General features: G+C 48.3%; 3 protein-coding genes, 1 non-coding gene and 1 pseudogene across 5 annotated transcripts in view; 3 read left to right on the top strand and 2 right to left on the bottom strand.

The window, feature by feature from the left end:
- Rlbp1 (retinaldehyde binding protein 1) overlaps positions 1 to 9598 on the bottom strand; it is a 10424-nt gene extending 826 nt beyond the window's left edge. Inside the window, exons 1-8 of the mRNA XM_059253306.1 lie at positions 9480 to 9598; positions 8761 to 8789; positions 8403 to 8531; positions 6968 to 7172; positions 5162 to 5340; positions 1601 to 1759; positions 233 to 343; positions 1 to 40 (exon numbers count right to left, since the gene is read on the bottom strand). The exon at positions 1 to 40 is cut by the window's left edge and continues 826 nt beyond it. Of these exons, the coding sequence (XP_059109289.1) occupies positions 1 to 40; positions 233 to 343; positions 1601 to 1759; positions 5162 to 5340; positions 6968 to 7172; positions 8403 to 8531; positions 8761 to 8772 (835 nt within the window). The 5' untranslated portion in view covers positions 8773 to 8789; positions 9480 to 9598. The remainder of the gene's footprint in view (positions 41 to 232; positions 344 to 1600; positions 1760 to 5161; positions 5341 to 6967; positions 7173 to 8402; positions 8532 to 8760; positions 8790 to 9479) is intronic.
- Positions 9599 to 23698: 14100 nt separating this feature from the next.
- Positions 23699 to 82488, top strand: Fanci (FA complementation group I). The gene is made up of 38 exons (XM_059272758.1): positions 23699 to 23759; positions 27491 to 27593; positions 31186 to 31258; positions 32600 to 32730; positions 33095 to 33251; positions 33331 to 33388; positions 35698 to 35739; positions 37029 to 37152; positions 38079 to 38164; positions 40496 to 40622; positions 43289 to 43381; positions 44306 to 44442; positions 48133 to 48313; positions 50906 to 50993; positions 53994 to 54121; positions 54695 to 54765; positions 55931 to 56045; positions 57241 to 57363; positions 61372 to 61440; positions 63912 to 64013; positions 64734 to 64910; positions 64984 to 65105; positions 65701 to 65865; positions 66575 to 66754; positions 69091 to 69257; positions 70857 to 70939; positions 71679 to 71795; positions 75159 to 75210; positions 75360 to 75487; positions 75574 to 75642; positions 75819 to 75960; positions 76060 to 76247; positions 76875 to 76928; positions 77008 to 77067; positions 80199 to 80261; positions 81048 to 81143; positions 81296 to 81403; positions 81878 to 82488. The coding sequence occupies exons 2-38, from the start codon at positions 27510 to 27512 to the stop codon at positions 81947 to 81949; spliced, it is 4032 nt and encodes a 1343-aa protein (XP_059128741.1). The 5' UTR covers positions 23699 to 23759; positions 27491 to 27509; the 3' UTR covers positions 81950 to 82488.
- Positions 81821 to 99591, bottom strand: Polg (DNA polymerase gamma, catalytic subunit). 2 transcript variants are annotated; one of them, XM_059272735.1, is made up of 23 exons: positions 99443 to 99591; positions 97893 to 98687; positions 95235 to 95430; positions 94107 to 94271; positions 93859 to 94005; positions 93626 to 93705; positions 92739 to 92921; positions 92496 to 92644; positions 92232 to 92358; positions 91274 to 91510; positions 89865 to 89985; positions 89594 to 89671; positions 89186 to 89293; positions 88605 to 88765; positions 87794 to 87847; positions 87582 to 87699; positions 86998 to 87160; positions 86672 to 86918; positions 84500 to 84622; positions 84204 to 84372; positions 83878 to 84086; positions 82711 to 82871; positions 81821 to 82282 (listed from the first exon to the last, which is right to left on the bottom strand). In XM_059272735.1, exons 2-23 carry the CDS (start codon positions 98513 to 98515, stop codon positions 82206 to 82208), a joined length of 3696 nt encoding a protein of 1231 aa, XP_059128718.1. In that variant the 5' UTR covers positions 98516 to 98687; positions 99443 to 99591; the 3' UTR covers positions 81821 to 82205. The 2 variants fall into 2 exon arrangements, with proteins under 2 accessions (XP_059128718.1, XP_059128727.1); XM_059272744.1 differs by having other exon boundaries at positions 86998 to 87133.
- A 209-nt stretch (positions 99592 to 99800) lies between these two features.
- Trnar-ucg (transfer RNA arginine (anticodon UCG)) lies at positions 99801 to 99873 on the top strand. The gene has a single exon. It is a non-coding gene; the product is annotated as a tRNA-Arg (tRNA).
- Positions 99874 to 106273: 6400 nt separating this feature from the next.
- On the top strand, positions 106274 to 106932 carry LOC131916558 (large ribosomal subunit protein eL15-like; annotated as a pseudogene).
- The last annotated feature ends 34262 nt before the right edge of the window (positions 106933 to 141194 follow it).

Here is a 141194-nt window from a genome sequence, read left to right as displayed (position 1 = left end):
CCTGGAAGAAGTCATCCAGGTCATCTCCGTGAACAAAGACCTGCAGGAAAGTGAGCAGGACAACTGTGTGGGAGGAAGAGGCAGGAGGGAAGGACAGAGTTGCTGTGTGACGTCTTTGCTTGGAGATGTCTTTCTCGACAGTCCTCCATGTGGGGTTGTCAGGGTTGTCCACCTCAACTTGGGACCAGTGTGCAGTGTCTGAGGAAGGCTCAGGAGGCAGCTGTGAACTCACCCTCTGTAGCAACTTGTTCTTCAAGAAGGGCTTGACCACGTTGTAGGTGGTGGTGAAGTACCATGGCTGGTGGATGAAGTGGATAGCTTTGAACCTGGCTGGGAATGAGTCCTGTAGTGACAGAGAGAGATCCCCCCACCCCATTGCCCCGGTGGTCTCAGAGGCTCCTACTTACCAACACACACACACATGCTCTCTCACACACATGCACAGACAGACACAGACAGCCTCTCCCCGTGGAGTGAGGACTGACTTGTCCAACATCAATCATGTGTTGCCCTGGAGGATAGCCCATCCCGGGGCCAGCCGCTGGAGAACCTTGACTTCACTTTGGCTCCAAGGTGTAGGGAGGAAACTCTGCAAGTTACACAACCTAAAGCCATCCCATAATGCAAAACAGAGACAGAAATGAAACCCTAGAAATAATTAAAAAAAAAAAAAAGGATGAAGTGGTATGTTTGCTTGGTTATTTGGTGATTGTGTGTTGGGGGGGGGGGGTGTTCCATGTTTGTGTGTTGGTATTTGGTGTGTGTGTGTGTGTGTGTGTGTGTGTGTGTGTGTGTGTGTGTTGGTATTATTTGTTGGTTTTGTGAGACAGGGTCTCATGTGTCCAAAGCAGACCTTATGACATAGTTGAGTTATGACCTTGACCTTCCAATCTTCCCACCTCTTCCTTCCGAGCACTAGAAGTACAGACGTGTGCCACAGTAGCCAGTGCTGGGGATAGAACAGTATCCTCAGCCGGGGCGATTGAGGTTTTTTCAAACCACTTGTCCACTGGGTGGACCACAAACCATTATAGACCATAAGGACATCCTTGTCATGCCTCTGTCCTTCAGCAACTGCCATACCCATATCCAACCTCCTCTTTTCCAATGTATGTAAGGCAAATATAAGGTAGCTCAAAGAAGAGACTGGGGGGCTATCTGTCTATAAAGGAATCAGAAGGGGGCTAGAAATATCCTTTCCTCAGGATAAACTCACAAGCAAAAAGAGGCAGCAGGATATACATGGCCAGACAGCCTAAGGTTCCAGGATCACTCATACAGAGTCAAATCCAGCCTCTGCCACTTTATCTGTGTGTGACCTTGCAAAGTCACTTAACCTCTGAGCCTCAGTTTCCAGGTTTGTGAGACGAAGCCCAAGATGTGGATGAGAACCCTCTCAAGGAGTCAATGAAATCATTCCCATGTACTTAACACACTCAATCACCACGCAAGTGTTTGTGGTTGAGATTACAGCTGTCATGCTCTATATGACACTAGATTGCCAACCCCTCAGGTCCCTTCCGGCACCGGGAAACTGGGAAACCAGGCCAAGCCTCCCCACCTGTGAAAGGTTCCTACGGGACCGGTTCCAAGGTCTCACCTGGAGCATGTCCACCATCTTCTTGAGATCCGAGGGGCGGAGCCCCGCTGCCTGCTGCATGGTGAAACCCTTAAAGTTCTCGACAATACAGAAGCCATTGATTTGCGTTTCCTCGTTCTCCAGCAGTTTCTCCAAAATGAAACAGTATGCCTGCAAGATCTAGAAGCACAGAGGCTAGGTATGGGGCTCAGTCAGGAGGCCCCAGAGTCGATCTCCAGCATCAGAATGCCTAAAGCACAGGGAGCAGGGTTTAAGATCCAACCCACAGAGGTGATTAAATCTTGGGGTCCTGAGTGGGGAGCCACCGGCACATGCCTCACTGGAGGAATTTGCCGCAGATGTCCATCTAGGACCCTCCCCCTCGCAGAAGACACGCCAATAAAATAACATTAAATGTCATGTTCGTGATTAGAAGCCACAGAGTTTATCCCAGCACTCTTATGATGTTGGAAACCACTAGAAACAGCCTGAGTGTCCAGTAAGAGAGGAGGGAAATGAAGGGAAATTTAAGCCATGGAACATTGCGGAGCGGTGAAAATGATGTAAAACATTAACAACATGGGGAACTCGTCACGACATTGCACAGAAGAATCTCTTGTTGATTTTGTTATGCTTTGGTTTGTCTGTTGGTGCCAGAAATCAATGGTAGAGTCTTGGATGGGCTAGACAAGCACTCTGCCACTGAGCTCTATCTCCAGCCCTTGGTTCTTTTTGTTTTTTTAAGAGGGTCTCACTTTGTAGCTCAGGCTGGCCTTGGAAACTGTTTAGTCCAGGCTAGCTTTGAACAACAGCTCCTCCTACCACCAACTCCTGAGTGCTGGAATTGCAGTTCCGACCACCATTACCCTGCCTGTTGTTGTGATATCTGCCTTTCCCTGATCCTTCCTTCCTCCTTCCCTCCCTCTCTCTCTCCCTGTCTCTTCCCTCCCTTCCTTCCTTCCTTCCTTCCTTCCTTCCTTCCTTCCTTCCTTCCCCCTTCTCTTTTTCAGTACTGGGGATTGAACCCGGGGTATTGCAAACTACTAAACTATATCACCAGCCCTCTTTTCACTTTGAATTTTTAGGCAGTGTCTTACTGACTTAGGCTGGCCTTGAACTCACTCTACAGCCCAGGCAAGCCTTAAACTTGTAATCAGTCCTCTTTCTTCAGCCTCCCTAGTAGATAGGTTTACAGGCCTGTGCCACCAAGAATGACTGATGATCCCACAGTTATAAGAAAAGTGTGTGTGTGTGTGTGTGTGTGTGTGTGTGTGTGTGTGTGTGTGTAAAATAAATTGGAAGGATATAGTGGTAAAAAAAACTAGGTAGCAGAATTATAGATGATTTTGTTCGCAATTTTTTGTATATTCTAAAAAGAATAGATACTATTAACATAATAAGAAAAATTCATGTTTCTACATTTTTTTTCTTTAAAAAAACATACCTTCGGCCGGGCGGTGGTGGCGCACGCCTTTAATCCCAGCACTCGGGAGGCAGAGCCAGGCGGATCTCTGTGAGTTCGAGGCCAGCCTGGGCTACCAAGTGAGTTCCAGGAAAGGCGCAAAGCTACACAGAGAAACCTTGTCTCGAAAAACCAAAAAAAAAAAAAAAAACATACCTTCAGTTGGAGCTAGAGAGATAGCTTTGTGATTAAGAAACCTTGCTGTCCTTACAGAGGACCTGAGTTGGATCTCAGTATCCACATCAGGTAGCTGGCTCATAACTGCCTGGAACTGTAACTCCAGCTCCAGGGGACCTGATGCCCCTGGCTTTCCCAGGAACTAGCACTCACTCACACACACACACACACACACACACACACACACACACATACACACATAATTAAAAATAATATAAGAGCCAGGTGGCAGTGGCACATGCCTTTAATCTCAGCACTCAGGAAGCAGAGTCAGGAGGATCTCTGTGAGTTCGAGGCCAGCCTGGTCTACAGAGCAAGATCCAGGACAGGCACCAAAACTACACAGAGAAACCCTGTCTCAAAAAACAAAAACAAACAATTAATTAATTAATTAATATAAATCTTTCAGGTTGTGGTGGCACACCTCTAATCCTAGTTAGCACTCTGGAGGCAGAGCCAATTGGATCTTTGTGAGTTCAAGGCCAACCTGTTCTACATAGTGAGTTCCAGGACAGCCAGGACTATGTAGAGAGGCCTAATTATATATATATATATATATCTTGTTTTGTTTGTTTGTTTGTTTGTTTATTATGTGACAGGGTTTCTCTGTGTAGCTGGGATTAAAGGTGCACAACTCCACTACTGCCTGGCTCATTTTTACTCTTATTATCATTCATTTATGATGAAGATGTTGGTTCCACTGAAGCTGGAGTGACAGGAGACTGAGCTGCCGGACACGGGTGCTGAGAACAGGACTCAGGTCCTCTCTGCAAGAGCAGCAAGTCCTCTAAACTGCTGAGCCATCTCTCCAACCCTCCTCCCCCAAATGATATGTCTTTCTTTTTTTAAAGTTTTAATTCTAAAGCTAGTATCTTGCTCACCGAGAAGGCCTAGTAACATCCTTAATAAGAGCAGGCGTAAGGTAGGGATGCTGGCTATTTCCATCACCATTGAACTAGAGCAAAGGGCTGGCCAGTGCAATCTAATTTCTTCTTAAAGTCTGGGGTCTAAAAAGTAGAAGAGGTGGGGGCTGGAGAGATGGCTCAGCGGCTAAGAGCATTAGCAGCTCTTCCAGAGGTCCTGAGTTCAGTTCCCAGCAAGCACATGGTGGCTCACAACCATCTGTAATGAGATCTTGTGCCCTCTTCTGGCCTGCAGGCATACATGCAGGCAGAACACTGTATACATAATAAATAAATTAATTTTAAAAAGTAGAAAAGGTGAAGAAAACAGTCTCCTCTATTCACATACACTAGTGTACTTAGGAACACAGGAGAAGGCCAGGACTTAGCTCACTTGGTAGAGGACTTGGCTAGCATGTGTGCAGTTCTGGGTTCGGTCCCCAGCACTGCATAAAACCAGGCATGTCGGCACATGCCTGTAACCCCTGCACGGCAAGAGAGCAGAAGTTTGAAGGCTATCCTTAACTACATAGTGAGTTCAAGGCCAGCCTGGGATGCCTGAGACTCTGTTTCAAAACAAAACAAACAAGAAAGGAGGAAAAATGAAAGAAAGAAAAAAGAATTAAAAAAATCCTTTGTTTTTTTTTCCCTTTAATCAGACTTCTCAAGGGCTTAAACCTATGAACGTACAGAAAGCAGATGGTTAAGGAGGACAGAACCTGTACCTTCCAGAACCTTCCAGCCCACAGCCCTCTGGTCCCCATCTCTCTGATGCTCTCAGCTTTCAGTGTTTGGCAAGGTTTCCGTCGGCTCACAGCCCACAGCTGCTGCCTCCACTTGGCATTGCTGGGCATAACCAGGCCAGTGGGCTCCACTTGCCGAGCTGCTGCTTCCCAGCTGCCCTGGAACATCCTAGGAATTCTCTCCCTGTTTGGAAAAGGCCTGGAGGCAGGTGACCGCCTGCCCTCGCCCCTCCACAGACCTTGCCTCCTGGGGAACCCAACACTAAAGACAAGGGCTAGGACAGAGAGCCCAGCTGACCTCATCAAAGGTGACTTCTTCACAGTGCCAGTTTTCAATATTGAAGAGCATAACCACTCGGCCGTACTTGTCCCGGCTGGATAGGACACCAGGGTAACCCGCCTCGATAGTGCAGCGGACGGCCTCCAGGGAGAGGCTATCGAAAAGTTCAGGGTACTGGAGCCGGAAGTTCACATAGCCTGGAAGAGGAAGAGTCACGCAGCCATGTAGGGAGCCTTTCCAGCCATGCTCACCCACCTTCTCAGGTGGCACATGGTGAGAATCAGGGGCCTGGCTGCTGTCTGTCCGTAACAGGACATCCAACTGTCTGCGTCTCATGGTTCCCTTCCGCAAGATTGGCCTGTCTCCCCCAAATGTTGTGGCAATTACACATGGTTCACAGTGTCCCCGTTGTGAGCTGTGCAGATATGACGTGCAGTCCTACTTAAGAAGATAATCGTATGTGTTACATTCCTTCCCTTGGGGACAAGGCACAGACTGTCAGCTGGGCACAGGGTCAACTGAGTGGGTGGGTGAGCAGTGCTGAGGAAACCCAAGGCCCTAGCTAGACTCGGGGGCCCTTCCTAATTCTAGCAGCACCTACTTCTCCCACAAATGCCATTCTTACTTACCCTGAACAGGTCCCTGCCTTCATGTGGCCATCTGTACCCCCAACCTGGGGCCCAGGGGATGGGTTTAGGGGGCAATTGCCAAGAAACTGCCAACAACTTCTCTGCTGTTCTAGAACACTCCAGTCTTATCCTACCTCACATTTGCCTTGTTATTCCCTCTGCCCCGTTACTCAGATGTCTGACTTCCTTGGGGTTTACTTTCAGGTGTCCCTTTATTTCAGGTGTCACTCATTCAGAAATGAGTGGGAGCATTTCTAGACACTTCCCTTACAGCTTCAGTCTTCTGTCTTTTACCCCCGTCACTCACACTCTACCTGTGTATTCTCTCTGTCAGGTTTATTATTTCCACCAATAGAACGTAGTAAGTTCCACAACAGCACCGGATGCTTGTGCTCCTTGACCTAAAACAGTGGTGGGCCCTGGCACTGACTTGACATTTGGGGACAGAGGAGAAAAGTAAAAAAGGTAAAGCCAGTAGGCCACAGATCACCTGCTTCAACCCTCTATAGACACCAAAGACGATTTCTTCAGGAAATGTTTTCTCCACCCAGCAGGGCCATGGCAGTTCTGTCCCAGCTCCCCATTCCCAAGGCAAGCACCATCTTTGGTTCCCCGGGGTTGAGGTTTAGTGTCAGGGAAGTGCATGGAGGAGGCACAGCTTCACCATCTGGAACATTCCAGAGCCAAAGGTGGAGCTACAAAGGAAACACCTTCCTTTGTTGTCTAAATGTGGTACGTGAATTCTACTCACTGAGTTCCAAGACTGACAGAGAAGAGAGTCTTCTAGAAATCTTGTCTCGACTATCTAATTTTGTCCATCCATCCATCCATCCATCCATCCATCCATCCATGCATCCACTAACAGAGAGAGCCCCAGTGATCCTCAGGACTGCTCAATATGAAGACAGTGACTACTTCATGGCATAAGGGAGTTTTCTTAGTGTGGAAAGGGTTGACACCCTCCTCAAAACTTCCTCCCAGGGCTGGAGAGATGACTCAGAGGTTAAGAGCACTGACTGTTCTTCCAGAGGTCCTGAGTTCAATTCCTAGCAACCACATGGTGGCTCACAACCATCTGTATAGAGATCTGGCGCCCTCTTCTGTATACATAATGAATAAATAAATCTTTAAAAAAAAAAAAAAAAAAAACCCTTCCTCCCACCTTGCATGGCCAGTCCTCCAATGAAGGCCTTACCTTTGAGCAGCTCATAAGCGCGGCCCACGTCGAACTTGCGAGCACGGATGAAGCGCAGGAGGAAGGCACTGTCCCTTGCCTGTACCCTCTCAGCCACCGCCAGGGCCAGCTCCTCCCCGGAAGCTGCCTGTGCCTGCACCAGCTCCTTTAGCTCCCTCACCGCCTCCTCCCGGGTCTCCTCCTTCTCATTCAGCTCATCCTTGGCCTGGAATGGGGGGCGGGGAGGGGGGCAGAAGTTACTGATAGGTGCTGGTGAGGAGCAGGGCATGTGTGAAAAGGCTCACATCTAAGTGGGCCTGCTGGGAGTACCCAGGGTGCTGCAGTTTGGGCCTTACTGCTTTGCAGCTCTGCCCTCAAGGGCCAAGGAGTGGCATCCTGCTCCCCATAGGCATTTGGAGAGAGTCAAAGGGCTTAGCGTGGATTTGTTTGCAAGACACTGACAACAACAAGTGTTTCTAACAAATGCCCGTGTGTTCTGTGCTCTTACCCAACACGACGCTCAGTGTTTTAACTGATTGAATTCATTCATTGTATATGTGAGTGTTTTGCCTGCACGTATGTCTGTGCACCATATGTGTGCTTGGTGCCTGAGAAGGTCAGAAGAGGGCATCAGGTCCCCTGGAACTGGAGTTATGAATAGTGTGAGCCACCACTGGGTGCTAGGCATCCAGTCAGGGTTCTCCGCAAGAGTAAAAAAAAACGCTCTTAATCACTGAGCCATCTTTCCATCCCTAAACTGTGTTTTTAATTTTTGCCACAACTCATTGTGGGGATTTGTTTTGTTTTTTAGTTATTATTTTGTTTTGTGTTTTTAATTGCCTTTTGCATTTATTTATTCTTGCATGTGTACTTAGGGGGGCACACGTGTGTGTGTGTGTGTGTGTGTGTGTGTGTGTGTGTGTGTGTGTATGTGTGTGTGTTGTGACATTCATGTGGAAGTCAGAGGACAACTTGCGGGAGTTGGTTCTCTCCTTTTACTATGTGGGTCCATGGGATCAAAATCATTTGGTCAGGTTTGATGGCAAATGCCTTTTAGCCAGTGAGCTACCTCACATAAGCCCTTATTTTTGTGTCTGGTCCTAGGACTTGAGCCTCGTGCTTTTCCTCTGGGCACAGCCATTTTACCCTCGTTCACCAGGGCCGCTTTCCTGAAGCAGTGTTCCTTACACCTGAGTTGAGGTTGGCCCCTAGGCTCCAGGCTGGAGTCTCAGATTAAGGTGGTCTGAATACTGATTAACCTAGCTGTTGCAATAGCTCTGACCTTTAGGATAGTCTCTAGAATAGGCCAGTCTCTCATGTCCAGGATGACCTAGAGAGTGGGAATGGGCCTTCTCTAAAAAAGAGAGGATTCCGTCATGTCCACCCCACCCCTACTGTGCCCCTTACCAGGTTGTCCCAGCCCGCTCCTCCACCCCCTCCGACCCCAGCACCTCACCTTCTGCAAAGTGTGGCGGGGCAGCTGGCTGCATGGACCAAAGACAGGACCATGGTCCTTGGTTGTGAGCTGCTCCAGCTGTGCCCGGAGCTCCTGCTCCTCTTCAGGGACCATTCGGAATGTGCCCACCTGGGCAGAAAGGAGTCATGTAGAAGGAAGGACAACTCTGCCTGCCCCCACTCCCCCACTTCCCCTCAGCAGCCAGAACCACTGGCATATGGGCCTGCTGAGATCTTGCATAGTACCTTTGGCCAAGATCTTTGCTAAGCCTCCTCCCTTTGATGGATCAGAACCCCAGAGAGATTGCCAAAGGTGTAGGGAGGAAGGGGACCAGGGAAGAAGAGCCCAGGCTACTCACCCCCTCTGACATATTGCCTCTCGATGACACTGAGGAAGAAGGAAGAAGGGTTTGCTCTGCCCTGGCCTCACCAGGTGGCCTGTCCCCAGCAGCCAAGAAGTCAGGACTGCAGTGGTGTTGGAGAAACCTTCTGTGTTTGTCCTAGAACCTCAGGCACTCGTGACCCTCACAACAGCTAGGTGACTGGCAGAAATTCAGATGCATGGGTCCTGGCCCCTATGATTCTAACTAGAGGGCTAAAATTAGAGGCCCCCCCCCTTTCCCCACCCAGCTCTGAAGGGCAACGTTCCTGGGCTACACTTTGGGAACACTGCATTTGGAAGGGGCACACCACTAATACCCTACTCTTCAGCTGTGGCTAGCCAGAATTGGGCCCCATTCTCGGCTACAGGGTCAGGTCACTACAGTGTAAGGCAGTCTCTCTTCCTTTCTGTAGCCTTCCTTGCCCAGTACAAATGGGCACCCCAGAAACCTCTCAGCCCAGGGGATGGCTCTATCCCCAATGCATTCATTCTTAGGAGCCATGGTGAGCCGTTAGACCATCAGTCCTGAGTGTGTGTTCAGAGCCACGTGACACACTAAGAACTTTCAAGTGCATTATCTCAGAGACAGGCATGGTAGCACCATTCCTGTTTTATCTAAGGGAAAACAGGGCTGGGGGAGTAAATGACTTGTCCGAGGTAATATAACCCAAGGAAGCTGGGGATTAGGAGATATACCTGAGCTGTGACTCCTGTAAGCAGCAAGGAGCAGCTTGGGGCAGCTGGATCTGGGACCCGGGTTCCAACCCTGTCCCTCACAGTTGCAGGTTGTGTGATTTCACTCGAGTCTTGATGGTCCCCTGTTGGGATGGGAGGGTTATGAGATGTAATTAAATGATGTACACACACAGGCAGCCCCGGGCCACCAGAGCAGGTTTCAGTCATGGCTCACATGCTCCCAGGTTTTCCCCTCCTGGGCCTACGTGTCCCCAGTGACTGTGAGGATCTCTAATCACTCTGTTTCTTCCTGCCACCAGGTTCCATTGGTCAGCTCAGTCCCTCATAGTTGGTGAGTAGCTGGGACTTGAGCCTGTGTCTCCCTGACACTGAGTCTGTTGGATGCTTCCAGCTATGTTCTCTCTGTGCAGACTCCCCGGGGGAGCTGGTGACAGAAACCTTGTGGGTTGGAGAGATCTGGATTTGAAGCTGGCTTTTCCCACCTGTGTGACCGTTGGCGAGTTATTTAATTTCGTCGGAGACCGAGAAGCACATTGAAGACGACAGTAGCCACCAAAGGTGACTGTCACAAAGACCACAGGGTTTCTATGACACAGCCTAGAGTGGAACCTTGCTCTGCAACAGAGTCCCCTCCCTTTCTTAGCATCACACTGAAACTTGAGGGTCCCAGAGAATATCTGAGGGTCTCCCACATTTTGAATTTGTCCCTACCACAGCCCTGCAAGGACAGGGGATTCTGGGGGCTGGAATCTGCCCATAGGAACCAAGCACAAGCCAACTTTTTGGAAAGCAGACAGACATCCAAATACGTGAGCATCAGGACCAAGAGCCGAGTCTGGTGGCACACACAGATAATCCCAGCACTTGGGAGAGATAGAGGCTAAGGTTATTCTTGGCTATATAGTGAGTTCAAAGCCAGCCTGTATTACATGAGACTCTATCGCAAAAAACTAAAAGTGAGCCGGGCAGCGGTGACACGCGCCTTTAATCCCAGCACTTGGAAGGCAGAGCCAGGCGGATCTCTGGGAGTTCGAGGCCAGCCTGGGCTATAGAGCGAGATCCAGGACAGGTACCAAAACTACACAGAGAAATCTTGTCTGGAAAAACAAAACAACAACAACATGAAATGAAAGCTGGGCATGGCGGTGCATGTCTTTAATCCCAGTACTTGGATCTCTGAGTCTGAAGCCAGCCTGATCTACATAGAGTTCCAGGACAGCCAGGGCTACACAGGGAAACCATGTCTCAAACAAACAAACAAACAAAACAAAACAAAACAAAGCAAAGCAAGACGGTCTGAAGAACTCAAGAATTAGTGGATACCCCCAGCCAGAGAAGCAGATCTCCAGCACAAGACCCAGACCTTAGAAATATAAGGTTAAAGTCAGCACAGGGAAGCACTTATCTCTTATTTTTAAAAAGCACTTATCTATGAGCTATAAGCATGTATGTAATGAAAACATGCCCCCCCCCCCGACACTGCCAGCTCCACATCGATGTTCTCTGCCATTTAGAATTGGCAAATAAAAATACAGTTAATTACAAATACAGGACGTAGAAAGTATCTGATCATCTGCAGTCCTGATTGAATTAGGCATTCCACATTTATATGTGCTGAGTCCCCCTGTAGATCCGTCTGGCTCACAGCACTTTACAGATAGGTCTGGCTCACACCACTTTACAGGCAATCGGAGCAATCTGAGAATGATGAACCCCACCCCACCTCTCACTACTCACACACACACACACACACACACACACACACACACACACACACACTGTCTTATGCTCCCTGGCCAGGCTGTGTTACTAACTCACCTGACAGCTCTTCCTTGGGGCTAGGGTGCCTGAATTGTTCTGGCGCTCTGGAGGCTGCCTCCTTTGGAGGTGTGGTCGGGTCAGCAAGCTCGGATTAGTGTGTCACAAGGAACTTCTCAGGCCCACTGTTTCCCATTAAATCAGGCTCACAGGAGGCCCGGAGTGAAACAAGCGAAGTGTCCTGAGGGAGAGGGGAGAGACCCAGGCTGTGGACAACCATCAAAGCCCTGCTTTGTGAGCTTCTGCTTGGAGCTCTGTTCAGCCATGTGGAAGCCGCTTCTCTGGGATCTGAGCCAGCCCCATCCCATTCCCCTGCCCTCTCTCTTCTCAAACTGGGAGGCAGGGAAGCCTGGGAGAGCACTCCCTCCCCACAGAGGGGAGGACATATAGAGAAATAAGAGAAATTGTAAGTGTGAGCACCAGTGCAATCCAGCCCTATGGTCCACTTCCCACATGCAGAGGAAAGCTGAGCAGGGGAGGACTTGCTGTATCCTAAGCTGGCCCCAAACTATACCTCCCCCTCTTTTGTATGTGTTCGTGGGTCGCTGAGGATTGAACCAGGGCCTGACACATGTAAGAACTCTATTTCTAAGCCACACCCTCAGACCCCGCCTCCTTTTGTTTTATGTAGCCCAGGTAGGTTTTGAACTTCTGATCCTCCAACCTCTGCCTCTCAAAGGGGAGTGCTGTGCTGCCCCAGCAGGTCCCCCTGGCCCACTCTGCAATCCTTGCTCCATCACCTTTCTTGAGGTTACTTCTCCACGCTGTGACTCCGCCTCCTCTGAGAAGTGGGATGACTAGAGAACTAGGCTGGGGCTATGGGGAAGATCAAAGAGGGCCACACAGCACCTCCTTCAGATGCCTGATCCCTGGGAAGTGTTCCGGAGAGCTGGCAGTTGTGCCCAGTGCAGAATCAGTGGGCACCTCGGTGAAGGGAACACATCCGACCCCCAGGGCAGCGAGGAACTCTTGAGCATCCCTCAGCAGGGGATACCCAGCCTCTGCCTTAATATTGCACAGTGGTATGAGGGATGCAAGTCCTTTAGATCATTCTCTGCAGGGGATTCCAAAGCCAGGGAGCTCCCTACTTCCACCACTGGGAAGTTCTCTTTAATTACTCACCTGAGTCTGAGCCCAAGCAGCCCACCTTTAGTCCTCTCTCTTAGAGGTGCTCAGGGCAGGGTTGAGCACCTGGGCCCAGGTCATTCTCTGGAATCTAGCCACAGAAGGCGTTTTGATCTCACCACAGTTTGGGGCTTGCACAAGAAGAACCATGTGAAGACACAGAAAGAAGACAAAGCTACCCACACGCCAAGGAGGTGACATCACAGGATATCACCTTGGGCTCAGACCTCCAGCTTCCCAGATTCTAGAGAATAAATTTCTGTTGGCTGTGGCATTTTGTGATCCCCAAGGAACTTCACTGGATGTGAGGCTCACCGGGGATGATAAGAATAAGGGGCCAGGCTGCCCCCTAAACTGCTAAGAGGCTCTGTCAGGACCAAATAAAGGGTATTACAAAACATCCCTGTGTACCAAGAGCGCTGTGAAGTCCATGACATGGCCTAGTAGAAGAAGGCTGTCTAGAACATCAGTTCTCAACGTATGGGTCATGATCCCTTGGGGAGGGGGGGTCACATATCAGATATTCACATTACAATTCACAACAGTAGCAAAATTACAGTTATGAAGTCACAATGAAATAATTTTATGGGTGGGGGTCACCACAGTATGAAACTGGATTAAAGGGTCGCAGCAATAGGAAGGCTGAGAACCACTGGCCTGGAACATCTCAGGACACCAGCAGGCACGAAGCCCGTCTGGGGAGGAAGAACCACAGCACAGATTTCTGCTCGCAGCCCTTCTCCTGCCCCCTCCTGCCCTCCTCCCATCCCAAGAGTCTTGTTTACCTCCAGCTCCTCTGGCTAGAACAATGGTGGCCCTGTCCTCATTGGCCCACAAACCTATGCTGGCTGTACTGGCACACACCCTTGGGCTCCCTGGCCTGCCTGGCCCCAGCTGACTGAAGACAGGGAGGGAAGGGGGCTTGCATTTATAGGGTCAGTGTATCAGTGTGAACGTCTTTCGATACGTTTCTGTCAGGAGCAGAAACAGATGGACATGCTTGTGTCTAAATGTATTGAGTAAAAATAAAATCACAGCTTTGCTGGCTGCAATTTCCCAGGTAATTTCAATTTTGCTTGAAAAGTTGGCCATAGACAATCATCAGAATTTTATTCCAATCTTAGTTACCAATATTAACTCTTAGATCTTACACATACATGTATGTGTATATATACATAGATATGTATGTATATATACATGTTTATGGTGGTATTTTATTTGTACTGAAATGTGATTTTAATTGTATGTTAATAAATAAAGTTGCCCGGGGGTCAGAGCTATTAGAGCCATAGCAAGAGCGTGGCGGTGATGGCGCACGCCTTTAATCCCAGCACTTGGTACACAGAGCTAGGTAGATCTCTGTGTGTAAAAGGATATAGCCAGCATTGGAGACACACGCCTTTAATCTCAATCCCAACCATAGAAGACCTGGAAGTCTCTATAGACAGGCAGTGACGAGGCAGTCATGTGTTTGGGTTTACAACCAATGAGAAGGCAGAACCGAAAGTCTTTATAAAGACAAACACACAGGAAGTAGGCCCTTTTTTGGAGAGCTCTCTTGGCTGAAGCAGGAAGGGTAAGGCTCTTAGTTCTGACCTCTTGGCTTTCTTCTCTGAATCGGCTCTGTGTTTCTTATTTAATAAGACGTTGGTTACATCTACACATATTATAACAGAATAGCCATGAAAGGGTTAAAGAGGCTGCAATATTCAGAAAGGTGTTCAATAAGTCTTAGGAACCCAAGGGCAGAGTTGTTCTGATGCACAGGTGTCAGACCCAAGTTCAGGAAGCTATTTAAGGGTCAGTTTGAAGTGAGATCTCATGGACACAAGAGACAGTGAGCTGGACCTGAGGGGCAAGGTCAGGAGACAGTCACTGGGGCAGTTTTATTGGGTAAGGATTGTAATGAGTAGTTGAGTGACATGTTGGCCACATGATGATCTTGGGGTGCTCTTCTTTTATAGTCCCAAGTGAGGGGGTTCCATCTGATGTGGTGATGTGCTCACATGGCTGGTGTGTCTGGTATGATTTGCTCTATTTTCCAGGTGTCATTATTGATTGGCACCAATAAATGATCAGTTTGTGTTTCTGGTGCACCAACAGATGGAGGCAGTCTTTCAACCAACATTTATTGAGTGGCTACTATGTTTGACACTGGGAATCCAGAGAAGAATGAAACACTATCCCTGAAGTTTAATAGATCAAGATCATACACAAAATAATTATACAACAATACGGTACTGGCTTCAGATGCCTCCACCACCAAAGGAATAGCACGTGACGTGACAAGACACGCTCCAAAATGAGTAATGTGATAGTATCCTCAAGTGTTCCAGAACACACACAACTACAAAAACTCCACAAAAAAAATGAATGTGCGGCTGGGGGGAATCTTTGGATTACTAGGTCTGAAATACGTTATAAACAAAGTTTTCTTCTAAGAAACTACCAATGAATGTAAACAATGTAAAGGTTCTGAAAAGTCCCAAAGTGAAGAACTCCTTTTCAAAACCTCTACAGTCCTTAAAGTGCTTTCCACCCAAGCCTGAGGACCTGGGGTTATCCCCAGAGCACATGTAAAAGCCACTGTGAGGACTTGCAATCCCAGTAACGGAGAGGAAGAGAGAGGAGGGGGGCTGGAGCTCGCAGATGGAGCAGCCTAGCCTTACTGGCAAGCCCTAGGTCTTGATGCAAGACTGCCTCAAAACAGTATGGAGAGCTGTGCTGAGGAGCAACAGCTGAGGTTGACCTTTGGTCTCCACAGGCACATACATGTGAATATACACGAACAGGCTGTAGGGAACAGAGGTCCACAAGGGCCAGCTTATGTTTAGACAACATGGTGAGGATACGGATATCCTGCATGGACCAAGATGTAACAGAGACCTTAGCACAACTGACTTCATGGTGGACGTGCCATTCAGGCTGTAAAACTCAGCACTTAGACAGCATCACCTGCCAAAAACGAACACAAAGACCCAACCATCCAAGTCCACAGTTCCGGGAAAGTCTCTAAATGTTCTAACCTTGCTTTTTGGCTTCTGTAGTTCCACTTCTGGCTAACTGTTCTTGTTACCTGAAGTGTATCAACCCAGAACATGGTTTTTTATGCTTAAAAGCTCACTCTGAGAAAGGCTCAGGACTACATTGGGATCCTGAACACATAGTGTAGTCAATAATAAAGACTTTCTATTGGCTTAAACCCATGTCCGAGCAGTCTTCTCTGGTGAATACCCCACAACAAAGATGGCTAACATTGCATATGTGTGTGGTGGGGGAGCTCTGAGTCAGCACAAAATAGCTGATCCCAGATGTCTAAGGGTGTGTGTGCCCGCATGCCACATGACACCTGTAGATACAAAGGACAAATTTCCACAATCAGTTCTCTCTCCTTCTACATGCTACAACATGGATGAACCTTGACATGATATTCCTGAATTTTCATTCTGTCCTTCTCCATTAATTAATTCATCAAAACTGCTTTGGCCAAGAACACAGCAGCTTTCATGTTCTAAATCTGGCTTCTTTGCCCACTGAGCCATTTTGCCAGCCCAATAATTTGATTTCTTTTTTAACATTAAAATTTTGTTTAATTTTATGTGTATGTAAGGAGGAGGTATGTGCATGGATGAGCACAAGTATCCAAGGAGTCCAGTGAGGGTGTAGGATGCCCTGGAGCTGGAGTTACAGGCAGGTATTAGCAGTCTGAAACAAGTGTGGGGAACCGAACTTATATGCTCTGCAGGAACAGCAAGTGCTCTTAACAGTTGAGCCATCCCTCCAGCTCCCACTTTTAATGTACAGAATACTGGGTGCCAGGCCTGATCCAGGAAGACTGTTGTGGTGGTTTGAAAGAAAATGGTCCCCAAAGGGAGTGGCACTATTAGGAGGTGTGGCTTTGTTGGAGTAGGGGTGGCTTTGTTGGAGAAAATGTGTCACTGTGGGAGTAGGCTTTCAGGTCTCCTATGCTCAAGCTACTCCAAGTGAGTCAGATCACTTCCTGTTGTCTGTAAGATGTAGGACTCTCAGCTACTTCTCCAGCATCATGTCTGCCTGCACGCCGCCATGCTCCACCATGATGATAATGGGCTGAACCTCTGACACTGTAAGCCACCACCTCAATTTAATGTTTTCCTTTATAAGCGTTGCTGTGGCCATGGTGTCCCTTCACAGCAGCAGAAACCCTAAGACAGCTGTTTTATGACAACCTGCTCTTACTAGCCTGAATCTAGCACAAAACATACAGAGAGGAACCCTAGAAACCCTAGTGGTGTGCGGGTGTGCCCAGCCCCAAAGAGAAGTCCACAGAGGATTAAACTTACCCACTTCAAGTTTACAGTGTAACCGATGTTACAGGTTTGTAGAGATGGAGCTAGGATGAAGTCATCCCTCAGATGAGCCTCATTAGAAGAATTACAGCATCAGGCATGAAGTGGGAAAGCAAACCTTCAGGTCTAAGAAGAGCGGCATTAGGAGAAACAGCCAAGATGTGGGTCCTGAAAGGACCTTCAAATCCCTTCACATTCCAGAATGGTAGAAGGGTTATAGCATTACAACATAGGCAGCTGAAAGAGAGAGAGAGAGAGAGAGAGAGAGAGAGAGAGAGAGAGAGAGAGAGAGAGAGAGAGTTCAATTCCAGAAAACAAAGGGAATTTCTACCTCTTATAGGTAGAAATTTTTCAGAGGGGTAAGGTAAGTTCCACATCACCTGACGTAGCTTACACGCCATGAGTCAAGAAGGAGTCGAACACTTGACAAGAGTTACAGACAAGGTTATCTAGGGTCTGGGCACCAGGGTGCAGCTGCAGAGCGGAGGGAGAGAAATCGACTCTTGCTGAGAGCTGCAAGGTCATAGCATGTGCTGCTTATCAACTCCCCAGGGAGAGCTGCAGCAGGCCGGGGCCTGACTTCGAGGACAGAGAGCAGCTAGAGGACCCCGTGATGATCTGACACCCACCAGATTCACAACATGAAAGCTGCCATGTTCTTGGCCACAGCAGTTTTGTGGATTAATGGGGAAGAGCAGAAGAATGGCAACTCAGGAACATCATGTCCTCAAGGTTCACCCATGTCGTAGCACGTGTCAGAATTTTCTTCCTTTATAAGACTGAATAATAGTCCCTTGAGGGGAGGAGATAAACTATATTTTAGTCATCTACGCACTGGGTGGCAGACTTCTGGTTGGTTTCTACTCTGGTTGGTATTGTGAAAACCCTGGTCTGAAAATTATTTGAATGTGGGTATGTTGATATGTCTCATAACTGTCTTTTTTTTTTTAAAGACAGGATATGTAGGACAGGATCTCCCATAGGACAGGATTTGTGACTGAGGTGACTTTGAACTTGTGGTCCTCCCCCCAACCCCGTCTCCACCTCCAGAGTGCTGGGATTACAAGTGTGTGACACCACACCCAGTGCTTCACACCAGGAAAACAATGGACTAAACTTCTGAACTATAAGGCAGCCCCAAAGAAATGTTTTCCTTATAAGAGTTCCCATGATCATGGTGTCTCTGCACAGCAATAGAAACTCTAACTAAAACAGTTGGTACCAGGGACTGGGATATTGCTGTGATAGGCCTGACCATGTTTTTTTTTTTTTTTTTTTTTTTTTTGGAGGACTGTGGACTTTGGGACTTTGGGTTAGGAAAGCAGTAGAATGCTTTAAGTGCTTCTTAATGGGCCATATTGGTAGGAACATGGAAGGCAGTGGTACTGAGGGTGATTTGAACTGTGGGGGCCTGGCTCAAGAGATTCCAGAGGGGAAGGATTATAGTATGTGAGCTAGAGATAGTTTTCATGATATTTTGGTAAAGAATGTGGCTGCTTTTTGCCCTTGTCTGAAAAGTCTGCCTGAGGCTAAAGTGAAGAGCTTTGGATTAATTCCATTAGCAGAGGAAATCTCAAAAGAGTCTGGCATGGACTCTGTTGTGTGGTTATTAATGTTCACTCTTATGCAGATTTATAATGAAAAGGAGCAAGATGAGCAAGGAAAAATACAAAATGTACAGTTTAAGGAGAAAAGGGGCACCTGGAAATGGAATGGAGCTAAGTCCTGTGTTCAAGGAGATAAACAGATTGAAGAAAAGTCTGATGGTAAATGGAAAAAAAAAAGGATCTCTCAGGGCAAGCTCCCACCCAGTTAAGCTTCCAACTTGTGAAAAGGAGTTAAAGAAAAGCTTAGAGCCAAATATGGTATGCATGCCTTTAATCTCAGCACTCCAGAGGCAGAAGCAGTCAATCTCTGGAGTTTGAGGTCAGCCTGGTCTACAGAGCAAGTTTCAGGACAGCCAAGCTTAGGAAGTGAAGGAAACCATTGAAATTAGAAAGCTGGTGAAGATGTAATTGACCAAGGGGGCTGTATTCCAGCCCCAGCAAGCAGCAGAACTTGGCAGCTTCAGCCATGTGGTGCTGTGAAATAATCTTCCCCTGTACACTGTAAAGATTTGTCACTTAAATTGGTTTAATAAAACACTGATTGACCAGTAGCCAGGCAGGAAGTAGAGGCAGGGTGACCAAACTAAGAATGCTAGGAAGAGGAAGGGCAGAGTCAGGAGTCACCAGCCAGATGCAGAGGAAGCAAGATGAGAATGTCGTACTGAGAAAAAGGTACCAAGCCATGTGGCTAAACATAGATAAGAATTATAAGTTAATTTAAGTGTAAGAGCTAGTTAGTAATAAGCCTGAGCTACTGGCCGAGCACTTATAAATAATATAAACCTCCATGTGGTAATTTGGGAAGTGGCTGCTGGGTATTTGGGAGTTGCTGGTGGGACAGAAACTTCCAATTACAATGTGGTTCTGGTTTTAGAGTCAATGATAGAAGAAAGGGGCTATAGAATTTGCCTCCTTGACTAAGAGAAGCTGCCGAGACCAGGCATGTGTCAGGGTTGTCCCTGTATGGAAGCCTAGAAAGGCCATTGTGTGAAGCTGTGAAAGTGAAACATGGATTGCCTTGGAGACCCCAAGATGTTGGAGATGCCAGGGAATATCTGCTGAGGAAAACTGCTATCAGGAAGTGGAATTACCCCAAGAGAAAGAAGTGTGTTGGGGTCAACAAAGCTGAACAGAGTTGGAGATCTGAAGAGAGTTTTCACATCAAACATGGAGCTGCAGAATTTGGAGTTTGCCCAGCTGGTTTTTGGTCTTGCTTTTGTCCAGTATTTCCTCGATATACTCCCTTTCCTCCTGAAATGGTAATGTATATCCTGTGCCATTATATGTTGGAAGTATGTGATCAACTTTTTCATTTGATTTTACAAGGAATTACAGTTAGGAGATTGCACAAATCTCAAAAGAGCTTTGAACTTTGGACTTTTAAACAAGTTTGAGACTGTTCTGGACTAGGGGAACTTCTGAAGTTGGACTGAATGCATTATGTTATGGCTATAAGCCTATGGGGGTCAGGGAGTGGAATGTGGTGGTTTGAATAGGAATGATCCCCATAGACTCATGTGTTTGAACACTTGGTCCATAGGGAGTGGCACTATTAGGAGGTATAGCCTTGTAGTAGGTGTGGCTTTGTTGGAGGAAATGTGTCATTGGGAGGTGGGCTTTGAGGTCTCAGAAGCTCAAGCCAGCTCACTTCCTGCTGCCTGCAGATCCAGATGTAGACCTCTCAGCTCCTTCTCCAGCACCATGTCTGCCTGCACACCACCATGTCCCACCATGATGACAATGGACTGAACCTTTGAATTGTAGGTCAGCCCCAATTGAAATGGTTTCTTTTATAAGAGTTGCTGTGGTCCAGCTAAGCACTGGGCCAGGAGGCTCCTGGAGTCCAGCTGAAGAGAGGGAGGAGGCATTGTATGAGCAAGGGGGGGTCAAGAGCATGATGGGGAAACCCATGGGGACAGCTGACCAGAGGTAGGCCCTCTGAATGTGGGCGACAGTGGTGTGGCTTGATCTATTTGTGGGCCCCTGGCAGTGGGACTAGGGTTTGTCCCTGGAGCATGAACTGGCTTTTTGGGGCCCATTCCCTATGGTGGGATGCCTTACTTGGCCTTGTGTAGGGTGTGGGGGGGTTGGTCCTGCCTCAGCTTGGTATGCTGGGTTTTGTTGATTCCCCGGGGAAGGTCTTATCCTCTCTGGGGAGTGGGTGGGGGGGTGAGGGGGTGGGGGTAAGAGAGGGGGAGGGGTGGGAACTGTGGTTGGTGTGTGGAGTGAAGGAAGAATTAAAAAAAAAAGAGTTGCTATGGTCATGGAATCTCTTCACAGCAACAGAAACCCTAAGACAGAAGTGCTGGGGATGGAACCTGGGTTTTCATGCTTACTGGGCAAGAACTCTACCAATGGAGCCACGCCCCCCTCCCCATTGCATTTCTTTTACATTTGAGATTGCTGCAAGGCAACGCTGTTAAGTGTGGGCTCTTTACGTTTCCGTGCTGATCCTCTCAAGTGGTGCTGCTCTTCAGCCCAGGTTACTGAAGATTCTGGGCTTCCAGTAAATGCCCCATTGGCCCTTCTCTGGTCATGCTCTTCCCAGAGTTCAGGGAACTGGAAAAAGTGCCCACCAGTGCCCACACGTCCTCTTTAGAATATGTTTTCGGTACCTCCTTAGACACCCTCCAGTTTGCCGCCAACCCACACAGGCCATCCTCTGAGGTCCATCCTCTGCAGAGCGGGCACACCAGTGTGTGAGGCGCTATGGGTGGCTGAGAAGTGGCTTTGTGGAGAAGACAGATGGCAAATCTTCAGGGTGGGTGTCCACCGTAGGTGCACCCAGTCCCTTCCATAGCAGGAACATCGGCAGTGCTCCATTCAGACTGTTTCTCTGGGCCCTCACCGTGCTCATTCCTGCTAGGCTCTCCTGCACGCTGGCTAAATGAAAGCACTTGTAGTTCCGCTATTGTAAACCTGCTCTCAACTGGCTCTCTTTCTTTTTTTTAATTTAATTTAATTAATTTATTTATTTCAGTTTTTCCAGGCAGGGTTTCTCTGTGTAACATCACTGGCTGGCCTCAAACTCACAGCAATGCGCCTGATTCTGCCTCCTACTCAGGATTAAAGGTGCGCACCCCCCCCCCAGCTCTTTTTTTTTTTTTTTAATTTTTAATTTTTGGTTTTGAGACAGGATGTCACTATGTCACACTCCATCTTTCTGCATCAGCCTCATCCCAGCTGGGATGATAGCTGGCTATATTTTCTAGTGTTGGGCACATCACTGGTTCTCCTTGTACGCGTAACCAAGCTGCCTTTTGGTGAGCGCAAAGTCACTGTGCACAACCAGGAGAGAGAGGAACACGGAGATTCATATTTGCAGCAAGTAAGGAGCCCATTGAGGGGAAGCACAGGAGCACGCACTGGGCAAACTCATACATATTCGTACAGGAAAGACATCATACAGGCCAGAGGACAACCTCCAGCTCCATTCCTCAGGTTCTATCCACTTTTCTTTTCTCCACCCCACTCCACCCCGCCCCCTTTTTTTTTGAGACAAGGTCTCTCACGGGTCTGGAACTTGCCAGCTCAGCTACACTAGTTGGCCAGTGAGCCCCAGAGACCTGCTTGTCTCTGTCTCCCCAGCACTGGGACCACAGATGAGCTAGCCCCCAGTAAGTAAGTACCCACACAGGGACTCTAACTGGTGAGCTGAATGGGAAAAGATTAGCTGCTTAGTTAAGGAAGTCTGCATCAGAGTGGAAACCGCAGGTACTAACCCGAATCTATTCTTTACCTTACTAGCACCGTTAATGCTGGCCACGTGTGGTGGCACATTTGCAATCCCAGGTGTTTGGAAAGTAGCAGCAGGAAGATTAGGAGTTCAAGGCCAGCCACAGTTAGATAGCAAGTTAGAAGCCAGCCTGGGCTATGTAAGATCCTGTCTCAAAAAAACAAAACAAAGGGTTAATGTTAATGAAAAACATAGATACTATTATTCACGTTACTAGGTAGACATTCATGCAAACAATTCAGTAGGTGTTCTGGGATGCACAAATGGAAACTCAGGGGGTGCTAATGAATTTATTTAAGCTACACAGACTGCCGACAGATTTACAGTTGAATGGTCCAGTCCTAGAAGGGGTTTGGAAAGAGGGTTTTGTGTGAAGGTGGACGAAGTCATCTGTTTCTTTAGCAAAGTAAAGGCTTCCTCTCAGGAACCAGCCTCAACCTCAGCTGCTGGGTTTTAGCTACATCTCACAGCTCAAAGCTGAGACAGAAATGTAGGAGAGGAGTCCCAGAAGGAGCATAGGAAGACAGCTGAGACACATCCCTTTCTTCCAGTAGCTGTTTCTTCCAGAGCTGGCCAAGAGGACCCATTACACTCCTGACGTCTACCAAATCTGAAGCCTTTACATCACCCACTCCTTCCATCCTCACTGCCACAGTCTAGACCACTACCACAGACAACTTATAACTTCTTTTTTTTTTTTTTTTTTTTTTTTTTTTTTTTTTTTTTCGAGACAGGGTTTCTCTGTGTAGCTTTGCGCCTTTCCTGGGACTCACTTGGTAGCCCAGGCTGGCCTTGAACTCACAGAGATCCGCCTGCCTCTGCCTCCCGAGTGCTGGGATTAAAGGCGTGCGCCACCACCGCCCGGCAACTTACAACTTCTTAAGGCGTCCTACTTTGGGCCTCTGCACTCAGCTCATCATCTCTTTTGAACTCTCTGGGGGCACTCATCTGAAAAGGACATGATTAGGCAATATGAATACATTCATGCCCTGCCCACCCACTCCCCACCCCCTGCTAATATTAAGGAAATGTACACGCCTCTGCTTCCCCTCTACCACCCTAAGCACCTTCACATGCTTAACTAGCCAGGAGCTTGTTGACTCTGGGCACTTTGCACAAGCTGCACCCTCAATCTAAAGTAGAACCTCGGTCCACTGCTCCATTGATCTTGACTCTACAGTCAGGTGCTTATTAACAACTATGTATTGAACATTCACTGTTTCTGGGAAAGTACCAGCTAAACGTTGCGGTTATGTAAGAGAGTAGAGGTTGGTGCTGCCTCGCCTCCCCAAGGACAGGGTGAAATCTGAGGGCTCCCTCTGCCTTTCAGGTGCTTCCAACGCAAAGACCTGCAAAGCCATCTATTAATCCCTTGCACACTGTCTTCAACTACAGAGCTCAAGCAAAGCTTGGCTTGGTCAGACCATAACGCTCATGCTCACTCTGGGGTCCTCAAAGCGAGTAAGCAGGTCGCACCTCCCCTGCCCGCGAACTTAGACCATGAACTCCGCAATGATCCCCCCCCCAGGTCATCTAGATGGTACGCCCCACCACGCTAGGGAGTCGGAAATGAACCGCGGGGGCGGGACCTGTTGCTCTGGGCGACGGAAGTGCGTCTGCGTGGAGTTGAGCGGGAAGTTTGGAAGGAGGCTGCGGCGAGGTTAAGGTGACTGTCCAGGGTCTGCGCACCCAGGGCGGGGGCTCGTGGGCTCGTGAGGTCAGGCGGGTCTCCCTGCGACGTGGCGTGCCGCCGTGCCTGGTGCCCGCGCTGGGGTCGGGTGTCTCAGCTTCGGCGGGTTTCTCCCGGGCGCGCCCCGCTTAGCCCTCCCTAGTTGGTCCTGCCCTTCTGGGACGTCCCCGAGCCCGCTGTCGCGCGTGGAGCCCAGTGCCAGTGGGAAGACAGGCCAGTGGCACTGCGTAGGGTAGATAGGCAGGCTGCTCAGCGGCGCACGCGTGAGTAGGATGGAGCTCCAGAAGCTAACAACCCCCACCAGATGTCTTGTTTTTGTTTTTGTTTCCGTTTATATAGTGTTTATTATAACACACAAAACAAACACACAATCTTCACTAAGTGCTTAGTATATTTTCGGCACTGTATTTAGCAGTTGGGATAGAAAAATATGCATTAGCTGCCTCGTTTTATAGTTTGTTTCTTTTTCCCTTTCGTTCTGTTTTTGAGCCAGGGTCTTATGTAGCCAAGGTTGACTTTGAACTTCTGATCTTATCTCCACCTCCTGAGTGCTTGGATTCCAGGCGTGCATTACCATGTCAGGTTTACACAGTCTTGCGGGGGCGTTGTTGTCAAACCCTGCTAGGCAAGCCCTCTACGAACTGAGCGACATCCTTTAGCTCACATCAGATATTTGTTAGGTCCTTAATATAAGCTTATTACAAGCTGGGCGGTGGTGATGCACACGCCTTTAATCCCAGCACTAGCGAGGCAGAGCCAGATCTCTGTGAGTTAGAGGCAAGCCTGGTCTACAGAGCAAGATCCAGGACAGGCACCAAAGCTACATAGAGAAACCCTGTCTCGGGAAAACATATATATGCTTGTTACTGTGCTCAAGATAACAATGATAAACAAAACTGGATACACATGGAATTGTAAACCGGTGGGAGACCTAGCCATTAATTTAAACTGTAGTACTAAAAGTTGGTACAGGTGGTAGTGGTGCAGGCCTTTAATACCAGCACCGGGGAGGCAGAGGCAGACGGATTTCTGAGGCCAGCCTAAGTTTAACCTTGTGGAAGGAATTTTACTGGTGCTTTTGGAGGATGTAATGGAAAACGTTTAACCCCAGCATCTAAGAGTGTGGGTTGAGCTGAGTGAGGTCTGAAGGTTTTGAGCAGTTAGAGAGGAAGGATGGAAGGGTGGGTATTTATTTTGTTTCAGATGAGAAATCATTTATAAGGGCCAATAACAGGAGGGCCTTGGGGCTTTGAAGGACAGAAAACAATTCATTGTGTTTAAAATACAGTGGTAAAACTTTTTCATGACTCAAGTGTCTGTTACCTGCAGTCAGCCCTTTCTTGTCACCTAGTTTAAACTCTAATATATGGTTTTCTGGTTTTGGTGGAGGGTAAGTGCATAAAAACATTTGATAGAGAAGGTGCAAAATCCAGTGTGAAGTTCCACAGCTTTAGAATGATTCTTCTAATTGTATAGAAGTTCATTGTGATGTATAGACTTTGAGTGTGGTTAATTTCTTTCTGTGATTTTTTTTTCTTATTTGCTAGTTCTTTATAATGAAGGGTTTTGTTTCTCTTTTTCGAGACAGGGTTTCTCCGTGTAGTTTTGGTGCTTGTCCTGGATCTCACTGTGTAGACCAGACTGGCCTCGAACTCCCAAGAGATCTGCCTGGCTCTGCCTCCCGAGTGCTAGGATTAAAGGCGTGTGCTAGCACTGCCCGGCTATAAAAAAGTTTTAACATAGGTGTGTGTGTGTGTGTGTGTGTGTGTGTGTGTGTGTGTTTGAGTTTGAGATAGTGTCTCATTTATGTAGCCCTTGGCTGTCCTGGAACTCACTCTGTAAAACAGGCTGGCCTTGAACTCACTGAGGTCTGCCTGCCTCTGCCTACCAAGTGATGGGATTAGAGGCTTGTGCCACCACTGCCTGGCTGGAAAACCACTTTTAAGATAAGGATAGATTGGAAGGAAAATGTATAATTTGTGGTTTTTTTGTTTTGTTTTGTTTTTGTTCGTTTTAAAAGTATCTCTCATTGCTATGTAGAGGGGGACAGGTTAAAATATCTTTGGAATGGTTCAGTGGGAGATGCTGGTGGCTTTGAAGTAAGGTTAGTTAGAACAGAGGTGGAGAGATGCTGCCAGGTTTGAGAGATGTTCAGGGGATGACATTGATAGGACTTGGTAGTGGATATGGAGGATGAAAGCAGAGTTCCTAAGAATATGCCCAGGTTTTTGGGCTGAGTGACTGATGGTACTATGTATTTGAGGATGAGAAACAGGAGGGAGAGGAGAAACAGGAGGGTTATTTTCCCCCCTGCAGCCTGCATTTACCTCTTCACTTCCGTGTTACTCAGGACTGTGTCCAATGTTCCTGCATTCATCTCTTCCACTGCACAGTTCACACTCTACACAGGCCTTTTATCTTTAGCACTAAAACAGTGTCTAGGTCCCCTATTGGTTTCTTCTTTCTCCATATTCCCTTCCTAGTTTGATTTGCACAATAATTTGATGTTCAGTTGCCCCAAAGACTGTTTCCAGTCTCGTCAGACTCTGTCACTCAGGGACTTTTGGTAGTTGTCAGTAAAATCTAAGTTCCTTAACTGAAGCTTGAGATCATGTTTCTTCTCAGCCTCTCTCTCAAGCCTTCTTGCTGCTCTCTGTGGCCGGCCAGTCTACTTAGTTCCCAAATCCACCTTTCAGCTCAGACATGCACGCCTGCCTTTGTTTATGGTATCTTCCTTCCCAGTATTGTAGACTGTCTGGCCATCTTGGCTACCTACATTTTGTTTCTTAATTTCCAGTTCTGACTTTTCTTCTGAAAACACTTTTTAGTGTTATTAGCTTCTCACTTGTTTTTGTTCTGTGGTTTGTTGAGACAGAGTCTCTCTCTTGTAGCCAGGGTTGGCCTCAAACTCCCTATATATCTGAGGGCTGGTCTTGAATTCCTAATCCTGCCTCTCCCTCTCCAGGTGTGAGCTAACCAGCTAGTGCATGTGATCTTTAACACACACACACACACACACACACACACACACACACACCCTTCTCTGCTCTCATTCTCTTTCTCTCTCTCTTTTTTTTCCATTTTTATGGCATGGGAATTGAACCCAGGGCCTTGTGCATGCAAGACAAGCACTGTACCACTGAGCCACATCTTCAGCCTTACTTGTTTTTTTTTTATATACCATTTAATTGGTACTTATCAGTTATGATGCTGTTAGTTTATTCATTTGTCCAACAGTATTTTATTGTATGTTTATATAGTTATAATATATCTGATATATAGCTAAGTGCTATTTTGGTTTTAAGCATTATGTTGAATAGATGGTGAAAATGTATGCAGAAGCTCTGAAACCATGTACAGAATTATAGGGAATTCTTAAGACTTGATTAGGATAAGCATCATCTTTTTTTAAAAATAATTTATTTAAATTTATTTTATGGGCATGGATGTAAAGACATCAGATTCCCTGGAACTGGAATTACAGACAGTTGTGAGCTGCCATGTGGGTGCTGGGAATTGAACTCATGTCCTCTGGAAAAGCAGCCAGTGCTCTTAACCACTGAGCCACCTCTCCAGCCCCAGGCATCATCATCTTACCTGAGGTTTCCATCTGCTGAACACTACAGTGTTGTCTATAACCGGTATGAATTACTTCTAGAAGCTTCCAACTGTGACCCACCCCCCGCCCTCTTTTTTTTTTCTTACAGTTCTCTGATGTGAGCAACAATGGACCTGAAAATTTTATCTCTAGCAACAGATAAAACAGCAGATAAGCTGCAGGAATTTCTTCAAACCCTGAAAACTGATGATGTGAGTACTGCTAAAAGCAAAGGCCACGCTTGACAGATTCAAAGGATGTGTGAGCGGGGAGGAGAGCAGCCAGTGCAGAGCCACAGGGGTACGCTGAGGCCCCTCTCCCCAGTGTCCTCAGGAGAGGGGTGTACTTGATGGACACAGACAGACACTGAGCTGTGAGCTGCTGCAATCCTGCTATCGGGGAAACTGGAAGATTGCAAGTTCGTGTCCGGCCTGGACTAAGTAAAAAGTAGAAAGAGGGCTGGGAGCTGGGTGGTGGTAGAAGACTCGCTCCGTATGCACAGGCCCTGGGTTCAGTCCCCAACACTACAAACAAATCAAGAAATCAAGTGCTGAGAATAAAAAGGACAACGAAAGCCATTTATAATCAGTTTTAAATTTGAAATAACCTTAGATTGCCTTTGCAGCTGAGCATATACAAGTCAGTATACTTTTTTATTTTTAATTTTTTTATTCTGTGTGTGAGTATTTTGTGTGTATGTATGTATGTGGACTGTGTGCATGCCTGGTGCCCATGGAAGGCAGGAAGCTGTCAGATCTCCTAGAACTGGAGTGATAAATGGTTATGAGCAACCATGTCGGTGCTGGGAATCAAACCTGGGACCTCTGGAAGAATAGTAAGCAGTGTTAACCACTGAGCCGTCCCTCCAGCCCCCAAATCAATATATGTTTGTAGTCCGCCGAACAGTCGTGTTTGAAGCTACAGTGAGGCTATAGTTATGGACAAGAAGCATTAGTTTACTTGTTGATATGTCTCCATTTATGTTTTTCTTTGAAGAAAATAAGTTAGTAGACAGAAAAGTATTTTTTAAAAAATAATATTTATTTATTATGTAGTCATGTATGCATGACAGAAGAGGATACTAGATCTCACTGTAGATGTTTGCGAGCCACCATGTGGTTGCTGGGAATTGAACTCAGGACCTCTGGAAGAGCAGTCAGTGCTCTTAACCTCTGAGCCATCTCTCTAGCCCCAGAAAAACTCTTTTAAATTATTGGTAAAAGAAAACCAATGTCTGAATCTTCACTGTAAATCCATGAGTATAAAAATGAAACAAATAATGACCTAGTTGTCTACTTGGCATTTGGCCCTTATATGGCCCTCAGAGTAGAAGTTCTAAGCTCTGTAAGAGATCACCTGCCAGCCGGGCGGTGGTGGCACATGCCTTTAATCCCAGCACTCGGGAGGCAGAGGCAGGCGGATCTCTGTGAGTTCGAGGCCAGGCTGGTCTACTGAGCGAGATCCAGGAAAGGCGCAAAGCTACACAGAGAAACCCTGTGTTGGAAAAAAAAACAAAAAAACAAAAAAACAAAAAAAAAAAAAAAAAAAAAAAGAGATCACCTGCCTCAGAAACTGGGTGGAGCTCAGCAGAGTGCTTTAGTAGCCCTCTGGGTTACTTAGGTGCTTACTCAAACCCAGATTTCACTGTTTTCATTAGACGCCACCTTAACCTTCCAGTTAGTTGCTGAAGTCTGAAAGTAAGGCTTCTTCATTGACTTATTTTTCTGCATCACTCTGCCTCGCCTTTACCTCCAAACTATATTTATGTGTATATATATATTTCTGTTTTTAGTTCTCAGCTATGTCTTGAATCTATCTCCTTTTTCCTATTTCCTATATATTAGTGTACTAAGGCTGCTGCTATAAAGGACCTCAGGCTGGATGGCTTAAGTAATAACAGTTTATTTCCTGATTCTGGATACTAGAAGTCCAGGTCAGGGCTCTGGCATGGGTGGCTCCTTCCAGGGCTGTGGTGATCTGTTCTGGGCCCTGTCCCTTAATTTCTCATCATTTTGCCATGACCTGCATGGCTTGCTTCTGAAACCCTGACTAGGGGTGGCGAGGGATTGAAGAAAGAACAGACTTACTACAGAAACCACAGACATAAACACAGAAAAGCTGGTGGGCTGTGCACGCGCTAATGGAGTGGTACCCACTCCTGCAGCAGCCTGGAACCTCACTGTGTTCACTGTGCACAGCATAGAGGGTTGGAACTAGCTTGTCTCACAGGAGGCGTCTGTAAGCGAGCAGTCTCAGGCGGTAAACATTGAAGCTGCAGTTGCTAGTTTTTGCACACACTGGTCAATCATTCGTAAACACTTGTACTTAGACCAGAGGAATGCTCTGCCTTTCTGAGCCGAATGTAGCGGAAAGGCTTTGCCAGTTTCCCACAGGTCCACGGCCTTGGTCCTTAACATGGCTGGGCCATGTCAACAATATACATTCACTCAGGACTTCATCTGCTCTTTACACAGTCACTCGGTCTCCTAGCAGGTCCCTCTCTTCGAGCTTCAGTCCCCACAACCTAAGAAGTTCTTCCTAAGAAGTATTACCTGATTTACTTCAGGAACTTCTCTGGCACTGAGATGAAACCTAAGCTTCCTACGGTGGCCTATGGGAGTCTTCTTACTCTGGTCCTTGCCCATTGCTCCAGTGTTACTTTCTGCTCTTTTCCTTCCTTACCACTCAGCCGATACATTGGTCTTTTCCCAGGTCCTCAAGCATACCGAATGCTTGCTCTGTTGGGACCTTTGTACGATGACGCCTCTGTCTCTGTGTATAGCCAGCTCCTTCTTACCTGCCCACTGTCGGCTTGAATGTTCCCGACCTCAGAAGGTGTGGCTGCCCCACCTGCTGGTGCCTTCCTTCCCTCGAGGTGTTCTCTGTCCCAGCTACTTGTTCGTCGTCGTGACAATTTTTTTTCTGTTTTTTTCTTCTGTCATTCTTTCCCTTCCTCATAAACTCTGAGGCAACTGACCATGTCCGTTTGTCCAGCCTTACATTGTTCTCTGAAAAAGTGCATACATCAGAAATATTTGTTGATGGATGGATGTCTCTAAATCATGCCAAAGTACCCAGTGCTAATGAAGGAGTTAATAAATATTTGTAGAATGACTGGTACCCACTTTGGGATTTTGAGACAAAGTCTTACTCTGTAATGGAGATAGACCTCGAGCTCCTGCCTCAGCTCCAAATGCTGGGACTGTAGATATGAACTGGTACCATATTGGCTCTAAATTTCTGAATAGCTATTAGTCTGTTTGTTTGTTTAAACAGGGTCTCTAGCCCAAGCTGATCCTGAACGCCTGCGTAGCGAGGATAACCTTGCACTTCTGATCCTCCTGCCTCCGTCTCAAGAGCACTGGGATTATAGGTGTGCGCCTCTACACCCAGTTTCTGGAGTACAAGAGTTTGAACCCAGAGTCTTATGCATACTAAGCAGGTGTTTTACCAACTGGGCTACATCCCCCAGCCCTAGTCTTTATTATCTTTTAGAAGTTTTACTCTGTGGCTCTTGCTGGCCTTGCAGTTGCTCTGTATCCTAGGCTGGCCCAGAACTCACGAATGTCCTCCTGCTTCAATCCGAAGTCCTGGGATTTCAGGCGTCACTCTGCCTGGCTAGCTTCGTCTTGGCGGTCCAGGATTCTTGGAGCTCTTCCTGTCGTATCAGAATAAGAAGGGAGTGCTCGCGTGCGTTAGCGTCTGACCAGAACCTGGCGGCGCCAGTCTTCCTCTGCACACTGAGGTCAAGTGGGTGGAGGAGCCGGTCCGGAGATTGTAATGGTTTTCTCCCTTCGGTTGCAGTTGACTCGTCTCCTTCAGAGTCGAGCAGTGAAAGGAAGAGCCGTGGGAGCGTTCCTGAGAGCCATCTTCAAAGGTGATTCCTGCTCCGTGTACTCCTCGGTAGACGCTTTACTCTGGGTGCCATTGCTGGTTTTCTTACTGTCTGAAGGCCCGGGAGATCCTACAGAATCCGCTAGGGTGGGGCTCTCCTCGGTGTGATGCTAGGATTCCTTACTGAGGGGAATCGGAAGGGCAACCTGAGATTGTGTTGCTGACTGGGGGCCTGTAAAGAGTGCCCTCTGCTGTGTTTACTCAGTCTTTCAGGATTGTGGAGACGAGAATGAGATGTGTCTAGCACGCTCGGAGGGCTAGGGAGCTCTGGGTGTGAATAGAGTGGAGTACCTTGCGTCCCTCACACACAGCCTTCATTCCCAGTGTATATGTTTGTGTCACTTTCTTGGAGCAAGGGCTCTATGTTCATTTTGACACAGAGTGGTTTTATAAATTGTGGTACTTGAAAGAAAAAAAAATATTTATGTACTTATTTTGAGGCAGTATCTTATTATGTAGCTCCAACTAGTCTGGAACTTGCTGTGTAGACCAGGCTGGCCTGGAACTCACAGAGATCCACCTGCCTCTTCTGAGTGCTGGGATTAAAAGTGTGCCCCAGCATGCCCAGCCCAGCCTCAAACGCCTACTCCTGCTTCAGCCTCCAGAGTACTGGCATTCCAGTGTGCGCCACTCTACCAGGCTTGGCTTTGCTCTTAGAGTCAGCTTCGATTGTCTCGAACTGACTTTCATGTATGTTGTGAGGTCGTGATCTGACTTTACCCCTTGCCCCGATTTGACACCTTTATAGAAATCGACTGCCTGGAATTACCCTTCTTTGTTTTAATTTTTGAGACATAGTCTCATTTAGCCCAGGCTGACCTTAAACTGATGTAGTCCAGGATGACCTTGAGCTCCAGTCTCCTGCCTCCACTTCCCAAACACTGGCCTAAGGGAGTGTTCCGCTATGTCAGGTTGTATTTTTTTACATAGAGCCTCCTTTGGTCTAGTCTTTGGCTCATTTCTTGATTGAATTTAGCTGCTTTTGTTGGTACTCTTGTACCTTACTTATGGAAGAGATGGATTTCCACTGTCCTTAGCACTCTGGTGACATAACCTAGCGACATAAAGCATTAAACTTGGATAAGTGAATCCCTCTTCCCAAATTGCTGTACTGTGTAATAAAATAAATCAGTGGAGCAGAAGGTGACACTTTAGTCCTTTTGCTTCGGCTAAACTGAGTTCTTCTCCCACACCCCTCACGTTGCTGTTGAAAACACCATTATTCCGCTTCAGTATTGCGTTGCAGGCTTGTTTGATTTTTCCTGCTCACCCTGGTGCTTTGTGTCTTCCTCCTTTGTTCTGGACACCTGTTTAAAACACCAAGGCTCCCCCTGCTCGGACGAAGATGGCGCCCTCAGGAGATCCAAGATATATTGTTGCTGTATCCAGTTGGTTGAATCAGGAGATTTGCAGCAGGAGGTAGCCTCTGAGATCATAGGATTGCTAATGCTGGAGGTAAGATGGAGGGGGTAACGCTCAGTGCCAAACTTAGCATAGGTCCTACGCAGGGAGGAGACCTGTGGCTTACACATGGGCCGGGAAGGTATAAACCACGTACGTAGATTGTGCTCACCTTCTGGTACCGGGATGCAGGTCTCCTTGTAGGTCTTGAAAGCCGTGAGGGGTTGATGGAGGACCTAACCTTCGAAGTCCCTTACAGTTACAAGTGTGGAACAGAACAGCGTGGTGCCGTGAATCCCTGATAGCACCTGTTGTGGGAGGCCATGTCTGTTCAGTATTTCAGCGACACACTTATTCCACAGAAAGGTTTCGGACACCGGATCCCTGCTCAAGATTTTCTTTGTTCTTGAACTTTCAGGTTCGCCATTTTCCAGGCCCGTTTCTTGTTGAGTTAGCCAGTGAGTTTGTTGGCGCCATCAGAGAGGACAGCCTAGTGAATGGAAAATCTTTGGAGTTGTTGCCCATCATTCTCACTGCCTTGGCTACCAAAAAGGAAGTGCTGACTTGTGGGAAAGGTAATGTCCTTCCGACTCTAGTGACTTTTTCTTTTTTCACATTATGCAATCAGTCTCTCCATCCGTTTTGTGTTTTTAGGTGATTTGAATGGAGAAGAACATAAGAGGCAGTTGATTGACAGCCTGTGTTCTGTCAGGTGAGTCTCTAAAAGTGTGGGAGTCTGTCAGGACTCACGTGGCCAAAAGCCTGCCGATGATTCATTTCAGGAATTGACATTTGTAAAGTTTCTTTGTTGTTGCTGTTGAGGAATTTTGTTTTGTTTTTAACATTTTTTGGGTTAATTATACAGATTAATAGGTTTCTTTTTTTTTAACTAGTTTTTAAAAATTAGGATATAAAGTAATGAGTTTTATTATGGCATTTTCATGCATGTCATTATCCTTTAGTTAGCTCTATATTAATACCCTTCTCCACTGTACTACTCTACACTTTGCTGCCTTGCTCCATTCCTCAGATAGTCCCTTCTGGGTTTTTGTCTCTCATATACATGCACACACATACATTCACACACACAGGCACACACATCTAGGTGATTTTGTTATTTTGAGCCTGGTTTCACTGTGTAGCTTAGGCTGTCTTTGAACTTATGATCTTCATGCCTCTGCCTTCTGAGAACTGGCATTGTAGAGTGCTGTGATCCCTGGCTGTGTTTGTAGACTTTCTTGTCTGTTTTGTTGACTGTTGTTTATAATATACCACCAAAAGAGCCGGGCATGGTGGCATGTGCCTCTAATCCCAGCATGTAGGAGGTGGAGGCAGGAGGATCGGGAACACAAAGTCATCTCGGCTGTGTAGCAAGTTTAAGAGCAACCCTGTCTCAGAAAATGGAATAAGCAGTCCCTTGTCTGGTTTCTCCTATTAGTGCTGCTGTTGCTTACTAGCTTTTCAGAGAGAGAGAGAGCGCACTACTGCCAAGGCCTGGCCTTGCTTTCCCAGACACTGGGCTTTCTCGCTCCCTAAAGCTCCCAACGGTACTGTTCACCGTGTGTTGCCTGCTGACGGCCATGCTTAGCTCAAAAGGCCTGGCTTTCTCTTCCTCTATAGCTTCCAAACCAAATAAAAATTTAATTATTTAATATCATTTCCAAACCAAATAATAATAATGATATAAGAATATTATATATTTTATAGTATATATAATTTTATATATAGTTACATATAAATATTATGTCAAAATATAATATATTAATATAATTATGGTAAGTATAGTAATTTATGTATTTTTCCAAACCAAGTAATAATAATAACAATATCATAAAACCATTTGGTTTGCAGTAAATGTTTAAGAAAGATACTAAAACTGCACATGCTTCCAGTTTATTTGACTCTTTGTTTTAATGCAGCTGCATAGTATTCTAAATATAATTTAGAGAGTCCTGATATCCTTAAGGCAGAGGAATGTCTAATTCGTTTGTGTTTTATTTTTTATTTGTTTTTGAAACACTTTGATTTTTGTTTTTGATTTTTTCAAGACAGGGTTTCTCTGTGTTGCTTTGGAGCCTGTCCTGGAACTCACTCTGTAGACCAGGCTGGCCTTGAACTCACAGAGATCCGCCTGGCTCTGCCTCCTGAGTGCTGGGATTAAAGGCGTGCACCACCACCGCCCGGCTGTTTTGTTTTTGAGACAAGGTCTCACTGTGTAGCTCAGGCTAACTTCAAATTTGTGCTATTCTTTCTGTCTCAGCCTCTGAAGTGCTGGGATTACAGGTGTACACCATCAGGCCTAGCTATCTTATTTATTTTATTAAAGATAGGCTTTCAGTATACAGCCCTCAAACTCATGACCCCGCTGCCTGAGCCTCCGAAGTCCTGGCATTATAAGTCTGTCAACAGTCCTGGTTCAAATATTTTCTCTGTTTAAAAACAAAAATAAAAGAATGTTTGTAGTAACCTGTTTATATGCCTAGGTGACATCTTGTAAGTTTGTATGTAAACTACTTTTCAAGTAGTAAATTGGGTGATTTGTGAGTGTGTGCTTTTTTAAAGTTATAACTTGGACACTCTGTAAATGTATATAAAGTGTGTCTGCTTCCCATAATTTTATCAGTATTGGGTGTTATCAGAGTGGTTTATTTTTGGTGCTAGGGAGTCAACCTCATCATCTGTTTTGATTTTCTAGTCTGATAAGTTAAAGGTTAGTTATTGGTTCTTTTTATTCATTTTTTTTTTTTTTTTTAAAAAGGTAGAGTCTCGTGTAGCCCTTGAACTTGATCTGTGGGGGAGGATGACCTTGAACTTTGGGTCTTCATGCTGCTTCTGAAGTGCCAGGATCCAGGGCCACCACACCCAGCCATTGTTTCAAATTGTATTTGTTTTGTCTTGCTTCCTAGTATTGAAAATCAAACTTGAAATGCCCCCATTCTTCCTCTTCTTCATCAGTTTTATAAAATTATATGTAAAGGAGTAAAATGAAATAAACTCACTCTTCCTCGTGTCTTTAACCAGATGGGCTCAGCGGCACGTGATCCAGCTCACGTCTATGTTCAAGTAAGCATTGTTTTTGTCTGTTGTCTTCACATCAAGCTTTGCCAACATACCTATAAGAAATTGAAACACTGCCAGGCAGTGGTGGCGCACGCCTTTAATCCCAGCACTCGGGAGGCAGAGGCAGGCGAATCTCTGTGAGTTCCAGGCCAGCCTGGGCTACAGAGTGAGTTCCAGGACAGGCTCCAAAGCTACACAGAGAAACCCTGTCTCGAAAAACCAAAAAGAAATTGAAACACAGTGAGCTCAAACCTTACTTTTTCTGAGTAATAGCAATGGTACCTCTGTTTTCTGTTATGATATTCTTTCCCCTCCCTCTGTTTGGGCTTAGTTTATTAAATATATGATTTTCTTTTCGAGATGCTTAGATAAATTTATTGGTTCTCTTAAAAGATTATTCATAAGAGAAAACTCAAAGAGGACAGCTGTAGTAAATAGCTACTTTATTCTTTAATTCCCAATTTCATTTAAAGACTTGTTTATTATTTCTCTATGTGTGCATGTGTGTGAGGGCCTGCAGAGGCCAGATGTGGGTGTCAGAGCCCCTGGAGCTGGAGTTACAGGTGGTTGTGAGCTGCTCCTTGTGGGTGCTGGGAACCAAACTTCAGTCCCCTGGAAGAGCAGCAACTGTTCTTAACCATCGAGCCATCTTGTCAGCGCCTTATTTGTGTATTTGTGTGTTTGTTTGTTTATTGTGGTGTGCGTATGTGTACATGCCTTTGTTACTATGAAGGTACTTATGTCGTGAGTGTGGTGTATGTGGGGCCAGAGGTTGATGTTGGGTGCCCTCCTTGGTCATCTCCTTAGGTATTCAGACACATCTCTCACTTATCCCATAGCTCACTGATTCAGCTATTCTAATTAGGCAGCTTGTCCAGAGATCCTGTCTTGGATGAAATTATGTATAGGTGACGGGTCCTGGGGATCCAAGCCCTGGTCCTCACTCTTGCACAGTAAATGTTTTACCCTACTGAGACATCTCCCTAGTCTCTACATTTTTTTGTTTGTTTGTTTGTTTTTTGTTTTTTGATACAGGGTTTCTCTGTGTAGCTTTGCGCCTCTCCTGGAACTCACTTGGTAGCCCAGGCTGGCCTCGAACTCACAGAGATCCGCCTGGCTCTGCCTCCCGAGTGCTGGGATTAAAGGCGTGCGCCACCACCGCCCGGCTTAGTCCCTACATTTTATTTCTTAAAAATGTTGGATAGAATTTTGATTGTTATAAAGCCCTGAACTTAATTTCTAAAAACAAAGCAGTCCGGCTCTGGCTAGACCTTCCGATCTCTGCTCCACAGGGATGTCCATCTAACAGCAGAAGAGATGGAGCTTGTAGTGGCGAAAGTGTTGGCGATGTTTTCAAAGTTGAATCTCCAAGAAATACCACCATTGGTCTATCAGCTTCTGGTTCTCTCCTCCAAGGTACAAATAAAACAGTTATTTCTCCTTAATTCTGTGGCATAAGCAGCTGTACCAGTTCAGCTTTTTCAGGTTGCTTTCATACTAAGACGTATATGTTTTTATTTCATCTGTGGTGATTGGATCATGCTTTTCAGCCAAGGGGAAAATGATTTTTTTGTGTGTGAAAGTAAAAGAAATAGACACCAGAAAGCGTGTTCACTAAGAGCACAGAAACTCCATTATTTGTTGTGTGACACTATTCCTGGAGAGTTGTGAGCAGACACACCAGATAGAGAACCAACAACTGACCCTCGGAGGATACCGCCAAAGCCCCCGTGGGGAAACAACAAGCTTTATTTAGTGGTGTTGCTTTCAGGAGTGTGGGGGAGAGCTACCTGCAGGAGCAGGAATGACTCAGACCACATCACCAACGGCCCACCCCAGCAGGGGTGACAGCTCACAGGAACTGGATTCCTGGAGTGTCCTGCACACTTGGAGGCAGTGCAGCAGCTCAGAGAGCCTCTTCCGGGCAGCTCAGCTGGTCTGACGGTGTCTCTCACCGGTCCTTGCTGCTTATGTGTGTTTGAGGAGGGTGGGGCCTATTGTATCTCTTCAGTTTCAGGGACTTCCTGAAGCTTTGCCCGTCGTTATTACCTGAGCTTAAGGAGCTTCCCTGCAGAATGAAATGTTTTATCTAGGAGGAAGTCACAGCACAACAGTATTTCAGTTAGGGCTGGCCACCCGAGGCACACATTCTACCGCCAAGCTGTTTCCCTGGCACTGTGAAGTATTTCAAATTCTGTTGCAACGTGAAAGTATTCTGTACATTGTTACCATGACACTAGGTTGTAACTTATTTAAATTTATACTAGAAAACCGTTGGTTATTTTACCTTGAGTTAGGTAAACATTCTTTTATTACAATAATAATTGCTATTTTATTTCTAGGGGAGCAGAAGAAGTGTTCTGGATGGAATAATAGCCTTCTTCAGTGAGCTGGATAAGCAGCACAGTGAGGAGCAGGGCGATGATGAGTGAGTACTGCAGTTTAGAAGTGCAGTGCGTCTTCACAAATCCACCTTCTCACTGTGTGTTTCAGTCCTTAGTGTGGTCGTTAGCCTGGCTTTCACCCCTTCCTTCCCTTCCTCCAGCTTCTCAGTTACGAAGGTAGGAGAATAATTCAGTCTCTTCTGCTCTTATTCACACCCTTCCAGGAAAATAACTTGTAAGATGCAGGTTTAACATCTATTTATTAGAAGAAAATTAACAAACAGCTTAGTGTCTGCTCTGAGGGTAGCACTGGCCTTGGGATTATAGTGATGAACTGTTGTGGAATATTATTTTAAGATGTGTTACATTTGTTTATGCTGTGGGACATTTGTTTTAATGATGCCAAGATGTGTTGCATTCTTTTATGTTGCATTTGTTTAACTCTGAAGCTGTGTTACTGTGCCTGTCTAGAACACCTAATGGTCTAATAAAGAGATGAACGGCCAATGGCAAGGCAGGAGAAAAGATAGGCAGGGCTGGCAGGCAGAAAGAATAAATGGAAGGAAAACTCTGGGAAGAAGAAAGAGCAAGAGAACAAAGAGAGGAGGATTCCTCGGGCCAGCCACCCAGCTACACAGCAAGCCACAGAGTAAGAAATAAAAAAAGGTATACAGAAATAGAGAAAGGCAAAAGCCCAGAGGCAAAAGATAGACAGGGTTAATTTAAGTTAAGAAAAGCTGGCAAGAAACAAGCCAAGCTAAAGCCAGGCATTTATAATTAGAATATGCCTCCATGTGTGATTTATTTGGGAGCTGGGTGGCAGGCCCCCCCAAAAGAGTAAAAAACAACCAACAACCATGGACCAGTCAGGCAAGACTCTTGCTGTTATGGAGCTTAAATTTTGGTGAGAAGAAAATCTTAGTGTTCGTCATGTGTGAAGATAAATAGAAAGGATCATATGTCAGTAACAGCATAGCTACTTTAGATTGGGTCTGGGAAACATCTCTGGGAAGGTTTTGTTTTAACCAGAGCCTGACTGATAAGAACCACCATATGTTGATGAGGAGGGCATTTTCAGGTAGGGGATATACAAAGGGTGAGCACAGTGTGGCATATCTTAGAAAATTGGTGGATTTTTTTAAATGTTTATTTTATTTTATGTATATATGTGTGTGTGCCTGAGTGTATGTATATGCACCAAGTTCATGCAGTACCTGGAGAGGCCAGAGAGGGCATCAGATTCCCCCTGAACTCGAGTTATGGATGATTTGTGAGCTGCTATGTAGATGCTGGAAACTGAACCCAGCTCCCCTGCAAGATCAGCCAGTGTCCCTAACCACTGAGAAATCTCTCCAGTCCCAGATGTTTTCTTTTTAAAACAAGTACACAGAGTGCTTATTTTGTACCAGTACATATACTATAAACCTTGCGTGCTTTTTTGTGGATATGGAAACCAGAAACAAACAAACTCAGGTATTATCCTGTGTTGTATAGCCAGAAAATAACAGCAAAGATTTGAATCCAGGCGGCCTGGCTAAGGAGTTCATGCTGTTGGGTATAGTACGATCAGCTGCTCCCAGTGTGTAATAACTTTTGTTACTTGGCTTGCACAGTTGTTGAGAAGGTGGTTCTCTATGTTGACTTAGGAAAGGTTGACAGCAGGTTTCACAGATGGTAAGGAGGTCAGTTCTGATCACATTAGACTTGCAATGCATATTAGCAGCCCATTTGGAGCATTGAGCAGGTGAAAGTCTGAACCGATACATAAGTTGATACACATTTAAAAATCATTGAAAATAAGTATACATATGCATATTAAATGGGAGGGGACTAAAGCCAAGGGACAGGATGGAATTATCTAGGGAAGATATGAAGAGGAAGAAGCCTACCAGCTCTGAGATACTCAGCATTTAAAGATCAAGTGGTGGGGAGGGTGAGCTAGCCAGGGGGATAACATTGAGATCAATCAGTGTCCCGGAGCACAAGGAGACCAGCTGTTAGGCACATGCTTATAATCCCTGCACTCTGGGGGCCGAGGCAGATAGATCATGAGTTCAAATTCAAGGCCAGTGTAGGCTGCGGAGCCAGGTGAGACTGTAGGTTTGGGCCATGTGGGTGTCCTCTGTGACCCTTACAAGAATGGTGAGATGGCACTGGTGGGCAAGGAGAGGTCGGAGCCTGATTGAATGTGGTTGGACTTGGGAAGAGAGTGTGAGATAAAGAAGTGGAAATCTGGCTGACTGTAGACAGTTCTTTGTGTAAGTGTCCTCGCCACTTCTGCCTCCACGGTTCTGCGGCTTCGGTTGGATGCTTGTTCTTCCCAGCACTCTTTCATTCTATAACCCTGACTCAGACCTTGTTATTGAATCTTCTAGGTTGTCGGAGCTCGTTACCGCCCCAGCAGACGAACTTTATCATGTGGAAGGCACCGTCATTCTACACATTGTGTTTGCCATCAAACTGGACTGTGAATTAGGCAGAGAACTTCTGAAACACTTGAAGGTAGCAGCCGCCTCTTACGATGGTTTCAGGTCTCCATGAGACAGGGCACTTGTACTGAAGCCTCTTTCCTATCAGTCCGTGACCAGAAGCACAAATACAGGACATCCATGGGTCTGGAGGATCTTTTTGTCTTTGAAAGCAGAAGATATGTGTGCTTTTTCCCCAACCCTAAGCCAAAAAGCTCCATTTAAAAACTTTCCTTACACTGGTCAGAACCTAAGCTAAGCTGCTATTCTGGTGCCTTGGTCTTCCATACTCTCTCTAAAGCCTTCCTCTCCACCATATGGCTTTTGGCTGTTTGTCCTCAATGTGTTAGACATCTGTGCCATTTGCCTCTTATTTATTTATTTATATTGTTTATTTATTTTATTTATTGTTTTTCAAGACAAGGTTTCTCTATGTATCCCTGACTGTCCTAGAACTCATTCTGTAGACCAGGCTGGCCTCAAACTCAGAGATATGCCTGCCTCTGCCTCCCCAGTGCTGGGATTAAAGGTGTACACACCACATCCAGCAGGAAACTCAGTTTAATTCTAACTTTATATCTTAAGTAATTTTTATCTTTGGCTTCAGCTTTCCCATTTATGAATTGGGATTTTTCTTATTTCTAGTATATCATAGAATTTTATGATGCTAGAAATCATTTATCATTAAATATCTGTGAGGTAGAAAAATAAGTTGTTTTATTTTTATTTTTTTTTTCTTTTGAGATAGGGTTTGTGTATGCTAGGCTGGCCTCAAGCTCCTTTTATAGCTGAGGTTGGCCTTGAACTCCTGATCTTCCCGCCTCTATCTTCCAAGTGCTGAGATTACAGGCCTATGCCACCACCATGCTTACCTTCCTCTAACTTTTCATTCTGAAAACAAAACAAAACAAAACAAACCCCAACCCAAAGCAAAGCTAAAAGTCTAACAAGAAACATACCTGTTCCCGTCACCTAGATTCACTTATTACTAAGTACGTTTATAAGTCTCACATACACCTTCTTCAGCTGTGAAACATTTCACAGGAAATTGCAGAAACCATAGCCCTTCTTGTCTGAATCATTTAGTATGTGTCTCCTGAGAATATGGACGTGTTACCACAGTGACATCCTCTCACCTACAAATTTAATTTTAACTAACTCCTTTAATACGATTTAATCTGTAATCCTAATTTAGATTTTCATAGCTGCTATATAACTGTTTTTCCTTCTACCCCATGATCTATTCAGGTTTAATACATTATTACATTGGTTTATTTATTATGCCTAATATAATTCCTTGAATATTTTTTATTTTGGTTGCAAATACATCTTTGTAATGTGTTCTTTAATTTTTTTTATATTATTCTGTGTTTGTGAGTGTTTTGTGTGCATGTATGTCTGTGCACCACATGTGTGCCCAGTGCCAGAGGAGGTCAGAAAAAGGCATCAGATCCCCTGGAAATGGAGTTAACTGATGTTTGTGAGCCTCCACGTAGGTACTGGGAACTGAACCTGTGTCCTCTGCAAGAACAGCAAGTGCTCTTAACCACGGCGTTACCTCTCCATCTCCATTACATAATTTTTTAAAAGCATCCAGCCCCGTTTGTCTTGGGTTCCACTTTGTAAGATTTACCTGATTATTTTCTTGGAACTGGATTGTGTTTTTAGCAAGGACCCTGCAGAATCCTTGGCCCTTGTCTTGCAGAGGCCAGCAGATCTGTGTACAGATACTGACTGGTTTAGGTTTGCAGGCTTCACGGCCTATCACAGCTGCTCAGCATTAGCGTGGTAGCAAGAACTCAGCCCTGGACAAGACACACACAACTAGGTACGGCTGTGTCCAAATTAAACTCTGTAGACACTAAGACTTGATTTTCCATGTGTTAATGATTCGTAAAGAATTCAAGGGAGAATTTTTAAAATTTTGAGTGCTAGGTTTTGCTTTGTAGCCCTAGCTGACCTAGAACTTGTTTTGTATCCTAGGTTTGCCTCAAACCTTGGGCAGTCCTCCCTCAGGAAAATTGAGAAGTTTTCTGTTGTAGCATTTATTCTATTAATGCAGTATTAGTTGGCCTTCTGTAAACATTTCTCCTATTGTGTTGTGTGTCGTCAGTGTCAGAAAAGCCTTTAAACTGGCTCTGCTATTATCCATGGCAGTCATTATCTATTTTGAGTGCAGATCTACCTAAGTTTGTGTTTGGATTCCTCGAGTTGGGTTATGTGTCCTTTTGATGTGGCGGCATCGGTCTTGGAGCGTTTTTGTGGTGCAGGGTATTCAAGGTTTACTGTGCTTTCCTTGACAAATCAGAATACCAGCCACTTCCTCTGGGAGCCCTGAGTCCATTGTGTGGGAAAGGTACTTAAGGACCTTGACGTCAGTTAGGTTTTAAAGCTCTTCCATCATCTGACAGTTCATTGTTCTCTTTTTATGTGTTCAAAGTCATCATTTTGTTGCTATTTTCTTTCTCTTTTTTTTTTTTTTTTTTTTTTTTGGTTTTTCAAGATAGAGTTTCACTGTGTAGCTCTGGCTGTCCTGGAACTCACTCTGTAGCCCAGGCTGGCCTAGAACTCAGAGAGATCCGCCTGCCTCTGCCTCCCTACTGCGGGATTAAAGGCGTGTGCCACCGCCGCCCAGTTCATTGAACTTGTTTTGGGGCGGGTGTTGCTTGTGAAGTGTAGTGACCGTTTGGTTTATTCCAGGCCGGACAGCAAGGGGACTCCAGGAAGAACCTGTGCCCTTTCAGTGTCGCGCTCCTTCTCTCCCTGACGAGAGTGCAGAGATTTGAGGAACAGGTATTTATAACGGCACTGCAGTTCCTTCTGAGCTGACGGGAAAGCAGGCAGGAGCCCGTTTCTGTCAGTGTCCTTCCCTGTCCTGCCAGCAGCAGAGACCACTGTTCCAGGCTGCCGGAAACCTCAGGTTCCTGGTGTACACCTCCATTTCCCGTTGAGAAAGCCAGACGGTAGAGTGGAGTAGGGGAAGCACATTAACACGCTCAGTCAAGAAAGCCAGCCCAGCGGGCCGTGGAGCAGCAGCCTCGTCTCATGGTAGCCCTCCCAGAACTGTCCCTGCCAGTCAGCGAGGAAGCATGAAGTTCTTGTCCTCTTTTTCTCATGCGTTCCAGCATTAGGAGTAACGTTTTCTGTCTTTGTCTTGCTGTTTTGTCTGTGGTGGGGACACTGAGTTACACACCTGTCTCTGCTGACTTTATTAATTACTTGGAGACAAGGGAGCTGGTGAGATGGCTCAGCAGCTGAAAATACCTGGTACTCAGCCTGGTGACGTAAGTTCAGTCCCTGGGAACCACACGGAAGGCGGGGAGAACCAACTCCCCAGAGTGGTTCTCTGGCTTCTGCATGTGCACTGCGGCATGCGCTCCCCCAGACACATGATTATTAAATGTTCAAAAAAAGTGTTAGGCGTGAGCTAGGGTCCGGAGTGTAGGTTGTCCTCAAACTCACTGAGTGTCAGATTATAGACTTGCACCACCAGACCTGGCACGGGAAATGTTGATAATGTATTGATGTTTAGCACTGTTCCCATGAAGAAAAGCCTGTCACGTTCCCAGTGAAGCTCACAGCTTCTGTGTCCTCTGAATCTATTTAAATAATCGCCATGGGGCTGTGTGTGAGTGGCAGCTTGGGGCTACTCACAGGTTTAGCTCAGATCAGAAACTGTAATTTTGGCTTATTTTCTTATTTCTTCAATTATATCAGGTGTTTGATCTTTTAAAGACTTCAGTTATAAAAAGCTTTAAGGATCTCCAGCTCCTCCAAGGCTCAAAATTTCTCCAGACTCTCGTCCCTCAGAGAACTTGTGTTTCAACCATGATCTTAGAAGTGGTAAAGAATAGGTGAGTTGAGGAACCGTATTCTAAAATTGTTTGAGGGTCTGGGTTAGAAAATGCAGTGTGGGGCTGGAGAGATGGCTCAGTGGTTAAGAGCACTGGCTGCTCTTCCAGAGGTCCTGAGTTCAGTTCCCAGCAACCACATAGTGGCTTACAACCATCTGTAATGAAATCTGGTGCCCTCTTCTGGCCTGCAGGTGTATATGCAGACAGAACACTGTATACATAATAAATAAATAAATCTTAAAAAAAAAAAAAAAAGAAAGAAAAAAAGAAAATGCATTGTGGCCCCATGCTTATGGCCACTCAAAGAAAACTGACGACTAGCTAATGACTTTGTAAGATTAAAGTTCCAGCCCTTAAAATTGGTAAAAGAAGATGTTTCTATGTGGAAGAAAAAGGCTTTCATCTCAGGGCCTCACTCCTTAGACACCTGCTCTGTAACAGGAACATAAAGCATTGTCTTGTTCTTTCCTTGATGCTGCAACTCCGAGCCTGAGTCTTGATTGGTGTCTTCTTTTTTTTTTTTTTTTTTTTTTTTTTTGGTTTTTCGAGACAGGGTTTCTCTGTGTAGCTTTGCGCCTCTCCTGGAACTCACTTGGTAGCCCAGGCTGGCCTCGAACTCACAGAGATCCGCCTGGCTCTGCCTCCCGAGTGCTGGGATTAAAGGCGTGCGCCACCACCGCCCGGCCGATTGGTGTCTTCTTAAGTGAGTGAAAAATGCTGAGTTCTCTTGACCGTGACCATTGAAGTCTGGGTCAGGGCAGTCAGCAGTAAGTCATTGACTTAGCAATTTTATACAAATGGGCTTGAAACTGTAAGGAAATCATCAGTGGCCACAGTAGGATGTTTGTCTGTTTTGTTTTTTAATTTCAGGGTAAATATTAGTCGTTGTAACAGTCTTTATTATGTCATTCTTTTCTCTGTCTGTGGGTTAAATATAAAGTTTTACATTTTAAGCCATAACTTACGGTCTTTTGCATATGTTAGAATAATTCTGATTTAGATGCAGATGAGCGCTCGGGACATCAGGCAGATTAGACTGGGTTCTCTTTCAGAGTGTTCCACTCGCTAACCAGACTCTGACACGTCTCTATCTGTTCTCTATCTGGATAGTGTTCGCTTGCTTGTAGTGTTTGAGACAGTGTCTCACTGTGTAGTCCTGGCTGGCTTCGAACTTCTGACAATCCTGCCTCTGCTTTTTGAGTGCAGGCATATGCCACCATATCCAGCTGTGTCCAGTTTTCCTTTTTCCTAAAGATAATGGTGTCTCTCCAGTATTTTCCCAACTGAATCTCTCCAAGTTAGGTCAGAGAATCAGACAGTGCATAACCAGGAAATGGGACTCTGCCCGTCTTCTGGAACTCTCTACCAGCATGGGATCTAAAAGCATCTTCGTCTATATCTAGCGGAACAGGCTCTTGCTACCACATGGGGCCAGACTTCAGCAGGGAGAGATGTGGGTGACATCATCATAATCTCCCAGGGCTGTGTGAATGCTCAGAAAGTGCTGTACCTCCCCCCCCCTCTCTCTCTCTCTCTCTCTCTCTCTCTCTCTCTCTCTCTCTCTCTCTCTCTCACACACACACACACACACACACACACACACACGCACACACACTGTCTTCCTGTCGCCTCCTGGTTAAAGTTAACAGTACTTGGTTGGACTTCATAATAAGTTTTACTGAGCTCTTCGCTCACCTCTGTTTTTTGAACCACATTCCTTTCTCCTGGAAAAAATGCCATAAATATGTAATTTTTGCAGGATTTCTTTCTGATACAGTTTGTGGATGATAAACTTTGAGTCTTTTGATATCTGAAATTTTTAATTTGCTCTGCTAGTTGAATTGTTTCACCAGGTGTAAAGGTCTTTGTTCATTATCATTTTTCATTTTCTCTTTCATCTAGAATTGCTGGTGGAAAGTCTGATGATTATCTGATTTTTGTGTTATCGTAGATAACTATGTTTTTCTTCATAGAAATTTTTACAACTTTGTCTAATCTTTGCTGTTCTGAAATTTAACAGTTTATGTTTATGTAACTTCTTTTTCCATGCTACCTGATACTTGGGTTTGTACTCTTTATGTCTTTCCTGAACACTGTGATATTCTTGTTTTGTGTGATTGGGGGGATGGCTCAGTTGGTAAAGTGTTTGCCATGGAAGCGTGAGGACCTGAGTTCAGATCTGGAGCACCCATGGAGAAAGGCGGGCATTGCAATGCGCCCGTAATCCCAAGGCTGGGAGGGAGAGGTGGGGAGATCTCTGAGGCTTGCCCGCCAGCCAGTCTAGCTGAATCCAAGAGCCCCGGATTGAGTGAGTGACTGTCCCAGAGAGTAAAGTGGTACAAAAAAGTTTTAAAATAATAAAACTAATAAAGGGAGGAGTTGGGGGTTAGTCGGATAAAAAACATTATTTGAAATTCTCAAAGAGTTCATAAACAAAAATCCACTCTGTCAAATGTTCATATATGTACAGTCTATAAACTACAGGAAAATGAGTTTTTTTTATTGACCAGAAAACCAGCCTCTTATTTCTCTATAGTTTATAGAGTTGTGTGTGTGTGTGTGTGTGTGTGTGTGTACCATTTATGTACTTATATATGTATACATGCCATTTATATGTATAGACTATACTGTCTATATCTATATACGTACATACACACCTTACACATAGTGTATATGCATCTGTGTGCACACACATGTGCATTCATCTTTTGAGACAGGGTCTGATGTATCCCAGCCTGGCTTTGGAACTTACTAGATAGCCAAAGATGACCTTGAATGTCCAGCTGGAGTTACAGGTGTATGTCACCATGCCCAGTTTTATGCAGTGCTGGAGATTGAACCCAGGATTCCTTGCATGCTAGACAAGCTATCAACTGAGCTACATCCCCAGCCCCATGCTATATTGTATCTTGCTATATTTTAAGTACTAGGGTGGGTGGGAAGAATGGAACGTATACTTTATTTCTCTTGATCCTTCCTCTCCAGAGTGAGTATGTTAAATCTGTCAAGATGCACAGCTTTCTTATCTGTTTAGTGCTGTGTTATACTTTGCCTGTGTCTTAACAGGTAGATATAATGATATAAAGACCAATTTAAGCTTATCCCTTCCACTATAAAGGGTGACATCAAGTGGGAATCACCAAGGTTCTGTTGCTTACAGTGGTTATTTGTAGTTTAGCTCATGCTGTTAAAACCACATCATTCATCCATCTATGCCATAAATATTTACTGTGTGCTTTGTGCCTAGACTATATGGGTAAAAATGTGACTACACTTTGGTCTTAACCCTAGAGAATCTCAGTCTTGAGAAGGGGCAACTTTGTAAGTGTGCACATTGTGCTGCAGAGAAGGGAGAACTGAAAAAACTATTGGTTATGAAATCTTGGTTTCTATTTTTAAAAGTATTTTAGATACTTTTATTTTGACTGAGGATTGAATCCAGGGCCTTGTATGTGTTAGATAAGCATTCTACCACTGAGCTACACCTCTAGCCATAATTTCTGCATTCCCCCAGTGAGTGTTCTGTCTGCCCTTGGAAGCCTCTTGCCTACATTTTCATGACCGAATTAAGAGTTTCGTCAAATAACAGTACATGCAGCGAAAGAATGTCCGAGTTAAATGAGCAAATGCATTGAGCATGAACACGGGGATTTACTGAGATTCTCTTCACTACACTTTGTTTTCTTGTAGTGTTCATAGTTGGGATCATGTAACTCAAGGTCTGATAGAACTTGGTTTCATCTTAATGGATTCATATGGGCCAAAGAAGGTTCTTGATGGAAAAGCTGTTGAAATTGGCTCCAGTCTTTCTAAAATGACAAACCAGCATGCATGTAAGCTGGGGGCTAATATCTTGCTGGAAACCTTTAAGGTAAGTGAACTGGCTAGTTTTATGTAATCTTGACACAACCTAGAGTCATCAGCGAGGAGGGAGCCCCAGTTGAGAAAATACCTTCATAAGATCTGGCTATAGACGAGCCTGTAATTCATTTTCTTATTAGTAGTGAAGGGCACAGTCCATTGTGGATGGTGTCATCCCTGGGCCAGTGGTCCTGGGTTTTTTGTTTTTGTTTTTGTTTTATTTTTTTGAGACAGGGTTTCTCTGTGTAGCTTTGTGCCTTTCCTGGAACTCACTCTGTAGCCCAGGCTGACCTCGAACTCACAGAGATCTGCCTGGCTCTGCCTCCTGAGTGCTGGGATTAAAGGCTTGCGCCACCACCGCCCAGCCTGGATTCTTAGTGTTCTGCCTGCATGTATGCCTGCCGGCCAGAAGAGAGCACCAGATCTCATTACAGATGATTGTGAGCCACCACATAGTTGCTGGGAACTGAACTCAGGACCTCTGGAAAGAGCAGCCAATGCTCTTAACTGGTGAGCCATCTCTTTAGCTCCCTGGTCCTGGGTTCTTTAGGAAATCAGGCTGAGCAAGCCATAAAGCACAAGCCAGTAAGCAGTACTCCTCCATGGGCTCTGCATCAGCTCCTGCCTCCGGGTTCCTGCCCTGCTTGAGTTTCTGTCCTGACTTCCCTGTGATGATGAACTGTGATGTGGAAGTGGAAGCAGAATAAACCCTCTCCTCCCTAACTTGCTTTGGTCATGGTGTTTCATCACAGTGGTGATAACCCTAACTCAGACAGTCAGAGTCTCATTTGATTACCTTTCCATCACAGCGGTGATAACCCTAAGACAGTCAGAGTCTCATTTGACTACCATTTTCTAATTGTATCTAAATAATATAAATAGAGCAAGATGCTGCCTGGGAGTTTGGCAGATGAGGAAGTTTGACAGTTGGCAGAGTGTATGTGACAGCTTGGGATGCTATTGAAACATTACAGATCCAGGTTGATGAATACACTCTCATTTTTCTTTTTATTTGTGTTGAGAGAGGGAAAGGTATATGCATGTGAGTGTGTTAGTACACTTGACCTGTGTGCACATGCGTGTAGAAGACCAGAGCGTAACATTGGATATCTTCCTCTGTAGTTCTTCACTTTATTGCCTTGAGACAGGATTTTTCACTAAAACCTTAAGTTTGAATGGAAGGTAGATTTCTCTCCCTCCAGCAAACAGGACGTTAACTTTTTGTCTCTGACAAGGACCTGGGAGAAACAGATTTAAAAAAGAGTTATTTTGACTCATAACTTTGATGTTGCAGTCTGTGTTTGACTGGCTCAATGCCTTTGGACCTAGATGGGTCAGAATATCATCCTTGGCAGCAGGAGCAGGCGGAGGAGGCTTCTCACCCTATAGTGGCTGGGAAGTGGAGAGACAGACACACAGACGCAGAGTGCACAAGAGTCAAAGAGACAAACAGAAGGAGAGACAGAGGCTAGGTCTAGCCTGTAGTAGCCTCTGGCTGGCTTGTTCCTCCTTTATCTCTTCCATCTGGCTCATAGCCTACTGCATACTTCTGTCCGCATTTAGGATGGTCTGCCTGTCCTCAGGTGCTATCCCACATGCTAGCAGTAGACGTGTTCCATACTAATCTAACAATCAGGTTGACAACCACGTCTTTAATCCCAGGACTTAAGAGGCAGAGGCAGGCAGATCTCTCTGAGTTCTTGGGGAGTTCAAGGACAGCTGGGGCTACACAGAGAAACCCTGTCTCAAAATAAAACCAAATCAAGGTGACAATCAAGAAGAACCACCATGGTCCTGGAGAGATGCTCAGCATGTGACCATTTGCTGCTCTTGCAGAAGACTGGTTTCTGTTCCCAACATCCCATGGGGGCTGCAACCCACTGTAATTCCAGTTCTGGGGTGTCTGGTGCCCTCTTGAGGCCTCCTTGGTAGCTAGGTATGCACATGGTGTACATTCATACATGCAGGCAAAACACTCATACACATCAAAATAAATGAATCTTAAAAAGAAATATGGTTAACAACATCTTAGTTTTTGTTTTAAATCTATATTTATCTGTAGAGCGTATAATTGCTATTAAATTACTATCGAGTCTAAAAAATTAGACAGAGTAATCACATTCAAGTAAGAGTTTTGATAAAATGCAAGTTAAATTTCGTAAGTTTTTTTGATACACCTGTTCTGCTTCTTGGATCCGAGAAGACATGGAGTAAGATTTTATTGTTACTGTTTCTAAAACTTTCCATGGGTGTTTAAATTTTACGTTTTGGAATAAAAGTTACTGATTCTATCAGAAATGTGGCTGTTGATTGTACCAGACACCAAAGTAGTAATCGTCCTTGATGCCCGGCCTTGGCGTTTGTGAGAATTGTACTTTTAGGTTCATACAATAAGCATTCTCCTTGCCTAACAAATCATCTGTGTGAAGAATGAGGAGAGAGCTGTAATTCTGTTTTCCACATGATTCGTACTGTATCCTGATTTGTCTGTAAAATTGAGTTTCACACATACCCAAATTATTCTTGTTCTGCCTAACGTGTATTGATGCAGCTAGCAAGCTGAAAGTCACTCAGGCACGCTTTATTGATTCTGTCCTTTCAGATCCATGAGATGATCAGACAGGAAATTCTGGAGCAAGTCCTCAATAGAGTCGTTACTCGGACATCCTCTCCCATCAATCATTTCTTAGGTACTGAACTTCAAAAAGATAGAGTTCTTAAGAATATTTCCTTTTAAATGTCATGATTCAGTCCTAGGGAGAAAAACAAAAAAACAAAAACCACCTACAGTGTGTGAGAGATGGCTCAGTGGTTAAGTCACTCACCATGTCGGACTGGAGTTTGAGCTCAGGTCCTCAGAACCTACATAAATGCCAGGTGGGCAGGGTGGCCTGCTTGTAATTACAGCCTCAAAAAATGGAGACGGAATCCCCAGAACAAACTGGCAAAAGTAGCCCAATTGATGGGCTGTGGATTTGACTAGGAGACCTTGCCTTGATGAATCAGGTGGAAGGGGACGGAGGATGATTCCCAGTTTCAACCTCCAATCTCCACATGCATGCACAACATACACACACACACACAAGTACACACGTACACACATGTGCAGCATATGCATATACATGCACACACACCACATACACCATACACACACAGACAGGAGAAATGGAAGAAAAAAGCAAAACTTAATAATGATATAATAGAGGTAAATGTATTGTCTTTGACTGTGATGCCAGTAAGATAGATTAATCCACTTGTCTGTGGTGTCAGTAAGTAAGGGAACATTAACCAGTGAGTTGGATGTCCATTGTGCATCAGCATTAACACTTGTTAACACTTCTCCCATGAGGCCTGTTATACCACTGTGACAGATGCTGGCCTTGAAGGCCTGGGGCTCAGGGCTTGAGGTTCCCACACTGGTGCTGTCCTTCTCCATGCATTGACCTCTACCTGGCTGTTTTTATTAGGTCTCTCCTAGTGTCTACATCCATTCCCTTTTTCTTACCCACCAATTTCGCCAAATGCTCTGTTGTCTGACCTGTTACGGCTTTTCTGAGACTTCAAGAAGGTCCTCAGAACTGTAATGTTTGTTTCTTATCATGCCTATGGCCAATCCCCCACACACACACCTTTTTTTTTTATTGGTAACTTTTCTTTAACCCTTAAATTTTGGAGTTCAATGAAGTTCAGTAATTAATATTTTATTATATCTTACAACTTTATGATGTCTAATTAACATAATCTCCACATTTAAAGTATGACAATTTAATAACTTTTAATATGTGTATATGGTGGGAAGCTATTACTGTAGTCAGTTTAGGCACTGGGAAAATGAAATTGAACAGTGTAACTAGATACCGTAGTACACCTGATAGGTATTAGAATGCATAAGCTTAAAAAGAATGGCCATGGCCAGGTGTTATGGCGCATGCCTTTAATCCCAGCACTCAGGAGGCTGAGGCGGGAGGATCTCTGAGTTCAAGCACCAGTCTAACTAAGGCTACATAGTCAGACCCTGTCTCCAAAATGAAATCAAAAGAATGACTTCATCGAGTACTAGTGACAGTGTGAATAACTAGGTACTTTTGGAGGAAGGTAGACGGTTTATTTAAAAAAAAAATAGTATGTAAAATAGGAAATGTAAAAAAAAAATCAACGAATTAGACTTCATCAAATTATAAAATTTCCTTTCTGTATAACATTACTACCAAATGTGAAGTCAAACCTCAGATTGGATGGAAATGTGTAGGAAGCATACCATTGGACCTGACCGAGGGCTCTGCATCTGTTAGTGGCTCCTTTCTCATTCCCGAGTCATCGTTTCCGGCGTCTCTCTTCCTGATCAAATGAAATTCTAAGCAGCTTTCTGTTTTTAATGTATTGCTTTGTGTCCTCACTTTGATTTTTGCTTTCGTTTTCTTCCCCATACTTGTTTTGCATGTAGTCTGTTCCTCCTTTGGTTGGATGCTCAGCTTATTAATTTCACACCTTTCTGTCTTTTCTGTTGAAAAATATTAAGCTATAAGTTTTCCCCTAAATGTCATGTTAGATGTACCACATTTCTAGAATTTCCATTTAGTCTGAATCTTTTTAAATTTCCCTGTGATTTGTTCTTTAGAAGTGAGTCTTTTGTGTCCCAGTATCTGAGGATGTTCTTCTTTTTTCTTTAAAGTATCATCTTGTTACTGGTTTCTAACTTGTGACCAGAGAACATACTTTGTATGAGATTAATTCTTACAAGTTTTTGAGTCACAATTTCCCGGTTGGTTTCTGAGGTGACTTTTTCTCCCTGTAGCAATTCCTGCCCATCCCTGCATATTGCCACTAAATTAATATTCTTAAAATACCAGTAACTATCACTCTGAAATCAGTATGCTTTTTTCTAAATTATCGCCTCTCACCAGACATGATAGTGATGCACATCTGTAATTCCAGTACCCTGCAAGTTTGAAGGCAGCCTGGTCTCAGGTTTTTATCCTGACCTCTCAAGTGCCTGGCACTTCAGTCCTAACCTACCTTTCCCACACTAACTTGACTATCTGGATCCTTCACACCATCCACTGACCTCCCATCCCCCTCTGTGTCCTTCTTAGACTTTTGTGCACAGTCAGCCGTTCTGGGGTTTGTGTTCCTTCAGAACCTTGAATAGTTCTCTCTCTCTTGATCTTCTAAAATACCGCAGTGACCTCTTCTTGTTCACTTCCTGTTTAAATTCTGTCTACTGTTTGTTAGGTAATACATGTTTGGAATTACTCGGTACTTGATACTCTATTATTTTTCTCTTTTGAGATGTTTTTGCTTGTGTTCTGTCTAAACTACTAAAAGTCTTAAAAGAAGAATATGCCTTATATATTCCTGATAGGACCATGTGTTTGCCAAATAAATAAATAAATATTTATTTATTGACTTACTTTTGCTTAGTGACATGAGTACAGTTGACACTTGTGCAGTCAGTGTAAATGGGTTGCGTCCTTTCTTCTAGACATTTTAATTTTGCTATTTTTATATTATCACAAAAAATGATAAAATATCTTGGTAACACTGGGAAAATTTACGCACAGCCAATAGAAATTTATATTTTAACCACGAGACAAAACACTCAACATTTCTTTCCTTGTATAGATTTTAGATGCTTCCTTATCTTTATTTTATAGCAATGTGAAGCAACTAATTACAGATTCTGTTTTCAGACTTGCTTTCGGATATCATCATGTACGCACCTTTAATTCTTCAGAGCTGCTGTAAAGTCACAGAGACTTTTGACTATTTGTCCTTCCTGCCTCTTCAGACGGTGCAGGGGCTGCTCAAGGCCGTGCAGGTAAGTCAGCTGACATGCTGGCTGCCTTCCCAGGCCCAAGCTTTAACCGTCTAGTCGGGAAAGTCTGGCACACCCCTTTTCCTGAGTCTCACAGAGTTTCGCATTGAACCACTAAATGCACAGAGAAGGGCTGCTTCCCAAGCCCATCCCCTATGGGGGTCTGTTTCCCTGCAGCTCATTTTCAGTAGTACTGTACGGAAAGAACCTTCCTTAGGAATTAGTGAGCACAGTGGGTTCATGAAGGCATTCAGACTACTTTTGTTTGTTTGATCGATTGATATTTGAAGCAGGATCTCACTCTATAGCCCAAGCTAGCCTGGACCCCTCTGGGTAGTCAAGGCTGGCCTCAAATTGATGCAGTCCCCCTGTCTTCGTCTCCTGAGATGCTGGCATTAGAGGCCTGTATCACCATGCCTGACAGTAGCAACTTCCAGTTACTGTTTCACAGTGCACCGTTGTCTTCACTATAACCAGCATGGACCATATATACAAACAGATCCAAAGCACCAAAATCCTAATGGCAGTCACCAAAAGGGGCTAAGCTAATGTGGGGTGATCTGCTCTGTTCTTCAGCCGCTCCTCAAAGTCAGCATGTCGATGAGAGACTCCCTGATCCTTGTCTTGCGGAAAGCCATGTTCGCCAGGTATGTCGCATTCCTTGAGACCACAGGGGCTGCGCCTTCTAATGTAAGTGATCTGCTGTCTCCTGCCTGCCCCTGCTCACAGCGGTCATGCGGATCACTAACCCGCACAGCACTCTCAGCAGGGGGAGCATTGTGCCAAGGGTTCTGTGTGCTTTTCATCTGGTCTTCAGGCAACCTCAGGAAGTGCAGATTATTACAATTCTCATTTTACACAAGGACAGTTAGGCTTAGGCATGACAAGTCATTAAAGGTTAGACAGCATGTGGTCTTGGGAATAGTCTACCATTGGTGATCTCCAGTACCCTGCTCTCCCACCCCTACAGTAACCTTCATGAAAAGGCTTGGAAATTTGAGCTAACCACCATGCCAAGGGAAAGGGAATCAAGAAGAATATACTCACGTATCTCACTTGAGTAGGCAGCAGAATTATGGCCCAGTCACTAGTGGACCTGGTGATTATTGAGGGGCCTGTGTCCTCCTTGGAGCTCATCCAGTGCCTCCTGACCCCCTCTTCCTTTATTGTTGAGTGTATAAATGTAATACAGTGATGTGTGGAAGGCATTTGATACTTTGTAATGCACTCGTACATGTCCAGAGGAATAACTAGCAAGTAGCTATTATCTCTGTTCTAGAACTGACAACTTTTTATTACTCCTCTCCCAAAAGCATGCCTGCTTGATAGGGTTACATGCTCTAATGTCTGTAGCATGCATTGATCACTGAGCTGCAGCCGGAAGCTGTCATTTATCTGGATGGAAGGTTTACATGGCATCAGGTACTGTGCTCCTGTGTAAACAGGAAGCTTGAAGAAGAATACACTCATTCAGACATAGCAAAACCCAGTCATTTCCATTGCTGTTCAGTATGTAGGTTCAAGTTCAGCTCGGTTTATAGCCTCAGGATTCTTCCGATTGCCGTGGAGTCTTGCAAACAGGATAAAAAGTTATCCAGATTGTCATCAGGTTAAATAGATAATGGAAACAATCCGCTGCATTCCTGTGCTGATAGTTGCTCTGAACACCTGCTGCCTTTTTTTGAGCTTGTAAATTCAGTTAGGCTTGGCTTGTGCTTGGTTGTCCGTACGTAGTCTTCATATTCCTTCTGTGTGGTTTTTTTTGCACTGAACCTCCCGTGCTGCTGACTTCTCTGTGTGTTCCTGAGCTAGCCAGCTGGATGCCCGGAAGTCCGCAGTTGCTGGGTTTCTGCTGCTCCTGAAGAACTTCAGAGTCTTAGGCAGCCTGTCGTCTTCCCAGTGCAGCCAGTCTATCGGTGTCACTCAGGTAAGGCTGGCTTCAAGACCAGTGACATGGACGCAGGGTCTCAGTAGCTCAGGCTGCCCCTGAACCTGCAGTGATCCTCATGCCTCTGGCTCCTGAGTGCTGGGAGTGTAAGTGTGAGGACTGTCTTCATCCCATACTTACTAACAGCGGGTTTGCTCTGTGTCAGACTGCTGTCTGATGTGGTAGAGAATAGCCTTCATGTCGCTGCTGAACTAGACACTTGATGAAATGTGTGTGTGTATACACAGACACACACACACACACACACACACACACACACACACATTTCATGCTTATTTAAAGATTTAGAGGGAAATCAAACAAACAAAAACTATTTCAATCATTCTATTGCTGTGAAGAGACACCATGAGCACAGCAACTCTTACAAAGGAAAGCATTTAATTGGGGCTGGTTTACAGTTCAGAGTGTTAGTCCCTTATCATCATGGCGGGACATGGAGGCATGTAGCGGACATGGTGCTAGAGAGGTGATGATAACAGTCTTCTTGTCTGGGGCAGGGAGCTGATTCAGCAGCAGCCCCAAGACTCCTGAGTGGACAAGCACGGTCAACTGGCCCCGTGAGGCCCCTGTTGAAAAGTTAACCGTGGTCCACACAGCTTTCTAGACTCCGAATTCTGCAGTCTTTAGTAGGGCTACCAACAGAGGCATTTGCCTATGTTGGCTTAAGTAAGATACCGACACTTCATCTGCTCCATTTTGCTTTTTTAAAAATTTACTTTTTAAAGATTTTATTTATATGTAAGACTGTTTTTTCTGCCTGTTTGTATGTGTACAACCAAACAAGACTGTCTCTAAAGTTCCCTGGTGTTTGTGGATGTAAGGAGGTAAGCTTTTTTTTTTTTTTAATGGAAGTCATAAGGTTTTTAATGAAATCATGAATATCGAGACTGCTGGGTTGTCATGATGTAATCAGCCACTTTCCTGAGTGGCTGACATTGTTCAACTAAACCCTAAGGGGCAGAAGAGGTAATCTTGTTAGAATGGTTTAAACATAGCTCATTTCAAACCAGAATGAGTGGCATGGAAAGCGTGGCGACGATGACCACATCTGCACGTGTCCTGTGTTTTTAGGACAGGGAGAGCTAGGCCTAGTATGCTTCCCTGACCAAGAGCACATCCACCATCTTGGAAACCACTTAGAAGGCTGGACACAAGCTGCTCCTCTCCCTTCCAGGTGCACGTGGACGTTCACAGCCGCTACAATTCTGTTGCCAATGAAACCTTTTGCCTTGAGATCATAGACAGTTTGAGAAGATGCTTGGGACAGCAGGCTGATGTTCGACTCATGCTTTATGAGGTAAGTCAGGAAAGTAGAAGAAATGTGTCGACCCTATCCAGAGAATAATCCTTCTTATGTCCATCTTTTTCTGGTTCAAGAAGAACAGTAGATGTGTGCCCTTATGCAGTTAGAGTCAGTGGATAGTAATAGTAAGTTGTAAAATTGTAAATAACTGATATATCGTAACCATTCTATTTTAATCTGAAATATTTAGATATACTGCTAATTTACCAGTCTGAATTTAACCAAATTTGTCATTTGTAAGTTCTCTGTCATACACAACATACCCTTACTTTATTGCTTCAGATTTCAAACTTTTGTGTTCATACACTAAGCATAAAAACTTCCCAGAGCTGGGTATGGTGGCACATGCCTCCACCCCTGGTACTGGCCAGGTAGAGTATCTTAGTTACTTTTCTGTTGCACACTAATACCATGGCTAAGACAACAAGGAAGAAGTGTTTAGTTGAGGCTTACAGCTCCGAAGGAACTCCTCACCTTCATAGTGGGGAGCTGGGCAGCAGGCAGGCATGGTACTGGAGCAGCAGACTCCTCACATCAAAATCCATAGGCAAGCCGGGCGGTGGTGGTGCACGCCTTTAATCCCAGCACTCAGGAGGCAGAGGCAGGCGGAGCTCTGTGAGTTCAAGGCCAGCCTGGTCTACAAAGTGAGTTCCAGGACAGCCAGGCCTGTTTAATAGAGAAACCCTGTCTCGAAAAACAAAACAAAACAAATCCACAGGCAAGAGGCGGAACACTTTGAGAAGGTAGGAGGCTTTTGAAACCTCAAAGCCCACCTCTAGACACACCTAATCCTTCCCAACAGCCCCACCGACTAGGGTCCAAGTACTCAAACATAAGCCTTTGTGGGTCATTCTCAGAGCACCACACAGAGGCAGACAGAGCTACATTAAAAAAAGAAAGAAACATTTAAGCTACCCGATAGACTTAGTGTAGACACTACCTAGAGGATCCAGGTTCTGCTTTCCCCTTTGTGATGGTCTTACCTCGGCTTCATCAGAGATTAAGTTTAAAATTGCCTTTCTTAAATCTCTAATATACTTAGCTTAGTTTAGTAAGAAGACAGTCCGTCCTTCCTTCCTTCCTTCCTCTCTCCCTCCTTCTCTCCCTTCTTCCTTCCCTCCCTCCTTCCCTCCTTCCTTCCCTCCTTCCCTCCTTCCTTCCCTCCTTCCTTCCCTCCCTCCTTCCCTCCTTCCCTCCCTCCCTCCCTCCTTCCTTCCCTCCTTCCTTCCCTCCCCCCCTCCCTCCCTCCCTCTCTCCTTCCCTCCCTCCTTCCTTCCTTCCTTCCTTCCTTCCTTCCTTCCTTCCTTCCTTCCTTCCTTCCTTATTTTCCTTTTAGGTACAGATCTGATGCAGTCACATAACATAAAATGACAGAATAGTTAGCGGAAAAGCAGAAAACAAAATCATAGCTCAGCCGCTAGGAACAGGACCCAGTGTCTGTGAAAGATACACTGCTGTTTCTAGTATTTGAGGTATTCAGGATGTCATGTACTTCAGCATAGGTGTTGTGTGGAAGGAATGGAGAATATCAGAAACTTTCAACAGGGAGGGTGGGGGGTGGAGTGGACAGGTTGGTGGGGGCTGGGGGGGAGTGAAGGGACGGGAAGCCCATCGGGATGTAACATATGATGGAAGAATAAATACAATTAAATTAAAAAAACAAATGAGGATAGATCAAAGTTATTTCAGAGAACAGCTTTTTTTTTTTTTTTTTTGGTCCTCCCCCAGTAGGATCTCATGTAGCCCAAGCTGGCCCCGAATTCTCTGTGCAGTTGGTGACCTTTAATTCTTGATGTTTCTCGTCTCTACCTCCCCGAGTGCTGGAATTACAAGGGAGTTCTGTCACACCTGCACTCATTTGTCACCTTAACAATATTTGTTGAGTTGGTAGATCCTGGAATTTTCAGGTTTATTGTAGAAAATAGGGAGAATTTTTAAAATTGTTTTAGGTAGGAAGGTGGCTGAGAGAGTAAAGTGTTTGTTGCTGAGAAGTGAAAACAGGATTCTGGGGCTGACCGGCCCCCCAGCTGCAAAGTCCAGGTTCCCTGAACCATTCTGCCTCCATAACTAAGGCAGAGCGTGATTATGGAAGACACCCAATTCTAACCTTTAGCCTCCATGTGTACATAGGCACACATTTGTTTAGGAGTATTACCAATTCTACTGTTCTTATACACATATGTATGTAAAATTTATCATCTGACTTTATGTTGTAATCATTTTCTCATTTCATTAAATTTTCTCTGGCAACATGATTTTTAAAGCCAAATGAAATACTTTGGGTGCATTGTATTTTGGGTGTATAGTCATCTATACAGTTCTTGGCATGCCTTTGCAAATACTGAAATTATCTGCTCTGTCTCTCCCCCTCTCTCCTGCACGCTACCAGTGAGCCACACCTCTAGCCCCTAATTTTTTTAAGGTTTATTTTTGTCATTTTTAATTGTGTATGTGTGTGTTGGTTTTGGTGTATGAGTTCAGGTGCCTGTGAAGGCCAAGGGTGTTGGATCCCCTTAGAGCTGGACTTCCAGGCAGTTGTGAGCCCCTGATGTTGCTACTGGGAATGGAACTTAGATCCTCTGCAAGAGTAGCAAGTGCTCTTACCACTGAGCTATTAACTGGAGGGAGCGAGGCATAATGACCACATCTATAACCCTAGCACGAGGGTAACTGAGGAAAGACGGGTCATAAAAATTCATGAAAAGCCTGGGCTGCATAGGCTTTGTCATGCATGTCACGATTGCTATGCATAGACACATGCTTGCTCAACCAACATTCGTAGTTGAGACGCTAGCTGATAGGACAGAACAAGAAAAAAGAAATAAAGGCACATGCGTTGAAAAGGGGAGACTGAAGCTGTGCTGGTTCACACCGTATCACCAACACCAGATAATCTCCTAGATACGTGTCGATGTCAGCTGTGATGAGATCAACAACCATGTGAAGGCTTCTTATAGTTACACAGCCTAGCACTGAACAGCTAGAAATGGAAGTATTTAAAACAAAATGAAAGGGAACACGTAAGCCTCCAAGTGTTATGGGAGAAGTTAAAGAGTAAATAAGAGAAAGATGACATGCTTACAGCTTACTCAATATTTATTGGTAGTATTTTAAATCGCAAGTCTGGCTGCAGTGCAACCCTAATGGAGACTCAGAATGCTGGTGTTTTGTTTGTTTGTTTGTTTTTTGGTTTGGGGTTTTTTCGTTTTTTTATTATTTTGTTTTGTTTTTTCTGAGACAAGGTTTCTCTGTATAACTATTGTTCAAATCTTAGATCGTCTTTTTAAAAAATCCCAGAGCTAGATATCAGGGTGAAAGCTGAAAGATCAGAGAAGCAGAACAGCCAGTCACTAGTTCTTACCTCTACAAAATCCTCAGTCGAAAGAGGGTGAGTTCCTGTTTCCTCACGCCTTATATACCTTTCTCTGCCCTGCCATGTTACTTTCTGGGATTAAAGGCATGTGTCTTTCCCAAGCAAAGGCATGAGATCTCAAGTGCTGGGATTAAAGGTGTGTGCCACCACTGCCTGACCTCTATGTCTAATCTAGTGGCTGCCTTTGTCCTCTGATCCTCAGGCAAATTTATTGGGGTACACAATATATCACCACATATAACAGCTCTAGTTGTCCTGGATCTCACTCTGTAGCCCAGGCTGGCCTGGAACTCACAGAGATCCGCCTGCCTCTGCCTCCTGAGTGCTGGGATTAAAGGCATGTGCCACCACCACCCGGCTTAGAATGCTGTTTTTAGCTGTGAGTGTGTAAGTAAGAAGATTGTATGGACTGGAGTGTAGGCACAGCAGTTGAAGAACACTTAGCTCTTCGGAGGACCTGAGGTTCCCGGCCCTATTTTAGGTGGCTTATAACTGCCTATTATTTCAGCTCCAGGGAGTCCAATGCCTTCTTCTGGCCTCCACAGGCACACACACGGGGCACATCCGCCACCCCCACCCCACACAATCAATTTGAAGAATAATCTTGTCTCTCTCTGTGTTGCTCCTAGGGTTTCTATGATGTTCTTCGACGGAACTCTCAGCTGGCTAATTCAATCATGCAGACTCTCTTCTCACAGGTAAAACAGGTTTTTATGGCTCACATAGGGGAATCAGATGAGGTTGTTAAGATGTGACAGTACTTTTTAGACTTTTGTAAATACAAAACTGTTGTACCTAGAGTCCCCCAAAGACCGCCAAGAGACTGAATCCACTGGGCCAAGGTGGCACATGCCTTTAATCCCAGCACTCGGGAGGCAGAGCCAGGCAGATCTCTGTGAGTTCGAGGCCAGCCTGGGCTACCAAGTGAGTTCCAGGAAAGGTTCAAAGCTACACAGAGAAACTCTGTCTTGAAAAAACGAAAGAAAGAAAGAAAGAAAGAAAGAAAGAAAGAAAGAAAGAAAGAAAGAAAGAAAGAAAGAAAGAAAGAAAGAGACTGAATCCTATGCAAAAGCAAAGAGTCTTTTTACTATTACGAGTTAACTCAGAACTCTCGGTCCATCGGTCTGGCATAGCAGCAGAGCAGGAGAGACCCCCGAGTAGCAATGGGGCAGACTTTTTAAAGAGGTCTTGGGGTCTATGACTTCATAGGAACAGACTCAGGATTGGTTTATTCGAGTGGCAATCATGTTAGTAACTTTTAATTGGCTAGCGTTAGTTGGGGGTTACAATTATCCATTTTTGGGCAGACCTGGACAAGTCCTAGGCTCTGTCCTTGAGCTGCCATGGGGGCTGGCTGGCCTAGCATGTACTGACTGTGGGGGCTGCTCAGTGGCCCAGGCTCTGTCCTTGACTCATGCACATTGCTCTAAGTTGGTGAGGGGTCCCAGACCAACAACTGACTGAACTTTGAGTGGTCAGAGTACATGCAGAAAGGGAGCTACTGCAAGGACTATGTCTTTTGTTCATGGCCCTCCCAGAAACTGCTTGCAAAAGTCTCAGGAAACTGAAATTGAGGCCTGATCTCTGAGAGAAGACTGAGCAGCCTGCTATGGTGTGTGCTTGGTCCTTTCAAAAACAACTCACAACTGGAATACTACTACTAAGTTGTAGGCATGCTCTGTTTGAATGTCACTCACCTGCTGCTCTGTTGCTGTCTCCTAAATCTTCCTTGGATTCTCAGTTTTCCCCTTCATTCAGAAGGACTCTTTTTGGAACCATTCAATTTTATTTTATTTTATATATTTTGAGACATGGGTGTAGTCCTCGCTGCGCTCAAATGCATTTTGTAGTTGAAGCTGTCTTGAATTTCTGATTTTTAACTCTACTTTCCAAGTGCTGGGGTTTCAGTTATATACCACCACTTCAGGCTTGGATTTTTTAGTTTCAAAAAAATTGTGTGGTTGGTTCTTTTGAAGTAGAGTCTACTATATATCCCTGGCTATCCCGGAACTTACTATGTGGACCAGACTGGCCTTGAACTTTCAGACATCCTTCTGCCTCTGCCTCCCAAGTACTGGGATTAAAAGTGTTTGCCATCACACCTGTCTTAGTGTTTTACTGCTGTGAAGAACCACTGGCAGCTCTTATAAAGGAAACATTTAACTGGGGCTGGCTTATAGTTCAGACGTTCAGTCCATTATCGTCATGGCGGGAAGCATGGCGGCACTCAGGCAGACATGGTGCTGGAGAAGGAGCTGAGAGTCCTACATCTGGATCCGCAGGCAGCAGGAGAGAACTAGCTTGAGTTTCTGAGACTTCAAAGCCCATCCCCTAGTGACACACTTCCTCCAACAAGGCCACACCATAAGTTCTCAAGATTCATTCATTGAGCATTATCACAATCTTTTTTTTTTTTTTTTAATTTAACCAGCTATATAACATTTATTCTCTGGGAATATTCACTGGGAGAGCTTGGGTAGGTCCATAATCCATCCTTTTCCTGCAATTAGATGTGAGCTGATACAGGTCCATCCCCCATTGCTTTATGGTAATTCTGGGGGGAAAAAACCCAAAAAACATTTGAAATTAAGGTCTTAGATATGTGTAAGTTTGGGAGGCCTTTGCTTTCTGAAAACTTCTCACTGGGTCTTGGCATGAGCTCCTCTGTAAAATGTGTGCCCTGGTAGCTAAATTGTATCTTTCGAGCATCATCACACTGTTAACAAGAATTAAAAATGTGTTTGAGGCATAGAGCAATGCTTTCCAACATGGGTTAATACAGGGACTAGTAAAATTCTGCAGACTTCAGGAGTGAAAAGACAGGAGTAAATAACAGCCAGGATTTGTTTTAAAGCCTTGTTGTGTGCAAGTAGTGTTTGAAGTTCTTTGTGTGTGTTGTAATAGTTAACCCTTATATAGCTTCAGTTTTACCAGTACACTCAGTTTTCAAGCGAGGAAGTAAAAAAGTAAGGTAAAAAACGTTGCCTTGATCAGTGCTGTGCCTCCAGCACTTTGAAAGGATGCAGGCAGGGCAAACAATTAAATTTGTTACATCATTCTTTGGACAGTTGGGAAATGTGTCTTAGAAGGCGAAGGTGCCGTCAGCTGGAACCGTTAAATCCTCAGGAGGTGTTCATGGGTCATGGTTTCTCTCTTTCACGGTACACAGTTAAAGCTGTCCTATGAGCCGGAGCCTGACCTGCTACCGCCCCTGAAACTAGGAGCTTGCGTTCTGACCCAGGGAGGTCAGATCTTTCTACAAGAGCCGCTGGTAAGACCTGCCGTCCCTGCGGCCACTCTCTCGCCATGGGGGCGGGGGGGGGGGGGGGGGGGGGGGGGGGGCTGGTCTGCAGTGGGTCCCGTTCTCCCTGGACCTTTTCTAGTTCTTTCCATGTCCATTGTTTGTGACCCGTTTTAAGATTTATTTATTGGATTTTATGTATATGAGCATTTGCCTGCCTGGGTGTATGTGCACCATGTGTGTGCCTGGTGCGTGGAGGCCAGAAGAGGGCATTGGATCCCCTGGAACTGGATTGGAGCCAGGTGTGAACCACAGTGTGGCTGCTGAAGCCCAAACCCAGATCCTGGACAAGAGCAGCAAGTGCCAGTGCTGAGTCACCTCCCTACTTGGGTCTCTTGGTCAAAATCTCCCTTCACTAATCGTGACTTCACTAATCGTGACAACCACCTCTTCCTAAGAGTGTCGTGTCTGTCCCTTACAGACCTTTGGTTACACACTGGTGGAAGTAGAGATGCGTGCAGGAGTCTGGAGGGGGCTGGCTTCACTTGAGTTGCAGTGTGCACTCTGGTGAACTCTGGAGTGTCGGCTCCTTGTGGGCCTGTTCTTGGGAAAGGCTTAGGAGACACCTCTGTTAGTTCAGTCCCACTTTTCCAGCTTTGTTAATTCAGATGGGCCTGCTGTATGGTGCCAGCGAATAACATGCGCTTCGGAACAGCGTCATGGGTGCTTATGGTTTGTTTTCTTCTCCAGGATCATCTGCTGTCCTGCATTCAGCATTGCTTGGCCTGGTATAAGAGCAAAGTGATTCCCCTGCAGCAGGGAGAGGAAAGAGAAGAAGAAGAAGAGGGATTGTACCATGAGCTGGATGATATGTTGGAGTCTATTACTATCAGAATGATTAAGAGTGAGCTAGAAGACTTTGAGCTGGTAATTACTGAGTCCTCAGCTGCGTGGACCAATGGAGGCTTTCGTAGCGTGTTAATTTGTGTTTGTCTTTTAGGATAAATCAGCAGATTTTTCTCAGAGCACTAGTGTCGGCATCAAGAATAATATCTGTGCAGGTCTCATAATGGGAGTGTGTGAAGTTCTAATAGAATATAATTTCTCCATAAGTAATTTCAGGTAAGGATTGCTATGACCCTTGATGCAGTTTTATCATTTGTTCATTTACTCAATCATTACATTAGACATGAAAAGAACAAAAACTGTAATATTATGTCTTTCCCTTTCTTCGGTTTTTTTGAGACAGGGTCTCATTACATAGCCCTGGCTGGCTTAGAACTCTATAGACCAGGCTGGCCTTGAACTCACAGAGATCAGCCTACCTCTGCCTCCCAAGTGCTGGGGTTAAAGGCTTGTGCCACCACGCCTTATGTTCTTTCCACCAGGCCTGTGAGTTCTGTCTTCCTGCAAGTTTTCATTTATTCACAGTTCCCAGATCCTGAATTCAAGTACTACTGACTCTAATACAAAAATTTTATGAGTGGTGGTACTGGGCTTCCATGGTCGTCTTTGACTGGAACAAATCAGAGGAAAGAGAAAAGGGCTCACCGAGATTGCTGTGATGTGGGGGTACCAGTGATAATGAGGGCCCATCACCTCACAATGCCGTGTCTAAGATCGGACATTTAAAGACGCCTGGTAATCGTATTCTCCAGGAAACCAGACCACAGGTGCTGACGCTGCTCATGTCTGCTCTCGCTTTCCTTTTACGCAGCAAGAGTAAGTTTGAGGAGATTCTGAGCCTGTTTACGTGTTACAAGAGGTTCTCTGACATCCTTAACGAAAAAGCTGGTAAAGGCAAAACCAAAATGACCAGTAAGACACATGACAGCCTTTTGTCCATGAAATTCGTGTCTGATCTTCTCAGTGCTCTCTTCAGGTAAGATTCTCCTTGTGTCGAGAGGCAGTCCCACAGAGAGAGAACATGGGCCCCATTTCCCGGGTTGCCCAGTTTGGGGTCATAGTTGGTGCCATGTTATATACAGTAGGAAATAAGTTAGGAGATTTTAATTTGCTGAACATGAAAATTGCATCACCCAAGGGAGGCATTCAGTGAGAAGCTGTGGACTCATGAATGAGAAGGACAGGTTCTAGCGGTGTTGTAAGAAGATCTCAAGAACTCCATACGCAACAGCAGATCAAAGGGGGAGAAAGGAGAAACTGAACTGAATAACAGCAGGACAGTCCAGAGTCTGAGAGACTAAGACCGATGCTTTGGTTTCATTCAAGTGGGGGGGATCAGTGGGGGAGCAGCCGTGGCGGTGACTTATGCTATCCATCCGAGCTTGCCGAGTGCTGCTGTTCTCAAGTCTCTAGAAAGCCTAATCCCAGACCACAGCAACAGGAGAGAAACCTTTTTTTCCCCTTGTATCTAGTACTGGGGATTAAACACAAGCCTTGAGTGTGTAAGGCACGCACCACTCGGCTGTACTCCACCCCCTTTTCTCTTTTTCTTTTGGACAGGATCATGTTCCATTGCCCAGTCTGGCCTGGAATTTGCAATCCTCCTGTCTCACCCTCCCAGTTGCTGAGATTACAGGTTCCACCACCAGGCTCAGCTCCTGCCTTCCTTCCTTTTCTCTCTCTAGAGACAGCGTCCAGAGCCATGAAGAGAGCCTGTCTGTCCTGCGGTCCAGCAGTGAGTTTATGCACTATGCAGTGAACGTAGCTCTTCAGAAGGTGCAGCAGCTCATCCGAAGAGGGCACGTGAGTGGTCCTGATGGCCAAAACCCAGACAAGGTCTTTCAGAACCTCTGTGACATAACGCGGTAAGCCACTCTCGACCCTCCAACTGTACGCCAGCTTGTGTGTTGAGAATTCTGCAAGATAGGAAATTAGAGACAGAACGACTGGGCATGTGTTAGGAGTGAAAGTGTAGTAGCTCGTAGTGAGTCTTTTTTCCCTTTTGTTTTGGGTGGATTCTTTGTCTCATATAAAACCTTCCTGCACTCCCAGCTTGGAAAAGGGAATTATTACATAGTGATTGAATTGTGCATAAAGTGAGCATGACCATCCTAATGTACATGCACCTGCCAACAGATGAAAAGTACTTAAAAGTAAATATACAGCCTAGAGGGATGACTCAGCAGTTCAGAGTGTGTACTGTGTGTGCTGTTCTTGACCCTGGCTCAGTCCCTCACACATACCAGGTGGTTCACAGTCCCCTCTATCTTAGATCTAGAAGGACCCAGCAGACTCCTGCCCCCACATGTATATATCCACACACACAATACACATACACATAATTTTAAATGAAGTAAAATCTTTCTTAAAAAGAAATAAAACTAGCTGGGTAGTGGTGGTGCACACCTTTAATCCCAGCACTTGGGAGGCAAAGGCAGGTGGATCTCAGTGAGTTCGAGGCCAGCCTAATCTACAAAGCAAATTTCAGGACAACCAGGACTGTTATACCAAGAAACCCTATCTCAAAAAACAACAGCAAAAACAAAAGAAATAAAAAGACAAAAAGCAGGAATGAGGTAAAGACCTGAACAGCATTATCACCCATCTTTACTGAATTGACATCTGTAGAAGGCTCAGTAATGTTAGGGTTCGAGAGACGCCCCCGAGAAAGACCATCAATCACGTATGCAATCAGCAAGAGCATTTATTATTTCCAACATGTTGGGGTGGGGCAGATAGCGACCCTGAAGGGAGTTCACAAGCTCCTTTTAAGTGGAGTTAGGGGAATTCCAAGGAGGAGGGAATTGGTGCTAATTGGTAGGGGAAAGATTAGTCTGGGGGCTAATTGGTGGGAGGCTCTAGTGGTTAGGGACCTTCTAGCTACAGGGTAGGAAAAGCTCTCTTTAGCCGTGCAGTGGTGGCGCAAGCCTTTAATCCCAGCACTTGGGAGGCAGAGGTAGGTGGATCTTTGTGAGTTTGAGGCCAGCCTGGTCTACAGAGCAAGATCCAGGAAAGGCACAAAGCTACACAGAGAAACCCTGTTTCGAAAAATCAAAAAAAAAAAAAAAAAAAAAAAAAGAAAAAGAAAAGAAAAGCTCTCTTTAGCTAGCAGAAGGCTGTGGGGTGCCTGCTGATTGGTTGCCCCTGAGTTGTGGTCTTCCCGAGGACTGCGTGCTCAGCTCCAGCCAGTTCCAGTAAACCGAAACTAAGGCCTGGTCCCTGGCAGGGCTTTTAGAAACCTGTCATGGCTGTGGTATGGCTCCCCAGTCCTCTCAAGTAACAGCTTCTCAAACATTTGTTTCCTGTACATGTAGTGCTTTGATCAGGGTGTACCCCAGGGGCTGGGGGATGGCTCAGGAGTTAGGAACTGAAGACTGCTGTTGTCTGACACTGTATCTGGGGAGGTGTTGTAAGGGTTACAGCTGTGAGGGGACATCCCCAGTACATGTGTCACAGCTCAGAGGGGAGAGCTTTCCCCTGTACACGTGTTAGAGCTCTGAAGGAAAAGTTTTCCTGGCAGTCGGGGAGCCAAGGAATACCACAAAGTCACATCACACAACAAACCTCACAAGAAATTTACTGGGAAAGACACAAGAAGGCAGCTGCCTCTGCTCGGGTGGGGGCAGCAGGGAATTGAGACAGGCTTATATAGGTTTCTTGGAGTTTTCCTAAGTGGGCATTGGTAAAATTCCAACCAAGCCCGGGATTAGAGAGGTTTCCTGCTGGTTAGTTTTTTTGCTAACTTGACACACACTAGAGTCATCTGGAGTGAGGGATTGCCTCCATCAGGTCGCCTCTAGGCAGGTCTGCGAGGGCATTTTCTGGGTTAATGATTGATGTGTGTGAGCCCCAGTGCACTGTGGGTGGGGCCACCCCCGGGCAGGTGGTCCTGGGTCCTATAAGACAGCAGGCTGAGCAAGCCATGGGGAGCAAGCCAGTGAGCAGCACCCCTTCAGTGATAGCTCTTGCATGGGTAACTTGTACAACGTGGAATTGTGGGAGAAGAAACAAGACTGGTAGTTACTTGTAAATCAAGGAGCGTTGACTATCAGGGAGGTATAGAAACACCTTAATGGCGAGTCAGTTTCACATATGTGAGCTTCTGAAACTTCACAGAACCTTTGTGTACATCCGACAAGGTTGACCATGTATAGGTTGACATTAACAGTCCATGCTGACAAACGACTCTCCCGCACTTTAGGGTCTTGCTATGGAGGTACACGTCCATCCCTATCTCAGTGGAAGAGTCGGGAAAGAAAGAGAAAGGGAAGAGCATCTCACTGCTGTGCTTGGAGGGTTTGCAGAAGACCTTCAGCGCCGTGGAACAGTTCTATCAACCCAAGATCCAGCAGTTTCTCAGGGCTCTGGGTAGGCGCTACAGTGTCAGAAATGGCTGGCTTGGGGTGCTCCAAAACCAGACCCCTTGAATCTGTTTGCACACCTGAGAAGAGCCCTCACGCTGCTGAGGAGTGACATCTAGTGGAGTCGGGGGTGGCACTTACTGCACTGCCTTTAACCACAAATAGTGACTGGAGATGGAACACAGCAGTAAAAAAGTGAAGTTAAAGCTGGGCGGTGGTGGCGCAGGCCTTTAGCAGCACGCGGGAGGCAGAGGCAGGCGGCTGCCTGTGAGTTTGAGGCCAGCCTGGTCTACATAGTGAGTTCTAGAAGCACAGGACAGAGCTACATAATAAAGAGACCCTGTCTCAATCCTTGTTACCACCACCCCCTTTGAAAAAAAGAAAGTGAAATTTAGAAAGACATTTCACTCAGCCTCCAGACTTTTGTGTGTGTGTGTGTGTGTGTGTGTGTGTGTGTGTGTGTGTGTGTGTCTTTCTAAAAATTTTAACTGTCCCCAGGCATGATGGCTCAGAACTGTAATCCCAGTACTTGGAAAGCTGAGTCAGGATCACAAGTTTGAGGCCAGACTTGGCTCATAGTGAGTACCCGGGCTAAGAGACCCAGTCTCAAAATAATGCAATTTTAAGTATTAGTTCCCTCCAAAGTTGGTGTGTGGTGGTACATGCATATAAACTTACCACTTGGGCTGGAGAGATGGCTCAGAGGTTAAGAGCACTGCTTGCTCTTCCAAAGGTCCTGAGTTCAATTCCCAGCAACCACATGGAGGCTCACAACCATCTGTAATGAGATCTGGCGCCCTCTTCTGGCCTGTAGGGATACATGCAGGCAGAATACTGTATACATAATAAATAAATAAATCTTTAAAAAAAAAAACAAAAAAACTTACCACTCAAGGGGGAAAGGCAGGAGAAGAGTACCACAAATTTGAGGCTGCATAATAATTTCTAGATTGGGAAAGGTTACAAGGTGAGTCCCTACTAAAAGTGTGTGTGTGTGTGTGTGTGTGTGTGTGTGTGTGTGTGTGTGTGTGTGTGTGTAATTAAAAAAAAAAAAAAAAAACAAGCAAACGAAAAGTACCTAGGCCTGGAGAGATGGCTCAACAGTTAAGAGCACTGGCTGCTTTTCCAGAGGACGTGGGTTTGATTCCCAGCACCCACATGGCAGCTTACAGCCATCTTTAACTCCAGTTCCAAGGGGATCTGATGCCCACTCCTAGCCTCTACAGTTACGTGGGTACTGCACACACATGGTGCACAGATACACATGCAGGCCAAACACCCATACACATGAAACAAAAGGAAAGGAAATGTTTCTAAGTAAAAACAGCTTAGTTGGTAGGGTGCTTGCCTAGCACGTGAGGGCCTAGGTTCAATCCCCAGGACCAAAGTGGGGGGTGGTGTGGGGGTCGAAAAAGAACTGGGTGTGATGATGCAGGCCTGTTATCCCTGCATTCAGGAAGCTTAAACAGGAGGATTGCAGGTTCAGGGCTACATAGGAAGTTCTAGGCTTGGTTGGGTTATTTATTACATTGACCTTGTCTCAAAAAAACAAAACAACAAAAACCCAAGTCCGTTTGAAAGAAGACAGGATTGTTTCCATTTCCAGATGTCCCAGGCCCAGAAGAAGAGGGAGAAGAAGCAGGTATCACTGTCACTCAAAGAGCTGCATTCCAGATCCGGCAATTTCAGGTGAGAAGCCTTGGGAAGCGGCTGTGTTGAATTCTGGGAGGAGTCAGACAGGAAGTAACCGTCGGCTCTTAGAATGAAAAGTGATGTGTTTGAAAGGATCCTAGTGAGGATCCGACAGAACTCGTGGCCTCTGAGAATCATTGTTTAAGGTGCCATAAAGAAGTTCTCCTGGAGGCAGGTTTTTGGTTTGATTATATAATTTGGCCTTATCTAACAGATATCTGGACTGGAAACAGGAAGCCTGTGAAGTTTCTCAGCAGTAATTGTCAGGGTTATCAGTGTGTTCCGTGTCAAGGATTTCTTTAACAGATAATGGTTACCATTCCTCCTGTGTCCCAGGACTCATTGCTGGGAACAGAGGAAGTAAAACATTCCTGAAGGGAGCTCCATTGTAGTCAAGCAGACTGCCAAACGGATACTCAAATCAGACTGATTGTCAGGGCACAGGCGGCAGCCGAGCTGAGTTTGGGGCTTGGTCCAGCCCTGAGGTCAGAGGCTAAGCTCCAGCTCCAAGCAGATGAGACCACCAGAAACTGTAGTTTGTTCCTCGTGGGTACTGCAGGGAGTGAGGCCAGAAACCGCCCTAGTTTGCAAGAGAATTCTTCAGTTTATAGTTGAAACAGAAAACTGCTGTTCAGTTCCAGCCGGATTTTATCCCCTTGGCTTCTGTTCCAGCCACGAGGCTGTCTAGCTTTTGTCTCTTCTCTGATACAGAATGTCTGCCCCCATCTGTTTGCAGAGGTCCTTGTTGAACTTGCTTAGCGGCGAAGAGGAAGATTTTAACAGTAGAGAGGCCTTGCTGCTCATCACGATTCTCTCCGCCTTGTCCAGGATGCTGGAGCCCTCCTCTCCTCAGGTAACAGCAGTGCTTGTTCAGTCCCATTTAGTCTCCCTCAGAAGACGAGAACTGTGTCGTCAGGAAAGCATATACCTAGGGCTGAGGATGGGGCTGGGCGGCAGGACCTGTGCTCACCTTGTACTCGGCCATGCGTCTGAGCCCCAGCCACATAAATCCAAAGGAAGACCAGACGCTCAGGGTCATCCTCGGCTACATAGCAAGTTTGAGGCCAGCCTACTTAAAAAAATCCAACAGAAGTATCCCTCTAAATATGCTTTCACAGGTGCTATAGGGTGCGTCTTTTCCTGTAGTTGTTTCTGTCAGAGCACATGCAGCCACGTAAGGTCAGGAACATACTGGCTTTGTTTGTCGACTCGGAACACTGTTTCTGTCAGACAGGTTTGTCTTTGGTGCCCTCAGCCTTTTTAACACGCTTCTTTCCCGGTCCTTGTGCTTCTGGTGGTTTTGCCTTTTCTGAAATGACAGCTTTAATTGTGAAGGCAGCTGAAGTTCAGCGACTGGATTTTGTAGGGAAACAACAGTTTGAGGAGAAATTTAACCAATGTAAGTCAGCGAGTGTGGCCACAATCCCACAGCAGAAACACCTGCAGAGATGGATGATGTGTCTATATGTGTAGGTGTATGTACATATACTTAGACTGCCCGTCCATATGAGCATCCACACATAAAGAGAATGAAAGAAGGGCCATTGGTGGGTCTGTTCAATTCAACGGTAATAGCTCCATAGGACAGGAAAGGATCCATAGGCGCTAGCAATCCATCCCTATCTACCCCTGTCCTGTTGAAGCCCTAGGGACGCAAGGCTCCTCATGTGGGGTCTTGCCTCCAGGAACTGCTGCTCCCTGAGAGACTGTCACCTGTGGTGGGGGGTGTTTGAGCATTGGAGGACAGATCCTAATGTCCTAGATCCAGGTTAGCCTGGGAAGAGCTCCCTTTCCTCTCCACGGCAGCTACAGCTCAGCCATACTGAAGCAGCTTTATTCCTTCATGCTGCTACTTAACAGGTAAAGAAACAGAACTGTGTGGTTGGGGGAGTTTGAGGAAAAAGTAAATGAGTTTTGGAAAGACCCCTTCCCATTTAACTTCAGATTATATCTAATTTTTTTTATGTTTTTTGTTTATTTTTGAGACAGGGCACCACGTAGCCCAGTCTGGCTGTGAACTCCGCTATGTTCCTAAGGATAACTGCGCTGGTTAGCTTTTTGTTAACTTGACACAAACTAGAGTTATGTGGAGTGAGGGATTGCCTCTATCAGGTCGCCTCTAGGCAGGTCTGGGTTAAGGATTGATGTGTGTGAGTCTCAGTGCGCTGTGGGTGAGGCCACCCCTGGGCAGGTGGTCCTGGGTCCTATCAGACAGCAGGCTGAGCAAGCCATGGGAGACAGCCAGTGAGCAGCACCCTTCCATGGTCTTTGCCTCAATTCCTGCCTCCAGAGTTCTGCTTTGAGTTCCTCCATGATGGACTGTGGGCTGTTAAACTAAACCCAACCCAAACAAAACCCTTGCGTACTCAAGGTGCTTTCAGCCAGAATGTTTTCCACAGCAAAAGAAACCAAAATAGAGTATGCTGAAGGAGACCCTCCCCCAGCACAGCAGGGGCTCCCTCCCTGACCCCAGATTAGGCGCAAGCCACACCCAAAGACCTGTTTTCACAGAGATCCTTTGTTACACAGGGAAGAAAAGTTAAAGTGGCCGCTTTCTGACTCAGAAAAACAGCAGCAAATGACCTTCAGGTGTGATTTTTAAGAGGAGAAGAAGGGGAGGTCTGTGTTAGGATGGGCCAGGATGTGGTGGTAAGAGAGAGAGGGGATGAGGGAGAGGGGAAGGGACCAGGGAAAGGGCCCAGGGGTATTTGTCCCTGAGGGACAAAGGTCTGCCTCTGGATAGAGGAGACAGGCATGACACATAGGAAAATGGAGGTCTAGAAAGGTAAGGTTAGGATGAGGTATTTAATTTTAATTGGGCGTGTTAATTGGGTGATAATGAAGGGTTTCTGATTGCTGGACTTTAATACTGATATCTGGACTTCAGTAGTCAGCCTCAGGAGGTGGCCAAATAAGGGAACAGACTTGGTGGCTAGCTTCAGGAATGGAATCTAACAGCTTTAGCAAGGTGAGGGCATGGGGGAAGGGCAAGGCCTGCCAGAGCCACATGCTCCAGCGGGCTGGTGCCCTTCACGCAGAACCTTAAGCTTCTCGGCTTTCTGCCCCCACCCTCCCAGGTGCCAGTATTGCAGGCATGCGGCAGAAGCGCTCTTCACAACTGACCTACATCCCTAGTTCCTACCAAACTTTCGTTACTGATAATTTTGGTTGAGTTTTGAGTGGGTAATAAAGTTCTGTCGTTTGAAAATGAGGAACTATAACAGTGTTTACCGTCTCTCGGCTCCCGTTCTCATCCCCTCCACGTCGTCGTCTTAAATAAGCAAACACTTAATCTTGTCTGAGTCTTTCAAGAGTTTCCTATGGAAGCAAATACAAATATCGATTCTTACCCTAGACCCCAGCATCTCACCGCAGGAGAGTGCTTCTGCATCCTAGTTACGTCATTGGCATGGGTTCTGGAAGTCTTTTACTATCAGTTCATGGAGACCTTTAGTTATTGACCGATTGACCTTTTAGTTACCGACCTCATAACTGACCTTTTCCCCTCAACAAAACAAAATCTTCAGTCGTCTGTTCTTAACTACCTGCACATCAGTTCAGCCCCTTTGTGCCTGCAGGCCTGTTTCAGATTCCTGTTACCCTAAAACCTCGTCTCCTTTGCCTAAGAAAAGTGTTTGTATGTATATATTTCTTCTCCCCCACCCCTCTCCTGTTTTTATAGCCAAGATCTTCTCCCACACCTCTCTGTTAGCCAGATGACCTGTAAAGTATCTGAAGTATCAGGACATAGGATGTTTAGCCCCAGACTTCCAGGTAGCAGCAGAGGAAGCTCAGAGATGAGAACTCAGATCCAGATCTCAGGACACTTAGCCCTTAATGACACAGACATTGAGTATCTAGCCATGTGCTATGAGATGTGTGGCTCCTTCTTATCACTTCACACTCATTTTTATGCTGTTCTTATGTAACCGATTACATCCAGGCACAGTTTGGTAGGTGATTTGCTAGGCCTGGAAAGGTCTAAGGATCTTCTGACAAAAAAAAAATAAAGTTTCATTTTGTTTTGTTTTTCTTTCTTATTTATTTATTTTTTATAGAAAAAAAGACAAGGTCTGACTTTGTAGCCCTGGCTGGCCTGGAACCCTGTATGTAGATTTGGCTAGCCTCCAACTCACAGAAATCTGCCTGCTTCTTCCTCCCAAGTGCCGCCAAACCCAGCACCTTTTTCTTTAACCACTGAAGGTCTTTTGTTTAGTTCATGCAGATGTTTTCCTGGACGGCTAAGATTTGCAAGGAATACAGCCAGGGTGAGTTTCCTGCTTCCCTTCCTGGACTTTATACAGAATCACCATCACCAAAACCTGTTAGAGAGGGATTCCCTCTACACCCTCACCAGCCTGTCTAGTCTGCAAAAGCTGTAACAGTGTATCAGACTTTCCTTCCTTACTGCTCCTAGAGGATGCCTCGTTTTGCAAGAGTCTGATGAACCTGTTCTTCAGCCTGCACGTCTTGTATAAGAGTCCTGTCACCCTGCTTCGTGACTTGTCCCAGGATATCCATGGGCAGCTGGGAGACATAGACCAGGTAGCCACCGAAGATATAGTGTGGCATCCCATGTTGGGAGTGGTCAAGGCCTACTGGTCTCAGGGCTGGCCTCTCTTCCTTTCCAGGACGTAGAAATAGAGAAAACCAACCACTTTGCTATGGTGAATGTGAGAACAGCTGCCCCCACTGTCTGTGTAAGCGTTGATGGGATCCATGGGAACCAGCCCTGGCCGCCCCTTCCACCGCGCTCCAGCTGGGGTCCTTACAATGCCTCCTGTCCTCGGGCCTGTAAGGTCCCTGTGGAAGCGATGCTTGGTACTGCCCCAGCGATGTGAACCATGCCACACAGTCTTGTCTTTTCTTTTCACAGTTACTTGTTCTGAGTCAGGCTGAGAAAGTCCTGGAAGAAGTGGACTGGTTGATCACCAAGATTAAGGGTTCGGTGAACCAAGAAACTGTGTCAGACGAAATGACTGCAGATGGGGATCGTAATGCCGGCCAAGTCCACCAAAGTATAAATGCCGTGAACCCATTTTCCTGGGGTGGTTTAATTCTCCTTAGCTGTGGACTAGAAAATAAGACTGAACGACATCACTCTCGTTTCTCTCCAGAAGATGCCTCCTCTCAAGCACTTCCACCGAATCTTCTCATTGAGAAAGCCATCATCATGCAGCTGGGAACACTGGTTACATTCTTCCATGAACTAGTACAGACAGCCCTGCCCTCAGGCAGCTGCGTGGACACTTTATTAAAGGACCTGTCCAAAATATACAGCACCCTAACAGCGTTTGTCAAATACGTGAGTATTTGGAAGATAATCAGGTCCACCCCGTCTTGTCCCCACTGGCCTGGTGCGGAGTGCCTCCGAACGCAGCTCTCCCACACTGTTGTCACAGTTTCGTTCTCGTGTGATCCGTAGTTAGCAGGGTTCTCCACAGGTCAGGGGAGAAATCCTGGGCGTAAGCGAAATCAGCTTTGCTGGGCATAGTGGATTTCACCTCCAACGGAGAATAAACATGTACCTTTCTGGTCCTCGGTGAATTCAGAAGGTGATGGGAACTAGGTAGTTTATATTCTGTAAGTGATCTAGACTAAGTCCTTAGGCATAGACAACACAGGCAGTGTGTGCTCTTCCCTGGAACGTGCGTCTCCAGTCGCCTGCTGTGGCTGCTAAGCTACTGTGGTGGAGACACCGGGAGCCTGTCTCCTTTACTAGCAATGTAAGAGGAGAGATTTATCTCCCCGATGGAGGGACTCTGCCTGAAGGAGTCTTAAAGCATTGAGCTGCTCAAGCCAGAAGCGAACCCGTTGCTGCCTGTTTGGGAAGCTTTGTGTCTGGCTTTGCTGTGAACGTTCCCTTTCCTCTGTAGTCAGGGCAGGGAGACACACTCCATGGTTGATGGCTAACCTAGGAATTCTTGGTTAGTATCTCCAGGTGTGTCAGAGCTCCAGAGGAATCCCAAACACTGTGGAAAAGTTGGTGAGTTGAGATTGGCTTTCCTAAGGATGGGGGACATTTTACTGCTACGGTTACATTCCCATCTCTCTCCTTGCTACAGGTGAAGCTGACTGGCTCTCATCTGACTCCCGTGTGTTACTCCTTCATTTCGTACGTACAAGTAAGTCCTTTGGAGGGTGTACCCAAATAATCTCCAAGAAAGGGCGTAATGGAGGGCTGGAGCCATGAGCCAGTGACTAGAGTCTGGAGCACTTTTGGAAAGACCCAGGTTAGGTTTCCAGCACCCACATCAGGTGGTTCACAACTGCCTGGAACTCGAGCTCTAGGAGATCCCGGACATCTGATTCTGACTTCTTTGGGAGAGGGAATATGAGAATATTTAAAATAATAAAAATAAATCTTTAAGAAAAGAAAAAGAGCTGCATTGCTTTGTCCCAGGAGCTGCTTGGCCACCTGGGCGGAGTCAGTCAGAGATGCCCATGGGAACAAAGCAAGACCAGAAAGAGCTTTACAGACCTTGATATACCAAGGAGACCGCCTTTAGAGATAGGAAGCATTTGCTCTGCTTGTGTGGAATGGACCAAAGGCAGCCTGGGTCCATTCTGGGTGACTACAAGTCCAGGCATCAGGACTCTTCAGTAACAGCAGCCGACACCTGGGGGGCTGGGATCGGGTGGCAGGGTTGTAGGCGCAGCCACACTTGAGAGAGGTGGAGGAGAGCAACTTGTTGGGTCCTGTGTCCAGACTCCTTTTCTAATGTATAGATTCAGGGATTGGAGGTCTTTTTATTTTATGTGTATTTATTTTCTGTTTGCCTCCATGTATGGTACAGCCCAGGCTGGCTTTGAACTCCTCATCTTCCTGCTTCTATCTGCCCAGGAATCACAGGGGTGCACTGTCACACCCAGCTTCCCTACTCTGGGCAAGAAATTTACTCCTGATCTTTTTCTCTCTGAAATGCTTGCAGGCATGCCCTCTCAAACTTCAAACTTGGTATATTTTCATGTGGATGCCATTCTTTCAAATTTGTTCTATCTCTGTAGGATATATCCATCCATTCCTAAAATGAGGTTTTGAATTCCCCCCATCTTTTCAGTTTTGTTTTTGAGACAGTCCTCGAGTGTAGTGCAGGCTAGCCTTGGACTTGAGATCCACCTGCTCAGCTCAAGTTCTGGGATTATAAGCATACTGTCATACCCAGCTTCGTTGTCTCCCTCTTTCGAGGCAGGGTCTCAACTTTGCAGCCCTGGCTAGCCTGGCTAGTGAGGTTTTGAACTCATAAGAGCTCCTCCTGCCTCTGCCTCCCCAGTGTTGGGGTTAAAGCTACCATGCCCAGCTTTTTTGTTGTTTATTTTTTGAGACAGGATTTCTCTGTGTAGCCCTGGCTGTCCTGGTGCTCACTCTGTAGACCAGGCTGGCCTTGAACTCAGCGATCCACCTGCCTCTGCCTCCCAAGTGCTGGGATTAAAGGCATGCGCCACCATGCCTTGTATATCATTCTTAATGTTTATATAGCCACACAGATTTCATGAAGCATCCTTAGAGACTGAGACAGCCTCTAAAAGGAGACCCTAGGCAAACTACTTATATGTCCCCTGTCTTAAGAGAACGTATGTCATGTTGGTTTACCAGCATTTTAAAGGTTCTGAGAGTCCCAACTGTTATGTTCAGAAGTGCTTTTCAAACCCACCAAAAACATTTGTAAGTACATTACTGGGCAGAATAGCTGCAGCTTCAAACACTGTTGTCAGACTCTTATCACCCTCCTTTACTGTAACCCAAGTCTTATTTTTTATTAGGATAGCTGCCACAAAGCCCTTACCCGTTACCATTCTTTTTATACATCAGCTTTTGTCTTCAATATACTTTATATTGGGGGTTGATTGAATGGTTGAGAACATTGTAAAAGCCAGAGTGAGACGACCCCAGCTAGTGTAATTATTCTACAATGGGGGCCAGCAAATTTTCCATAGTACAGGACCAGCCAGTGAATGTCACAGGCTCCGTGAGCCCCGTCATGCCCACGCAGCTCTTCTGTTGTAAAAACAGCTAGAGTACATAAATAAATGTATATGGCTATGTTCCCTTTTTAAATGTTACTCCAAACAGGTAGTGGACTAGATCTGTCCCATGGTTTGGGCATGGTTTGTCAGCCCCCTGCTCTAGAATCCTTTGCTATTGGTTGACCTGGGGACCTTCTGATATTTCCTAAAGTTATACACAGGTGCATTTCGTGTACACTCACTGCCTTAGCCCTTGATGGGGAGCAGTTAAAGCAGCGTTGCAAACCCCTTAGCATTCTGCTCAGAACTGCACGTACCTAAGGATGTTTCTGCCTCTGATTTGTTTTTTTTCCTGGCTCTAAGTCTGGGTCTTGTTTTAGTCAGTAGTTATGGACAGTGCACAGGGTTTACTTTAGTCTCAGCAGAGTGCCACTTTGGCTACAAGCCTAAGATGGCGGCTCACTTCCATGTGCTCAGAAGTCTTTCCATGACTGCTTTCCTTCTCTACTCAACCTGTTTTCCAGGATTTTAACTTCCTCATACCAGTGCCTCAGAATCTTTCAGATCAGAGTGAGGATCTACCCACCTGCCCATTTCTCTCTAGTTTCCTGTGCCTTTAGGGCACACTCTTCCTGCTCCTGCTCCTTTGCTGGGAGGCAAGGCCTCCTTTTGAGATGAAGGCTTCCTGTTTCACTGACACTGGGTGGTTTTTCCATCTCCCCCCACTTAGGTCTTGATTTTCTCTGGTCCTGTTAGTGTTTTGTTGTTGACTGTTGTTTCGGGCAGGGTTTTACTATGTAGATCTGACTGTCCTGGAAGACTGCCTCAATTCAAGACCCACCTGCCTCTGCCTCTTGAGTACTGGGATTAAAGGTGTGCATCACTACCAGATTCCTCCTTTCTGTCCAGGAGCCTTACACACTAATCTTCAACTCAGGAAGTATCCCTGTGACCCTTTACACACTTCTCCAGCATGGTAACTATATTGTGCACAAGATTACATCTAAGAAGACTGACTGTATCTGCACAGCCTTTTAGTCAGCCACCCAGCAGGAAAATGCCTGTTCTTGCTACCACCCTGACAGTGTCCATTTAACTGTTTATCTGTGTCTAACTAGCTTAATACAATAGTGGTTATCCTGCCCTCAAATTCTATATGCTGCCTCCAAGAGCATACCCCAGAGGCGGGCATCCAAGGGGCTATGCTGCATCCGTTTTTCTGCTTCCCCGATAGCTTGCAGTCTACAGAGGAATCTTGAGGACTGAGACAGTGTTTCTGTTTCTTTAGAATAAGAGGAGTAACACCCCAAAGTGCACCGACAAGGAGAAGGCCGCAGTGGGCACCATCATGGTAAGCCGCTTACCTGGCTGGTCAGAGCCAGGGGGCCTCAGTTCTTGGACATTAAAATTGTTTTTAGGAAAAGCAAGAATGTGAAAGGTGTTCTGTAAAGGATCTATGAATTAGCCAGGTGGTGGTGCTGCTGCTGCCAGATCTCGAGTTCAAGGACAGCCAAGGAGGGCTACAGAGAAAAACCCTGTTTTGAAAAACCAAAACCAAAAAATAAAAAAAATCTAAGAATTGGTGAATGCAGCAAAGCTACTATATGGCTGTAACAATTCCTTTTAAGATATAGAAAGGCCCGGGTACAGGTTCATCCTCACCACTGTTCATTAAAGGGAAATATTGCAAATACCTAATGTCAAAAGGACCAGCTAAGTAAGTCATAGTATATATCATACAGGAGAACACTGGGCAGAAGGTCTCAATGTGCAGCTAGAAAGCTGTCTCCGAGGTATTTAAAAGTGGGATGGTGTCATCAGGATCGGCCGCACAAGCCTGTAATCCCAGGATTCAGGAGGAAGCCAGCCTGAGTGACCGGCTCCTCATTTGAGGGAATAATCCCAGCAATGCAAGTGTGTTCACCACTCAGAAAGAAACAAGAGCAAGTGCCACAGTGGGTTCTTCTTTAAGACACTACAGGAAAACTTCAAAAGCTTTGAACTTACCAAGTGAGTTCCAGGAAAGGCGCAAAGCTACACAGAGAAACCCTGTCTTGAAAAACCAAAAACAAAACAAAACAAAACAAAAAAAAGCTTTGAACTTGAAATATAAGTCTTAACGTCCTTTTGCCCGTAGGCCAAAGTTCTTCGTGAAACCAAGCCAATCCCTAACCTCGTCTTTGCCATTGAACAGTATGAAAAGTTTCTAATCCAGCTATCCAAGAAGTCCAAGGTAAAAACAGTACCATTCCCCTTTCCTGTTAAGGGGCCTGGCAAGCCAAGGCAGGCAGCACAGCAGGGGCTGCCATTTCTGACCCCATGGACTCAAGTGTGTTAAGCTGTCCCCGAGTTAAGTGCCCGAGTTCATAAGCCTGTCTGTCCCAGGTAAACCTGATGCAGCACATGAAGCTAAGTACTTCTCGGGACTTCAAGATCAAAGGCAACATCCTAGACATGGTTCTTCGAGAGGATGAGGAAGATGAAAACGAAGAGGTCGGTGCCTACTTCTGGATATTTGGTACATGTGTCTAGGACGGTGGCAAACTGCCCACCCCTAGGGTCCCGTTTCTACCCCATCCTGGCTGGTTTTTACACTCTCCCTCAAGGTAGACCCATCCTGAATCTTAGGTGAGATTCTTCATTTCATTATCTGAACCCAGTTTCCTTGCCTTTTGGAAGCCAGAAGAAGTAGCATCAGTATCCTAGACCCATTCAAAATTAGAAGTTTATGTGAAATAACCTGATATCAGAAAATTCGATCCGGAATTCTTTAGATCATCTAACTCCTGTCTCCGTGGGAAGGTCATATGGAATACTGTGATGCTGGAGTCCTGGCCTCTCACGTTCAGGATGGAGGGTTCTAAATACCCACACGGGAGGTGGGGAGGAAAAGCATGACTAGGACAGGAGTTTTGTTTGGTGTTTGTCTTTATTCCCATCACCTTAGCACTCTATTCTCCCCCCTAGGGCACTGCACCAGCACACACGGAGCAGGACAGAGAACCAGCCAAGAAGAAAAGGAAGATATGCCTGAGTTAATGTGACCTTTGGGGTATCTGCTTCACTTGTGCCCACAGTACCCCTTGTCATACAGCCTGCACTGACGTTGGCGTCCTGGTCTGAACCCACCAAACTGTGCCTTCAGTTAGAAGGAGTCTTCGGGGCAGGTCCTGCTACAGAAAAATGGCTGCCTAGGCATGCCCTTTTTCCAAAGCACATCTGAAAGCCTGAGTTTAGGAGCCTGCACCTCTCGGACGAAGCTCCACAGGAGCAAATACAGAGCCTGCAGATGGAGCTAGGGTCCAGGCTGGCTTCGTTTCTCCAAGGAGCCTTTGGTGAGTTCAATGATCTGGTAAATGTCCAGCGCTTCACCTGCAAGACAGTGGGAACTGGTTAGGATGCCTCCAGAACTGTGACTGAGCTCTGAAATGAGAAGATGAATGTTAGGGACCATCGAGAATAACTGCCACGAAAGGCAGTTTGTCCTAAGTTTTCTGACTCACTCTGGCATTTTCAGCAGACTTATTTTTTCCATCTCAGAATGCACTTTGACTTATATAATAAATCTTTAAAATTTCCTGGTGTAGTTTTGAAAATGGGTCATTATAGATGGAATATTTGAAATTCTAGCATCTTCTTCATTTACTACGAACCACTTTCTGCAACAGCTCCCTTTGTGATTTGAATATCACATCCACTTTAGAATATGGCACATGTTAAAAGTGGATTTCTTCCCCAGGGCCCCAAAGTTCTAAGCCACCTCCCATTCTATGTATATGAGGAACAAAGATTGTACTCACCCTGGGGAATCCCGTATCTCCTTTCCATCCCAGTTGGGTTAGAAGGAGTTCTGCAGTCCATGGTCACTTCCTTCCTGAGGCACTGGTCAATGTCTACTGCACTGAAGAAGGCCACTGACTGAGGCAGATCCTTCAGACCCAGCTTGTAGGCAAACATGCACCTGAAAGAGACCCGGTCTGCTCTCAGCCATGCCCTGCTGTGAATACAGACTCCTCGCTCCAGGAGGCGTGACCAGAGCTCCCACAGAGCAGGGTTTCTCCTGTTTCAGTCACCCACACTTAGCAGAACCGTGAGAGTGGAGGCAGGCTTAGTACCTCCATGTTCAGCTTAGTACTTCTGAGATTGAGATACTGAAATACAATTAGGGACTCAACATACTTGTCCAGTTTGGAATACTTCATTGATACTAAAAATTGATTTCAATTACGGGACCCAAATATGAAAAATAAATGCTGACTTTAAAACATAACCACTAACCAAGCCCAGAAGAGAGCATGGGTAACAATGCTGAACTGTAAATTTGTTATTTACCCATTTTTCAAGATAGATCACCGTTTCCAGATTGGTTCTGGGTGGTAGATCAATATGAAATAGTATTTAACTCATCCACATGAACTAGGATTTTTAGTATAAGAAAATAAAATTCAACAGTCATGGTGGCACACACCTTTAATCCCACCACTTGGGAGGCAGAGGCAGGCAGATCTCTGAGTTCAAGGCCAGCCTGGTCTATATTAGAGTTCCAGGACAGTAAGGACTACATAAAGACCCTGTCTTAAAAAAAAAAAAAACAAAGAAAATACAACTCAATAATACATAAAACATGTTTTCTAAGTTGTATTTGAGTCTCCTCATTAAAGAGGTTTCCTGTTAGCAGAATAACACCTTAGGCACTTTAAATGTTTAGGGGAGAAAAAGATGAACATCTCACTTCTCTGAGTTGAAATGTCTTCTGTCACTGATTCCAGGCATATTACTAGGAGAGCAATAACAACTCCCTTGACCTTGCCACCACCTGAATGGTTTAGTTACTGACACATGCCACTTTCAGACCCAACAAATCCTTTTGGAAAGTCGAGGTCCTTTTTAGGAGTTCCACAAACTTTAAAATAAGGAAGGAAAGTTGACAACCAGACCTGCTCAGTGGGCCCCAGAGCCCCACCCACCTGGTCAGGAGGTTGGTGATCTGCAACGCCAGGGCGGCGCGGTAGCGGTCCTCCTCCCGCACCAGGTAGCGAACCTCATCGTGGATGCTGATGCAGAAGCGTCCGTCAATGGCAAATTCCTCAAACAGCCACTTCATGGCCACAAGCATGAGGTGTAAGTAATCCACAGCAGAGCTCTGTACCACCCAGTTCACACGACTGGTCATAAACTAAGGCAGACAGGGGGATGTCAGTGAGGAAGATGCGCATACCAGTTTGTTCTAGTCCAGGGACCCTGCCTCCCCCGCCCCTTCTCTCCATGCTCTAAGGATGGCGAGATCCCTCACCTCTCCCTGGACAACCGAGGGCTCCAGGGCTCTGCTGATGCAGCAGCCTAGCACCGGGGTCCGTGGTGTGTCAGACATGGCAATGCTCTCCAGCTTGTTAAACATTTCCGACTCTGTGCCCCCTGTCCATGACCGTTCAGCAGCCACCTCCCACTTCTTCCAGCGTGACCTAGGGGGACAGACACCATGGGGTCAGGCTTGGTCTGTTAGCGTCTCAGTGCTAAAATTTGAAGTGTGTCAGCCTTTGGGGACCAGCCCACACCAGTCCCTGCATCTTGAACACAGAAGGTTCTCACTTCCTTGAAGCTTCTCTTCGGATCTTCCGAAGATCCTGCAGGGAAACGCGGCCATCTTCTGTCCTGTCCACAGGGAGGTCCAACTGTCTCACCAGCCATTCACCCTCATCTGAGAGCTGATACCTGGGGGCAGTAGTTCCATGTCATTCTCATTAAATGGCCACCTCTGTGGCACACCCACACTCAATTTCCCAAACTGTCCCTGGTCATGCTTCTCCCCTAAGGCTAACTTCAGCAGGGAAAACAGGCCCAAAGAGGCTGAACGGCTTGCTGGGGTCAGCAGTTAGGAAGGGGCGTAACATAGAAACTCGGGCTTTTGTGTTCCCAGAGGCCTGGGCTGTATGTGTTATAACGCCCAGTAAAGGGCAAACTCCAACACAAGCCAATCCTGGTCATACTGTCACAGTGCGTGCTTGACATGAACTGCCCAGTGACCAACAACAGCCTTCTGTTAGTTCAGGAGACAGTGAGGAGTCAAAGTACAGTAACCCCTAAAGGGGAGAAGGAACCCGGAGAAGCCAAAAACAAGCCAGCCAAGCCCAGCTTCTCAGCTCCTACTGCCCCCGGCTCCTCAGGGTTCCAGAACCATGCCAGCTTTGGGAAGGAGCATCAGGGCTTCCCCACAGTTTAGGGCTGCAGTTCAAATTCTTATGTCTTCCTTCTACGACTGAGGGCCGACCTCCCTTCATCACTGTCCTCCTTCCAGGACATGGTCCACCTGCTCTCAACATCAGATCCTGATTCCAACAGTCACCACTAGGTCAGTTACTCAGCTGTCAGTCTTTCTCAGAGTGAGTGTGCTGACTAGCTTGTACCAAGTTGATAAAAAAAAACTAGTCATCCGGGAAGAGGGAACCTCAACTGAGAAAAATGCCTTCGTTGCATTGGCCTACTTGCAGTCTGTGGTGCCTTGTTTTTGTTTTTGTTTTTGGGGGGATTAATGAATTGTGGGAGGATACAGGCCACTGTGGGAGGTCCCAACCTAGGCAGGTAATCCCAGAGTATACAAGAAAGCAGGCTTAGCAAGTCAGTAAACAGTATTCTTCCATGGCCTCTGTGCTTCAGTTCCTGCCTCAATTTCCCTCAGTGATGGAGTGGAACTTGAGAGTTGAGTTGTAAGATGAAATAAACCCATTCCTCCCCAAATTGCTTTTGGTCATCGTGTTAATCATAGAAATAGAAACCTAACTACGAGTTTCCACAGTTAATAAGCTATCTAAAAAACCTAACTAAGACAGTTTCCAGTTAAGCTATCTAAATGGGGACACTACAGTGTCCCTAAAAAACTGCCACTGTCCTGCTACTCTCCTGCCTGTACTTGAGCCTACCAAAAGGCCCAAGGGCCTAAGCACACAGCACGTAGCATTGCTGGAGAAAACAGGTCTGAGTAAACTGGAAGGCTTTCTCCTGTCAGGACTAGCCTGCACTCTGGTTTTGCATACTTTTATTCCCTCAGCTCCTACCTTCTCTATCTGCTCACTCTTGTTCCTACAGCGATGAGCATAGGACCCTGTCCTGGCTGGTTTGTGTGCCAACTTGACAGAAGCTAGAGTCATCAGAGAGAAAGGAGTCTCAGTTGATGAAATGCCTCCATGAGATCCAACTGGAAGGCATTTTCTCAAGTAGTGATTGATGGAGGGCCCAGGCCATTTTGGGTGGTGCCATCCCTGGGCTAATAGTCCAGGGTTCTGTAAGAAAGCAGGCTGAGCAAGCCATGGGAAAGAAGCTAATAAGCAGCATGCCTCCATGGTCTCTGCATCAGCTCCTGCCTCCAGGATCCTGCCCTGTTTTGAGTTCCTGTCCTGACTTCCTTCAGTGATGAATAGCAATGTGGAAGTGTAAGCCGAATAAACCCTTTCCTCCCCAACTCGCTTTTTGGTCATGGTGTTTCATCGCAGCAATAGAAACCCTAAGACAGACCCCTAAGCTACTGTGGATGTGACCTAATTATAGCCATGGATGACCACTTGATGACAATATGCTCTAAGTATAGCTTTGCCCTGTGAGGAAAAACTAGCGCTATAAAGACGTTACAACTTCCACGATAAACCATCCTGCAGCTAGGTCTAGAGGGAGAGCCTTCAAGCGATGGATGGGCAAGAGATGGAGAGGAAGAGCTGTAAAGCAGGCCTCCAATCCCGGATGCTAACGTGGCGGGAAAGGGGCCCTCACCGGCGGAGGCCCTTTGTGACAGCGTACATCTGCTGGGCCTTCTCAGCTGCCTCCTGTCTTGTGAGCCTGTGGTTGAACTGCATCAGCAGGCGCTCGGCAAAGGACTGCCCCGCCCCATAGATCCGGCCGTAGTTGAAGACTTTGGCATGCTCTCGGCTGATGCCTACAGTGGTGGCTGTCTTACTGTGTAGATCGGTGCCCCTGCTCTTCCTGCCCTGCAGAGTCATCCAGCCAAAGGCCGTGCAGCCTGGAGAACAGAGAAGGAGCAGCTCAGCAATGTTTGGCGCTGCCACCTCACCCCTGCCCAAGCCACAGGTCCTGCTTACCATGCATCCCAGCAAAGTGAGCATCTCCAAGTACAGCTGCAATCCACAGTTCCTGTGAGTCCACATCAGCACCCACGAGGACATAGCCAGGTGGAGCCTGAACCATGGCTTTCAATTCACTGCCTACTCGATCAGGCTGCAGGAAGAGTGGGGTCAGGCCCACCTAGAAGCCCAAGGTAACTGCTACCCTGGATTCCTAGGCCCAGGGCTGACAAAGTACTGGCTCTTTCCCAGGGAAGACTGGAGAATGCCACACAGCACTACTCCAGACTTTGTGCAGAGATGGCCCCTGCCAGCAGCAGGCTAGAAAATGAAGAAACCCTACAAAGCTGTATGCCAGCACCCCAATTTGGCTCATCTAAATTCCATGATAGCTGTGGCCACTATGCCTGGCACTGTCTGGCCAGCAGCAGGCACCTAAAACACATTTGCCAAAGGGAATGAATGACATGAAGTCAGATTTAAACCAGAGCCCTTTGCAACCAAGACTTGGTTTCCTCCCCATGTCCCTTTCTAGACCTCCAAAGGCTCTGAGACCTAAGAGAGGAAACAGAACAGAAGCCAGGAACAGAGAGGACACGTACCCGGGCATTGCTGGCAGTAAGCCACGTGGGCTCCACAGCTCGGCGAGTGATGGTACCAGCAGTCACCACCTGGGGCAGGATGGCACCATAGCGGCCTTCTTCATCGAAGTTAGGGTGCCTGGGATGGAGATGCAGGGAGTGTCAGCAGTGTGCCCTGGCCCTAAGACCCACACCACTCAGTTCTCTCCCCACACACGCTCAGCAGGCCGTACCTGGTCACGGCACGCGGCAGGGCTGACCTGGGGAGCCATACCACCATCTGGGAGCTGTAGGACAAGAAGGCTGAAGCTCAGCAGAGCCACATAAGCAGGACCTACCTCAGCATGCTGTCACCAGCATGTGTCCCTGACCACCTCCAGGGACCGTGTCCCCTGGAGGCCTGGCATCAACTCTCTTCTCTCTTTACTTACTCTTCTGAGTAAGTAAACTTCCTCAGGTGGGCTCTGGCTCAGCCAAAGCCTGGACCTACAGGAGGCTCTGGGCCTCACAGAAGAATCTAGGAAGTGGTCAGGCTTCCAAGGCAGCTTCTGACTCTCTCCCTGGTACCACTGCCTCTCTGCAATCAGGGCAGACTACCAACTCCCTCACAAAGGGCTGTGACCACAACCATCTGGAAACGACCTGTGGGATGAATTCTTTTGCCACTGCAGAAGGATTCCGCTCTCAATCCCTAATACAGGTTACAGATAACCAGCCCTCCAAGACGTTTATTGACAGCCCATGGCTCCAGCAGTTAAGTTAGGGGATTTCGTGGGAGCTGGGACAAGCCAAAGTCCTACCATGCCACTCTACCTAAACAAAGAAACTGAAGCTGGAGCAGGAGAAACATGCCCAAAATCCACGTCACCCGGACAAACAGCTACGCCTCTAAACTAGAGCTAGGCTGCCCCTCTGGAGCAGCCCAGGCAAGGTCAGGACACCAGAGTAGAATGGGAGGAAAGGAGACTTGGGGCTGCAGACACCTGACCAGCCCCACAGACAGGCCTCCAGCTACCCTGGAGGTAGCTGATACGTTTGGCCCACCTGATACGTTTATGAGCATTCCTCCAGAAAGAGATCATTTTATTTATTTCCAGGGCACGGGGTCCACTGGCACCTCCTGGGCCAGCCTGCAGGGTGCCATCCTCCATCTTGGGCAGGAAGTCTTTGGCAAAGGGACTGCCCACATTGTAGTTGTTACCATCCTGCAGAGGATAGAGACAGCGGGGGCTGGAGACAGGTGGCAGACCACCAGGCAGGAAGCCGACACAAACGCCAGGCCTTCTCCCAGCAGAGCGGGGCAATGCCACATTGGTACCTTGCACATATGTAAGTGCATACCCACATGTGCTAACGATAATCAAAGGTAGTATCAATAGCCAGAAGAAGCTACCATATGACAGATAAATGATGTCCATGTCAATTCATCCCACCAGGAGGCCTCTCGCCACTCAATTTTCAAAAAACAAAAGCATTGGAGACGGAACTTGTCCCAAATCAGAATCAGCCCCACTACTACCGTCAGGCTCACGAAGAGCAGCCTCCTGGTGTGAGCAACCACCACCTCCTACTGTGGGCCTTAACCACAGAGAGAACACGAGGCAGGCACAAACCAGAGCACATACCTTGTGAGGCAGCTTGAAAAACCAGCAACCAGGGATATCCACATCATTATAAGGTCCGTTGCCATGGTGGTAAGTGGGCTGGCTGGTTTTGGGGTCACAAGCAGCAGGCTGTGGGGGCCACACACCCAGATCAGGCCCTGCTCCAGCACCTGCATTCAGCAAGGGCCAGGAGGTAGGGGGATAGGAAAAGGGCCTGAAACTGAGCAAGCAAACTGCAAAGTGACAGGAAAGCACGAGGTCATAGGTTTCCTCCTCAGTCTCCCTACACCTACAGTACCAGAGGGGTAAGGGCAGCATCTCCAAACCCCCAAGACCTAGTGAACTCTGGTGAGAAAGAACTTCGTGAGCAAGAGGAAGTCCCAGCCACCCACTACCCACCCACAGACCCCAAGCAGGTGTCTTGCTCACCAGAGTTAAGGGTTGACCCAGCAATGAATTCTCCATCTTGGCCTCAGCCTCCACATCTAAGCAGCCCAGCTCTTCTGCCTGAATGGGCCCAGGAACCAGGGGTGAGAGAGGCTGGCAGCTGTAGACCTGAATCTACCAGCCCTTCCCTCAAGAGAACTCAGACCAGTCTAGTCTAAGATGAGCAACCAGAGGCTCCCACACAAAGGTGCCCCATTTTCCTAGGAAAACAGACCCCTCGCCCAACAGGCTCAGGCTCCGAGCACACCCTCACCGTCTGCCACATGGCACTATTGTCAGTGACCAAGAACTCCTCAGCCAGCGCCGTCTCCTGGGTCTTCAGCTGCTGCTTCCCCTGTTCCAGACAATGCTGCTTGTACAAGGATTCGATGGCCCTGGACAGAGAAAGTAACTGCGGATTACTGGATACCTGCTCAGGCCACACAGCTTGCTGGGGTGTTTGTTCTATGGGTCCCTTTGTTCACATCTCACATCAGCTCTGAGGAAGGCGACAGGAGTTTCCCTGGATTTTACACAAGAGAATGGCCAGCCCAAATGACTTAGCACACTGGTGACGGGCTGGGGTGTGATAACTGGTCTGACTCAGACCCAAGCTCCTCTATGCTCCAGAGTTCTGGAAGCAAAGCAGCAGGGAAATCAAGACTGAAGGCTGCCCTGCAGAGCTGGCCCCTGTTTACCGCTCACCATGTGCGGGCTCACCATAGCAAGGCCACCTCAGTCCCTTCCATCTGAAAGCCTGACAAGTTGACTCCAGCTGTCCTGTGGAACCAGGACTCTGGGCCACTTCAAATACCTTGACCTCTCCATAACACCTGCCTGTCCAAAGTTCAGGGTTTGTGGCCTCCAGCAGGTCAAGCAGCCTCTCTAGGTCCTTGTCAATTATAAATGTGGATACCAGGCCTGGTAAGACACTCGCCTCCTGTGCGTGAGGTCAAAGTTCAATCTCTAGCACCATAAAATTTTAAAAAAAACTAAAATTAAAAATAAATAAATAAAGCCAGGTGTGGTAACTCACACCTATAATTCCAGTAGTTGGAAAGCTGAGGCAAGGGGCTGAGAGCTGGCTCGGTGGTTAAGAGCACTCTTAACCTGCCGCTCTTCCAGAGGACACAGGTTCATTTCCTAGCACCCGCATGGTGGGTGACACCCTTTTCTGACCTCTGTCATGTACCAGGCATACATGTGGTACACATTCATGCAGACAAACAGTTATATAAGTAAAAATAAAAATAGTAATGATAATTTAAAAAGAAAAAAAAAAGAAAAGCTGAGGCAAGATTATTGCCTTGAGACTGAGGCCAGCCTAGGCTACATAGTGAATTCCAGGCTGGCTTAGGCTTCAGAGTGAAACCATGTCTCAAAAACAAACATAAATAAAAGTAAGAATTGTTTCTCATGGAGCTGCTTAGATGCCAAGTGAGATTCACACTGCTTGGTAACACAGTGTCCAGCACATAAGGAGCACTCAGATTCTACTCAGAAAAGCAGCAAGCCTACCCTTCCCAGGCCACACCCCAAACTACCCTGTCTGTTACTGTGAAAGCAGCTAGGCTGCTGGGCCTTGACAGCAAGGCTCTGAGGTCCAGAGGGTCAGAGGGAAAAGAACTAACAGTTCAAGCTGACCTTGCTTACTCCTCCCTGGGGTCAGAACGTGACTCTTACCTGTAGGGGCAGGCAAGCCCAGCTGACTCGGCGGTGGGGCTCGCTGGCAGCTCAGCCAGGTTATCCCGCCGCCCGGGCACCAGGTAGCCCCAACCATGAGCGTCTGAGTAGTGTAGAGGAAAACCATCCCAGGTCAGTGCCATGAGCTTAGGAGTGACCCGCATTTGCAGGCTGAGGAGGCTGGGGCCTGGAGTCCACGCAGGGTCATCTAGCCGAGGACAGAGCTTCCGGTACCACCTGTTGCCCCGACAGGGGGAAAAAGTGTCACACTAAGGAGTAAGGAAGGGTCTCTCTTCCATGATGTACCCAACCCACCTTCCAAGGCCTCCAGGCTTTCTGACAACTCAGATCAAGAATTATCAATCCTCTCCTTTGGGGGTTTTGAACCTATCTGGTGTCTCCTAGACTTATTCAAGTTATCTCAGAAGGTGAACCCCACATGTCAAAGCTTCTTTCCAGCACCCATGCAACCTCTAAGAGGAAGAAACAGATCTTCCTTCCTACCCACGAGAACCCGGCTGTTGTGGAGACACACAACTCTGTCTGAGACCAGGGTGAGGCTAGCAGCACCCAAGGCATTTGCATCCAGGGTCACGGCTGCCCTGTTTCTCATCTCTGCCTCAAGGAAACTGCCTTATTTCCACAGGGACAACAGAACTGCCTCTAAACTATATGCTCTCAAGTCTTACTACAGGTCAGCTGCACTGGCTGCTCTGTACCCCTGCTGCCCCTCGAAGGGAGATGAGTGCCATCTGTGCCCCCGCAGCTGCCACAGGCAGCATACAGAGCAGGGACTCAATGCACTGTGCTGAATGTGTCAGGGTAGACACAACGGAGCAGAAATGCAAAGTGCAACGAACGCACGCCAACCAAGGTCCAAGACGGCGCTGAGGCCCAGACCGCGAGTGCCGAGGAGCACGCAGGACAGTCTCTGTATGCCCGACACAATCAGTCTTACCCAGGGTGTCCAGGAAGGTGCTGGGGTCGCTTAGGCAGGAGGTCTATGGTGCTCTTCAGCTGCTGTAAACGGGTGTGGGCTACTACATCTTGCTGAAGCTCCTCCTCCTCGCTGGGTGGCCCGGGATCTGTGCCAGGGTCAGGAGGTTAGGACCAGATGGGACTCACAGGTCTGAAAGACTACAGCAACCCCTTCCTAGGGCCCCCTGGGTCCTAGGACTGTCCCAGAGATCACCCTGTCCCATCTCCCACCTAAGCTTCCCACCTTCCTGCTCCGTGGGTTCCCCAAAGGGCCCAGCTCCCTCGATGGGCAACTTGTTGGCTGAGGCTGGCTTCTTCACCTTCCTTGCCTTTTTCTGCTTAAATTCCTGCAAATCCCACTCCAGGTCCCAGAGCCAAGGGTCTTCTTTGTACCTGCAGAGCCAGTCCACCAGGCAAGGGTTAAGGCTGAGCCAAAATCCAGGCTTCCTGCCTGCCTGTCCCCTGCCTTGACCCAGGACCTGACTACCTCTCTCCTGAGAGCAACTGGCAGGCATCATTAGCCAGATCCATCAGCGACTTCTTCATCTCCCGCTGGAGCTCCTCATATGTGCTCTGTGCCTCTTCCAGGTAGCGCTCCCAGTTCTGGTTGACAGGCAGGTAGGAGACACCCATCTCCAGCATACCAGCCAGAGTCACTGGGTGGGGGCACCTTAGGGACAGACACCAAGGGCTGCCATAAATGACCACAGGAGACAAGGCTGGGGCCCAATTCCTAAGACAAGTTGACAAGCTCAACCCAACTAGCTTTGTGGCACAGCTCTAAAACAGGACAGGCCTGAACCCAGCTTTACTGCTGCCCAGCCCTGCGCTGGTCACCTGACTTCTCTGGGCCTCAGTTCCTTTACCTGAAACATGGAACTAACATCCCCTCTTCGGGGGTGACATGAAAATGATGGGGGCGGAGAGAATGAGGGCCACTGAGTGACAGGTCAGCGTCAGGCACCGTGCTAACAATCCCACACGTGCCAATGACTGCCTATGGCCCTCACAACCAGGAGGGAAGTAGATCTGTGTGTACGTCTTGATGAAAACACCGAGGCTCACAGAAACCAAGTTACTTGTCTAAGGTCATTGAGGATGCGGCACCCACACTTTGAGCCTTGGGTGCACGACAATCATCACTGACCGTATCATCAGACTCACTAAAAAACAAAGACAGAAAATTGGGACCACACATGAGACGAGCCCCTGGGACTCCAGGGCCCACATGGCCTCCACTGAACAGAGGGGCTCCATTCTTTCAGCCTACAGAAGCTAAGTGACCAGCCTGAGAAAGAATCAGTCCCACCTGATGACAAGGGGATCGGGTCCCAGGACCTACCCATCCCCGGGGTTTCACTTGGCTCCCCTCACCTCTCCAAGAAGAGTGGCAGCTGCTGCTGGAAAACCTCATAGGTGGCCCACACATCACGGGCACAGTACTGCATCAGATCCTAGCACAAGGTGACAGGAACTTGGTGGGGTGGGGTGGGGTGGGCTGGACAGGGACAACCACCTACTACCACTGCCGGGTCTCAGGGGCAGATCCAACAGCTGTACCTCCCCAAATCCAGCTGCAGGTCTGAAGCTCTGTGCCAACACCATACCTGGAAGTTCTCCCGGATATCTCTCATGCTGCCCTTGACGAACAGTTCCCGAGGCTCCTTCTCTAAGGGAGGCCCCCCCACATAAAGGCTGTGCACGTCTGCAAGATTATTAGCACTGCTGATGCTCATCCAGTCCCAAGATGAAACCTGAGAAACCGAAGGGAGGTCAGCTTGGTCTTAAGCCCAACAAGCAGTCCAGTGACCGGATCCTAAGCATCCCTTTGGGGCAGTCCCAAGTGCACTCTCACCTCTAGACCACTGGCTTTCCGCTGGGACTTCTGACCTCGATGTGTGGGGTGCCCAGTCTTCCGCTTGCCCTGCTTGGCTGCCATCCACAGACTGCGTTGGAAGCTGCTCAGCCCTGAGATGGCCATGTGCATGCTCATAGTGTCCAGAAAGCGCATGCGGGAGCCCTGGGAAGGGCAGGAGGAGAGGCTGCAGCAGAGGGGCCAGGCAGCCACGGCTCGTGGTGTTGACTCCAGCCCCACGTTAGCTCCTCACATACCCTCGACCCCAGCACACAGCCTCCAACACAAAACAGAAGTTCCATGCTTGTCCCAGCACCTGAGAGCGACCTGCCCAATTCCTGAATGTGCAGAACTGGCCCAGTCCCAATGCACAAGTACTTCCCGGCTTCTAGCAACATCTCTGGGCAACTCTGGGCAGATGAGGTAAACAAGACCTTCAGAGCTATGGGCCAGCCCCCCAGCTCTGGTCCTGGTGCTAGCCCTCACAAGCTGTGGGCCCTGACAAGTTAATAAGGCTGTCCATGCCGAGTGCCCTAAATGCCAGGCTAAGGGTGCTGCCAGGGGTACTTCCTTGCCCTGCCCTTCACCTCAGCCTGTTAGGAAGATTCAAAGAAAAAGCGTTTTTTACAATCTAAGAACCACCACTACTACACACCAGCAGTTCTGACTGCCTTGACACGTGCTATTCAAACGCTCCTAAAAGTACACGGAGGGAGCTTCTGTCAGCTCTCTTCACAGAGAGAGACTGAGGCTTAGAGGTGTTAAGGAGATTAACACTGCCCATCAATGGACGAGGCAGGATGTGGCCCAGGCTCTAAGTCAGAGCCCTCAAAAGCTCTAAAATGCCACAAAAAAGATAAGAGCCATCTTATTCTGGAGCTCCCAGTCCCATGCCAACACAGCTGTGATGGAGCTCCTGGCAACAACCTTCAGGGAAGAGGGGTCATCTGCCTCAACAGTTTAAACACCACACTAAGTTGTTTCAAGTCTGTTCTGGAGATCCAACAGCGGGTCAACCAAAGTCCCTGGGAACCGCGGTCAGGAGAGCAGTGCTGGGGCTGGAGAGACGGCTCAGGGGTTAAGAGCACCGACTGCTTTTCCAGAGGACCCGCCATCCCCACAACTTACCTGAATCAGGTACTGCTCCCTGATATGGGCTCGGTCAAAGGAAACATTGTGCCCCACCACCAACTGTTCCTGCCAGTCCCGCTGGGTGGAGCTGCCGGCACCAGCGGAGACGTCCAAGGGGATTAGGTCAGCCGGCGATAGCTGGCTGATCCAAGAGTACCGCTCTTCCACCAGCCGCCGGCTGCACCAGGAATACCTGAAGGAGACGAGAAGGGGGCAGCTTTACCGGAAAGGAACGGACTTCTGTTCCACACCACCCACCGCATGCCACGGCCCCAGGGGGTGCTACGCACTCATACAAGTCAGGGGATCACTGGGGAAGGAAATGATGATAAAGCTTCCTTACTATCCAACCCCCACAGATTAACAAGGATCTAAATGCTGTGGTAGTGGGTGCCATGTGCAGGAAGGCGGGCAGGCCAGGTGCCGAGTCTGCAGCCAGCTCCGAGGCCTCTATGGATATGACCAACCCCTTTGTCTTTAAGCAGAAAACAGCTAGTGTTGCGTGTACTAATAAAGGAGAGAGTTGGTAATACAACCCAAAGTGGAGAGTTTTTTCATTGAAAATGGCAAAAAAGAAAAAAAAATGATAAATGCTGTGTACACATACAGGGTGAATCGTCTGAAGATTCTGAAGGAAAAAAAAAATCATGCACCTTCCAGGAGCAACCACCCTCAGTGAGATGCCACAGAGCACACCAGGATGAGAGAATGTATGTCCACGTGCAGAGTGGGTGTGGCGGAGGCAGAATGGGCGCTGGTCGCAGGGTCCTGACACTCACTCAGGTAAAGGTTAGTCTGCTCAAGGTCCCAGGGCAAAGTGGGGGGATGACTGACAGAGAACAAGCCCCACACCGTTCCAAAGGCCTGAGGCCATCCAGTAGACAATACCACTCTGCAACCTTTAGGGAAGACATGCATGACCTGCCTCAAGTTCCAACCGCAAAACTAGCTGCTTTAAAGCTGGCCAACTCTAATGCACACTCCACGGTGGGACTGCATATGGCACTCAAGCTGGAATCCTTCCTCTTTTACCCCAGCTGGTCAAGCGAGGGCTCAAGAATGCTACATACTCAAAGCTATGAAGATGGTAAGGACTTCAGTTAACAAAAGCCATACTGGTGTCTAGACACAGGCCTGCAGCTGTTCCAAAGCCGTCTTTTTATAAACTTGTGATTTACCAAAGAAAGGGGGGGGGGGCAAAATTAGGATGAGCTGGAACCCATGCTATCAATACCAGAGTTCTCCGTGGAACTCTCCAAGGCCAAGAGCCTGGGTGATATCCCTTCAGGCAGATGACTGACCAAAGCCTTTAGGAAGACTTATGGGAGACTCGGCGTTCCCAGCTTCCATCCAACGCCTACAGGTTGCGAGCTGGCCGGGTTATACGACCGTGTGACAGAGCATGCCGGGTTAAACGTGGACCGCTACCGAGGCACACCCACAACCACGCTAGTCAAGACTACTAGGAGAAAGGTTTTTGCATAAACTCAGGCCTCGGCACTGGCTTCTGCCATCAGGCCGACTAAGCAACGCCCCCCAGTACCACTGGCTAAATGGAATGAGAATGGAGACAGAATGGGCAGGAAAAGAGAGAGAGGTGGAGTGAGGAAGGCGGGAGAAGAGAAGGGGGCCTGACTTGTCCAACATGACCAAGGGTCCAGAAGCCTCATTGTCACTGGTTTCCTTGGAGCCACCAAAGCCTACTTTATCTTTCAGCGGGTGGCCGGCATCCCCCTCGACTCTGGCCATCAATGCACAAGCACTGTGGTTCTTATTGGAACTTCAGCTAAATCAATGCAGAGTCATCTAGAGTCGCTCTTTGTAGCCAGTAGTGCCTACCTTATCTACTTAGCCATGCTTTCACCATTTTCAACTGCATATATAACATTTCGCAGCTTTCTGTACAAAGATGTAGCTTCCAATAGGAATAAAGAAACTGCCAACTTTTTTGCTGGCCATGCCTGAAAGCATTAAGGCTGTAAATAGTATTTTAATCCTGGAATGAAGAATAAGAAAAGGGGAGAAACAGTACTGCCATCATTGCTTGAGAAAGAAACTTGGGTAGCACTTAGAAAAGTTATTTCAAAAGAAAAGAGAGAGACTGGATATACCTGTTTGGGGACCAAAATGTCTAACTTGTAAGGAAGTAACATTTCTCAGCTGGGGGGCGGTCAAGACTTAGGCCACCTCCAGGGTCATTTGGAAAGGCTGAACAGGTCTGGCGTTTATAGAAGACACTGGGGGCACTGAGCATTTTAAACTGCCTAGAACAATCCCACCAAAAACATCTTCCTGTCCAAAATAAACCACCAGCGTTCCCAAAACCAAACACTTTTCAGACTGACTTCTCACGGACGCTCCTAGGGGCTAGGGGTTGAGGCGCCAACTCGTGGTCATCTTGCACGGTCTCTCGGTCTGTCTCACACACAACACTGATTCTCTGCATGGCCCCTGCCATTCGCTTGGGCGCTGCCTAGACCCTGTCTTTCCACCAGAGTGAGCCCCACAAAAGCAGGATTAAGCGGGTTGAGTTCACCACACCAGCAGTCCTTAAATGAGCACACAGCAGGGCTTCAGAAACTGTTCACCGAACCAAACCATTTAGCTGGGCCCCCTACAAAAAACGGTAGCTCCCTGTTCCTAAGCCCCACTTACCAGGCCGAGGGGGATATGGCCAGCGCCAAAGTGGGGCACGTTCCCTCTGACAGGCAGACCTCCACGTCGAACACCAGGGCCCGCTCCTCGGGGATGGCCACGGGTTCGGCCTGCCCCTCGGGGCCGTACCGGGTCCAGCCCTCCGCCCAGGCCCACCTCGTGGGCTGGGGCGGCAATTGGGCCTCCAATAACGAGGCGGCCGCCTCCAAGTAAGGGAGGCTCTGCTTCTGGGCCAGGAGGCGGAAGTGCTGGTCCAGGTTGCCCCCCAAGAGCCGGGGCAGGCTCAGCTGCACGTCTGGCATGGGCGTGGCCGGCTGCCCCCAGAGCCCGTGCTTCTGCAGGTGCTGGATGCTGCGCCGCACCGCGGCCTCGTCGGGCGGCGGCTCCCCTCCGCACCCGAAGATTTGCTGGTGCAGCCCTCTCGACAGCATCTGGATGTGCAGAGGGTTCAGCCGCAGCTGCCCGTCCTCCTCCGAAGAGGGCACTTGCGACGGCCGCTGCCCGTCGCCGGGGACGGGGGCGGAGGCGGCGAGGACGGAGCTGGACACCCTCCGTCCCGTGGCTGGAACCGGCCCCGGGCCGATCTTGCTGCTGGCCACCTTCTTCCAGAGCAGGCGGCTCATGATGGTGGGTGCAGGGAGCCCCCCGCTGTGAGTCGGGACACCTGGCCTTGGGCTCCAGCTTGACTGCTTTTTTTTTTTTTACTGGCCGAACGACTCAGAGAGAGACCCGTCCCTTCTCTGTGTTCCTGTCTGTGAAATAGGTCTCACCATGCCTGCCTTCCTCACACAAATCCTAAAGGAGATAGATGAGAAAGTGTTATTTCCAAGTTGGCGTTGTCTTGTGACAAACAGCTTATCACTGGTTGCACATTTGCTGCGTGCGTGAGCGCCAAGCACCTTAGCCAAAAGGGCCAGAGGGGTGTAGGTATGTTTTCTGTGATGCCTCCAACCACCTTAGGCACTGGCACTGCCCCTCGTGCGGACAGAGCCACCCACACAGGCTCCTCCGTGAACTTGGAGAAGGCGCTGGAGATGCTGGAACTTAAGGGAGACGCAGACCAGAGTTCTGGCTCTCCAACTGCGTGACCTTGGGCAAGCAAGCTCCTTAGGCCCCAACCTCCTCCTCTGTGAAACAGGGTTAAGGTCTCTCCGAGTCACGGGGCGATGCAGTTTGAGTGGCAGAGGGCGCGCTCCTCGCGCGGCCCTAACCCCAGCCGGCGCTCGGCAGGCAGCAAGCTGCCAGGAGCAAACCGCCGGCGGCCCGAGGGCCTAGCGCCGGGCTTCGAACCCGCCACGAGGGCGGCCGCAGCCCCGGGGTCCCCACCCACCCCCCGGGCCGGCCCAGGGCGCCCTGCTCGGCGGCCACCCCCGCGCGCCGGGACAGACACCGGGTAGTCGTTGCAGCCGCCGCCGCCGCCGCCGCCAGCGCCAGCGCCAGCGCGGCGCGCCCTGGGACCGACCGCCGCCCTGCTCCGGGCCGCCGCGTTCCCCCTAAGTGGAGAGGGAGCCGCCGCGCCCGGCCTCCCCCGTGCCGAGCCCGCTGGAAACCTCGATCCGCTCCGCGCTGCCCGTCCTGCCGCAGCCCACAGCCCTGGTGACGCCGCGGCGTCCGCTCCGAGCGGCCCACGCAGCCTCCGGGTGGCGTGCGGCCTCGCTCGCAGCCGCAACTTCCCGTGTGCGCGAGCTGGGTCCCGCGGCTACCCCGAGGCGGGCGGGCGGGAGACTCCCCGAGGGTCCAATAGGAGCGCCGCCAATGGAGCCGCCCGCCCGCGGGGGTGGGAGAGGGACTTCCGGGTGGGCTCTCCAAGACCTCACCCCCCCTCCGCCTGGGGAAGATGGATCGGTCCGGAGCCAGCCTGCAGGCTCCTTCATGCTTTAAGCAAAGTAAAGGCATCTGCCAGGCGGCGGCCGCGTGGCCTAATGGATAAGGCGTCTGACTTCGGATCAGAAGATTGCAGGTTCGAGTCCTGCCGCGGTCGAGGGAAGGTGTTCTTTATTTTATAAACTCTTCCATCATTCCCTCTGGAAATGAAGCCATGCGCGCACTGTAATGAGCATGACTAACTTCTTCTACTCTAAACACTGGGGACTCTGGGTCTAAACTAACCACTGTGAGAGCGGGGCACGATTCTAAAATGTGGGGACACGCTTTTAAAGTGCGGGCACATATTTCTAAAATGTGGCAGCGGTGGAGAAGCCTGCCCCGGCAGACAGTGGGACTTAGCACGTGCCTTTCCTCCGAAGTCCAGATTCGTCATCTACCGACGGCGATGACCCGGCTCCAAGTGGAGCCCTGTGTTCCGGGCGATGAGGATGACGTTGAGCCCGGTGGATGGTGCCCACCGGGAGCTGTGGTCCCACCCCGGGCACAGCCGACGGGCATTCTCCTCCGGGATCTGCCAGTCTCTGCATCCGGCGCCTGTTGCTCTAGGTGTTTCTGTTCCCAGCTCTCAGCGGGCGCGCGAACGCGGCCTGGGTGAATAAGGGCAGAGCCTGGGCATTAGGTCCAGAGCCCCGTACCAGGAAAGGGAGGATCAGATGGTACAGACAGAGCAGGGGTCACGCACAGCTGACTGGGGAAGAAATCCCGGCCTCGCTGAAAGGCAGCCCCATCTTCCGGCCGCTGCAGTGGCCAGCACGCTGAGGACTGACGGTCGAAAGGGTCTTTTTCAGAAGTCGGGGCTGCTGCGGCTACTCTACCTTGGCCGACACTCTTACAGAGACCCTGTCTCTTTTCTCCTTTTCTGTTTCTTTCCTCGCCTTTCTTCGTTTCTCCTTTTTTATTGTTATTATTATTATTATTATTATTTATTGTTGTTGTTGTTGTTTTGTAAACGATGAGGCCTCACCCTGTATGCAGCCTAAGCCGGCTTGGAGCTTCCTTTGTCGCCCTGGCTGAGTTCCTGACTCAGTTCTGGGACTGCAAGTGTCCACTATCTGGCCTCCTCTTTCTTTCCAGTTGAGATATTCTTACACGTTTTTCTAGATGTACTTTATAGACACCAAGTGGTTTTTGTTTGTTTCTTATCCGTTCTAGAGACACACACAAATACAACCAACCAGAAGGTCTTTATTTTTGTTTCTTCCTGTTTTTACATAGCTTTGCACAATTGACGTTCCTATAAAGTGACGAAGGAGAGGCTCTAAACCAGGGAGTCCCCGAGCGGGGGTAGGGGTGGGGGGTGGGGAGGGGGTGGGGGTGAAACAACTTCACTTTTCATTTCCTAGTCTCCTGCTGAAATTACGTTGCTTCGTGTCTGTGAGCTGAGGCAAGCAGCTGCTTTGTCCTTAGCCATACCTGCGGCTTGTCCTCCATGGTGATCACAGACTTTCCATAGCGTTACCCTTGCTACAGATGTTTCAAAACCCTGCTTGCTGTCTCAGCAGTGATTGCAAGGAGGCAGCTAAAGCCTGTGAGTTAATGGATCAACAAAACACACATAAGGGTCACGGTTAGGCCGGAAGTGGTGGGCACATCTTCAGTCCCAGCAGAGGCCTGGGCTGAGGGAATGGCAGGGAGTGGAGAGCAGCGTGCCTTGCAAGCATGAGTATCTATCTCCAAGACCCACATAAAAAGCCTGGTGGTGCCGGCTGCGGGGACGCAGAGAGCCGCAGATCCCTGCCACCCTGATCTAATCAGCAAGCCCTGGGTCCCAGAGAAAGGCCTGCTTTCAAAAAGCAAGATAAACAAGTCCTGAAAAATAACATCCAAGGTTGACCTCTGCCCCCACATTCGCATACCTGTGTACGGTTGACATCTGACCCATAGCCACAAACCCCCCCACCCCCAACACCTTATCAACTGATCGCTCTCTCCAGCCCCAGGCATGCATCAGGTGATCTGGTCTCTCCAGCCTGCAGCTCCCCTGCTGTGCGTATCTGGTGGGGTGCCTGGGGAATTTTCTGTTTGGTTGTTTGGTTTGGAGACAGGATCTTACTAAGCAGCCCTGGCTGGCCTGGAGCTTGCTATGCAGAACAACCAGTTCAGCTCTCTTCACAGAGATCTGCCTACTTGGGTCTTTGAGCCTCCGTAAAATCCAGAATAATGCCAACCTGTCAGAGTTATTAAAAGGATTGATTATGTGGTTACACGATATAATGTTGTAAGGTGTTTAGTCCGGTTCCTTTGGAAATAGTTATCTCCCACCTTTCTCTCTCTCTCTCTCTCTCTCTCTCTCTCTCTCTCTCTCTCTCTCTCTCTCCCACCCAACCCCCTCTCTCTCATCCTCTTGCCTCCACCTCCAGAGTGCTGGGATAACAGCCTGTGCTACCACACCTGCTTTATGAAGAAGAAACCCAGGACTTGGTGCATGTTAGGTAAACACTACCAACCGAGCCACATGGCCAGCACTATGGAATAAACCGAGAGTAGCCATGATTTAACGGATTTTCTCCCTTAGCAGAGGTCCTTTCAAAGGCTCAGGAAACAGGCACCAACACGGTCACCAGAAGTCAGCAGAGGTGAGGGACGCAGGAAGAGCAGGTTGGGACATGAAGGCTCCTTGGTCGGTGTGGGATGATGCAAAGACTGCCTGGAGGCCTACCCCGTTCCAGCTCACGCTTGGGAGCAGATCTGGGGGTTCCGGGGTCAGTAAGTACTGCACAGTGACTTAGTGAGGTACTGTTCTCTCTGGGTTCAAGTCCCAGACAGGCTCTGTCGCTGAACCCATTAGGCGAGCCCGCTAGGCTGACTGGCCAATGATATCCCCAGAGTTCAGATCACAGAAGAGCACCACCATGCCTGGCGTGCCCCGAGTCCTGCGCCCTCAGCTCTGAGGGTTTCAGCAAGCAGGCTCGTCTCCCGACCACTCCACCTCCTCATCAGTACAAGAGGGGACAGTTCCTCCCTGGGAGCTTCAGCGGCAGTGACCAGGTGACATCAGAGCAGTACGACCTTACAGAGCCAGCATGCCTGTGGTCAGAGCTGGTCCTCACCACCAGGCTTAGGTCAGGCCCTAGAAAAGAGCTGGGACTGAGACCCGACTTCAGTCCCTGTGAAGATTCACAGCCGTGGGGAGCTGGGAGGAAATCTTCTCAGATGTTTCCAAACAGAGAGAGCAGGAATGTACTCCCAGCACTTGGGAGGTAAAGGCAGGAGGATCGGGAGTTCAAAGTCATCCACTGCCACAGAATGGACTCAAAGCCGACCCGAGATACACCAGACCCTGCCTCAAAAAAAAAAAAAGAATAAGAAAGGAAAATTGTATGCATGATTTAAAAAAAAAAAGGAATTTTCAATCTATGGGAGATATTTATCAAGTTCTTTTAGAAAATACTGGTTAAAGTACATTGTGTACATGTACTTATACCATTGTTTTAATGTAACTAACATATTAATTTTTAAGAGAGAAAAATACATGTACCATAGCTGCTTCCAGCACCCCAGATTATTGGAGAGCCAAGGTAAACGATGAGGGTTATGCGAAGGGACCACACTCTGCAAATGTGACCATCCGTGCCCAGCCCCATCTCCTCTGAGTGACACTCTGCATATGTGACCATCTTTGCCCAGCCCTGTCTCCTCTGAGTGACACTCTGCATATGTGACCATCTTTGCCCAGCCCCGTCTCCTCTGAGTGACACTCTGCAAATGTGACCATCCGTGCCCAGCCCCGTCTCCTCTGAGTGACACTCTGCATATGTGACCATCTTTGCCCAGCCCCGTCTCCTCTGAGTGCAAAGTACCTCAGTGACATTTAACCGATGACAAGAAAAACAGAAAGGAAGGAAGGAAGAGGAAAAAGAAATAAGGGTTCTCTCACCAGCAACAAAAACTGCAGCTCAACCTGGGCTACAAGAGACCCTGTCAAATCCACTCCTCAGCCGGGCGTGGTGGCACCCTTAGTCCCAGCTTGGGAGGCAGAGGCAGGCCGGTGTCTGTGAGTTCGAAGTTAGCCTGGTCTACGTAGTGAGTTCCAAGGACAGCCAGGGCCACATAGTGAAATTCTGTCTCGAAACAACAACAAAAACCTACTCCTTCTCCCCATGCCCTTCCCTCCCCCACAAAAAAAAAGCAAAAATAAATAGATAAATATGTAAATAAAATCCAGGGGCCAGCAATATGGCTCAGTAGATAAAGGTGCTTGTTGCCAGTGCTGAAAATCTGAGTTGGATCCCCAGGATTCATGTGGTAGAGAGAAGGAGCTACCTCCTGGATGCTCTCCTCTGACCTCGGGGGCACTGTGGCATAGGCACCCACACACAACTAAGTTTTAAAATTTTGAAGAAAGCAATGAACAGCTGGGAGCGGTGGTACAGACCTTTAACCTCAGCACTTGAGTGTCAGAGGCAAACGGAGTTCTGTAAGTTCTAGGCCGGCCTGGGCCACATAGTGAGACCCTGTCTCAAAAAAGGAAGAAAAAACAAAAAATAAAAAACCCTCCAGCTTGAATCCACTAACACAAAAGAGGGTGTTTCCATGGGAACCAGCCTCACGGATGGCAGGAAGGAAGTCTGCTCATGTGGATTGTCCTGACCAGCTCGACTTTTAGTTTATAAGTTCCGTCCCCAATCCTGAGAACTGAAGCTTGCTCATGTGGATTGTCCTGACCAGCTCGACTTTTAGTTTATAAGTTCCGCCCCCAATCCTGAGAACTGAGTCAGCCCCAGGAATCAGGAAGAGGCAGACAATTGGTGATAAGAGCGGTAGATATCTCCTCCGTGCACCGGTTCCACTCCAGGAAACTCATAAATGGTCAGGGACCGGTCGGTCTCTTCTCCTCAGGAAGCTTCCTTGTCACTCACAATGATACACACTTCCATCAGCTGCCCTTAACTGCACAAGTGTGGTGCAACCAATTCTCCCATGTAAGAGGGAAGTGATTTTGAAAATAAGTCTCTCATCCCACTATCACATAGTAGGCATCTTCCTCCACAAAAGAGGAAGATTAAATGTGCAATCTACTTTGTCCTCTGGGACTTGAGGTGAGCCAGGGCTCCTGGGGTTTCTGCAGACTGTCCCTGTGTGGGACAGTGGGAAAATAAAGATCAGCTTTATGTTTCCAAACTTCCTGCCTACCTAGGGAGCTTGCAGAAATGCCTGGTGTCTTTGTTAGGGATCAGACAGTGCTTGGGTTCAAGCCCAGGCCCAGGACTGACTGTACTGGGGTGAGGGGTGCGAATGTGTCTGTGAGTATATTTGCATGTTCCACGGCTACAGGTTGGTGTCTAGCTTATGCTAGGTGTGATGGTTGATCTTGTCAACTTGACTGGATCTATGAGCAGCTAGGACATGTGTCTCTGGGATGTCTGTGAGGTCACTTCCTGGATTACAGGAGGGGAGAGCCTCCGCAGGGTGGGCAGCACCACCCAGCTGAAGCCCAGAGACCAGGAGAGCCCATGGGGAAGCAGTCCTGCTTTTACTTAGCCTGTCTGCTCCGCGTCTTGCTGGTGAGCACATCCACACTGTTGCTACCGTCATTCACTGACATGGAGTCCAGCTTCTTTGGTTTTCTAAAATGGACTGAACACAGAGGCTCCTCAGGACTCCCCCAGGCCTTGAGAACCAGACTGTGAATGCTGAGGCATCCAGCCTCATGGATCAGAGCAGCTACCAAGTTCTCAGGAGATGACCACTGTTGGAATCCTCAGCCCATATCGAGCAAAGCAATCTAAATTCCCTCTATAATACCTTTATTCTATCAGTTCTGCTCCTCTGGAAAACCAGTTAACATGCTCGGCAAGCATGTATCCAACTGAGCTGCACTGCTAGCCCCATCACACGTACAAATTTAATAAATGCAGCTGCACATTGCCATATAATACAGAACACATGGGGCTGGAGAGAGGGCTCAGCAGTTAGGAACACCGGCTGCTCTTCCAGAGGACCTGGGTTTGATTTTCAGCACCCACACAGTGGCTCACAACCATCTGTAAATCCAATCCCAAAGGATCAAATGCACCTTCTGGCCTCCTTGGGAACCAGGCACACAAGTGGTGTATAGAGAAAGATGCAAGCAAAACATTCACACACACAAAATAAATACGTAATTTTCTAATTAAACATATAGCTCATTTTTAATACGTAACTTCATCTAACATGTTAAAAAAAAAACAATCCCTACAGCTGGCTTGGTTAACTCACTGTGCCTGAAAACAAAACAGAACAGAAAGAAATGATAGTGTGAGGAGGAGTGGAGGGGGGTGAGAAGGGATAAGAGAGAGCAGGTGAGGTGAGTGTGTTATATACATTTATGAAATTGTATTCTTAAAAATGCTGGGAAGAAGGCCAGGCCGTGGTGGCACACACCTTTAATCCCAGCACTCGAGAGGCAGAGCCAGGCGGATCTCTATGAGTTCGAGGCCAGCCTGGTCTACAGAGCGAGATCCAGGACAGGCACCAAAACTACACAGAGAAGCCCTGTCTTGAAAAAATAAAAAATGCTGGGAAGACCCTTTCCTGACTGGCGGCAGCCATCAGGTGAGCCAAGATGGGCACATACCATCCAGGAGCTATGGAGGAAGAAGCAGTCTGACATGTTGTACTTTCTTCTGAGGGTCCTCTGCTGGCAATACCGCCAGCTCTCTGCCTGCACAGGGCTCCCTTCCCAACCAGGCCTGAGAAAGCACAAAGGCTGGGATACAAGGCCAAGCAAGGTTATGTCATATACAGGATTCATGTCCGCTGTGGTAGTCACAGATGCCCAGTTCCTAAGGGTACAACTTAGAGCAAGCCTGTCCATCATAGTGTTAACCAGCTAAGGTTTGCCCAAAGCCTTCCGTCTGCTGCTGAGGAGAGAGCTGGATGCCATTATGGGCCTCGGGAGTCCTCAGTTCTTACTGGATTGGCGAAGATTCCGCAGAGATAGTTTTTGAGGTTCTCCTCATTGAGCCATTCCATAAAGCTATCAGAGGGAATCCTGACACCTAGTGGATCACCAAACCAGTCCACAAGCACAAAGAGATGTGTGGCCTGACATCTGCTGGCCATAAGAGCCCATGGCCTTGGAAAGGGCTACAAGTTCCACCACACTATTGGTGGCTCTCACTGTGCAGCCTGGAGAAGGTGCAATACCCTGCAGCTCCACCATTACCGCTAATACACATAATGTCTGTAAAATTCATACCCAATAAACAATTTAGGACCGTCAACAACAACCAAAAATGCTGGAAAGAGGGCTGGAGAGCTGGCTTAGCAGTTAAGAGCATTGGCTGCTCTTGCAGAGGACCCTGGTTCAATCCCCAGCACCCACATGGCAACTCACCACCATAACTCCAGCTCCGAGGGATCTGATGCCTCCCTCTTCTGGTCTCCACGAGCACCAAGCATACACATGCTGCACATACATACACTCGGGCAAAACTCCCACAGGATTGGTAAATAAATAGAAATGCTTGTAAATTCTTTCATCTTAAAAATAAAACTTTCTGAGAAAAATATGTAATAAGGAGACTTCAGTTGATAGTCTTTCTAAGATGTATTTATTTCTATTTTAGATGCATCGGTGTTTTGCCATGGGTGTCAGGTCCTCCGAACTGAATTACAGACAGGTGTGAGCTGCCATGTAGGTGCTGGGGATTGAACCCGGGTCCTCTAGGAAGAGCAGCCAGTGCTCTTAACCCCTAGGCCATCTTTCTAGCCCTTCAGTTTGTATTCTTAAAAACAATTTTAGACTTATTTATTTTACTTTGTGTGCATGCATGGTTTGCCTGCATGTCTGTGTGCCATGTACATGCCTGGTGCCCGCAGAAGTCAGAAGAGGCATCAGATCTCCGGGAACCGGAGTTACAGATGGTTGTGAGCTGCTGTGTGGGTGCTGGGGACTGAACCCGGGCCCTCTGCAAGAACAGCCAGTGATCCTGACCACTGAGCCAGCTCTCCAGCCCCTTGGCTGAGAGTCTTAAAGATGGTTCAATGAGACACTTCCGTTTCCTGTTTTGAGACAGGGCCTATTATAGCCCACGGATGACCTCAATTCCTGATTCTCCCAACTGGCAAAGACAATTTAATTAAAAAAAAAATTTTTTTTTATGACAGGGCTAGGGGTGAAGCTCTGTGGTAGATAAAGTGTATTTAACATGCTCAAGGCCTGGCCTGGAGAGATGGCTCAGAGGTTAAGAGCACTGGCTGTTCTTCCAGAGGTCCTGAGTTCAATTCCCAGCAACCACATGGTGGCTCACAACCATCTGAAATGAGATTTGGCGCCCTCTTCTGGCCTGCAAGCATGCATGTAGGCAGAACACTGAATACATAATAAATAAATAAATCTTTAAAAAAAAAAAAAAAAAAAAAAAACATGCTCAAGGCCTTGATTTTAATCCCCCGCTTCTCCCAAAATTATTATTTTTTTATGGCAGTTCCAAGAACCTTAATAAACAGTGTGTGTCAAGAAAAGGGAGAGAAAGCCAGGCACAGGGCCTCACACCTGGAATCTTAGCACTTGGGAAACTAAGGCGGAAGGATCGCCATGCTTTTGAAGCCAGCCTGGACTACAGAGTGAGATCCTGTCTCAAACCCCCTTTAGGCCAGAGGGATGGCTCAGCAGTTAAGAGCACGTGCTGCCCTTGCAGAGGACCTGGACTGACAACCTCCTGTTAACTCCCTTTCCAGGGGATCTGCTTCCCTCTTCTGGCCTCTACAGGTACTGCATGCATATGATGCACTTGTGTATAGACATACAGGCAAAAACATACACATAAAATATAATCTTTTAAGGTAAAGACTACTAAACTGCTGCCTCTGATATAATTCTGTATATTCATAGAAACTAGACATATGGGGCTGGAGAGATGGCTCAGCGGTTAGGAGCCCTGACTGCTCTTCCTAAAGGTTCTGAGTTCAATTCCCATCACCCACATGGTGGCTCACAACCATCTGTAATGAGATCTGGTGCCCTCTTCTGGCCTGCAGGCATACGTGCAGGCAGAACACTGTATACATAATAAATAAATCTTTAAAAAAAAGAAAGAAAGAGAGAGAGAGAGAGAGAGAGAGAGAGAGAGAGAGAGAGAGAGAAAGAAAGAAAGGGAGGAAGAAAGAAAGAAAGGGAGGAAGAAAGAAAGAAAGGGAGGAAGAAAGAAAGAAACTAGACACACTCAGCAAAAACTGACTTTTAGAAACGGCATTTCCGCATTTCTGTCTGGGTTGGTGTCTGTGGCTCCTGTTGCCATGAAGGCTGTGTGGATTCCTGGGGTCTGGGCCTCCACCTGGAGTTCTGTTGGTGTCCAAGGGCCACACTACCACTGACTGGGGGCCATGGTGACATCCAGACCCGGGCTGCTGCCAAGGATCATGTCTGAGTCTGTGGTCCTACTGCAGCCAGGGTTTGTGCTGATGTCCATGGCTCCTGTTGTCATGAGGACTGTGTGGATTCCCGAGGTCTGGGCCGCCACCTGGGGCCACGGTGACATCCAGACCCGGGCTGCTACTGAGGTCTGTGGTCCTACTGCAGCCGGGTTCTGTGTTGAAGTCTGTGGCCCATGTGGCCACAAAGGCCCACAGGGAGGCCCAGGGTCTGGGACACAGCCTATGGCCTTGGAATCTGGGGGCCATGCTGCAGTGGGGGCCATACAGATCTGAGTGGCCAGTGCTACTACCCGATACCATGGTGACGTCCCAGCCAGAGCTGCAGCTGGGGGCCATGTCTGGGTCCGTGGCCCTGCTGCAGACAGGGTCTGTATTGGTGTCCTGGTTCCTGTTGCTATCAAGGGCCACATAGATGCCAGATCTGGAGCCATGTTAGTGTCAGAGGACCAACTGCTGCTGGGGCCGTGCCTGTCTGGGTGGCCTGGGCTGCCACCTGGGGCAATGGTGACATCCAAATCCAGGGGCTTCGGAGGACCATGTCTGGGTCGGTGTTCCCACTGCAGCCGGGGTCTATATTGCCACCAAAGATTACACAGAAGCCTGGGGTTGGGACCACAACCTGTGGCCTTGTTGGTGTCCGGGGCCATGTGGCCACGTGAGCCATCTTGACCTGAGTGGCCTGTGCTTCCACCCAGAGCCAGGATGTTGTCTGGGCCCGAGCTGCTGCCCAGTGACATGTCTGGGTCCATAGTCCTGTTGCAGCTGGGGCCTGTGTTGCCTCAGGGGGCCATGGGAACCGTGCATGATGGCATCAGAGGGCCGTTCCGAGCAGGCCCTGCCGCTTGCTGGCCCTCGGATAGCTGGCCCTGCTTCTTGCTGGTTGCTTCAGCAAGAGAGCTGGTTCCCACCCTCATGGGGGAGCTGCCCCTCAACACCGACACTCAGGAGAGATGGCCCCACCCCTCACCACGTTTTGGGGAGATCTGACCCTGATGGCGCATGGACTCAGAGGAGCTAGCTCCACCCATTGCCTGAGGGGTTGGCCCAGGTGGCCTGGACTGACCAGCTCAGCTACCACTCAGGCCCACAGCCAGGCCTGGGGTTGGCCCACCCTAACATCTACCCCATCTAGGACCTGCTGGAGCTGGTGAAGGGACTGGTCCTGTGGAACGATAACCACAGGATCTCCATGACTCAGGGTGGCAGTGGGATATCTGAGCCGAGTTTCGGTGAGGATCCAGTGATGATGGTGTACCAAAACCCAGAGGCCTTGAACCAGACCAGTGACTCATTGCAATGAACATTTGCAAGTAAAGCTGATTAGACAAAAGGGTACACGGTGTGGTACACTGTGGCTCCCAATGCCACCAGGACGAGTGAAGAGGTGTTGGAGAGGTGGGAAAGATGGAGGAGCAAAGAGGTTGTTGTTGTTGTTGTTTTGGTTTGATTTTAGTTTTCCATTGGGAGACCACTGCAGAGGGGGGAGGGTAAGATATGGAGGGACTGGGAGGTGAGTGGAATTGGGGTGCATGATGTGAAATTCTCAAAGATTCAATAAAGGAACTATGATATATATATATATATATATATATATATATATATATATATATATGCATGTATATATATATGTGCATTTCTGTCCATTACTGAGGAAAGGTCCCCACAAAAAGGGCCCTGAAAAATGAGGATTCATCCTGGGAGTCAAGTCATCAGGGCAGATGGACATCCAGATAGAAAGACAGAACTCTTCGCTGCTAAAGGATTGATGCATCCTTCCATGGCCAGGGCCCTCCCTATAGTCTGTTGGGAGTTTGTTTGTTTGGGTTGTTTTATTTTTTGAGACAAGGTTTCATTATATAAACCAGGCTGACTTTGAATTCACAGATATCCACCTGCCTCTGCCTCCCAAGTGCCCAGGTTAAAGATGTGCACCACCACACTGAGCAACCCTGTGGTGATATATTGTGTACCCTAATAAAATTTGCCTGAAGATCAGAGAACAGAATAAGCCACTAGATTAAACAGATGCCAGGCAGTGGTGGCACACACCTTTAATTCCAGCACTTGAGATCTCATGCCTTTGCTTGGGAAGTCACACACCTTTAATCCCAGCACTAAGAAGGAAGTGATATTGTGGGCAGAGAAAGGTATATAAGGTGTAAGGAGACAGGAACTAAAGCCTTTTCAGGCTGAGGAGTCCTAGAGGTAGGACGTGGCAGTGCCTTGTTCCTTTGTCTCTCTGATCTATCAGCATTTATCCCAATATCTGGCTCTGGGTTTGTATCAAAAGACCTGTTAGATTTCATGTTACACAACCCTCCAGCCTACGAACGTGCTCATTCTACAGGAGCCGACCAAGTGAGCAGTGCCCTGAGTGGGATGAACCTCCTGCCACTGAGGAAGCTGTGACCTTCAGCTCTGACCTACAGCTGCTACCTGATTCCCACAGTCCCAGTTCTAGCTGCCCGAGGCACTAACTGGGTTTCTGGCCTTTTATGTGCCGCATATTTCCAGATCAAAGCGTCAGCCTTGCCAAGCGTAAAGAGCATGAAGAGAAGTATCGCTTCTCTTACAGAGACATAGCTCTGAGGAGTAGCTGGGTCGAGGAGTAGCTGGGTCGAAGCTTTCAGGGTCATGGACACTTTCTCGCTCTTCCGTTAGAAGGAAACATGTCCCCCTTCACTCCACCCCAGGAACAGGAGTGCCTAAGTCATCCATTCCCTCAGCAGAGGAAGAAAAAGGAAAGAAAGAAGGAGGGGACAGGTGTGTACTGCCGTGAGAATGCCTCCCACAGTCTGTGTCTAGAAACAAATGACCCCTTGTCACTCTCACATGTAATCGTCAGAATTTAAAGAGAAGATTCGGGGTCTAGTCCTTCAGGAGCGATGCGGGCCTCTTTGGTCCTCTGGAAGCGCCATTCTCTTGGGTTGTCTTTATTCTTCTCTAGCTCCACCACACTGAACCCCCTTCTGAAAGAGTTGCTGTCTACGTTTAGCTGTGATCACAGGATTACTGGGAGGGCAGAAAGCAGGACTACAGCTCACATTGGCTTCTCATGCTTGTAGAACAAGCAGCTTATTGGCTGTCATCCACCGAGTCCTGCCAGGAAGTTCACATAAGTCAGCCACTCCTGTGGGCCTGACTCCCAATGTCCACGCTCCCCTGGCCACAGCTGACTGGACCCAAGGTAGCCGTGGACTTAGAAGATACCGACTTTAGTCAATGAAGTGAGGCTCAGCCCGTAGACTGGGTGGTGTTTTGTTTTGTTTTTGTCAACATGACACTGGATAGAATCATTTGGGAAAAGGGATTCCCAATTGTGAGAATGCTTCCGTAAAATTGGCCTATAGGCAAGTCTTGATGAACGATTGATGTACGAGGGCCCAGTCCACCATGGGTGCTACCACCCTTGGGCAGGTGGTCTTAGATAGTATAAGAAAACAGCTGAGCAAGTCATGAAGAGCAAGCCAGAAAGCAGCATCCCTCCATGGCCTCTGCATCAGTTCCTGCCTCCAGGTTCCTGCCTTGAGTTCCTGCTCTGACTTCCTGCAAGGATGGACTGTGTAGAAGAGATAAACCCGTTCCTTCCCCAGCTGCCTTTGGTCCTGGTGTTTCATCACAGCAATATAAACCCTCAGAGAGTGGCCCAGCATCCCATAGATCTTCTTTACAGCATCCCCTCCCCAGAAGGGTGAGAAGGGGCCACAGCCATTATCCTCTGAGAGGACAAGCTCGGAGCCACCAGAGTTGCTGCAGTTGCTGCGGCACTCATGCGTGGGGAGGAGCCTGGAGGCCACCCTGCCTGGGGAGCTGAGTCAGCTCTCCCAGGGGACTGGGGAGATGTCCAGCCAGCAGTTCCAGGAGGGGCTTGAAAGCCCTTCTTTGCTTGAAAGCTGGTCCTGGGGCATTCGGAAAACACTTTAGAAGGGTCCTGAGAGCCCCCCCCCACACACACACACATTGTCCACCACCCAATCCTTCTGACGATTTGTAAACATTTAAAATGCCCTACACTAAGCAGAGACAGACAGACAGACCGACAGACAGACCGGCAGAGAGACAGACAGAGTCCGAGAGAAAGAACATGCTAGAGTGCTAGAGGTCAATGTTAGCTGTCATCCTTAGTTACTCTCTACCTCGTTGTTTGGGGCAGGGCCTCTCACCAAACCTGACATTGGCCGCTTCCGTTAGACTGTTTGGCTCACACGTTCCAGGAATCCACCCTCCCAGCCCCAATACCCAGTGCTGGGGCTGAAGGCTGATGTCTGCCACGCCCAGCCTTTATGTGAGTGCTGGGGCAAGAACTCAGCTTCTCATGCCTAAGCATTTTTTTTTTTTTTTTTTTTTTTTTTTTTTTTTTGAGACAGGGTCTTGCTGCGTAGCCCTGACTGGCTTGGAACTTACTATGTAGCCATCCACTCTACCTCCTGCTCAGCCTCTTTTGAATTCAACTATCTAGATGATCACTGATCCCGGAACCTCCCTCTGGGCTCCCGCAGTGTCTATGCATGGATCACAAGGACAGAAGTTGTTTACCACTCTTTTCTGATTCTTTGTTTGTTTGCACAGTGTTTAGCTCAGCAGCCCAGACTGACCTGCCTCAGCTTCATGAGTGCTGGAATAGTAGGGAAAGTGTTGGGTGTATGAGCTCTGCAGGTAGGGGGATGTCTGCTTTCTCTTCTATCCCTCACGGTGGTTTACATGAGAAATGTCCTTAGTAGTCTTGAGTGTGTGAATGCTTGGTCCCCAGTCAGTGGTGATGTTTGGGGAGGCTTAAGAGGTGTGGCCTGTTGGAGGGAGTGTGTGGTGGCTGTTCTTGGTTGTCAACTTGACTACATCTAGAATTAACTAGCAACCCAAGCAGCCAGGCACACCTGTGAGGGATTTTTAGCTAACTGAACCGTTGGAGGTAGAAAAACCCACTTAAATCCAGATCACTTGCAGTCAGAGGACCCACCTTTACGTCTGGGTCACACCTTCTGGTGACAGGCTCTATGAAGGACGAGGAAGAAGGAAGTTTTGGGGCTTTGCTTGTTCTCGCTCTCACTTCGGTGACATTAGAACACGCTTCTTAGGATTCTGGAGAATATGGAAGACCAGCTGAGACATTCAGAAGCCTCACGGACTGAACAACTCCTGGATTCTTGGACTTTCTGTTGGGAGTCAGCCATTGTTGGACTAGCTGGACCACAACCTGTGCATCACTCTAACAAATCCTCTTAATGTCTATCAGTACCATCCTCTCAAGAGCCCTGACTAATTCAGAGTGTGTCGGGGGCTTTGAGAGGCTAAAGACTCAGGCCATTTCTAGTTTACTGTTTCATGCTTGCTGTTCAAGACGTGAGCCCTCAGCTTCCTGTTCCCACCGCCACGCCTTCCCTCTACCGTCAGGGACTCCATCCCTCCGGAACCGTGAGCCCAAATAAACCCGTTCTTCTCCTAGTTGCCTTGTTCCTGGTGTTTTATCACAGTGATAGAAAAGTAACTGATACACCCCGCTACCTAAGATAAGGCCTACACAAAGGGAGTGCCCGGTCAGTGTTTGTGGAATGAACTCATGACTCTCCCCACGTGAATACACTGCCTTTTCACCGTGTATCTTTTGTAATAGAGTTGTGAGCCAGGACCAGAAAGACTCTGGATATTTCAAGCAAAGGGGTGTGATAGAGGGGCTTTGTGTGAACAAAACTGTTTAGAAGAACTGGGAGGTAGATGTCAGGCAGACACGAGGTCACACCGTCATAGCCAAGATCAGGTTCAGAGGACAGAAGGAGCTCTTGCTGCCACCATGACATTGAGCCAGTGTGGCTAAAGAGTGACGCATGGGGTGGAGCTGCCACAAAGTCTTTCTAGCCGGAGCTTTCTGACCAGTGCTAGGGCCACATGAGTGGTCATTTTTAAGCAGATTGTAAGTCACAGTCAGACCCTGGCTGCAAGGGTATAGGTCTTAGCCTTCTGTGCTGGCTAATTTTATGTCAGACTTACACAGGCTAGAGTCATCTGTGAGGAGGAAACCCCAATTGAGAAAATGTCTCCGTAAGATCTGGCTGTAGGCAAGCCTGAAGAGCGCGTTCTTAATCAGCAATTCGTGCAGGAGGGCCCAGCTCCACTGTGGGTGGAGCCACCCATTGCCTGGTGTTCCTGGGTTCTGTAAGAAAGCAGGCTGAACAAGCCATGATGAGCAAGCCGGTAAGCAGCACCCCTCCACGGCCTCTGCATCAGCTCCTGCCTCTAGATCCCCACCCTGTTTGAGCCCCGAATCTGACTCCCTTCAGTGATGTGAAAAGTAGACCACATTCTTCCTCAACTGGCTTTTGATCATGGTGTTTCATCACAGCAATAGGAACCCCAACTGAGACACCTCCCATCCACGGCAGTTCCTGGGGGAGTACAGTAGTGATACCCACCTGTAATTCCAAACAGGAGGTTGGAAGCAGAGGACAGCCAGTTCCAGTGGAAAATGTCTAGCAGACACAGCTCTACAATTGTGTTTGCTCTGATGTGCAGCATCTGCCTGGCCCAGGACGTGGGAGCTGCACACTAGTTCCCAGCATGCACACTGGTTCCCAGCATGCACACTAGTTCCCAGCATGCACACTGGTTCCCAGCATGCACACTGGTTCCCAGCATGCACACTGGTTCCCAGCACGGAAAGCAAGAACACTTTCTTCCTCAATTTGGACTCTCCTATGCCAGCTTGGTGTCCATCAGGGATCAAATGCCCAAGTGATGTCTCTGGCCAAGTGGCTCATGTTTTCTGTGGGTCCCCAGAGTCAGGAATCCAGAGAGTCACTGCCTGCCTACCCACCCCTCATCCCTAACGCTGTTCCCAGGTGTTCAGTGGCCACAGGGAAGAGAAGCTGCGTGGTAGAGATGGGGCTCGAACTACATCTCTTCCAAAGACAAAAGGCAGAGAGCATGGCTTCCAGCAGAGCCTGGACCAGGCAGGTGGAAGCACCTTGGAACCCTATTGATACCAACCAAACCTGGAGGCTCCAGACAAGAGATATGTTGAGCACGGATGGATGGGGGTAGAGGTAAGGGACACTGGATCCCAGGAATCCACAGAAAGAGAAAGTATGGGTCACATGATGGGCTTACTCAGAGAACTCAGTATCCCCAAACACCAGCCAAAGCCAGTATCTAAGAGGCAGGGACCCAGACTATTGTCGCCTGTGTCCACGCTGGGAAGGTCAGAGAGCAAAGGAAGCTGTTCTGCCCCGCATCACGGCGACCCCCAGCTCTCAGCCAGCAAGTGGGTGGAGACTGGGGGCCTCCCTTCATCCTCACTGAGGGCCTTCTAGGTGGGTCAGCAGCCCACACCCAGCCAAGAGTCATTTGATGCCAGGCTGGGTCCAGAGAGATGCTTGGGGTCCTGAAGATGGAGAGAGCGTGGTCAGGCTGGGCCTCCGTGGGCCTGAGCTTCGCCGGGTAAGCCAGAAGAGGGGAAGGCATTGTGAACGCCGTGGCTGCACTTCCAGGCCCTATGATAAATGGCACCAGGGTCCCCAGGACTAGACCAGAGCAGCCTCCAGCAGAGAGTGACGCAGCGGGGGACATCTTCCCCTCTGTCTTGTCCGGCATGGTGGCTGTGATGGCTGTCCTTTGATTGGACGACAATTAGACTGCATCTGGAATCAACCAAAACCCAAGCAGCTGAGGGCAACTGTGAAGATTTTTTTTCTGTTTTGTTTTTATTTATTTATTATGTATACAGTGTTCTATTTGCATGTGTCCTTGCAGGCCAGAAGAGGGCACTAGATCTCATTACAGGTGGTTATGAGCCACCTTATGTGGTTGCTGGGAATTGAACTCAGGACCTCGGTTAGAAGACCCACTTTTTTTTTTTTTTTTTTTTTTTTTTTGGTTTTTTGAGACAGGGTTTCTCTGAGTAGTTTTGCGCCTTTCCTGGAACTCACTTGGTAGTCCAGGCTGGCCTTGAACTCACAGAGATCCACCTGGCTCTGCCTCCCGAGTGCTGGGATTAAAGGCGTGAGCCACCACCGCCCGGCAGAAGACCCACTTTTATTCAGGATCTTTTTTTTTTTTTTTTTTTTTTTAATTTTTTTTTTTTAAATTTATTTATTTATTATGTATACAGTGTTCTGTCTGCACATATCCCTGCAGGCCAGAAGAGGGCACCAGATCTCATTACAGATGGTTGTGAGCCACCATGTGGTTGCTGGGAATTGAACTCAGGACCTTTGGAAGAACAAGCAGTGCTCTTAACCTCTGAGCCATCTCTCCAGCCCTTATTCAGGATCTTTTAAGGTAGGAAAATTCAGCATTAATCTGGGCCACACCTTCTGGTGGCAGCTAATATGGTGGCCACGGAAGAAGGAAGCCTTTGGTCTTTGCCTGCTTGTTCTCGCTCTCCCTGGCATTAGAGTCTACTTCTTCTGACATCTACTGAAGACCAGCATCCAGTCCTGTGGACTGAATAACTACTGGATCCTTGGACTTTCTATCAGGAGCTGGCCATTGTTGGACTAGCTGGACCACACCGCCTGTGAGACACTCTCTCTCTCTCTCTCTCTCTCTCTCTCTCTCTCTCTCTCTCTCTCTCGCACACATTCAGTCTATCAGTTCTGTTCCTCTAGAATACCCTTACTAATACAGATTTTGGTACCAGAAGTGGTTCTTCAGCAACAAAAGTATAAGGGCGAATTTATTTATTTGTTTGTTTGTTTGTTTGTTTGGTTATTGGTTTGTTTGTTTGTTTGTTTGAGTTTCTTTGTTTGTTTGTTTGTTTTTTGAGACAAGGTTTCTCTGTGTAACAACTCTGGCTGTCCTGGAACTCACTTTGTAGACCAGGCTGGCCTTGAACTTACAGAGATCCACCTGCCTCTGCCCCCCTGAGTGCCGGGATTACAGGCGTGGGCCAACACCACTTGGCTAAGGGTGAATTTTTTAAGTATCTGGGATAGTCCTTCCACTTTGCCAACACTACAGCTGCTGAAGCCTCTCCAGCTACTGAAGCCTCTCCAGCTACTGAAGCCTCTCCTAGAAGCTCGGAGAGCAACGAAAACCCGTGGTGTGAACTACTTTACAAACCAAGGAGACAAATGCCTCTGATTATCCTGATTCACCAGCTGTGGGAAGCAATGGATTTGGTGACTCTCTCTATAAAACTTGTGACAATTTTTTGAAAAATGAGGCAAATGATGATGTTGATTGGCTGCTCCTAGAATCTCTGGATAAAGTACCAAAGGAGAACAAAGCACTCTGTGACAAAGATAACCAACTTCTAGCCTCTCAGAACACGGTGAAGGACAGTGAACTCAGTGATCAAATTGACCAGCTCCAGGGGCGCATAAACAGTCTAAAGGTTTCTAAGTGTGCCCTGGAAAAGAATCTTCTCTCCAGCAGCCACAGAGCTCAAGCTGTGGAAAATCAAACTGATGGTGGCATACGCCTTTAATCCCAGCACTTGGGAGGCAGAGGCAGGTGGATCTCTGTGAGTTTGAGGCCAGCCTGGTCTACAGAGTGAGTTCCAGGATAGCCAGGGCTACATATAGGGATGCCCTGTCTCAACAAACAAACAAACAAATGACTGGCCGAATTACAGCTTTGGAGGGTGTAAAGTCATTAATTGGTTAAAGAAGGAGATTCTGTAACGGGATGGGGATGTATGGGAGGTCCCTACTGAGGCTGAGAACTTTATTTATTTATTTATCTATTTATTTATTTGTGGTTTTTTTTTTTAAAGATTTATTTATTTATTATGTATACAGTGTTCTGTCTGCACGTATCTCTGCGGGCCAGAAGAGGGCACCAGATCTCCTTACAGATGGTCGTAAGCCACCATGTGGTTGCTGGGAATTGAACTCAGGACCTTTGGAAGAGCAAGCAGTGCTCTTAACCTCTGAGCCATCTTTCCAGTCCTATTTGTGGTTTTTTGAGACAGAGTTTCTTTGTGTAGCTTTGCGCCTTTTCTGGAACTCACTTTGGAGACCAGGCTGGCCTCGAACTCACAGAGATCCGTCTGCCTCTGCCTCCCGAGTGCTGGGATTAAAGGCGTGCGCCACCACCACCCGGCTTGAGGCTGAGAACTTTAAATCCTCAGATCCTCAAGGATTTCTCCTGAAGAAGCAGTCTCTCCACCCTCAGCAGATTTACTCCCATCCCCATCTCTGAGATACATCTTCTCTGCCTTTGCCTGAGGAAATTACTCTTTCATTGTCTGCTAAGCCAGCAGTGACCTTCCCTGAAGGAGATGCCAGGCAAGACAACTCTGAGGTTTCTCAGGACCCACCAGTAGTTGTCTCTAGACCTAGAACCAGATGAGGCTAAGCAGACTCAGAGGAACCCATGAGGAGGTACCCTACACTACCAAAGAGCTTTACGAGTTTGCCAATTCATTCAAGCAAAAGTCTGGGAATATGTGTTGGGGATTTTAATGGTGGAAGGAGTGGAAAACTGGATCAGGCTGAGTTAATTGACATGGCCTACTGAATGGAGAGTCTAGATTTAATACGGATGCTTGCACAGTGCAAAAAAAAAAGTGTTAAAAGCTTGTTTGAATGTTTGGCTGAAGCGTTTGTCAAAAGATGGCCTACTGAAATGGAGCTGGAGATGCCTAATATCCCTTGGCTTAGTGTTGATGAAGGGATTTGAAGGCTTAAGGAAATTGCAATACCAGAGTGGGTACACTGTGTAAATCCTAATCCTCCACAGTGGGAAGGCCCAGAAGACGTGCCCTTCACAAATCCTATAAGACAGCAAATGGTGAGAGGCGCACCAGCACATCTGAAGGGCTTTGTTGTTGCTCTTTTCTTTGTGCCAGACCATAATGGGCCGCACAGACAGAGCAATGTTCATGATAGCCCGACCCGTAATGGGCAGCACAGGCAGAGTGAACTTTATGGTGGCATGACTCGTGTGGACCTTTGGTACTGGCTAATCAGTCATGGTGTTTCCAGGCGTAAAATAGATAAGAAGCCCCTACTGCATTTTTGTTTGATCTATATAAGCAGAAAAATTCTCTAATAAAAGAAAGACCGAACTGGATCATGGCAAAAGGGAATCTTGGTCTGGAACCAGTTTCCAGACCCGGAACCCCTTGAACGAAGGGCCAGGCAGGTCTCCTGAGGAAGGACCTTGATGAAACACCTGAAAGTTTTGCAGTTAGTCTCTCTCCAGCTCTTCCCCGGGGACCTCCAGCCTTTGACAAGGGTAACTGTGCACTGGGGGGAAGGAGACAATCAGACTCTCGGGGGTCTGTCGGATGCTGGTTCTGAACTGATGCTGATTCCGGAAGATCCCGAGAAACATCGTGGCCCTCCAGTTAAAGTAGGGGCTTATGGAGGCCAGGTGATTGGTAGAGTTTTGACGGAAGTCCAACTCCCAGTAAGACCAGTGGATCCCCAAACTCATCCTGTCGTTATCTCCCCAGCCCCAGAACGTATACATGGACAAGACAAACTTAGATGTTGGCCGAATTCCCACACGGGTTCCCCGACTGCGGAGTGAGGGCTGTTATGGTTGGAGAGACTAAATGGGAGCCTCTGGAGTCGCCTCTGCCAGGAAAAAGAGTGAATCAAAACTAATAACATCTTTAGAAGAACTGCAGAAATCAGTGTGACCATCCAGGCTGAAAGATGACGGGGTGGTGGTTCCCACCACGTCTCTCTTTAACTTTCCTCTCTGGCCAGTGCAGGAGACAGATGAATTGTGGAGAATGACATCATGTAGTGACTCCAGTTGCAGCTGGAGTGTCCAGATGTGGTGTCCTACTTGAGCAGATTAACACATCTCCTGGTACATTGTATGCAGCTATTGATGTAGCAAACGCCTTTTTCACAGTTTTACCTCAAAGATATATTAACTCTCCAGCCGAGTCATAACTTACTTTGAAGGGATCTTGTTTTGTTTTTGTTTTTCGATATATGACTTCTCCTGGCTGTTCTGGAACTCACTCTGTAGACTAAGTGGGCCTCGAACTCAGAGATCTGCCTGCCTCTGCCTCCCGAGTGCTGGGATTAAAGGTGTGTGCCACCATGCCTGGCTCAGTTCAAAGGGGTCTTGAACATCTGTCTCTTCCACAGAATATCACACTGGTGCACTATACTGATGACATTACGTCGATTGGGCAAGTGAGCAGGAGGTAGCAACACTTTGGACTTGCTGGTTCCTAACCAACTTTGGACTTGTGGATGTGCACAACACTTATGCCTGTCAGAGTAAATAAATCCTCCCAGAATTCAAGGGTCTTCTACCTCAGTGAAATGCTTAGGAGCTCAGTGGTGTGCGGCGTGCAGACAGATTCCTTCTGAGGTGAAGGATAAGTTATTGCACCCGACTCCTCCCACCACCGAGAAAGAAGCACAATTTTGGTGTGCCTATTTGGATTCAGGAGGCAGCACGTTCCCCACAGTGCGTTACTCTGGCCTATATACCAAATGGCTCGGAAAGCTGCTGGCTGTGTGGGGGCTGGAGCAGGAGAAGACTCTCCAACAGGTCCAGGCTGCTGCTGTGCAGGCTGCCCTTCCACTTGGACCCTACGATCCGGCAGACCTGATGGCACTCGGGGTGTCACTGGCAGATCGGGATGCTGTTCCACAGGCCCCTGTAGGTGAATCACAGAAGAGACCGTTGGGATTTGGGAGCAAAACTCAGCCGCCATGTGCGGACAACTCTTCTCTCTCTGAGAGACAGCTCTTGGCGAGCCGTACTGGGAACTAAACTTTTGACTATGAAATTGATCAATTAAATATTTAATTCAAAAATAAAACAAAGCCAAGTCTTTGCACCAAGTCTTCCAGTGTGGAGGATGTCGGGTTAGAAGTGCTGCTGGCCTCGACCTACGATGTGGAGAAAGTTGGTTGGACCTGCAGAACAAACAAGGCTAGACAAGACCCCAGGGAGGCCAGGCTGAGTTGCCCCCTCCATCCCTTTGTGAAGTTTGGCTGTACATGTCAATCAAATCCCTTTTTGTCTGCCCAAACTGACTTAAATTAGGTTTCTGGTGTTTATAGCCAAGGAGTCCCATGATTACTTTTCTCTGTAAAGTAATGGAGAGGGGGAAAAAACCCCAAATAATGAATCAGGGAAGGCTGGCCCGTGGAGGGCAGGGTGGCTTTTGACATCAGTGCTTTGCATAGTCTTGTCCTCAAGCCCTGGAAGAAGCCGAGGTGGCCTGACTGTGCATGCTCCAGGTCAGGGGTAAAGGGACCTCAGTGGAGCAGCCCTCTCAATGTCTGAGACAAGCAACTCAAAAGAAAAAACACTTGCTTTTCTATGGCTTCGAGGCTTCCAGTCCACGCCTGCTGGATCCTATTGCTTCCGGCCTGCAGCCAGGCAGAATATCCTAGCAGGAGTCAATGCTGAAGGGACCTGCTCACCTCAGAGTAGGAAGAGAGAGAGGGAAGGAAGTGGGTGGAATGATAACCCTTCCACGGGCATGTCTTATGACCTAACTTCCTCCCTGAAGGCCCCACATCAAGAGTTCCAGCATCGCCGGGCGGTGGTGGCGCACGCCTTTAATCCCAGCACTCGGGAGGCAGAGCCAGGCGGATCTCTGTGAGTTCGAGGCCAGCCTGGGCTACCAAGTGAGTTCCAGGAAAAGGCGCAAAGCTACACAAAGAAACTCTGTCTCGAAAAACCAAAAAAAAAAGAGTTCCAGCATCATAGGCTGCAGATCAAACTTTCCACACCTGGCCCTCACAGACATTATAGAGAAACATGTGTGTGTGGTAAGTTTGTTCAGGTGAGACTTACAGAATTGTTAGCTGTGAACTGATGTCAGCGAAGGCAAAGGCGCCGGTCAGTACAAAGACGTCTTTAAACAGAAACACGAAAGCAAGTTGTATATTGTCTGGTTAGGTAAACTCTAGGATGAGTCTGGGGAGATAGTGAGGGATTTTCTTGTCCCAGAACCTACTTTTTTTTTTTTTTTTTTTTTTTTTGGTTTTCAGAGACAGGGTTTCTCTGTGTAGCTTTGCACCTTTCCTGGAACTCACTTTGGAGACCAGGCTGGCCTGGAACTCACAGAGATCCGCCTACCTCTGCCTCCCGAGTGCTGGGATTAAAGGCGTGCATCACCACCGCCCGGTGTACCCACAGTTTTTAAAGGGAGGGTGTACTACCTGGTTTTGTGTGCCAACTTGACACAAGCTAGAGTCATCAGAGGAAGGAGCCTCTGCTGAGGAAATGCCTCCTTGAGACCCAGCTGTAAGTCATTTTCTCATTTAGTGATCAATGGGGGAGGGTCCAGCCCATGGTGGGTGGTGCCATCCCTGGGCTGCTGGTCCTGGGTTCTATAAGAATGTGGACTGAGCAAGCCATGGAAAGCAAGCCGGTAAGCAGCACCCCTCCGTGGCCTGTGTATCAGCTCCTGCCTCCAGGATCCTCCCTGTTTGTGTTCCTGTCCTGACTTCCTTCAGTGATGAACAGCAACACTGAAGTGTAAGCCTAATAAACCCTTTCCTCCCCAACTTACTTTTTGGTCATGGTGTTTCATCGCAGCAACAGAAACCATAGCTAAGACAGAGGGCCTGGAGGGGTGGCTCAGTGGTGCCGCCATCATTCTTGCCTTGGAAGTAGGATCTTTAAAGGGCTAGTTCAGGGGCTGGAGAGATAGCTTAGTGGTTAAGAGCACTTACTGCTCTTCAAGAGGACCCATGTTCAAGTCCCAGCACCTACACAACAGCTTACAACTTTGTAACTCCAGTCTAGGGGTTCCTATACCCTCTTCCGGTCTCTGCCAGCAGGCACGCACATGATAAATAGACGTACATGCAGAAAAAATACCCACAAAACAAAAACATTTTTAAAGAGCTGGACAGATAGTTTGGCAGTTAAGAGCACTTGCTGCTTTTGTATAGGACTCAAGTTGAGTCCCCTGAACCCACACGGCAGCTGACAACTACCTGTAATACCCGTTTTAGAGGATCAGCTACCTTTTGCCCTCTGTGGGTGCCAGGCATGCACATGGTACATATAAACTCATGCTGGCACACACACATTCACATAAATAAAAGTAAATAAATAAACCGGCGGTGTGGCCTGACCACTTCTGTCTGAGAACCCAACATGAGGCTGTGGCTTCTTGGGGACAGGAGATGTTTCTATTGCCGCTGTCCCAGCCCATACATAAATGTAGGCAAAACACCTATACACATAAAATAAATTAAATCTTTAAAGAGCTCACTAAATTGAATTAGATCATTACCTAATGTGATCAGTTTCCCCAGCGGAACTGGAGGTTAGGACGTAGCCACACACCAAGGGAAGACTGTGTAAGACACAGGGGGAAGATACTCTTCCTACGAGGCAAGATGAGGAGTCTTAGAAGATGCTAGCCCTGCCATTGGTGCCTTGAGCACTGTGGGTAAACAAATTGCTTTTGCTTCGGCTGCCCAGTCTGTGGCACTTGGCTGGGGCATCTTGCCACCATCTTTCCTAAAAGGTGGGGTGCTGATGTGGGAGGGAGGTAAGCTGTGGTCCTGCTCACTGATTCCACATGCACTTACCCAGTGTGCCTTGCTACATAAGGAACTGGAGCTTTCTATTGAAGACCAAGAAGTCGGCGGAGGAAGCAGGACATTGAAAGCCTAGAGCTTGGCAAGGAAGGGTTTCCAACAAAGCTCCAGGCTCTGGCTAACCCAGAGGGCCCCAGAGAGTGAATCTCAGAGCAGAGCAGGCTGCCCAGGAGGGGAGTGAAGCCTTCTCCAGCGCAAGGCATGTTCAAGACTTCCAACTGCTGGCCAGTTGGGAGTAGAGCATCAACCTGACGCCAAGGTACTTCTGCAACTGATAATGCTCCAGTCTGCTGGGAAACAGATGGATACATCTAGAAAGAAGTCTGGGTTGAGAGTCAACAGTGTCCTCGATGGTGCCCAACATGAAAACACACTTTGCTGTGGCCTGACACTCTAGTCTGAGAGCCCAACATGAGGCTGTGGCCTCTTGAGGACAGGAGATGTCTCTCTGGCACTGTCCCAGCATGAGCCCCCAGAACACTGCCTGACCTGTGCCAGACACTCAAGAAATGCTCCAGAAGTGAACAGAGAGGAACAAAGGCAGTACCAATCGGGACCTGCACAGGATCCGGAAACCATGCTGATGCTTTAAGCAGAAAGGAGTCTGATGTCATCCAAGTGGGGAAGCTGACAATTCCCCACTGAGGGAAGGACCTGGGGTGTCCTTTGTACAAGGCCTGCAGGATGGATTTCCAGACCCTGTAGGACTGGCCTGCTGGGGGACATGTCCACTGCTTTCCTCTCTATCTGGGAGGCAGGAAACTACGAGGCAGCCCAACTAAAGGTCTGCTGGGCTCAAGAACACAGCTCTGAGTTGAGTGTGATGGCACGCACCCATGTGCAATCCCATCATTTGGGAGAGGCAAGAGGATCGGAAGTTCAGGGTCGTCCTCACCTCATAGTGAGTTTGAGGCCAGCCTGCGCCACTTGAGACCTTGTTTATAGTACATTTTAAAAAGAAACAAAAGTTTACCTGTGGCTTGGAAATCAGAAAGGAAACATTTTCAACTATGAAACTGCATCTCAACACCCCAAAATCACAGGATGGTACCCTGAAGTGTCTTGTTGAAGACCGTCAGGAAACAGCTCCTGCCTCACTTCTTCCCTGGGAAATGATACTGATTAACCTATCAGATTCAGAGCTAGAATACTGGGATTGGTCTTGGGCCCTCTGCAAGAGCAGTATTTGTCAAGTTGACATAAATCCAACCGGCTCAGCCTGTAACCCCACGGATCCAACACCTCTGACTTCTAAGGGAACCTGTACTCCTGTGTGTATATATATACCCGCACATGAACACAGACATAATTAAAAACCAAAATAAAAGCTGGGCGTGGTGGTGCACACCTTTAATCCCAGAAGCAGGTGAATCTCTGTAAGATTGAGATCAACCTGGTCTGCAAAGCAAGTTCCAGGACAGGCAGGGTTGTTACACAGAGAACTCCTGTCTTGAAAAACCAAAACTAAAAAAAAAAAAAAAAAAAAAAAAAAGACTGGCTAAAAATCAAAATAAATCTTAAAAAAATAATTTGCCATGGTAGTAAAGAAAATAGGCAGAAATATACTAGTCTTTCCACGGCTTCTTTTTTTCAATTATTTTTATTTTGTATGCATTGGTGTTTTGCCATGGGTGTCGGGTCCCCCGGAACCGGAGTTACAGACAGGTGTGAGCTGCCCTGTGGGTGCTGGGAATTGAACCTGGGTCCTCTGGAAGAGCAGCCAGTGCTCCCAACCACTGATCCATCTCTCCAGCCCTTTCTACAGCTTCTTATGTCTGCAAGGTATAGCTTTTCATTGCATTCTGTGTCAAACACTGGGGACATGGGACTGAGGAGATGGCTCTGTTGGTAAATGTTCACCATGAACATGTGAGGACCTGAGTTTGATCTGAAGCACCCATGTTGAAAGCCAGGCATGATGGCTCACTTATTTTTTGTTTTCTGTTCTCTGTATAACAGCCCTGGCTGTTCTGGAACAGGCTCTGTAGACGAAGCTGGCCTCGAACTTGGAGATCTACCTGCCTCTGCCTCCCACTGGGATTAAAGGCTCACTTTTAATCCCTGTACTGGGGATGCAGAGCTGCTCAGTCCTTGGAGGCTTGGTGACCAGCCAGCCTAACCTTATCAGTGAGCCCTAGGTCTCAATGAGCTACATTGTCTCAAAATTCAAAGGGGGAGGCTCCTGATGAAAGACACCTGAGACTGACCTCTGACCTCTGTGGTCATGTGCACCTGCACACACACACACAAAATATTTTTAAGAGTCAGTACGGAGAGCCAGGCATGTGAGTATATGCTTGTAATTCCAGAATTTGGGAGTAGAGGCAGGATCATGAATTCAAGGTAGTCTGGACCATATAGTGAGTTCCAGAGAGCTTAATACATGTACCAAGACTGCTAAAAAAGCTGGGCATTGTGGCTCACACCTATACTCTGCATTTGAGAGGAGAAGGTGGAAGGATCACTTACAAATTTGAGGCCAGCCTGAGGTACGTATGTAGTGAGTTCAAGGACAACCTAAGGGTCCTAGTCAGTACTGTGTCAGCCTGGACTATGGAGTATGACCCTGCCTTCAAAATATAAACCAAATAGTGTTCCAGAGGCTGAAGCAGGAGGATAGTGAATTTAAGGCCAGCTTGGTCTACATAATACAGGAGAGCCTGGGTTACAAAGAAAAAAAAACATATACTTGAACAAGTTAGACTATGGAGCTTGTTGACACAGCACTTGCCTAGCATGCTCAAGTCTCAGCTTCAGTCCCTGCAAAACACACACACACACACACACACACACACACACACACACACACACACCCCTATCTTCCAGCCAGGTATACTAGTACACACCTGTAAGCCCACCCCTCGGGAGGAAGATCCACGATGATGGTGAACTCAGCTCAAGGTCCCGGCCCTTGGACCACCTAGTGAGACACTAACTCAATGAAAGAAAAGAAATAAACAGTTACTCTGGATTCTCACACGGGGTCAGGCCACTGACTAGCCAAGACTTCGCATGTCTGGGATTGGGGTTTGCCAGGGTGGAGTAACTCCAGTGTTCACTGCATCCGAACAGCTGGAGTGGGGGTCAGTTACGTTCGTGTCTGGCACAACATACCCACCCAGTCGTTAACCCCAAGTAGATTTTGTGCCGTGAACAAATTGGAATGCCGCAAATCCTGCACCTTGTTAATCAACAAGCCTATCACTTGAGCTGGCATCTAAGCACGCTGTAAATTGTCACAGTTGCCACACGGTGGCGCGCCTGCTCTTGCCGCCATGGGAACTCTTGAAGGATGGTGGTTTTGACAAGTAGCTGGCCTTTTTTTTTTTTTTTTTTTTTTAAGCCGGTTTCATTCTGGAGCCCTGGTTTGCTTGGAACTCACGGTATCGCCTCAAACTCTCCCGAGGGAGGTGATTGCAGGCTTGAGCCAATCCGCCAGCTTCAGAAGACTGGCATCTAGAAGGTGTGCCCTTGACTGCACTGCAGTGTGACTTGGGCGCTGCCTGCCAGGAAAGGCACACAAGAAGGCTGGCTGAGCTTGGCAGGAGTGCCTTTGAGTCAGAGAACTGGCAGTAACTGGACAGAATCCTGCTAAAGTGGGCCAAAACAGGGACCAGAGTCTGCTGCAACAGAGAGGCAGGGGTAGCTCAGTTATCCTTTCTCTCTCTCTCTCTCTCTCTCTCTCTCTCTCTCTCTCCCTTCCTTCCTTCCTTCTTCCTTTTCCTTCCTTCCTTCTTTCTTTCTTGAACCCCAGGGTGTTTTCTCTGATGGCTCCCCTCACCCATCTTCTTCATTCTTCTCCAATTTGTTCCCTCCTCACTGACTCTCTCAGGACACTGAGTTCCCCTGCAAGCCCCCAGCCTCAGCCTTACTCCAGCAGACCAGGGCTGGGCTAGAGATCAGTCTGCACACGGTTGGTTATCAGGGAAAGCAGTGGACCCAGGAGCTGTAAACAGGGCCACAGAAGGTCTAGTAGACAGGAAGGTCCTAATGGACACCTCTGGGTCACAGATGGGCTTTGACTTAGAATCTTCTTTTTTAGCAAAGCATAAGTTTTCTTTTACCTACTTACTTTTCAGAAGTTTGAAGCCGTGTGAGGTTCAGCATCACAAGGATTACGTAGCCAATGGCGTTTGCAGGAAGGTTGCTTTGGAATTCGGCACAAATCACGCCACTCTTTCTACCGGCCTGAGTTACCTTTGCCCCGGATTACCCTGGTTTTGTTCTGTCTGCTTCCAAGAATCACTGTGTTGTTTTTGCTTTGTACACACACGCACATCTCTTGCGTAAGTAGAATTCATTTTCATCTCAGGCATAAACATCTTCAGTTTTAAGCAGGGCCCCATGTTCTCTTTGGTTCCAGAGACCTCGATTATGGCCTTTGGAAAGCTAATTACCTTTTCTGAGCTATGCCTCTAGCAGTGTGGGCTCAGAACTCAGCACATATTTGTTGAGTGAATGAATGTCAAGAACCCGCCCACACTGTGGCCGCTGGGAACATCATGTCTGCGTCTTCAGAGATGTTCCAGACTGCAGCTGTGAGATCCGGGCAAAGTAAGCCTCCAAATCCAAGCATCCCCTATACTTCCAGGCATTAGATGCCCCTACCCCACCCAAAGAGAAATCGCTTTCGCTTTTTCATTTTCTGAGATCTGTAGAGAAGGACCCTGGCTGAGAGGAGACCCCAGAGATGGAGAGGCAAAGCTGGGAAGGGTCTGAAGTCCCCGGGCTCCCATTCAACCCTCCTGGTGTCCCCAGCAATGCAAATGATGCCCTTGACCCACGGTAGAGTTTGAAAGGTAAAGAGGACCCAGGACGGGGAGGAGATGTCCGTACAGCAGAGGCCTTGGTGTAGCTAACCGTCCAGATGCGGACGTGGCACCGCCCACTTCTCTCCCATCGGGAAGTCTTTCCCGCCGCCAAGCTAGTCTCTGTGCGCGCTTGCATGCGAACAGAAAAGTCCAGCAGAGGGCGCTGTTGGACAGTGCGCGGAGCCGCGTCAGCACGCCAGAGCCGCTGGGTCAGCACCGCAGAACGCAAGGAAGGAACTGTGGGTGGGAGTGTGCGAGCCCCTTAAGAACATCTGTGCCTGCAAAAGCTTTCATTTAGTATGGCCAGAGACTGCTGGTCTCGCCAACTGCAGTGCTGGAGCCCAGAGGAGTGGGAGGGATCATTTGAACTGCAAAGTGGTAGCCAGGGTCTGGCCTGGTCAGGATTCGAGTCCTGTGACCTCTCTCTTCCTGCTTCCCAGGCCTATCAGGAGCGGCGTCCAGTCCGGCGCTCTCTTTCTGCGTCCTGAGCTCCACCTGTACCCTTTCTTGGTTCACGGTCCCCCATCTTTGCCCTCTCATTGGCCCCTCCGTGGATACACTCTATAAGTCTGTGTTCCTGGGAAGTTGGGCTAATCCTAGGAATGGCCAGCACAGACAGACCAGAGGCCGGATGGACTTCTAGAAGCCCTGTGCATCAGGGATGGCCCAGGACTTGATGACCTGATAACCCCAGAGCAAGAGGGTCAATGCTTCAAGTGACCTTGCTCTGGGAAAAGCAGTGGCCAGCCTTTCCTGGGCATTCCTGGGCCACTGACATCCCGCACTTGCTGTTGCTTCACGGGTTCAAGGCCAACACACTGTCACTTAGAGACAGTGTCAGGATCCTGGCCTGTCTAGGGTGTTTCTGGGACACGGGGCCTCCGGAGTTCTTCCCAGGATACCCACCTCTGAGTTGATCTCCCTGCAAGATTCACACCTCTCTGTAGCCCTTGTCCCTCTGGGAGGAGAATGGTCTCCCTCAGCCATAGTCATGGATCTGGAAAGGCAACAGCTAAGGACTACGCCTAGCCACTTCTCAGTGAACCTAGGAAGTTGTCATGCTAGGGAGGCATGCGTGGGCACAGCGGTGCTCCCAGGGGCGATTCCTACTGAAGATGGGCCCTTCCCCCACCCCTCTGGTTTAGGAGCCGCTTTGAAGCACTGGAGGGTGTCTCACTGTGGGGACCCGAGGAAAGCCAAGAAGGGACTACCAGCCGTGAGAACGCACACTGGAGACGTGGAGACAGATGGTCTGTGCAGCGCGTGTCCCTCCCCATCCAGTTCCCTCAAAAACCAACCCCTAGCCGAGCACCCAGCGGCCAGCCAAAGGGCGTGCAGGTGGAGGTGAGCGGCCCAGATCCGCTGGAGGCAGAGTTGGGACCACTGTTCTTGGGTGAGACCCGCGGAACCTCACAGCGAACCTGCCCTTTTCTTCGGTGACTTGCCTTCCTCCAGAAACGGCGGCAGCCGAGGGCGGGAGCGTAGGAGCGGAGCATTGACGCGGGGGCCAGCGCCGCCGCCGCCGCCGCCACCGCCGAGGCCTAATGGATTCAAGGCCTGCGCAGGCTGAGGCGCACCCGCCGGCCTGCCCGCGCTCTCAATAGCGGACAATGGAGTCCCGGGGTGACCCGAACAAAGAATTTGGAAGTAGTTAAACTGCAGAACACGTTCTGGGCCTGGGTGCCTCCTTTCAAAAGGAGCGCTGGGAGAAGAAAGGAAAGCGCTGGGGGGTGAAGGGGGTGAGAAAATGCCCAGGGGAAAAGTTGGTAGGTCGCCCTAGTTGACGCCAGCTACCAGACGCTAGGAATTCAATAGGAAGTGGGGGAAGGGGAAGGGGGAGACTGGCCCAGACTGCCAGACTGCACGGAGAGCCTGAGAAAGTTAGGGGAGTGCTGGGGTTCCAAAACAAGGGACAGCCTTTATACCCCAGGCGAGGACACCCCCACACACACACACACACACTCTAGATCAAGCCTTCAGGTTAGTCTGATCAGAGGGACCAGAGGAAGAGCATCTTCATCTCTAGAGAGTACAGCAGAAGCCTGTGGATGCAGTGTGAGGGGAAATGTTTGGGCCCTTCAAGGTTTCCCAAGAACAACCACCCCTACCCCTCTCTCTAGGTCCTGGTGTCTAGATCCTTATCTCCTAGGGTCTCTGAGGCTGCTCTAGCAGGTCTCTGAACATGTCTCCCTCTTCAGTCCTCTTCTGGAAGCTTCTTTCTGGTGTCCTGTCCCCATCCAGTTCAGAAAGTCTGATTCCACATTCATCCTGTCTCCTCCTCATCTGCTTTCCCCCCCCACCCCTTTCTCCTCTTTCCCCTGCTCTTCACAATGGGCAATCTAGATTCTTCTCATAAGAAAAATCTCATTACTTTCCCTCAGGCCTTCAAGTAAGTGTAGATTGAGGCCATTTGATATTTTATCTCGTATTTTTCTGAACTAAATTTTCCACAATGAACACCACCACAACCTGGGAAGAAAAGACGTCTAGAAAACCAGCTAGCTATATGTATCTCCAATTAATTTATAAGAGGAAGAATCTAGAAAGATCGTGGAGACCAAAAAAAAAAAAAAAAAAAAAGAAAGAAAGAAAGAAAGAAAAAAGAAAAAAGAAAAAAAAAAGAAAATAACAGAGGGGGAAAAAATTCGGAGCGAGACCAGGAAGAAGAAAGGAGCTGTGGCCCGCACAGCTTCCGGGAGGTGGTGTCCCAGGAATCCCAGACAGCACTCCCTATTCAAACGGCTCCCTCCTTTGGGAGGCGATCAGTTTGCAAGGGGTTAACTGCATTGCTCATGAACTTGGCCTGTCTGTCTGGCTCGTGATGAATGATGAGACCCGCTGACAAGTTCGGCTGGAGGGACCTCCCCTGCTGGGGTGGCGAGGGAAGCACACACTGGCAGAAGGGACCCTGAGCGAGCCACCAGGGCGCAAGAGGAAGAGGTGGTTCCGCAGGTCAGGCACTCGGGTCTGCCTGCCCTCTCTGTTCCCGCCTCCTCTTGACCTCTCGCCCCCTTCCTTGTAGCTTCCCAACATCATCTCAGAGCGCTAGAATTTCCAGGGGCTCTGTCTCTGAGTCCCAGAACCCTGTGCCCGCCCTGCGGACAATGCCTAGCTAGCGCGGTGCAGCCGGGCTCGAGAGCCCGCCCCGGGGAGGCCGGATTCAGCATTTGGACAGCGGCTCGGGGGCGGTCTGCGGCCCAACGAGTTTGCAGGTGCACCGCCTACGGGTGAGGCGGGGTGGGGGAGGCACTAGGTCTCGGAGGAGCACGATCCAGCTTAGCACACAACCCAGGCTGTCAACGAGACACGTTCCTGCGAGCTAAAAGGTCCCTTCCGAGCCCACACAGGGACCCCAGGACCGGCCAATCCCTCCTGGGTCCCCTCAGCCATGACTTGTGTGTGCGCGAAAAGATCAAAAGCCCCCACTTTGAGCCCAGAACGCAGATGCCCCTCAAGCCCTGGGCTCTCCATTCTTCCCCGAGCATCCTGGATCCGGCAGCTTGGAGCTGCCAGCGAGATTTCCTGCCCTGGGTTTGTCACCACTTCCCAGGTGGTTGGTGGCTCTGGGTGAGCCCGGCGGTGCGGGGAGGGTTGCTCGGACGCAAGCTGGGGCGCGGGCTGGCAGGGCCGGGTCTCAGGGCAGGGCGCCCCTCGCCTCCTGCCTCCGCCTCTCCGTTCCGCACTGGTCCGGGTGAAGCCAGGGGGGGCGGGGGGAGCCGCGCTGACGTCACTGCGGGCCGTGCCCGCCCGAGAAGGCGGCGCTGAGCCGCTCAGAGCCCGGAGAAGCGGCGCGCCGCCAGGAGCCCCCGCGCCACCGCCGCCGCGCCTGCCTCTAGCAGCTCTCGGCCACGCCACCGTGCGGGCAGCGGCTCCTGGAAGGCGGCCGGAGCTGGGCCGGAGCCTGGGGACTCGCCTGATCCTGGGCGACCGAACCACCGTCACCGCAACCGCCCCACCCCCGCCGTCGCCTCGTGGGGTCCCGGCCCCCTCCCGGGTCCGTAAGTTCCACTGCCTTTTGCGTCTCAGCCAGGCCAAGAAAGAGGGGCTAGGGCGCCAGGGCGGTAGTCTCCACTAGAACAGCGGTCAGGGCGACGGCTGGACTGGGTAAGGGGCCTGGGGTATCCCTGTGGGTCCCTCTTGGGTATCTCACCGGGCTCGGGGCTTTCCTTGACTACTGGAGGGATGGGGGTTGCGCTCTGATTGTGGGTCAGAGCTCAGACATCTCCCGCAAATCGCCAAGACCAAGGTCAAGGGTCTTGGGACAGTGAGACACGCCCACGGTGTTCAGAAAGGGACAGGGTGAAGGGTCCGAGGGAAGTTGTGGGAAGGTAGAAAGGTTTGAGAGAAAGAGAATGTTTCTGAAAGAGGTTGCAGGGAGTCCCCCTCCCTAACTCCTACGCATGACTCCCCTCTTCCTTCCTATCCCTCAGCCCCCACCAACACACACAAATAACCTACAAAGTGGCTTCCCGGAAAAAAAAAATTATTTTTTGAGAAAATGCAACACACAGCACCCACTCTAAACAAGATTTATGACGTCCTTTTCCCCTTCTGAAATGAGAAGTTGGGGAAGCCCTTCTGTTCAGCACCCCACTCTATGCTTTCGGACAGGCCTTTGGATCTGTCTGTGGGTGTCTCTGAAGCCTCCTCCAGCCTGGTCTTCTTTGAGCTGTGAAGAATGAGGGAAGCATGGAGGCTGAGATTGTCGAGGGGGCTTTTATGGGAGAAGCTTGGGTGATGGGGTGGTATAGTTGGCCCCAGCACAGCAAGGAGGTAGCCAGCAAGGGAGGTCCAGGCCAGCTCTCTGGAGCAGTAAAAACATCCAAAAGAACACAAGCTCCCGAGCCATTGTGGCGGGGGGAAGGGGGTGGTGAGGGTAGGGTGCTGAGCTTGAAGGGGAGACCCTCTTTGAATCTTCATATTCGGGAGCTGATGGATTCTTTAGCCTTGGCGGCGGCGGCGGGGTGGAGGAAATGGAGTTTGAGGGTCTGGCTTTCAGTTAAGGGAGGCGAGAGGCAGGCTAAGTGGACACCGAGCTGGGGTGCACCTCAGGAATCTCCAGCAGCAATACTGGCTGCTAGAGGTCCCAAGGAAAAAGGCTTGGCCTTTTGAGAGGGGTGTTTTGAGGTCCCTGTTTAGAAGAGTCCACACCCTACCTGCCTACACCTCAGCTGCTGAGGAAATAGGCTGGGTTGGAAGCCAGAGAGGGAGCTAGAGCCCAACTGGCCAGTGTGTATTTGAGGATAGGTGTGGAGGCCTCTGTACCCCCTGGGTACAAGGACCTGGCTCCATCTGAGGGAGCCCAAAGCTGGATCTCCCAGTGAACAGCCCTTCCAGCCTCCAGACAATAGGAAAGATCAGCCTCATCAGAGCTTGAGGAAGGAATGAGAGAGAGAGGCAGCCATAGGGAAAGGCACCTGGAATTGACCCGGGTTGTGGCTGGAGAGTCTGTGTCCTAATTACAGCCCAGAGGGGATCAAAAGGAGTGCTCATTCCACACTGAATAGCAGGCCAAGTGACTGCATCTGCTCTATCAGCCTCAGGCTCCCGGCCTCAGAATCTGGGCAAGTCTGGTCACAGGACAAGGGTGTGCTGTGAGGCTGTGAATTGTCCCCATCCTTCTCCGGACCCCTTAACTCATTGTGGCCTGAGTGAAAGGTGTCTGCCTGTGTCCTTTATTGAGCTGAATAACTACCCTAACTACCCATAGGAAACAGAAACACGGGCAAGTGGAGTTCTTGTAGCGGGTGTTTGCCCGCAGGTGCGGGAGCCCTTGTATTCACAGAGGGCTCCCACAAGTAACACACCAGCCTTGGGGGCAACCCGAGGAGAAAGTGTGGCGTAGGTTTCCTGAGTGATGGGCTCTAGAGCAGATGTGTAGTTTCGGCAGGTTCAGATATGGGAATCAGTTAAGGACTTTTGTCCCTCTGTGGAGCTCTGAATATGAAAGATGGAGTCTCCTACCTTTGGTGAGATGTCTGTGGGCTGGGCTTCCCCCGATGTTTGCTTCTCTAAGTAGCTGTAGGCACCCCTAAGGCTCAGGTTTCAAACCACGGCTGAATGAGGAAATTCTGGGCAAGTGGAATTGCGAGGGGGGGAAAATGCCCGGTGGGCAGTCCTCAGCACCATGGCCAGGGCTCATCAGCAGCCTCCAGTTTTCAGGCTGAGCCACCCGTATACCCAATGCCTGCTCTTCTCGGGACGTAGGGACTGTGCTGGGACAGTAGGCTAGAGGCCAGGGATTGATGTGGGAGGCATCGAACTCAGACTCAGTCCAGAGTGCAGATGAGGAGACAATCAGGGCTAAGGTCAGGGGGGGTCTTCCTTGCCTAGTCTGTGCTCCAAACAATGTGTCCTTGCTGGGTGCTGACCTGGAGGCTTCCCATGCTGTACATGGGTGTGGCTACTGGTGGACAGCCCAAGGAGACTGACTACCCACTGCCCTGCCCCATCAGAACAGCCCCCAAGTGGCAGGCAGCTGATGGCTCAAGGCCCACCCTTTCTGTGGTCTCCTTCCTGAGAATGCACCTAGAATGAGCCTATAATGCCTTCATGCACCTGGGCACTGGAGGGTGGGAATGAAGGAGTCTCCATTCCAGGACAGGTCTTATTCCAGCGTGGTGTGGGATCTTCTGCCTGGCTGGCCTCACCTGTTCTGGCAAGGGGCTTGATTTCCTAAAAACAAAACAAAACAGCAGAAATGTGGCTTTGGTGGCATTGACCCGCTGCACCTGAACTGAATGCAAAAATCAAGCTTTTTAATCTTTCTCTCAGAGCGCTCACCAGCCCTAGGCTTGCAGGCCAGGGCTCCAGTGCTGTTACCGTGAGCCTGGCTGAGGAGCCATTTTGTACAGTACCCTGCTTTGAATCGCACTCTGAGAAGCCTCCTTCTTCTCTCTCTCGCTCTCTCTCCTCTTTCTCCTGCTCCCGACTCCCCCTCTCTCTTCCCCCAATCCCACTCTCAGGTGAATCGTGCTTGCACACCTCCCTCTGCCTCTGCGGTTCCACCCAGCCCAGCTCAGGGTGGCCCAGAAGGACTAGAGCTCAGGAGGCCGCCCACACTGACAGACACACAGCTACATGGGAAAGGGTGTCGATTCCAGAAGCTGTAGGAGGAGAAGAAAGGGGCACCTCCTAATTATGAAAATCCTTTAGAATTAACCACACAGGCCCAAATTCGAGGTTCCTTCGAGAACCTTGAGGTTGGTAGGTGGGTAGGTCGGCCTCTCTCTCTCTGTTTCTCTGATGCTCATCTAGGTCTGGCTTGTGGCCCTTTTCTGGAGAGAAGGATGTGTCTGTGGGGTGGAATTTGGAGAGAGGTGCTGCTAGCTGGATTGGTCACAGGCTGACAGGGGTGATAGTGGGAATAGAGCCCGCCTTGGGTTTTGGGTCAAGATGAAAATGGGACAAGTCCAAAACAAGCAGCGGTGTAAAGAGGTGCATGACAAAAATCTGGTACTTGACAAAAATCCAGACGTGTCGTTTTAAGGGAGAATGCTTTAGATGTGTTTAGAAAAATCCTGAAACCCCTTCTACGTTGGGCCTATTCTTTGAACCCACCCTGCAGGGATTGGCTGATGGAGAGTGTCCAGGGATTTCCAGCCCCACTAAAACAGGTCTGAATGAGTACCCCACCTAAGTCTGTAGTGGTCCCTGGGAATACCTTAGGACGGGAGTCTCTGGGACTCCTGCATGGCCACTGATGGAATCCTGGAATCTGCAAGCCTACTCTATTGTTGACTCTCTCCATAGCTCTTAGATTTCAGATCTTTCGAGGAACATCTGGGGACAAATATATCGAATTTTTCATATTCAATCCTTGCCCTCCCAGAGATGGGTGACCTAGGTGAATCAGAGGGCCCAGAGTGGGAGGGTAAGCATGGGGCGCAAGGAGGAAGGTAGTGATTTCAAGTGAGCAACCTATGAGCCACTCACATTTGGGAGGCTGACACGGGGCCATCAGTTCAGTGGCCAGGCTCAATTCCACGGTGGCTCTGGGAAACCCAAGATGTCAATCCTTTTGCCCTGTGAAGCCACTTGGAGTGAGTAGGCCAGTTGTGTGCTGTGAGCAGAAAGATGGCAGGAGATGCTTTTTTTTTCCCCTTTGGGAGATGAATAGGAGCCCGAGTCCGGCCTTGGATATCTTCAAGGCACCAGGGCACAATCGATTGCCTATCATTGGCTGTGCCTAGGAATAACCAGAGGGAAGGGACCCAGCAGCCTGATATCGACATCTAGAACCTGGTTTGAGTGTAGCATGCCGCGGGAATCCCTCCAAGTCAGGCGCTATGTATGGGATACACTTACTGATCTAGACACAGGAGGACACTCAGTCCCTCCCTTAATTCCCAGTCTTTACTGCGTAGTCTGCACAGTGCTTGGGCAAGGGGAAAGAAAGAGAGAGATTAAAGATGAAGTGACCGGTTCGCGGTCTCTCAAGCGCTCACTTGGTTGCCCTGGCGAGACCACGTCCTTAAACCCCTTCCCTCAAACTCTTAACTCTGGTGGTCTGCGGTGGCTGCCGGGCACCCAAGACTTTGGGGGGAGGTCAGAGAGGCTAGGGAGAAAGGCCAGAGTGTGTGCATCCAGGGAAGCAGGCCTAACGCTTCTGAGGGCAGAAGGGGCGCTCCCCTGTCCTCGCGGCGCAGAAGCCGTGAACGCCGAGGCCATTGTAAGGCTGGGTGGTGCCGAGCGCGGGAAGGGGGCTGGGATTTGAATGGGAGCCCGTGATAGGCCAATTCCCGGACTGACGTCACTTCCCCGCGGGGCGATTAGCCTGGGAGAGGAGGGCTGACGGTCCAGTGCGCTGGGGGCCGCCGGGGCGCCCGAGGCTGCCCAAGCGCAGCGCACCGGTGCCCCGAGTGCGCCCCGGGTTGCCGTCGAAGCGGGCCGCGGACGCACTGGACGGGGAACTGGGGGTGGAGATGCCGCGAGGGCGAGGGAGGAAGGGAGCTGGGCGACCCGGGTAGCGGGAGTCCGTGTGTCTGTGTGTCTGTCGGTCCCCTCTGGCTCTCCGCGTGCGCCCGAGGCTGCGGGAGAGGCGCCCGCTCAGGCCCCCGCGCCGGGTCGGCAGCGGCACGTGGGGCCCACAGCGCGGCAGCGGTGCCGGCGAAGGGAGGCCCGTTTCTCTCTTTGGTTATCTAGCTGTATGAGTGCCACAGAGCCGTCATAAAGCTAGATAACCGAAAGTAGAAATGACTCTCACAACTTCTGCGTGCGATCGCCCGCCCGGCCGCCCTGGCCACAGGAGCCAGAGGAGTCCAGAGAAGCCCACGCCACCCAGGGGACTCCAACTCGATGGAGCGGCCGCGCCCGGACCAGGTATCCGACCTCGGCTTTCCCGGGGACACCCGCCGTGTCCTGGAGGCACTCCCTTCACCTCCTCCTCGTTCCCTGCCCCCTACCCCCATTCCCCAGCGCCGAGGCTGGAACCCCAAAGTGGAGTGGGCTGGGGGCAGGGAGCGGGCTGGGGTTGCGGAGGGGTCGCTGGCGGGGAAGGCGCCAGCCTTTGCCTTCACCCCATAAATCAGGCTAGAACAATCCGCGCCCGGAGCTGCGGACGGGGATTTTGGGAATGCAAATGCGATGAGAAAGAGGGAGGGGGGGAGAAAAGAGAGAGAGAGAGAGAGAGAGAGAGAGAGAGAGAGAGAGAGAGAGAGAGAGAGAGAAGCGGTAGGCGGTGGGGTGGGGGGAGTAAAGGGGTGGGCAGGGGGCTGCCCTGCCGCTAACAATGCGGCCTTTATCGAATTATTCGACGAGTCAGCCCCTGAGCGCCATTAGCATACGGCTGGGGGGTTGCTGGAGCTTCGCCCCTCGGTGAGGTCAAGTTCTTGATAATTTGATCACTTTTCACCGGCTCTGGCAGCTGCCTTTGTGTGCAGTTGGGGGGTCTGTGTGCAGCGTGAAGCGGAGCAGAACTGGCGGGGAGTGTGCTCAATGGCAAGGGGCCTAGGCGGGGGCCTCCCGCCCCGACCGACCGACCGGCCCTGCCCTGCATACAAACCAAGAGCGGGCTAGGCTGGTGGGCGGGAGAGACCCAGCCTCTGCGTCGGCCCTGGTCGGCCGGACGACTTGAACCGCCCGCCTCCCCAACTTCCCCAACTGGTTAAGGGGCCGCCAGGGTCTCCGGAGCTCCTCTCCTTCCCGCCCCAATAAGTGGCAACATAAGATGTATTACAATGTCTAGCAAATAAAAAAGCAATTGGGGAAAAAATCTGAATTCCGTTCCCATGGCAACCTAATGCTGCACACCGGCCACTCAAGCTCCAGGTCCCTCTTAGCTGGGCGCAGCGAGTGGGGCGTGCCACTGCTCAGCGCGTGAGGTTCTTAGCCCCACATAGCGCGGAAGGTCCCCCTTTGAGGTTAATCTGCCTTCAGGTCATTCTCCTCCCGGACACTCCCTTCACCCCCTTTCCTTTGTGAAGTTTGGGGCCCTTGCAACTTGGGAAACCATTGGGGCTCCTCTCCCCCCCCCCCCCCCCCCCCAGTGAATGTAGACCCAGCTGTGGACCCTATGGAGCTGTAGAGAAGAAAGGATCCAAAGTCAGTCAGTTCACGTTCCTTGAAGGCTTGCGGTGCTTTGCGGGAATATCAGTGTCTGAGTGCTTTAACAGATTGGCTGGGAGGGACTGGATCCACCATCCTGACTTGACCCGTTTTCATTTCCTTGAACAAATAAGGAAGCAGATCTGGGGGTGGGGTGGGGGACTGACTCTTCCAGGGTCACACAGCTCAGAAGTGCCGAGGTGGGCCTTACCTAGATCGCCTCACTTCCATCTTGGCCCAATTCAATCCCAAGAGCCTCCACCTTAGTTATTTATAATATTGGTTTCTCAGCCTCTACCCCGAAGCCTGCCCAGCCCCCTTGTAAGAATAAAAATCTTTTTCCATCTTCGCGCCTACAAACCGTTTTTTTTTCCCTTTGCTTAGCAAAAATTATTTTAACAACAACAAAGATTGTATGGTTTTTTTTTTTTTTTTTTTACAAAATTCAAATGGTACAATAGGGAAACCCCTTGGCTCTGGGAAGGGGCAAGGTGTGGCTGAGGTAGATGGAGACTTTTCACTGTCTTGCTCTTTGAATTTTAGCTATTGACAAAATTAAGAGCAGGCAGACAGAGGCAGGAAAACCTATCCCTGGTTGCCTCCTCCTCAGAGACGATCATTGGGTAGAAGGAAGATGTCCATGATCCTGTTGTAATTCTTCTTTATTTTGAAAGTCCAGTCTGCTTTTCTTGGCCTGTGAAGGGTCACTCCCATATTTGGGGACCCAGGAGCACCACCACCCCCAGCATCTCCTGGGCCTGCCCTCCCTTCCTAGGGCACTTGGGAGCCTGTGTGCTGATGGTGACCTCATTTCAGAGGAAAGCAGAACAGCTCTCTCAGCCTGCTTGCCCAGCACTCCCTGCCTCCACATCTCACAGCGGGGCTGGGGCTTCCATGGACCCACCAGCCCGACTCCTTTGCTGTTTTGGAAGAACCAGTCCTTCTTAAGCCAGGATGGCTTTATAGCTTCACAGCTGTATCTGCGCAGTTCAAATGTGTGCTGCCTTTAAACACCGGGTTCCCTTGCTGTCAGGGGCAGACCTGAACCCCCATTAGGAATCCGAAGGAGGTTGAGTCTGAGCCTGAGGAAGTGCAGGACTTTTCCTGCTTGCTTTCTATGAAGGGGGGGAAATCTGCTGATATGAACCTTGAGCTTTAGGGAAAGGATGAGGGGCTTTGAGGGAGGTAGTGGTGGTAGTTGATGGAATGAATGGGCA

This window comes from Peromyscus eremicus, chromosome 1 (genome assembly GCF_949786415.1).
Source record: "Peromyscus eremicus chromosome 1, PerEre_H2_v1, whole genome shotgun sequence".
Lineage (NCBI taxonomy): Eukaryota > Metazoa > Chordata > Mammalia > Rodentia > Cricetidae > Peromyscus > Peromyscus eremicus.
This window is presented reverse-complemented; position numbering and strand designations above follow the sequence as displayed.

Excerpts from the sequence above, each read along its gene's own strand:
- Fanci (XM_059272758.1), top strand. The coding sequence starts at position 27,510 with ATGGACCTGAAAATTTTATCTCTAGCAACAGATAAAACAGCAGATAAG. Across the intron at positions 33,252-33,330 it reads AGTGCTGACTTGTGGGAAAG|GTGATTTGAATGGAGAAGAA; the intron begins GTAATGTCCTTC and ends TTGTGTTTTTAG. Across the intron at positions 75,961-76,059 it reads TGCCGGCCAAGTCCACCAAA|AAGATGCCTCCTCTCAAGCA; the intron begins GTATAAATGCCG and ends GTTTCTCTCCAG.
- Polg (XM_059272735.1), bottom strand. The coding sequence starts at position 98,515 with ATGAGCCGCCTGCTCTGGAAGAAGGTGGCCAGCAGCAAGATCGGCCCG. Across the intron at positions 95,431-97,892 it reads GCCATATCCCCCTCGGCCTG|GTATTCCTGGTGCAGCCGGC; the intron begins GTAAGTGGGGCT and ends CGTCTCCTTCAG. Across the intron at positions 89,672-89,864 it reads ATAGTGCCATGTGGCAGACG|GCAGAAGAGCTGGGCTGCTT; the intron begins GTGAGGGTGTGC and ends GGGCCCATTCAG.